Consider the following 142,940-nt stretch of genomic DNA (forward strand, 5'->3'; position numbering starts at 1 on the left):
TGGGATTTTAAAGTGTGATGCACAGCAAGAGGTGTCACAGTGAAAATGAGCAGTGAGTAGGAGAAACTGTCGAGTCTAATTTGTGGAAGGTGAATTCAAGCATAAAGAGCATAAGCAGAGATCAGGAACTAACTGACCAGGCCACCATGAAGATGGGGAGCATGTGCTTAATAAAAATCTAAAGATTTATAAAACAGCACATAATTTTCCCCATGATGAATATTCTCTAGGTTATGCAAAAGTGGAAGCTATGCGATACATATTTATGTGTTATATATATATAATATTATACACACACATTTTTGCAGTGCTGGGGATTAAATCCATGGTCTTATACATGCTAGGCAGATGCTGTACACCAATCCAAGAAGACATAATATCTCTCTCTCTCTCTCTCTCTCTCTCTCTCTCTCTCTCTCTCTCTCTCTCTCTCTCTCTCTCTCTCTCCCTCTCTCTTCCTATGTATCTCAGGCTGACCTCCAACCTATGATCCTCCTGCCTCATCCTCTCAAGTGCTGTTAATAGGCACATTGGCCACCACACCCAGTGGAACCCTAATTCTTGTTAACTCTAGTCCTTTCTCTTCATGCCTCAACTCATGCAATCACTTCATAAACAAGCCCAGGACTGCTCTTGCTTAAAACATCTCCACCTCTTTATCCATCTATACGGCTGTCAAAGACAATTACATTCACCTCTAAAACCTCAATAATGGAGGCTGATGACTAGTACCAATCTCCAACTAACTAAGCTAACAGACCATGCCATGGGGGAGGGGGCTGGCGAACACAGCATCCTGCCTTCAAGAACAGCTCTTGAAGAAGAAATGTGGCTCTTCGCAACTTCCGAAGTTTTCCTCTTTTCTTGAGTTCAGAATAAGGTTTAGTCAAGCATTCCAGAAAGCCAAGACAGTGCATTTTCCCTGACACGTTTAGACAAATTTCAAATAAGTTCTTTCAAGCAGAAACAACTCTGGGTATAATGTGAAGGTTTTTAGCCAGACAGTAGTCTGGGACTCAGGATAAAACATCAGTTAGACATGTGATCTCTCCTTAAGAAGCCTATGGTTCAGGAGAACACACATGTAGAAACATAAGTGTGTATTATGAAAGCTTAATGTGTGGCTATGGAGCAAAACTATTTAAAATATACATATAAGCATTAAGGATGTAAAGCATACGTTTTACCACAAAATTGGCTCCAAGTTCAAAAATACATGCTATTCATATCATGCTATTGTGGGCTCATTACTGCTAAGTGGTGATTTTGGTTTGGGAGTATCTCCTTTGACTCTGTAAGCAGAAAGCAGCTGCTGTTTTATTTCTATAGTGGTAAAATGGAGCCCCTCAGCTTTGGGAGAGTGTTGCTTGTGAGTAATAGTTAACCACAATGTCAACTCACTTATGCTTTATAATATGTCAGGACATGAAGCCAGATGATAAGGTTCAAACTAAAGACACATTTGCCTATATGTTGGCAGAATTTCCATAGCTTGGAAGAAGTCTTGGTAAAAGGGCTCCATCTGGGGCTGCAGTTCTTGACATTCCCAATTCACAACTTTGCATTCTCCCAACAAATGACGCTAGTGGGTTGCAGATTCTCTCATCAAACCTTGTCTGCCTGAGATTGCTGGCCCTTCCCACACTTACAGTAAATGGATAACTTCTGTAAATCTCATGCTTAGAAGCCCTGCTTGTTCTTTGTGATTGTGTATAGGTTGGGAGGAGAGTGTGTCTCTCACCTGTGTTCCTTATTTAACAAGGTAAAGGAGAGTTGTCATTGAATGTCACCACGGTTCAGCATTCCTGACCCTGGGAAAGTGGTTTGAAAAGGTATCAGTCTATTTGATCCTGGGTATTCCTTATGGAGGACTGCCATGAAGCTCAGCCTTGACCCTCTGCCATCTGCCCCTAAGCCCAATGGGCAGCTCCAACTCTGGCTTGGTATGACTCCAGATTTAAGACTTCCCCTCTAGGGAGTCTGGATAATGGCAAATACTATCTGGATCTTTAGGTGGCTATGGATGCTGAATGAGAAAGAACCTAGGCTTCAGATCTGCACTCTATCACTGTAAAGCAAGTATTGACCTCAAGGCCAACTCTGATGACATAAAGGCCAGAGAAAGAAGTGTTCCTGGGGTCAGGGCTCCCAGGAAAGGCGGAGCTGCCATTAAAGGCTCTGTTTGGGGCAGCTGTGCACCAGAGCCTTCTGGGCACGTGCAAATGTTATCATTAGGATGACGGTGGCACCTCCACCCTCCATATACTGGGCTGGAGTCCGTTAACACTCTTGAGTCCTGTTGCTTGTCTCTATGTCAATACTTTCCTAAATCTATAATACACATCATGATTCAGCATTTGACTTATCAAGAAAAAAATCAATCCAATACACCTTGAATGCTGATTTTGTTAGACTTTGAGCAAGTGGACCAGGTATGGGTGATGTCCAGTTGGTTGTTAGTTATGTAATCTTAATTAAATAGTAATACCAACTAATTATGTAATCTTTTTTTTGCATTTTTTGAGACAGGGTTTCTCTGTGTAGTTTTGATGCCTGTCCTGGATATCGTTCTGTAGACCAGGCTAGCCTTGAACTCACAGAGATCCACCTGCCTCTGCCTTCCAAGTTCTGGGATTAAAGACGTGTGCCACCACCGCCTGGCTAGTTATGTAATCTTAATTAAAAAATAATACCAATTATGTTCAAAATGTATAAAATATAGTCATCTACACCTATATCTTGTTTATATCAGAACAGTTCTTATATTCTCTCTCTCTAGAGAGAGAGGCAGACAATTAATTTTGAAGTTCAAGAATAGAATTATTTTACAATGAGGAATATAGATACTTGGGCCACCATCTCAAGGTAAAAGAAAAATTCCTTCCCTTTCTCACCCAACTGAAATGCCCATAACTCAAATTACGGAAGAATTCTCCATGCCCTGGAATTACACTAACAGGTTTCCTCCAGGCATCGACATTTTCTCTCCAAGACCACCTTTCAAGTTAACACACTTCCCATCAGAATATTGTTTTCATGCCCCATATATAAGCCGTGTCTATTTCAGAGGCAAAAATTATTATCAAAGAAGAAAATATAATACGAATGTTAATTTTTAGAAAATAAAGACACCAAGTTAAAAAAATATTTTTATTAGTTTTAGTAATGTATAGTTGTGTGTATCTACAGGTGGGTATGTCCACATGATTGCTGGTGCCCACTGAAACAGCAAGTATTGGATCCCCTGGAGCTGGATTTAGATGTGAGCAGCCATGTGGGTGCGGGGGAATTGAACCCAGGTCCTCTGGAAGAATAGCAAGTGTTCTTAAGCACTGAGCCACCTCTCCATCTCCTGGATAGAATTCTTATGGTTGGACGCCCCAAAAATTTTTCACAAAAATTTAATAAGGCAGCCTTCCATGGGTTGTTCTACACTGCAAAAATGCACGCCTCTTCATCAGAGCAGCCAACTGAAATGACTCGCTGCCTTCTGAAGCATAGAATTTTAATCATTTCATATTTTAGACAGTGTTTTTTTTTTCTTTGTACATATTGGTAATGGTGAAAAGACCTAGGTGATCCCTCCAGTCAACAGGTTTATTACAGAATTCCCATGGGTCATCCTGTTGAAGGGATAGCAGGGAACATTCAGCCCAAAGCCCCCGTGCCGTGGTTTACTAAGAACAATTCTCACATAACTCTAACGTTCAGCTGCCAACAGCACTTTCCCAAGTGTTACTGTTCTGCTTTCCAAAGTCAGAAAAGCAAGAACAGTGAAGCCTCCTAACAGCAAATGTTTCTAGAATCTTGAAAACTAAAATTCTAGTATCTACCCAGAAAATGTATTTGTTTCCACCTTCCACTAATGCACTCCTCATCCGCCTCTGAAACATTTCTGCAGAAAGAACTACAGGCATGATTGCTGGGTTAAATTGTGTTTCCAAAGGAACTAGACAGGGAAGCGGAGGGGAGAATTCCTTAGCACTCCATCTGTTATGTTCCCCAGTGTCTGGAAGACTCGGGCAGTGCTGAGAAAAAAGCAAAGAGACAGCTGAAGGTGACAGATTCCTTGAGACAGTCTAACTGCCCCACCCAGCCTTCTTACTTGCGTGACAGACATCTACTGGAAATGATCATTCAATTATAGCTATATCAGTGAATTTTCATGATGGATAAATCACATGCCCGCTGAGCTGGCCAGCTGGGGTGGGGGTGAGCATCCTAGTTGGAATGCGGAGAGTGAACTCTTTAACTGCAACACCCACCTCACAGCCTATAAAGGCATGACCCTTCTGGTATACCAACACCGCTTCCTCTCTGGGGTCACGCCTTGCCAAGCTCCCTCTCCAGCAGCACCATGTCGCTTTCAGTCCGCACCTCTGGACTGTCCAGGAGGTCCTCCTCACAGAATGGGGCGGCAGGCAGACCTTGGGGTGCATCTGCCTCTAGTGCTGCAAGCTGCTATGGGGGACTGGCCTCTGGCTTTGGAGTTGGTTGTGGGGGGCTCATTTCTTCTGCTTCCATGTTTGGCTCTGGTTCTGGCTTTAGCGGCGGCTCTACCGCCTCCTTTGCAGGCTTGGCTCCACCTGTGGTGGACCTCTGGGAGGTGGCTTGGGAGGGATGGGCATGGGAATAGGGGGAAGCTCGGGTGGTGGCTCTCTGTGTGTCCTCTCTGACAATGATGGAGGGCTTCTTTCCGGTTCTGAAAAAGAAACAATGCAAAATCTGAACGATAGACTAGCTTCCTACCTTGGTAAGGTTCGCGCTCTAGAGGAGGCTAATGCAGAACTGGAACACAAAATTCGAGAGTGGTATGAAACCCGAAGGACTGGAGACTCTGGGCCCCAGAGTGATTACAGTAAATATTACCCACTGATTGAAGAATTAAAGAATAAGGTAAGGGGAAAGGCTTAAGAAACCTTTTTTAAAAATATTAAGATATTTTATAATAATAAATTCCCTTAACTTAGATTTTTTTTTCCTAACTAGATTGTATTTAGAGAATTTTCTCCTCTCAAGAAGGGCAGCTCTGTTCGTCATAAAATGGCTGGACTTCCACAGTACATTATTGTACATTTCTTAACTTTTCAACATTATTTTATCAATACATTTGCATTTAAAATAAAGCTGTCTTAAACCCTTTGGGGATTTTTGTTTTCTTATCCGTTTTGTTTTATTGGGGAGCTAAGACATGTGACCAAGTGTTCTCTGGTTGAGCTACATCCACAGGCTTTGCCTTAGGAAAATGGAACTGGAGAGCACTGTACTGAGTGAGGCAACCCGATCCCAGAAAGGCAAAGGCCATCTGCTCTCTTTCAGATGTGGATCCTAGTTTGGGATGTTTAGATTTCTATGTTTGAGTGAAAGTGAGTGTCTGTAGAGGTAGAAAGCAAAAGAGGAGCCATGGTAGGGAGGAGGAGCTTAAGGGGAACGTGTAAAGCATCCATGATATGAAGGTAGAGGTGGAATGCTGGCGTGGAAAGCTTTAAACAAGGATGAGGTGGAGATGGAGGGAGAGGTAGGGGTGGGACGGGAAGAGCCATCAAAACTAAGGATGCGTGAGAAACCATAGAGAAACTTACTGCTTGAAAAGCTGAAAGGAATGTGATTTAAAATAAAGAGTTTGCACGGAGGGAAAAAAGTATTTAGCATCACCATTTACTCTTCATGTCCAAAATGGCATTTGGGAACTGCCGGCACTTTAGGACTCCATTTTCATGTGTCTCCCTCTATTCTTCCAGATCATTTCTGCCAGCGTTGGGAATGCCCAGATCATCTTGCAGATTGACAATGCAAGGCTGGCTGCCGAGGACTTCAGGATGAAGTGAGTCTGGTACACCGATGACAGATAACTCATTCCACATCCCACTCCCCCACTTCCTGCCTCCACTGATGGCAAAGGAGTCGGCGGTCCTCAAGTCCGCATGCCCCACACCTTCAGTGCTCCCTTAAATCCACGTGGCATTTTCAAAAGCACTGAAAGTCAAACAGTTCACCTTATACAGCTCTAAAGCGTAAGTTGCCTCCACCTGGAGCTACGGATCATCTCTTTGTAATGACTCATAATTCAACATGATAATTGTACCTATGTTTAAACCTGAATTGTCAATGTATCAGAATGAATTAATAATATTTTTTGCCAAGGGGTTAAGCGGTGCGATTGTTTCCCTGATGACACATACAATGGAAAGCTTAACTGTGCGTTTATTTTTATATCCCAGCTCCTTTCCCATACCCCGCCCTCCTATGCAGAGGGAATACAAACTAATTTCCTTTTCTTATTATAAAATGTCCCCACAGGCAGTTGTAATGGCGATAGTCCTGAACCTGTGAAGACCCAGTAAAAGTTACTAATGAAGTATCAAGGTTTAAAACTACTCACAAGGAAGAAAAAAAGAGTGACTATTAGCTTACCACCAGCTAGTTTTAGGTTACCTTTAGAAAGTCAAACCACAGGGAGCCTTCCCCCTGGGGTGCCAGAGTCACTGTTGGTAGAGAGTTATTGCCTCATTATTTCTTCATTTTTCATCTCTTCTCTCCAGATGAGCAGGAAGCAATCATACACACACACAGGAGAAAAGTCACAAAATCAACAATTGCATCAAATACTTTTAATGCACTGTTTTTCCTCCCCCCCTTTTTTTTTTCAGGGTCTCATGCATCTCAGGCTGGTCTAGAACTCACTACGTAGCTGAGAATAACCTTGAAATCATGGTCCTCCTGCCTCCACTTCCCAAGTACTGGGATTAGAGACATGCACCACTGTGTCTGGCTCTCCCTGTACAGATCCATACACAAATAGCCCTGAAGATGGCCAGGGCCCCATCACAATGCTGTGTTAATGTTGACTTCTTAAACTGTTGGCACTTGGTTTTCAGGTATGAGAATGAGCTGGCCCTGCACCAGACCGTGGAGGCCGACATCAATGGGCTGCGCAGGGTGCTGGACGAGCTGACCCTGGCCAGAGCTGACCTGGAGGCGCAGACAGAGAACCTGACTGAGGAGCTGGCCTACATGAAGAAGAACCACGAGGAGGTCAGAAATAGCTTTACTTTTTTCTTTTTCTTTTTTCTTTTTTTTTAATCTCAGATCCAAAATTACTATTTTGAATTAACAAAGCTAGAGACTATGTTATCTCTGTGTTATATGACTATTAGTTCTGGGGTTCTTACATATGTATCCCCGACCCCCACCCCACCCCAACTTCTCTCCCCTCTGTGTGTGCATGTGTTATGGTACTCTTTGTTAAGGTTTAATATGTTATAGACTCAGGATGGCAAAGAGTATTCTGATTTTATTGTTTCCATTATTAAGTAGTGGCAGAAATTTCCAGTATCTTCGTTAAGTATATTTTCTTTAAGTATGGGGTATTTTAAACACTAAAACAAAACTCTGCAGATAATATGTGTGCCACATATGCTAGAGAACTATAACCAGTATAAGGTGTCATGTGGAACTCTGATTTGTGCATCAGAGGCTGGGGCACGGGAAGGAGGAAGGGATGCTGGCGATGGGCGTCTAAGGCAGTTTCTGATGGAGTCTCAGTGACTGTGGTGTGAGACAGCAGATGAGCCCAGGTACCGCTTGCAGCCCTAGCTCTGCAGCAATTGCTGGAGCAACCTGCACACCAGGCCCCTTCCCTTTCGTAAAGTATAGGAAGTAGATGTTCTAGACACAGAGCCAGCAACCCTGGACAGAACATGGGACCCCCTGGTCATTCCAGAAACCTGTGAAAATATCTTGGGTTTTGTTTGTTTTTCTTAATCAGAAGAAAAAATGGGTTTTCAAGCTAAAAAAAAAAAAAATGTGATGATGTCTTGCATTTTATATGTTTTATAATGTTTTGCTTTTATACCAACTCAGTCAAAAATATGATTTTATTATTACCATGGATGAAGAGACGCAAGAAGACAAAAGCACCTGGGGCTCCACTAGTCACGTGAACTTCTACATCCTTCTCTCTCCATTGCTGTCCCTAGGAACTACAAAGTTTCCAGACAGGTGGTCCAGGTGAGGTCAATGTAGAAATGGATGCGGCACCGGGAGTGGACCTCACCAAGGTCCTCAACGAAATGAGGGCCCAGTATGAAGTCATGGCTGACCAAAATCGGAAAGATGCAGAGGCCTGGTTCCTTGAAAAGGTAACACCTCCAAGACAGAGGTTTGGTGCATTCCCCAAAAGCCCCTTGAGTCCGCACAGAGCTCATCCATCCACCCACTTGGCTGTTGCAGAGCGGAGAGCTCAGGAAAGAGATCAGCAGCAACACGGAGCAGCTTCAGTCCAGCAAGAGCGAGATCACGGACCTGAGGCGCATGGTGCAGAACCTGGAGATTGAACTCCAGTCCCAGCTCGCCATGGTAGGGCAACATGCGGAGCGAGACGCGGCATCCTTTAGCTTCCAAAGACGATGATGTTGCACCCACCGTACGCTGGACCGTGGACTGCCCTCTTGCTTTCAGACCCCCACACTCTTCTGTCTCTCTCCCATTTGCAGAAAAAGTCTCTGGAAAACTCACTGGCTGAAACCGAGGGTGGTTACTGCTGCCAGCTATCTCAGGTGCAGCAGCTGATAGGCAGCCTGGAGGAGCAACTTCAACAGTTGCGTGCAGATGCAGAGCGTCAGAACGCCGACCACCAGCGGCTGCTGGGCGTCAAGGCCCGCCTAGAGATGGAGATTGAGACCTACCGCCGGCTGCTGGACGGGGACGGCCAAGGGTGAGCAGACAGACAGTGAGGTTGGAAATATCTCAGGGGCTGATAGGCAGTAGACTCCTGATGCAGACTGTTTCTTCGGCTATGGGAAGAGAGGTCTGTAGTGGATTAAACAAGGAACAAATCTTGCCAGTGATCCCAGCATGCAGAAGGCTGAGGCCGTGAAGCCCAAGGTACAGACCAACCTGAGCTACATCTACATAGGAAGACAGTCTCCAGGAAGAGGAGGTGGGCTGGCGAGTAGCTCAGAGGGTAAAGAGCTTGCAAATGTGAAGGACTGAGTCCAGAACCCCCAACCCACCTAAGTCTCTATCTCATCTCTCCTACTGAAGATGGAAGGTAGAAACAGGCATATCCCCAGAAGTTTGAGGCCCAGTGTGTCTCAGACAAGCTGTAGTCCAGGACCAACCTAAGGTGATTCCGGCATCCATGTATGAAGTTGCAAACACATCCTTACACTTACACACATGAACATACACTCAAATACACAACACACACACACACACATACACACATGCACACACAAACACATAAAGATTTCTTTTAAAGAGGAGGAAGAAGGATAAAACAATGAATCTAGAAAACACAAGCCTAGAATTTAATAAATACTATACAAAATGTATCTAGCCATTATATGACTTGATACTAATTAATAAAATGCTACAGTGATCAAAGACTCATTGTAAATGAACACTTACATGTTCCAGAAGATCCCTCTGATTACCTGATGCTGGGGATGACATATCAATAGTAGCCATCTGGACCACCTCCATCCCATGTAGCAAGCCTGTGATAAACAATAGCAGGAGAGGAAGAGCTACTCCAAACTGTAAATTAAGAAAGGTGATTTCTAAGACCACGCTGCATCCCCTCAGAACCCATCACAGGTGGTTTAGAAACAAATGTCTCTTGACCCAATGGGTTACCCTAATGGTGCACCATTCAGCCAAGAAATCTGTAATAGCATATCTCTCTCTCTCTCTCTCTCTCTCTCTCTCTCTCTCTTCTCTCTCTCTCTCTCTCTCTTTTGTTGTAGTTGTGTAGATATCCCTAATGTTTAAACTCAAACAGTAGATTCTCCTGACCCAGCAACCACATGAGCCCAGCCTCTGTTTTCTTTACAGCACTGGATTTGATGAAAGTTTATCCCTTGCTGTCTCCAAATCTCAGACACCATCGGTTGATTCCTCTAAAGGTATGGAGAGAAGAATCATTCAAAATAGGTCAGAATCCCATCATTAATGACTAAACTATAAGATCTCATTAAGTGTTAAGCATAAATAACTTATGGTATATTTCTGTTCTGAGCAGGGGACACATAGTGTCTCTCCTGAAGCAAAGTGAGCAGTGTGCAGTGTATTAAAACTCTCGGCAGGCTAAGGGAGGGGAATCCTACTCTAGGTGCAGTGAGCATCACACACACTTCCGAAATGCTTTAAAATGCTCCAAGCCTGGTGGTGCCTGCCATCCCATCCCTTAGAAAGCTGAAAAAAGAGGATAGTGAGTTCCAGGGCAGCTTGAGCTACTTAGCAAGACCCTGAACTGAAAGAAAAAGAAAGGAAGAAGGGAACACAGAGATGGAGGAGAGATTATTTTGATTTGCACACAAGACAGTATTGGATGAATTTCATTTCCACTGAAGAAAACTCATTTGGTTTGGGATGGAAGTCACTTCCAAAAGTCTAAATTTGACGAAAAGCTTAGGTTGAAGAATAAACTCTGGGTTGATAATTGGTTAGCAGTAATCATTACCCCCTTTTCTGTTTTGTTTTTTTACCTTTAGACCCAAGTAAAACTCGAAAAATCAAGACAGTTGTGCAGGAGATCGTGAATGGTGAAGTGGTCTCATCTCAAGTTCAAGAACTTGAAGAAGCAATGTAAAGCTCCTTGGGAAGGCGAAAGTGACAGCTGACATGATTGCTTCCACCTGCTGTGTTAATTCAGTATCTGTTTTGGTCTCTTTCCCCTTCTTTGGCTTCTCTGTTCGTGTCCGGTCTTGTTAGCATGTCTGAAATGAGTCCCTGGGGCTGTGCTGATCTTCATTATAAACCCAAATCACCTTACATCTTTCTGGGCCTGAAGAAGTCTTTCCACTAGACTTTTTTTTTCCTGGTCACCTGGACCATCTGTTTAATGCAAGAGCTTTGATGGAGTGGTATTGTTTTAACAGAGCTAACTTTGATTAAAGACTGACTAATGGCAATGAAGAGAAGTGTATGCCTCCTTGATTACAGTAATAGTGCCAAGGGCATAGACACAAGCTTTTAAGATCTTGATAATAAAGTACATAAGCACTCAGACAAAAAAAAATGAGGCTGGAGATTAAGATTATTTTAAGGGGCTGGCCTCTGTGTGCCAGCCCGTCATCGAGGTTGATGAAATGTTACATTTTCCACTGTGGAAGAGGACAGTGGCTCTATTCATTTTCTGGGGCCTTATTTCATACAGTCAGTGAGTGCTATACACTCAATTCCATACACTCAATGGGTTCCTATAGAATGGAAGATAGGAGAATCAGTGGTAAACAAGACTTGGTCCTTGTCTAAGGGCAGAGGTAGACATCTACGAGGCATGGTGACACATTGGCAGAGGCTCACAGGAGTTCCAAGGATGCATGGGGGAAGAAGGGATCAAGTTATGTAGGGACAACTAAATGTTTCATTCAGAAATCCACCAGGCAGTGGAGAGCTAAAGGAACAGAGCACATAGATGTGACAAGAGCTAAGGGTGGAGACCTCCCTAGCCTTGTGCTCCTTCCTCCTGTCTGGGAGTGGTGAGGTCTAGGGTGGGGCTTTATGAGCATGAGTCAGACCCAAAAGCAATGACAGAAGTCAGGTTCTGGGTTGAGACCTAAGACACCCAAAGTCTAAACCAGAGTAGACAGCGGTTTGGTGTAGGCTGCCAAATCCACAGCCCCTGAAAGGGAACAAGAGTGGGATTCAGTGAGGAAGACCCAGGACTTCAGAGACAGACTGGGTTCAAATCCTAGCTCTGTTACTTAATCTTGGGTAGCTTCTCTCTGCACGCCTCCATCTCCACATGTGTAGTGCAAGCCCATGGCCTTGCAGGTGCACACATCTTCGGCCATACATGTGCAGGCCAGAGTGGAACATGGGGCTTCTCCCTCTATCGTTCTCCCCCTTGAGACCAGCTCTCTCACTGAGCTGAGTGGGCTGGCCAGGGATTTCTCAGGCTCACAACACTGGGGTCATATGTCTGACTCACAACGCTGGGGTCATATGCCTGCCCTGCTTCTTAAGTGTGTGCTGGGGCTTCTCACTCAACTCCCCACGCTTGCAGAGCAAAGGCTCTCTTTACCCCTCGCACCTTCTCCCCGGCATCCACTTTGGGGATGATTAAATGAGGTAGTCTACATAAGACAACAGGAACCTAGAAAGTGTTGGCCCCAGACAGCACCCAGTTGAGGCAGAGGAGGGAATAGCATGGTTTCTTTCTTTTTCTTTGTTAGAATGCTCAGGATCAAACCTAGGGCCTCAGTATGCTATGTAACTGATCTACTACTGAACTGTGCACCCAGCCTCAGAGTGCTCAGTGTGGGTGTCCCGTTATTGTCTGCAATCTGGAACCAAAATGGGACAGAGAAACCCAGAGAAGGATGAGTAAGGAATATCCAAGTGGGCAGAGGGGAGAGGAAATATTGAGCCTGGAAGACTTCTATAGCTGAGAAAGACCTCAGAGGGTTTCTCCATTTTTCGGCTGGTTTGCTTGTGTTCAGCTTTCTGAAGTCACCTTCCTCTTAACGTTTTTAGTGGCTTCGGGTCCTCTGTTCATCTCCCTCTAGCATGCACTCACCTCTCTGTGTTTGGGTATCCTCTTCCAGCACCTGTCATAGATGAACCTGACCTTTTACACCCAAAGAGATGTCCTAGGTCTGTTCCTGAGCAAGATCCCTCAGCCTCAGTAACAAATGATGTCACTACTGTGATCTTCCGGAATGCCTGTAAACAGCTATTGCTTTAAACAATATGTTGCCCTTATAGTTACATCCAAATATCCGAGTGATGAGAGACTTGAGGGACCCAAAGGGGATACGACCAAATGCAAACCTAATGGTCATTCCTGAGATAGTTTGGTTTCTCGGCCTTTCTTTCTTTTGGAAATATCCCCACCCCTGCAGTGTGGCTCAGAGACACCACTGCCCCTGAGAGATTCCTCTTAGGCTTTTCTCTGTGCGCCTTGGGCTCCATCCTCTCAGCTCCCCTCCATGCTCACCCGCTGGTTAATCTCATCTGGTCCTGTGTTTCCAACTGTTGTCTATACTCCGATTACTTCTTGGGGTGGCCTCCATGATGATCCCAATTATCCATACCTCCTGTCACTCATGTGGAAGGAAGTGACAGAACACAGCCCCCAAGAACAACAAGCCTAACCCCTAAAGTTACTCAACCCAACCCTAACTCTTCCCAACATTGAACCTAACTCTAACCCTGACATAAATAGTACAAAGCCATCTTGGCAGAAGGAGGGAGGTGACGAGAGGCCATGGAAGCGAAGGTGGTCAACATACATAATATAGAGGGGTCAAAGTGCTATTTGCTGTGCTTTGGTCTCAGGGAATGCCAGATGACTACAAGGTTATACTACAAGGGAAAGCAGCGTCTAACAAATGTCGGCAATTTTACATATTCTCCCATTGAGGCTCCAGTGACTGGGATCTCACAGAATGGCAGCAGGTTCCAAATCACAGTCTTTTTTCCACACTATCTCTGTGGGATGTTCTCCAGTCTCCATTTGGCAAATGAAGTCTGAAATCCCGATTAGCACAGCATCTGTCCTAGTCTGCTTGGACGGCTGTGACAAAATGCTCAGACCAGAGGACTGGAGTATAAATGACAGAAACTGATTTCTCACAATTCTACAGGCAGACTGGGTGCTTGCTCAGGCCCACTCCTGGGCACATGGTAGAGGATTAAAACCACACCCTGGGACCTGTTTTCCATAAGGCACTGATCCCATCTTCAAGGGCTCCGCCGTTAGAACCTCCCAAATGCCCCACATCTTGACGCCACCACACTGGTGACTGGATTTTAACATACCTATTAGGGGAGAACACAAGCTTCTGGGCCACAACAATGACCTCACAAGAGTCTCCAGATCACAATCTCTGATTCAGCACAGTTGTGAAAGGTCCCTCTACTCTGCAAGACACAAATTGTGAAAATGTCGTTAGGGGAAGAAATAAGTTGCTCAGGAGAGGAAAGCTGAGAGATCAAACAGCAAAAGACAACTATGTTAAAGTCTAAAATTTTTCAAATTTAAGTTCTTGTTTATACATGCAGTCATTGTTTTATCTAAGCTAAGGGTGGGTCTGGAAGATGCCATGTATGCTGAATTTTTACAGTAATCTCTTGGGACTAGCAAGGGGTTTCAAGAGGATGCTCCATTTTCCCTTCTGTGTGTGTCTTAAAAGTTCAACAAGCACGAATATTGCTCTAATAGTAAAGGGCAAAACGGATTTTAGTCATCCAAACAAATGTGTTGGAGGAAAGGTTAACAGAAGAGGGAAATCCAGCCAGAGACAACCCCTTAGGAGGCAAAGCAAGACTCCTTTCGGCTTGGTGAGAGCGCCACCTGCTGGAACTTCGGAAAAGGAACTTTAAAAACTACCTCCTTTGTTCAAGCCACTTGAGATTAGAACATGAGATTATTTCTTTATCGAGAGAGGAAGAAGGAAGGTAAGAGCGGGGAAGAGAGCAAGGGGAGGAGGAAGAAGAGAAGATTTCCTTTAATTATCAACTTCGTAAGCTAAGACAGTCTGATTTAACTAGTAATCGCTCCCCAGCAGGAGGGAGGTCTACTAGACAGTTTGTGGAAAACCAAGTTAGTAATTAACATTTAGACCACCAGGCAGGTAATCTGATCATCCTGAGCTCTTCCAAAGGTGCTCAAATATCAAATAAAGTGAAAATGTATTCGCAAAGCTGAGTAAATGACCTTTCGTGGAGTAAATACTTCTTAAATGTTAGACACGGATATAAGACTAAATTTTATTAAGATTAATATCATGATCTGGGGAGATGAATCAGTCAGTAACGTATTTGCCACGTAAGCACAAGGACCTGGGTCTGAGTCCTAGAATCTCAGAGACTGAGACCTGTGGATCTTTGGGGGCTCTCTGGTCAGCCAGCCCTAAATTAATGGCGAGCCTCAGCCAAGAGAGACCCTTTCTCAAGAAGCAAGATGGAGAGAGCCTGAAGAATGACATCGAATGTTGACTCCTGACCTCTACAGGTACACATCCGTATGCTCATGCACCTGTACGCATACGTGCATGCACAGCACAGGGAAAGAGAGAGGGAGTAGCATCATAAACTCAAAATCAAATTAAAAAGCCAATGTGCTGTCTGTATCTTTTTCATCGCCACAGCTGGTTTCCAAAGCTGGGGCTGCAGCATCTGGCAACGTATTAACAAAAGATTGTTAAGATCAGAATTTATGGTCCTAGAGCCGGGCGGTGGTGGTGCATGCCTTTAATCCCAGCACTCGGGAGGCAGAGCCAAGCGGATTTCTGTGAGTTCGAGGCCAGCCTTGTCTACAGAGTGAGATCCAGGACAGGCACCAAAGCTACACAGAGAAACCCTGTCTCGAAAAAACAAAAAAAAAAAAAAAAAATAGAATTCATGGTCCTAATCCTAATCTCCTGATGCAGTCCACATGCTAGAATACAACCCACCAATTTATAAAGACTAGAGATGCTGATATAGAAACTCCATGGAAAGCGGGACATGGTGACATGGCAACTAGAGTCCCAGCTACTCAGGAAGCTGAGACAGGAGGATCATTTCAACCCAGGAGTTTGAAGCCAGCCTAATGACTAAACTAAAGAAGTCAGACACAAAAGAATGCATCTCTATGATCCCATTTATATGAAACTTTAGGAAAAACAAGTCTCCTCTATGATGACAGCAGGTCAGTGGCCTCCTGGGATGAAAGGTGAAGAGGAATAAATGAACTGGCTTGTGGGGGGGGGGCGGGTGTCCCAAGACAGCCTTTGGAACTGAGGGACCTATTGACTGTGGTGATGGTGACATAGGAATAAACTAATTCTCAGGGTTCTTCAAACCACAAGCTATGAGTAGGCTCATTGCTTTGTATGTAGATCTCTGCAAAGACAATCTTAAAATAATAGTAGCCAGACAGGGGTTGCTTTGTCTCCAAGGTGATGCTGCCATGGAAGCATGGGGGCCATGTGAGATCAGCAGGGGTATGCCTGAGTGAGCCAGGGCCTGCTCTGAGCGCTGACTTAAATATCCAGGGCTTGGGAATATTGTGGCACAAACCCAGAGTTCCTCATGCCTGTCCTCAGAGAGCTCTCTGGCACCGGCTCTTCGCTGTGCACTGTGGGTAAGGGCAGAGGCAAAGGCTCGTGGTCTGAGTTTGGTTCCAGCCCTATCGCTTGCTGGTAATTTTATTAATCACTCTCATATATAAAATCATGGCAAACTAGTGCCTACTGAGATAAGGGTGTAACACAGTGGTAGAGCTCTTGCTTAGTGATCTTAGGCCCTGGGTTCAATCCCCACTCCCAAAAAAAAAATAAAGCGCCTACCTCTCACAATTATAAGGATTGAAGGAGTTAATTCACTCGTGGCTCTAACTCACTGTTAGTCGTTATCAGAAAATAAAAACAAAGTCACTCTGCGACTCAAAACATCAGCTAATTTGCCTATCGTTCCCTTGATGCATATTCTTTGCCATCCCTTCATAGGCACTCCTAATTGATGGGAAAGAAGTGTGCAAGTGTTCTTGTTCATCTGAAACATTTCTTACCTGATACACAGTCAGGGGATCAATCATATTCTCCTCCCTGTATGTCAGGTTACCGTCAGCGTCAGATAAGCCAATTTCCATGCAAGAGCTTCATGAGCAGCCAACTCCCTCAGAACTGTAGGATGACAGCTCTAGGCACTGCTCAAACTGAAGGAGAGAGCTCGACACATAAACACCCTGTGACCTCTAAAACAGACCAAGGGAACCTTAGCGTGCTCAAGGCTTAACTCTTGTGACATTGGGGCTCTCAGTATAACATATAATAAAGTCATGAATAAACCCACAGCTTTACAGGCATGCAATGGTGTGTTTGCAAAATGCAGAGTAGATATTTAAGCTTCATAGAAAGCAAAAGCATGGGTATAAAGCATTTCAGAAATAATTTCTGTACTCAGGTCTTCCTTAAAATTCAGTTGTGAATTCAATGGCTGTCACAGTTGATGTTATGTTCCACATGTTCTGTGTGTGTGTGTGTGTGTGTGTGTGTGTGTGTATGCATGTGTGTATGAGTGTGTACATTGTTCAGAGGTCAGAGGCTGGTGCCAGATGTCTTCCCTTATCATTCTCCATCCACCTTTTTTTATATTTATTATTACTATTTTTGAGACAAGGTCTCATCACTGAAACTGGAGCTAGCCCTTGGGGCTTACATGGTGCAGGATGTCACAGTCAGCTTTGTTTGTTCTTAACCTAGATGCTGGGGATCCAAGCTCAGGTCCTCATGCTTCCATAGCAAGTGCTTCCCCACGACGCTATCTCCCCAGCCCTATACATGCATTCTTAACGAGATGCTGTTTTCTTCCTCAAAATCATGGAAACAAATACATGATTTAGAAGCAGACCTTTGTTTAAATGAAACAACTCATGAAGGGCAGTGGGGACTGAAAGCAGATGGTACTTCAGGCTTTGCTTAGTGAGCAATTGTTTTCCTGAGAAAGTTAGTCCACTTGAGATGGTTCACCTCTTACAAAAAGATGGCCATGGTATCATGTATATTAATAAGAGTCCAGTGTTTGGGACTGTGGGAAATGCCACAAGCAGAAGACACATCAACTGAGGCTGGTCAGTCAGTTCGGTGAGGGACCCACCTCCTACAGTTACATAAACACGAAGCCTCTACAAGAAAAGTGTAAGTGTTTTGAAATATTTCATTTACTGGGAACTAATAAGGAATTTCAAGAATTCACTTAAGTGCACAATTTCACTTTTTAAGTGAGCAGGCTACAAATACAGCGTTTAAACCAGTTCAAGTGTAAATTTTATTTTTGAGCAACATTCAGTTGGTATAGTTTTACATATAATTATATATTCCTTTGTTTGCATATTGATCCAACAGATTTATTTACCATCACATATCTGTAAGTATCTATGTGTTCTATTGAAATAATGCCAGTCTGAATGACCTAAATGCAAATGCATAATGCAGCAGCATACACTGCTTTCCTTATCAGATTGGTGCAGTTGAAGCAAGGTTTCATTGTTGTTCGTGGGCAAGTGTTACAGTTCCACACATAATAAACACAATCGTTCCACAAAGGTGTGAGGAGGAGGCACTTGTGTGGAAGATATGACGTTCCTCACTCCTTTTTTATTGGTTTTAAAAGGAGCAACTCATATCATTAAGCAGATATTCCTAGGGCATGTTTTTTAATGGTGTAACACTCTTAAATATTTTATTACCTTTTACACTATATGTAAGTACTTCCAGAGCACTTTATGTTTGGGAGACATCTATTCTAAGCTGTCTTATGTGCTGACTCTGGATGACAGAGTAATGTCGATGTTAAAATGTCCTATCTTATCCAACAGCAGCTGGGTAAGCTAGCAGATAAATTTTTATCAGTTTAAAAAAATAAACCATAGGCCATCAACACCCAACCAAGAGATAACCCTAGAACACAACCTGTGGAATTCCATCCACACGGATCAGAATTCACCAGCCAGCTTAGACATAAAGACACAGCAATGGCGTCTAGCCTCCCTGTTCTGGCTGTTCAGAAGTTGAGAGGGTCAAGCAAAGTCTTCCAGGGCAGCATAACTGGAGGAACTTGTGACTCAGTTCCCCACTGGCGGCCCCAGTGACAGAACTCTTCCCCATGTGACCTTGGAGGGTGTTTCTGCAGGCTGCAGAGCTGAGGGAGCTGGAAAGCTGAAAGCTGAAAGCCGGCCAGCGGGAGGATGAGAGCCGCTCGAGGGGAAGGCATGGCTGCCAGGGAGGAGAGCCCAGGAGTGCTTGAGTCATTGTGACCATGACGATCTGTCACCTTGAGGGTACACGGGGAACGATTGCATGACAGGGGAATGCTCCTGAGGAGTGGAGGGACAATCCGTGTCAGGCTGTATTTCCCAACAGACACTAAAACAGCAAGTTACACAATTATTTGTCAACTTAGGAGATATTTTATGACATACTGTTATATGAAAGGGCCCTTATTCAAAGATCTGTATGAGTCTTCATCCTATTGGTTACATTTAAGTTGCATTTTCCAAAGCATTGGCACCCTGAAAACCTTATCATGCAAAACTGCATTCCAAAAATGTATGCTGTGTACCGTTAAATATATGTGTGTTCTATGTTATATGTTGTGGTATGTACACATATCCACGCCTTTTATGTTATCATGACAATTTACCACTGAATCACAATTATGTTAGTAGCTTTAATGGTTATTAAATTTATGTTTGATTTGCTAGACAAAACATCAAATAAGAAAACATTATTTTAACAAATTCTTCTATTTCAAGTGAAATTGAACTTGAGCTAAGCAATCCAGGAAGAAATATTCTTCACCAGTGTTGCTCTAAAAACCCTTCTATTGAGGCTTTTTACCTAAATCAAGCTCTATCCACCCTGAAACTATAGACTTAGGGATTCCTCCATTCAACAATACAAATACACTAAGCTCATCGTAGGCATATCTGCCTCTGTAGCTCCTTAATGCCTAGATCTGGTTATTTTTCTCCACTACCGTGACCGTCACACCCCCATCTGACCTGGAAGGACGCACAGCTTCCACTTGTACCCACTCCTTCCTATTCTCCCCTCACAGAGCTGATCTCATCACCACACTACTCAAAACTCTTCAAAGACTTGGAATAAATGCAAAACTCCAGCCAAGGCTGACCTTTCTTAAACTGTGAATCTCTTCTGTCTTCACCAACCCCACTGGCCTTGTGTAGTGACTTTACAGTGTATACACATATGTATTTAAGGTGCACAACATGATATGATGATATACATACACATACATAGACACACAATGATTACAATAGTCTGGTAAAACTTAACCCTCTTCTTCCCACTCAGCTTCCTTTCAGACATTTTCCTTTGCCTGGAGGGTATTTCCTGCCTGGTCATGGTCAAACTAGCCCCTACTCAACAGTCAAGTCTAGCTCAAATATCATCTCTTGCAGAAAGACTTGACTATTGACTAGCCTTTTCTTCTACCCCCACCACCCTTAACCAAATCTGATTCTCACGTGATATATATATATATAGTAATAATATATATACTTATATAATATATATTACTTATATAATATATTACTTACATAATATATATTACTTCCCCTTTGTATCTCTTAGCACAATTTGCAGTTCTGTATTTATTCACGTGACAATTGAAATAATATAAGCAAATTCTTTAAGGGAAAGGTATGTCTGTTTTCAGTTCAGGGGATCTGCTGCCCTCTTCTGGCCTCTAAAACATCTGCACTCATGTGCATATATGCTCATACAACACATAAATAAATTTTCAAGAAAAAAAAAAACACAGTTCCATCACTACAAGACACTCTGTGTCCAGTAAGAAACTTTGTCTCAAAAACAAGATGGCCAAGTCCTGTGCTGTAGCAACACCCAGAGTTGATCTCTAGCCTCTGTATGCACACACTCACACACACACACACACACACACATGTCCATGTGTATACACACACACACACACACACACACACACACACAAGAATATACACAATACTGTCATGCAGAACAGTGAATAAAACATCACCTGTATCCCACTGCAGGAGGTGACCAGTACTTGTTGCATAGAGGTACATGAAATGTACAAGTGTCAAAATACTGAACAGAAGCTGTAACACTGTGTTGCTCTCTGGGCAGCTCAAGTACTTAGCATATGGCTACCACATTAAAAGTGCTCAATGAACATTTGTTATATAAACACTGGATGCTGTTTTTTGGAAATACCCATCAGATCACAGGCTACTCTCAACCTTGGTCAAAGAGGCTTCTCTCTGCAGGAGACAGCAGTTGGGGCAGAGATGCCCAACTGGTCAGTGTGCTGACATCAAGAGACCAAGTGCTCAGCCCTAGATGGGGCATCTAGATGATCCCCACCACCAAGGCTCAAGGACCATTACAGAAGAAGCATAAGGAATTAAGAGCTGAAGGATGCTGTGATGTGCTATCTGCTGAACATGGCTATCATGAACTCACAGCAGCTGTGTTTACTTCTCAATTTTCCATTACTCATCTATGAAAATACTGAATGGACAAACCCACGCTTATCAAGACACAACAGCTAAACAGTTTCCAACACAGAGAAGGCATTAAGAGGATGCCTTAAAAATATTCCACCTAGACCTATTATTTGTTATTCCTCTATCTAAATATGCTTCAGTACCCTGAAAATTACTCTTATTTGTTCTTAATTCTCAATAAAAAGGGTTCAACTATTGCAGAGGAAAAAGCACCGAGAAAGGTTTTCCATTTTACTGAGGTAGTCATTGGATTCAGTGAGTATTTTCAGTGCACTTTGTGGTGACAGAAAATTTACCCAAAGCATGCAAACCTGAGCTTGGTCATTTCACAAGCTTACAGATAGAAATCATGTTGCTCAATATCTGGTGATTCACAGAGAGTGCTCTTCAGTTTCAACAAGCAGGCTTTTAACTCATGACATTTTCTAAGGAAAGCAACCTGAGGATTTTCTTCCCACATATATTAAGAATATCAGAAGTTGTTCTGACAAAATAAAATAACTTGTTTTTTATTCAGTGTTTATCAGATAACAATATGCCCATAGACATTAAATTATAGAAGCAATATTGGCATTTCCTAACTCATCCATAGAGAGTACAATCAATGAACTATGGATATAAAAGAGAATTCTCCTAAAGTAACTGATGGAAGACAAGGTTTATAGGAAAGGAGAAAAAAAGTATGATTTTAATGTCAGAATAATCCTCATATGCCAGATCAAAATGGAACATGTGTCTCTCAGCCCTTCTCATGAGAGGTCCTCTAAAATTTACTTTTCTCTCAAACTAATATTGACCTGGCTTTCCAGAGGCAACTGGGAGCAGCCACACACATGATTGCCAGTCATCTTACCTTGAGGCATAAAGTAACCTGCCTAGGAGAGAAAGTGTAGACAGGGTGCTAAAGACCTTTGCAAGACAGAGAAAAATGCATAGGGCTGAATAGGAGAACCACTCTTGTGATGAATCAGCATTTGAATAGGGCCTATATACTCAAGCAGAAGACCATAAAACACTATGTAACATTTCCCTGCATGGTGTGAAGTGCAAGTTGATGGGCAAAATTGAAACCAAAATGCCTGATTTATAAGAATCCCAAGTTCTTTGGCCATGGCAATCTGGACTTCACTCTTAGAAGATGAACTCTTCTTAAAAAAAAAAAAAAAATTATATCACGTGTGTGCCTGACATACATGGAGGCCAGAAGATAGCATCAGATCCCCTGGGACTGGAGTTATAAATGGTTGTGAGCCACCATGTGGGTGCGAGGTTTTGAACCCAGGTCCTCTGGAAGAACAGCCAGGGCTCTTTACTGCCAAGTCATCTCTCCAGCCCAAAGATGAATTTTTTTTAACGAATATGCCATCATTTCCTTGAATAGTTCTTTATTTCAGGGAATCGGACAATTAGATGTGCAATGCCATCCCAATCAAAACTCCAATGATGTCTTCCAGGGGACCAGAGAAAACAATCTCACAATTCACACAGACACATAAAAGACTCAAATGTCCAGAGCTATATTCATCAAGAAGAACAAAGCTGAAACATCACACTGCCAAAGCCACAGTAACAAACAGCATGTCACAGCACAAAAACAGACACACAGAGAGATGACTCAGAGCAGCATTCCCAGAATCAATCCACAAAGCTGCCAACCAATTCTTTAAGGCTTTTTATTAACATATGTCAAGTGTATATAATGGACTTTATCATGAAATTTTCATACCTACATATATTGCTTTTGTTTATATTCTCATACCTGCTCATATTCTCTTATCTCCCATACACTCCTACAGAACCTCTTCCCAAATAATCCTTGTATTTTATTAAATATAGATTTGGCACATGATAAAAACATGCAATATCTTTCTTTTTAGTCTGCCTTACTTCAGTGTGCATGCCAACCTCCACTACCACCCATTTTTCTGCAAATGGCATAATTCTGTCCTATAAGACCAACGCAAAGGTAACACCATGTATCATTTGCTGTCTAGAAACAAATCCCCAGTACTTAATGCAGCATCCGGGAGAAGGTGGGTTTCCGACATACGTTTCAGATGGAATGATGATTAGAAATATCGCATTAGGTTGTTCCATCATTTATATTAAAAACTCACAGGAAAGCGAATTTGAGGCACAGTTCACTGAGAGTGCCTGTGCATACCATGTAAAATTCCCCAAATCAATTCATCAATCAAGAAAAAAAATTTTTTTGGTCAAACGAAAAGATTGGCTAAAGTCCAGTGAAAACTATTTAGTCTGTCATTTGGCATATTTTCCAATAAAAGCTTATGCTGATTGAATTTTTCATCTTGGTACCAATTAGACTGTCATATATGTATAGCTCTAGTGTATGAGTCATGCAAAATTAGAAAATCTGGAACAATCATAATGTTTTAATCACTACTCTCCAGCAGATGACTGTAGAGCACTCTACGGCAAGGACTAGCCAAACTAACCTACTGATCGAACAGTATTGGGAAGAGTGTCCTGCCCAGCAGGGGGAACAGCAATGTCTCACAGTTGAATGACTCAAAAGACCAGAATATGAACACTCAGGGAAAGTTTGTTTGGAGTGAAATAAAAACCCAATGTGTGCTATTAGATTTTGCAATGGCTGTGTTGCAATATAGAAATGTGATTTTAATTGAAGAGGAAGATAATTACAGCTTAAGAGCCAACTACTTAATCAACACCACCATCAGAGAAGTCTGAGTGACAAACCTTGGTCCCACACCCAAAAAAAAAGGGTGAACCCAGAAAGAGAGTAAAGCAAGTTCCCATTACAAATGTGTTCAAGACACGTGAGCCAACCTGGAGCCACACCCTGAAACCGAGGGGGATGCATTTATGTTGCTAATGATCATTACATTTAAATAATTTCCATGGGTTTAGATAAGAAAACAAGAGACTGTTTTGAATGGTATCTCAAAAGGATGCAATGTTACTCTGGAGATGGACACAATGGGATAAAACACAGCACACATTTCTCCAAACAGCACTCCTTGAGATAATACCACAAACTGAAAGAAAAAAAAAAACAGATTAAAATTACAGATTTACAAGAGATTCAGGTAAAGTCAACTCCCATGATGCTGTAGGTGGGAGCCATGTCATGTGAGGAACAGGTGGCTAAGCCAGTGGGAAAGACTTTAGAAGACGAAAGACTCTCCAGCCGAATGGCCACATCTGCCTAGCAGATTTCAAGCCAAGATTAAAAAGACTTCTAAGAAATCATTTGTAGCATCTTAAATAACATATGTAAGTCAGTGAGTTTCCCATCACCAGAAATATTCGAGTTGACATTGCAGATATTTGATAAGGGGTTCTTCTTAATGTTGAATATTTAACAAGACCAAAAAAAAAAAAAGAAAGAAAAAGGAGTGAGTAACATTTGAGAATACCTGCTATGGTATCCAGTTACTTTTTTTAATGTATTTTTTTTTTTTTAAGATTTTTAAGAGATGTGTTGGGTTTTAATTGTGTGTGAGTGTAGAACTGTCTCTCTGGCCCAGTACCTAATTCTTTTGTGTTATCTAAATTGTTGATCTCAGATTTAAGAATTAGATACTGGGCAGGACATCATTTCTTTTGCAGTGGTTAAGTGAGATTGCATCATTTAGCAGAGTCCCCATAAAGAGACATAGCGGGAACTTGAGACATGGTGACAGCCTCTGAGGTCCTTGAAACTCTGTCACAATTAAAGCCATGGCAGTGAATATGTCGGTGGTCATGTCTGTCTGTCCACTCCGGTATTCATTCTGTTAAACTATCCAGAGACAATGGAAAGAAGATGACTTGAGCTTTCTCCATATCATTAAACTCCAAAGAAAGACCACGCCTTAGGTCCTTCCCAGCTGGATCTGTATACTTCATGAACACATGGTCTCTGACAAACAATCTAAGCTAGAAAGAGAAGACAGTTTTAGCTCACCTAGGTCAAATCTAGAAAACCAGTTGGGATTTCCTTGATTAATGTTATTAAGAACAACCCAGAGGCAGACCCAGGTTCATCCGGAAGCTGTGCTGTTAATAATTAGTAATGTCTGCTCTGTATCATTATCAATTAGTAATGTCTGTTCTGGCTACAGAAGAGTAGCATCAAGGAGGCTTCATGTGGGTGCCTTGGCTCATGTGTATAATCCCAGCACTCAGTGGCTGAGGAGGAGGATGGAGAGTTTGAGGCCAGCTGGGCATATAGTGAGGCTGTCTCAGAAGGCATGGAGAAAGGGAGGAAGGAAGAGAAGGAGGGAGGGAGGGAGACATTTGAAAAGGTTCTACATTTGTTAGCTCTGGTCTACGAAGTCCCTAAAACTATTTTTTAATTTTTCATTATCAGTTCTGGAACGCATGCAGGAAATGAATTGCTTTGCCAAGTAACTAAGTTAAAGTAATGCTTACTAATATTAATCCTAAACCCACTAGTGGAAGTATGGGGAATACCAGATATAGCAAACAAAGGTTGATCCACAGACTAGATCAAGACAGTTTTCTTAAGATACAAATTAGAATCGCTTTGGAAATTTTCTCATGGTCCCTAATCTATCCCTCAGCTTTTCAGGTCCATAAATTGAACGTTGCCAGACCTAGAGGTCACGTGACATTTGATGCCAGGCTATGGCAACTACAGTCACATAATACTGATGCATAGATGGTAGTTCCAGTTTAACAAAGAGGGCTATATTTTCCCAGTCACCCAAGAACACTTTCCTGAGAACTCAGTTTCCCAACATTCACCACAGCTGGTTTTTCTTTTCTTTTTTTTTTCTGTTTATTTTTCGTTTTGTTTTTACATCCCAAAGTTTCCCCTCCCCCTCCTCTCCCCTTCCCACTCCTGCACCATTCTCCTCCACAGTTGATTTTTCTAAAATGTAGGCTTTTTTAAAAAAATGACACCATGTCTGTTTTTTTATAAATTCCCTATGATAAATTACTCATCCAAAATTTTGTCTTATTGGGGTTCCAAGGATACAAAGAGAAGTAAAATGCCATCCTATCCTTATAGGAAGGCATGCCTTCGGGAGTTTGGAAGCTAGAGGACAAGATACACATCGCCATTACATGGGATGGGTGGATACAGACCTGCCTTCTCAAACCCTCCCCAAGGGCTCCTTGTGGATCTTATTTCTTTTTTTTTTTATGATTAAAATGTTTTTCTTTTAGATTTTAACATTCCTCGATCCATTAAAAATGAGATTTCTTGAGCAATTGTTTTAGACAACAAATACAAGCAATTAGTTAACAAACAAACAAACAAACGCATGTACTGCCCAATGATTATAACAAAAAACATGAGCAGAGTTCCCTTTCTCCCACCACCCTGCCCTATCCATGCTTTGGCTGCTTGTACATTCAATGATCACAGCTATTTCTTTACTGTTTTATTCCACATTCTCTTTTAGTCGTTGAGAGTATTGGCCTTTCTTCATTATTGGCATCATCTGTTCATTCTTCTTATAAAACAGCATATTAAAGCTGATTATGAATGATGCAGAATTAATGACACTGAGCATCTTAGCACTAACTTAGGAAGATATGAATCCATATACCCAATGTCTCCAGAGTTCTGAGGGAACATGATTTCTTAGCTGATGATTGTCCCATTTCAAAGTCTTAGTTATCACCGTAAGTATAGATAGTGACAGCTGCAAAAGAAGTTTGTCACTGGTTCCCTCTTCCTCAGAACAGCACTTAGCACATGCTTAGTGCCCCAAGGGAGGCAGCAATTCAAAACGAAGTCACAGAAGTCAGAAAACATTTTGATGGGACTCCTCAAAATAGGGGTGAACACCTGTGATTCAGAAGTCAGCCAGGTGATAGCAGGGTGACAGAGGGCTCTGCTGGCGACAGCAGCAAACTGAGCACTGCCACAGAAGCTGGAGAACTGACATCAGGTGAGGAGGAGGATGGCCTTGAAGTAAATATAAGAAGGAACAATTAAATGTCAGGACAGAGGAACACAAATGAGAGGAAATATGAGCACGGATCTTATTCTAACGTTCTTCCTTTCCTGCCTGTGCTAGCTCACTCCTGGGATCCCTGGGTTCTTCCTTTCTTTGCTGCCTGGAAGGAAACATTTCCTAACTACCTTTGAAGACTCTAACATCCAGCCCACCTCTGCTTGCCAGTGTGTCCCATCCATCCTGCCCTAGTGACACCTGTTTCCTCCCTGCTGTCCCTGTGTCGTGCACACTCACGTGGAATGTTCTAACAACACAAGATGGAGGTGACTTCACTCCCTCTCCACCCTCTCCTTCCCTGATGACAAACAATCTGGCTTCTGTGCCCCAAATCATCTGGGAAAATGTTGTTCCGGAATCTCCAAGGATCTTGTGGCAATAACGTAGATGTTTTCCTCCCAGCCCTCCTTCCCCATGGTCTCTCTCTGCAGAACATGAAACTCACGACCTCAAATAACCTCTGTCTGGATACTGCCAGGGGAATTACCATGCTTCCATCCACACTGTGATTCCCTGAGCTCTCTCGGGCTTCCAGGACACACCTTCATTTCTCGTACTGGGTGCTCTTCCTCTGAGCCAGCCCTGATTTTGAGGGTTTCCTCCCCATTCAGTCTTCACCTTCTGAGGCGTTCCAGAGGCTTCACCTGCTGCCTTGGTGGCCTCAGTGTGCACCACCTTAACCTTCTGCTGTCTCCTAACTCGAATCAGTCTTAGGGCTCCTTTAGCTTTACATAAGCAGCCAGATTAAATGATCTATAAATTATGAGGACTGAGGCTGTGACATTTTAGTTAATACCTTAGGAGTGATTCACTCCCTAGTCACAGAAGATGATGGCAACTTATAGGATCTTTCCAGAACAGCCTAATTGAAACACAAGTTTGAGTCTTTCATGCTGTTGGCCAGCACATCTCCTGGAAATTCTCTGCTCTCTTGCCTTCTTGTAACTTCTGTCTCCTGGTTCATGCTCTCTCTCTCTCTCTCTCTCTCTCTCTCTCTCTCTCTCTCTCTCTCTCTCTCTCTCTCTCTCACACACACACACACACACACACACACACATTACCCATCAGGCTTGTTTACATATTACATGCTGCGGTATCCTTGGTCTTCTCTCTCTGTCTCCCCAGGGGATCTTGCACAATCCATGCTTTCCCTTTGCCAGTAGCTTCCAAGTGCAGCCACATACACTTTCCTGAATCCCAAGACACACACTGCCATGGGATAGCTAGACTTGGGTGTTCACTGGGTGCCTCATCTCCAATCTCCCTATCCCAAATTCGCTGTCTTTCCTGCAAGGCCTGCCCATCCTTGGTATTCACATCAATTAATGAGATTCCTCAAGCCCAAACCTAGAAGCTGCTTGGCATCTTAGACTCCCCCACCGTCCACCTGGAACCAGGCACAGTCAAATGCCACCATTAGTTCCTATCTCTCCTTCCTTCCCACACCACTGCTATCTTCATGGTGTCTCTTGGTCTTTTTCCAACCTCAGACTCTTGAAAATCCTATTTTGCCTTCCTATCTCCAGTTCCCCTAAAATCTATCTAGTCCAAGCTTAAGCTTCTAAATATTAAGGCCATGCTCATCTCCTATCTGATGGCTCTCATATGTCCACTCCATGACCCTGGAACCAAGTCCACACTCCTTAAAATGGCATGCAAAGAACTTCTGAATGTGGTCCCAACCCATTTTCAGGCTTATCTCTTGGCGCTCACGCACATCAACTTTATGCCAAGCCAAAGTTTTCAGTTCTTGGTCCCGTGTGTTTCCAGGTCCTCTATACACGGAGGTTTCTTTGTCTAGTGTGTTGTTTTATGCAATGACTTCCCACTCCCTATCGAAGGTGCAGTTCCATGACTTCTCCTTAAGTCCTCCAGAAACTAGTTTCCATTTGCCTGTAATTCTCGTGTTCTATACAAATCTGTATTCGGAAGCTGTCATCCAGCTGGTGTTTCTTCATGTCTCATTCCCTGCTCTCCCCCTGTAAGAGCTGGCTTTCTTAAAGGTCAGGACTATATCTCTCTCACTCACCTTTGCATCTACAGAGCCAAGTAAAGTGTCTAACCTAACACGTGTAGGGAACAGAAAATAACTATTATTCAAGAACAAGGAAATCAGAGCCAACTCCTGTCCTTGCCCTTCGGGACAAGGGGCTGGAGACAGCAAAGGTCTTTCCTTACCTTTCTTGTTACAGCAAACCTTATGGTCAAGTTGTATTGATAATTAAAACAACAGAAAAAATCTCTTCTCTCAAGTTTTTGCCCCCACAGTGCCCCAAATTCCACGCATATTAAAGGTGCATTTTTTTTTTTTATCTAAACAGCTTCAGTGAATACCTCTGCATTCTTACCCTCCCCTCCCATCAGTAAATCACACCTTAGCCTGAATTAGACTAGGCAGATGGTAATCCACCTAATGCCTATTCTCACGGCATTCTCCACAGAGAAATGGAAGCTGAGACAAACAAAACTGGGATGTGGCTTTGGGGTGTCAACCTCAGAACACAGGATTAATTGCTGACGGTTTGGGGGTGCTGTAGAAAGAAGAAGTCAGCAAAGCAAATATCTAAAATCAATGATGGAAACTCAGGTAGATGCTGGCTCCCTTCCTTTGCAGAGCAGGGAACACCCTCTCTCTCACACAAGCTCAGCGCCGCCCCGCCTCTCCTCTGCCGGGGAAGAGCTCATTGTCCTCTGTGTCTTAACTCCTGCTAACTCCTGTAACCCCGCAGTGGTTTCCACCCTCTGCCCCCATTATCTTTCCTTTCATCTGGTAAGGAGATGCAGAAAGGAGGTGAGCTGGTTTCTGCTCCAAGACATCTGCCACCTAGGCGACTCCATCTCAACCACCCTTATCCCACCTGAGACTTTCTCTTCCCTCCCACCTTAACTACACCAGAGAGCTGGCTGACTTTCCGAGGGAAGGAAGGAGTCTAGGCTTCCCAAGAACAAACCTGCCACCATGCATCCACCGCTGTTTCTGCCTTGTGAGCCCTGCGACCAGCACGCCTTTGAGAAACTCAAGGCAAGCTGTGGAGATGTGCTATCACCAATGCCGAGAATGGAAGTCAGCATATCTCATTGCGGCCATTCCAGACTTTGCTAGTCTGCAGACAGACTGCCATGTTCTTGGTCCTGTCCACTCCAGTACCATCGCAATAGGAAAATTATTGTTGTTTTTGTTAATTTGGCGCTAGGGGCTAAATGTACCCCTCTTACCCACTTCCTCCAAGTCACAGATTAATATGATTCCTTCCTCCCTCCATTCCTGGAAATGCAAGAACTCCCCTCCCCCCACCCATGCCCTGCCGATGGGAGTCAGAGACAGTCAGGCATAAGCAGTACCGTGGACTGCTCACCAACCACGCAGTATGAATCCCCCGCTTCCTGTAAGAAGAGACTCCCACTCCACTGGTAACCCGGAACTCCACCTGGAGCCCTCCCTGGGCTATCTGTCTATCTATGGTGTCTGTCTTTGCATGGTGTTAATAGCCCTTCTAATAAACCTCTTCTCCAGAAGGACAATCCATCCCAGTGTTCCCCTGGGACCCCAGATTTTCTTTTCTTGTGTTACAGGGAGCTCACCAGAGATGACCAGCCAGATATAGGTATAGCCGATTGAAAGTCTTTATTCTAGCCTGCTGGGATCACAATCCAGGTCAGGTTTGGAGACCTAGGTGTGACCCCAAGTATCCAGAACATGGGGCAGAGACCCCATTGAGGCATCTTGCATGGCAGCTGCAGAGGAGTCTTCTAGGGGTAACAGTTGACACAAATCATTTTAACAGAAGCTAAGATGAGCAGTTAGCCCCCTGAAGGGAGTTCTGCCCAAACAGGCAGTTTTACCAGAAGCTAAGTTAGCTAGGACATCCTGTCCTTCGGTTCCTAGAATAGAGTTGGGCAGCTTCCCATGGGATTCTCCATCAAGGAGATCAGCTTCTACTTAAAGATGAAATGGACTCAGCAAGAAGATGAGATGGTGGAATCATTGCACTCTCTTGCTCCATCACACCTGTGTCCACAGTGGTGTACCTAAACCTCAATACTGGTCCTAGTCCTTTTCAAACCAACTGGAAATACAGACATGGAGAGTAACCAGGAAGGGGTTAATAAAAGGACTATTTGCAAGGTGTAGGTATGGTAGAGTGGGACTACCGTGGGTAGCTGTTAGGATCCCCATGCCCAAAAGGACAAACAAGGTAATTTAGAAAGAGTACATCACATCAAGGAGCAACACTGTGGCTTTGTTGAAAGGCTTTTCTGATACATGCATGTTTTCTTCTACAGAAACATATCCACCAGCACTAAAAAGACCATTATCCTGAGTATACCTTCCGATGCTCTGCTCTCTCTGGAAGCCTGACATCAGCTGAACCTTGGCTGTCTTTCCCTGCATTTCTTCCTCATCCTTCGGGGGATTAACAGCACATGCAGCTTCTACCCTCTGTGCCTTGTTGACTCCTGTGGCAAAATCTTGAGTTCTTAGGACCACCGCAGGCTGAGACAGAAATGGCAGAGCAATTCCCGGACTGTAGGAATGGGCTGCCTCAGACTGAGGTGGGGTGAGCCTCCATGTGCGGGCATTTTAGATTCTTGGGAGACAGTGGGAGGCAGGAAAGGGAAAGGAGGCAAAGAAATCTGAAGAGGAGACAAATTCCTGAACTTCTGAAGGGATGCCTGGGTGCTGACTCTAAGGACCAGCCCATGGAGCCTGAAGCTGTGTTGAGTAGGGGAGACACATGTATGAAATGTGAGCCTCCTCCTCTCTCTGCTCCACCATTTACGTTCTGTTGTTGTTTTTTAACTTTTTTATTTGGATGTAAGTGTGTATGTGGTATATATGTGTGTGTATGTATTCATGTGTGTGCAAATACACACATGTACATGAGGGTATCTTCCTCAGTCATCTTTTTTTTTTCCACAAGGTTACACTGAACCTGGAGATCACCGACCCGAGGGATTCCCTGCTCACCACCCTCACACAGCTTGGATTATAGCCATGTATCCCCAGGCCCTGCTTTCTATACCATGCTGGGGACCCAAACTTGGGTCTTCATCCTTGCATGGCGAGTACTTTTCAGACTGAGGCATCTCCCCAGTCCACCATATGTGTTCCTAAAAAACAAAACCGTACCTTTGCTCAAGGCTGGTTTTTTAAGTGGGCAGAGTGTGATTTCAGCAAACTTCTGCCCAACACCTCCCCACTCCTTCTTAGCAAGATCTGAAATTCCTGCTGCTGAGAACAGTCTTTCATTTCACAATTAAAAGAAATGAGCTTGAAACACGGAGGCTGAAGATCTGAGCCGCATACAGTGAATAGGCAATGTCTTACCAGGGTCGGTGAGCAGCATCACATCCCTTTAGATGAATGAGAAGGTAAAACACAAGAAAGCCCACGGTGCCTGATGAGGGCCAGAGAGGTTCAACAGGAAGAGGAGGGAGGACCAGGGTGAGACCAAGCACAACTTCACTGTTGGGCCAAACGCAGCTTGGTCCAGCTTGAAGTACACCCAGATACTGGTTTGAAGTCCTCCTGGATGCTAGTTTGAAGTCCTCCTGGATGCTAGTGTGAAGTACACCCAGATACTGGTTTGAAGTCCTCCTGGATGCTAGTTTGAAGTCCACCCGGATACTAGTTCAAAGTACTCCTGGATGCTAGTTTGACGTCTTCCTGGATGCTAGTTTGAAGTCCTCCTAGATACCTAGAATCGGCGTGTGCTCAGATGTGGGCCTAGGAAGACCATGGATGAAAAAATATGCATGATAATTGCACATGACCAGGGCCCAGAAGAGCTCCATAAACTGTACTTCGAATACCAGCTAAGCCAAAAGGAATATTCTTCAGAGCTGCCTACCTTAAAAACTCCACTTAGTTCAGTTGTACATAGTAAATGTCATCCATTCCTAAAACAGGCTGTGACGATTTAAAAAAGGTGCCATCTTCGCCACAGCAGGGAGACTTTGAAAGCACAAAGCAAAGTTTAATTCAGGGTCTGGCAATGAAAGGGTGGATTTAAGACTATACAGTCTAGCGACAGGCTTGGTGTCCATCCAGCTGGACCACTAATGCATCACTTGTGTTATCCCCCCAGCTTCAGTCTCCTCCTCTGTGAGCAGAGACTAATAGTTTCTGACTTCCGGGTTGTCACGCGGGTTGCATGGGAAAATGAACAGACCTGACAGTGTCTAGCAGAGTAAGCACTAGTGACCCACCCCCACCCGTGCTCGGGGCCTAGAGCAGAACTATTCTTACGCTTGATGGCCTCCGTATGACGGATGATGACAACAGCCAGCATTACCGACTGTAGGGTCTCCACTTGTAATAAATAAAGTCTGACATCTTATATAACTCCGTAAATATCCACCTATTTATCGAAACCAGAAAACACCTCTATCTGCAATGAACCACAGTGAATGCAAAGACTCATCACGGCTGCTCAAGGTTCGGAGAATACGTGACGGTGGAATGCTCAGTCCTAAATAAGACGTCTACACCAACACCACCCCCCCGAAGGCTCAGGGGACACCATGGAAGAAGGGTGGGGGAAAAAATGTAAAAGCCAAATAACTGGGAAAATGGCTGTGAGATGTCATCACAAACGTGAACACAGAGCAACTGCTGTTACTCGCACTGGGCCGGCTCAAAGCTGGGGAGGGGAGGGGCTTGGGGAGGGGAGGAGCCTGTGGGGTTCTGCCCCTCACCCTGGACCTACTGGCTGCAAGAAGAGTCTGGAAGCCGGGCGGTGGTGGCGCACGCCTTTAATCCCAGCACTCGGGAGGCAGAGGCAGGCGGATCTCTGTGAGTTCGAGGCCAGCCTGGGCTACCAAGTGAGTTCCAGGAAAAGCGCAAAAAAAAAAAAAAAAAGAGTCTGGAAGAGCTGTGAGTCACCCCTCAGCTGTGTGTGTACTCGCTGGTGAGCCTGTCAGGCTCCAGGATAGTTCCAAACCCATAGCAGCATCGCAGCCGGCCCTGACTAAACAAAGCAAAAGGACATGAATGTGGGGAAGGATTGGACTTGGGGGTGTGGCAAGGATAAGAGTCATCGGAATGTACTATATACAAGTATGAAACTGTCAAAGAATAAATTTACTTACCTTTTTTAAAAGGAAAACCAGAAAATTCTACTTAGCCCCACCTTTAAACTAAAATAAATTTATAGAAGCTGAGGATCCAAGCCAGCAGACGCGCTCCATGGTCTGGTTTGCCAGCACGTTAAGTCAAATCGGCACCCAGGATTGCACTGTATTCCTCAAGACTTAGAGTTAAAACCTGAAGAAAAGGGATTAAGCTCCTTAATGGGAGCTAGCAGCTTCTGGAAAAACCAGCAGTATAAAAGGATTAGCAGTGCAATTCTGCACGGTGTCTAATTGCATCGATTTAATGACTGTGTTGGGGCCCGAGCACAATCCTGACAAAGACTTGAGAACCTCCAGAAACCCCAACAGACAGGGCCCTCAGAGGTGCAGGGAGCAGACAGACCTTGTGCTCTGACCTTCCAGGACAGTGCCACTCACCCATTCCTTCTTTTTCTGTCCAAATCAATCTGTTTTTTCCAACACAACACCATTTTTTTCTAGTAACAATAGTAAAGAAAATATGTCTAGTTTGAAAAGATAAAATAAAATCCTTATGTAGTCAATTTTCTAAGCCACAATGCTGCAAAATACAGTTTTAAGTCATTTCAAGGGAGTTTGAAGAGTTGCTCAGAAAAATAAATGTGATGAAATTCCAGCAAAGCCCTTTATGGAAGACTTTTGAGCAAACTTCATAAATTCACTGTTAGGATTGATGAGACAAAAATGCGGGTAAGGCCTAGCACAGGACCTGGGACTCGGTAACTCTCAAGTCAGTCTGGGACTGACTTTCCAAATAGGATCTATGTATTTGTCAAGTGGTTTTAATCCAAGAAATTAAATAATGTTGGTATGTGATCTGTCCCCAAGCCTGTAGAGCCAGAATGGTCATGGTCAATTTCCCTGATACCACTGCATGGCATTTAAATAGTTATTTAAGTCTAGTCCCTTGAATTCTTACCCACTTGGGAAAACACATGACTCAGAAAAAGAACTACATTTGTTATGAAACTAGTCATTTGTTTTTTTAAGTCAGGCATCTAGGAATTTTCTGAATAACAACATTAAGAGATTAATTTTATTCCATACCATTTCCCTTCAATTTGCACTTTATATACTTAATTAAAATAGCTAGAGAAGGGAATTATTACTGTGTAGTTTAACCCCCATGTCCCATTTCTAAGCCCAAACCCTCACTCATCTATTTAGATTTGCATAAACTCCAAAAGTGTGTGTGTGTGTGTGTGTGTGTGTGTGAGTGAGAGAGAGAGAGAGAGAGAGAGAGAGAGAGAGAGAGAGATATTATGCTCAGTAATACTACAGTCCACACCCAGCCTTTCTTTACATTATCAACATGGATGAACCACAACAAATAGTCCTAAAAGAATTTTGTGGATTTAGGAGCGTGAGAAACAGCTCACGTGACATTTTGACACGTTACTCGCCTTCAGTCTTCTAAGACTGGATGGAGTTTGCACAGGTCCATTTTGGTCTATTCGGTTCTTCCAGCTTTTCTATTTCTTATGAAGACCAAAATGGATATCATGTTTCTGCTTTCTGTTCTTTGTCACCGTTTCCCCCTCCAAAGGCAGCTTATTCATAGTAGGCAACTGTCTTCCACAGAGTGGTGTTAGCTTGACCAAAAGAAAAATCCTGTGATACACAAGAGAAATTCAAAGGCTAAATCGTGCCATATTGAATCCGACTTCACTACATATTCACGGGGTACTCACAGAGAAGGCCAACCAGCAAGTGCCCCAAATTCAGATTTCATAATACAACAACTTATCTCAGCAGTTTACTAGTATCAAGACCGTCTCAGCAGACCAGACAGATGACTTGATTGAAGAGGGGAAATGCAGGGCCCTACTCTCCTACTCTCAGACACACATCCCCCAGGGGTATCCTGTGAATGTCATGTAAAATCTTGGATTACTTATTCTTACAAAACATTTTCACACCCACGAGTGTCATAATTTTTTACCAAGCAGAATCAACTTTTGACTAGCCTTTCAGTGTTCACCTTGCAAGAGTGTCAACACATCCAGGACAAACGCTGAGAGAACAAAAGCCAAGGAAAGGAAGTGGGGGAAGGCACTCAGAACTCCCCAGAGAACAATGAGTTTCTATGAGATGTGCCAAGAACCTAAGGAAGTCAAATGGCCAATCTCCTCCGGGAAAAAAAAAAAAGAACGAGGAGGTCTGCACGTAGCATCACAAAACTCAGTGCAAAGAAGAACCAAGAGAAAGACAGACAGACACAAGCTGGCCTGATAGTGAGAAAACTCTCATGAATGAGATGGCATCCCAATCCACAGTTGAGGTACAATGAGGTACAATTCGTTCTTCCACAGGGAAGAACGAATGCTATTCTAAATCAAGAGCAACAGCCAAGAGTCTCAAGATGGAATCACATACAGTGTTTTGACTGAACGTGAAAAGGAAGGCCTGCTTGTAATTAAGGAATACTTTAGGAAATGCTCAATTCTTTCGTTGACTTGTATATTACTCGTATTTTAGTATTTAGTATCATTAGGCTCCCTATTTTATGGGATAATAACCTGAAACACAGAAAAGCTGAGTATCTTGCCCCGGGCCACGCAATTACTTCATGAGAACGCAGCTCTCCTTCCCTCCCGCCACCCTCACCGCAGGGGGCATGGGGTTGGCTGGACAGGGGAGAGCCAGGTTAGAGAAAAGACTTAATCCATCCTAGATGCTCAAGCATGCTGATGAGGCGATGACAGCGCTGCTTCCCCAGCATTAATCATGCCCCAGTGAACAGACTTGATCTCAATCGACACAACGAGGAGCCAGGAAAAAAAAAAAAGACTTCAGAAGCTGGTGAACTCATCCTGGGAAAAATACTTGAAAATCAAGTTTAGAGTATTGGCAGCAAAATATGATAAAATCAGTGAGTTGTTGGGTGGCAGGAAATGGATAAACGAGTTTTATATATATATATAAAAAAAAAAAACATGGAAGCAAATGTCACTCACAGAAAAAATGGACGGCAAGTTCATCATAAAGTAGGCAGGCTCAAAATCCTTCATCCTCTGCTCTCCTCCTTGGCCAGTTTTCACCCTCTAACCCTACCCTCTCATTCTTTCTGTGTGTGTGTGTGTGTGTGTGTGTGTGTGTGTGTGTGTGTGTGTGTGTGTACATGTTCATGTGTATATGTACCTATATATACGTGCCTGTGAAGATCAAAGGTCAAAGTCAGGCATCTTCCTCACTGTCCACCTTATCTTTGAGACGGGGTTTCTTGCTGAACCTAGAGTTTACCAATAAACTCGACTGGCTGGTCAGCTAGCCTCAGGGATCCTCTTCTCTGTCTCCTAGCTCTGGAGGAATCATCATGCCCAGCTTTTTTACAGATTCTGAGGGATTGACTCAGCAAGTACAAGCACTTTGGTAACTAAGCCATCTCCCATCCCCCATTCTCTCATATTTTACAGCCCTAAGTGAGTTAGGCTGTAAGAAACAGAAATCAGTGATAAAAACAAGTATTTGCCAAGCTCTTTTTCTGTACCTGCCACCTGCTGTCCTAATCCTTCATATTTATTAACTCACTAGGCTCCCAAGGTAACTCCATAGAGTAAGCAAAATTATTATTCCTACTTTAGAGAGAGGAAGCAAGGGCCAAGCCTCACAGTTAACAGTGAGCCTGGCTTACAATCTAAGCAATCTGACTCTAGAGCCTACCCACTGAATCTACACTACCCTCCAAAGCCATCAGGCAGTTTCCATCTCAGGCGGAGGGGGGCATGGGGGAGGTGATGTAAGATTATCTGCAGATTTAAGATTGTTGAATTTTAAAGTTTCCCAATGAACAGGCATGGACCTTATCAATACCTTATCATAATTACTCAGCTATTCAACTCTCTCACACGACTCTTGGAATCCTATTCTGCACTCTCTTAGCATTCTGTCTGTATCCTCAAATGTAGCCTAGATTGCTCTGGTCCATGGGTATGTTTGTTTGCCTCTCCAGGGACACTCTACACCCCTTGAGGAGCAGGAATTATATCTTAGTCACCTATGTAAACCCAGGTCATATTGCAGGTGCCCAATTAAACCTGTTGAAGAAATGAATAAATTAGTATGAACATGAACGTGTTCCAGCCAAACTGGTCCCCTTCCAGTCTCCACCTGCTTGGTGTTTTTCAGTCCTCACTTCCCAGAACAGCCCTCTCTCTGCTGTTGCACACACTGAAAACTCCAACCCATCCTTCATAGGACTCAGCTCGATTCCACATGTACTGCGAAATTCAGTCCAGTAGCCTCGACAGTCTTAGAATGTCGGTTCAAAGTCATGGAAATGATCGCCTCTGTCGCTGTATCTTTGATTCAAACCAGGCTCTAGCACAGCTGACTGTGCTTCTCTGGGATGGACTCCTGTACATTTCTAAGGTGCAGATCCTAGAGAACTGGGGGAAGATTGGAGGGAGACCACCTGGACACCACATATGCTAGGGAACAGTGGTCTCCCCCAGCCCCCACACGCCTTTACCACTCATGTAGCACTGAAGTTGCAGCGCTTAGCATTTCCCTTCGATCAGACTTCAATGACTGGAGAGATCTTTATGGCCAAGAACTGAATCTCATCCACATTTTTAACATCTCCGCATGCCTTACACAAAATCACAATGAACATTGAGAACAAAGAGATGACGAGGTGGGTACGACAACCCCATGCAAGTGACGGCAGAACTAGAATCATACATTTTCATGCAGAATTATCACATGGTGCCTCTGTGATTTCGCTCATGCCAAAGACTTGATTCAGGCAGTAAGTGGAATCAGAGACACAGGTTTGCTTCCATAGAAAGGTGGATCTCTCCATACTACCTTTTAAATCAATCTTAAACTAGATTAGGGTTTTATGAGCTGGCACAGAAAACTAAAAGCTAATGCTAAAGTGAACCTAGGAAAATCAAAAGCCCAAATCTGTGGTGATTATCAGTAAAATCAAATGCTCTTTGCTCTTTCCATCCAGTTGCAGCAGCCAGGCTTCACCTCTCTGAACCTGTCAGAGAGTCTTCTTTTTCCCCTGATTTGTCACGGCCTCCATGTATTGTACGTTGTTATCTTCACAGGAATCAATTCCCATGCATAGGGCTTTTGTTTCTTTCAGCTGCCGCCCTACTTGCAGGTGCTGACAAGTTAGAGGCGCTGCAATCTGTTGGTAGTAACCTGCAGCCCAACAAGCAACTCTTCATTAATGCCCTCAACCCCTTTCCCTGCAGAAACTATTTCTGTAGCTCTCGTTCTGTGGGATGTGCAGCTACAAATTTAATTTGAAAAAGCAATTACTAATGGAGTCTTGCCAAGTCCCTGTGCTTTCAATATGTTTCTGCTTCCATTTTCTTTTGGTTTTGCTTTTTCCCATGGGGAGAAGCACACGGTGGGAACTGGAGTCTAACACCAAATGCACCGCAGCAGAGAATGTATATGTAAGGTGGAACAGTAGAAAAAGGCAAAGCCAAGACTCGACCACATTTCAGCCAGCTATCATTAGGAAAAATCGCCGCCTTTCTCAGCTTCGCCTTCCTGACACAAAATTGAGACAGTAACTGCTAACCCTATGTCAGTGGGTTATTCTAGAGATTTTTAAATCACCCTAGCTCAAAAAGCATTACATAATTCTAAAACATGTGTGAATCTATACATACAAATGTATGTATAATAACATATTTTAACAAGAGCAATGTCATAGCCTAAGGGTAGATATAAAATAATTTTATGTCATGTAAAGTCCCAATTAAATACTTCAATAGATGCCATCCCGCTGAAATCTGTGCACGGTGGATACAAGGAAATGTGTTTTGCTTATTTCTTGAGAAGGAAAATCTAACTTGAGAACAGAGGCGCAAGTCTCGTTCTAAGTCTCAAAGCAGGTGCCACTCTGCAGCCTGGGTTTACACTGTTACAAGAAAACTTCTACTTGCAGGAAAAACAGACCCAAATTCTCCCCTTGTGATCAGTCAGAGCTTAAAGCACTGTGGGCTAGTTCTTCATTCTTGTGCTTAGAATTGCTTCATGATGGTCTTCACATGGACCCTAACCATGAGTTTCAAAGTAGGAAATAACCCAGAATAGCTTGGTGATTTCATAGTTAAAATAGCAGCATCATTGCAATTGGAGATTCCGTAGTCACTCCTTGTGTAGTTTCCTTGGCAAAAATATGAATATACTCTCATTTACCAAATAAGAAATCCTCTACATAAGAGATTATATATGTGTGTGTGTGTGTGTGTGTGTGTGTAATACATTATATATATATAATATTTCCTAAACTGTGCTTTGTAAATGTGACAACTTTTCAACACTAATAAAATAGTTAGGCATATTCTATTTTTGTTGTTTACTTAGTTTCATGGTCATTATTACAGCATGATCCCAGCACACTTGCTACTTACTGCAATTCTGAAAGCTGTTTAAAACATGAATCTGAAAAATTCTTATTTCAACTTCAATTTGTAACCAGATTTCTTTTGCTTTTCATACTTAGCCAATACTGAGTACAACTTTAAATTGGCATTAGAAAAATTGTTACTCAATGGTCTTCAAAAAGTAAAATGTACTCATCTGAACTCCACCCATTTTCAGTTTCAACACAGCAAATCTTCTGTTGTACCCAGGGCAAATTCAAAAGCATTGAAAAGGTATTGGTTATTACTGCAGATAATTTATGCAATTATCAGCCAAAGATGCAAAGCTGGCAAAAAGAAAACCGTACAAGCAAGCAAACCCGAGGACCTAAGAGACACGCCCTCTCAGTATATAAAGGCTTGTCACTGTCCTTGGTAGCAGGCACTCCCTGGGCTACACTACACCATCATGTCTGTTAGATACTCCAGCAAGCAGTACTCTTCCTCCCGCAGTGGAGGAGGAGGAGGAGGTGGTGGTGGAGGATCATCCCTCAGAATTTCCAGCAGCAAAAGCTCCCATGGTGGGGGGTTTAGCTCAGGGGGGTTCAGCGGTGGCTCTTTTAGCCGTGGGAGCTCTGGTGGAGGTTGCTTTGGGGGCTCATCAGGTGGCTATGGAAGTTTTGGAGGAGGCAGTTTCGGTGGAGGCTTTGGAGTAGGCAGCTATGGAGGAGGCTATGGAGGAGGCAGCTATGGAGGAGGCAGCTATGGAGGAGGCAGCTACGGTGGAGGTAGCTTTGGTGGAGGTGGCTACGGAGGAGGCTTTGGTGGTGGATATGGAGGAGATGGTGGCGGCCTTCTCTCTGGAAATGAAAAGGTAACCATGCAGAACCTGAACGACCGTCTGGCCTCCTACATGGATAAAGTCCGGGCTCTGGAAGAGTCAAACTATGAGCTGGAAGGTAAAATCAAAGAGTGGTATGAGAAGCATGGTAACTCAAGCCAGCGAGAGCCCCGGGACTACAGCAAATACTATCAAACCATTGAAGAACTTAAGAACCAGGTAAGGGGATTTTCAATTCCAGCTTTAAATCTTCCATCCATGTAATGCAGACAGATGAAACTAAGCTAAGTATGGTGCAGCTGACTACTGTGTCTACCTGTTACTTTGTCATGTCTAGCATAGCCAAGCCTCCTCTGAGATAGTGATGAAGGCATGGCATGTCTATCTTCATCCAGCATGTGTACTGCCTTGTCTTCCAGGATGACAGATGACTGAGAACCTTTCCAGTTTTAATAAACATATGAGTTCACAGTTAAAATATGCTAGATCCTATGTATATGTGTGTATCTATATGTATATGTATATATATAGTTGAGATTGATAACAAGTAAGCTGTATCCAGCACCAATACTGCCAGAAATACCAACTTCCCAATATAGAAATGAGATACTCCTTGTCTCTAGGGACTCTGGCAACTACATCTATAAATTCAGGGTATATGCACTTAGAAGTATTTATAACAAATTAAACAAATACAGATGTGAGTCACTCAAAAGTTAGCTACAACACAGGAAAATCCCAAACTGTAAAGGAGAGAGTCCTAATTGCAGGAATATACCTACACAATCCCAGCCAGTGTTCGGAAAGGAATTATGGCTAGAAAAGTACAGAAACTACAAGGGAACATGTTTGTTATATAAGCCAGTCTGTAATAGTCTATGCTGAAATTAACCTCCTTCCAAGATTCTGGATGAGAACCATATAAAAATGTAATAAACCTATGCTACTCTAAAGGCCATAAACTCACCTGATCTTTGTCTCTCCCTTCAGATCCTCACCCTGACAACTGACAATGCCAATGTCCTGCTGCAGATCGACAATGCCAGGCTGGCAGCTGATGACTTCAGGCTGAAGTAAGCTAAGTGGATGTGGTACAAATAAAGCAGGTGTTTTTAACCATGACCTTGGATGCCCAGAACAGCATTTATATTTTCCTGAGTTCATCCAGCATGAAACAGTTCTGAGGTGTTAAAGAAGGTTTTTAGTTGTAATATCTTTGGGGTAATCTTTAAAGGAAGATGTGTTTTAAAGTAACAGCTAACTCTTTGTATCAAACTATTAATATTCCTACATGAATTCGTGTATTACAAATGTTGCCATGATATGAAATCCAATCTGTCTTTCCATTTTAGTCAGTCTTTGTCCGGGAACACCTTCTTTCTCCTGTATATCCAGTGTCTGTGTCCTGCTTGTTTCAGATATGAGAATGAGGTGGCCCTGCGCCAGAGTGTGGAGGCCGACATCAACGGCCTGCGCAGGGTGCTGGATGAGCTGACCCTTAGCAAGGCTGACCTAGAGATGCAGATTGAGAGTGTGACTGAAGAGCTGGCTTACCTGAAGAAGAACCATGAAGAGGTGACACAAAATTACATTTCCCTCTCTCCTGCCCCCCAAAAAAGTTCACCTTGGTCATGGTGAATTCATTAAATCTACCTGTTCTTCCAATAGGAAATGAGAGACCTTCAGAATGTGTCCACTGGTGATGTGAATGTGGAAATGAATGCTGCTCCAGGAATTGACCTGACTCAAAAACTGAACAACATGAGAAGCCAATATGAACAACTTTCAGAAAAGAATCGCAAGGATATAGAAACCTGGTTCAATGAGAAGGTAAGTTCATTGCCCTTCTCAGCGAAGCTCCTGGAGATTTTGTTATCCTGCCCGGATGTTCTCATCTTTTCCCCTTTCTAATCCTCTAGAGCAAGGAACTCACCACAGAAATCGACAGCAACATTGAACAAATGTCCAGCCATAAGAGTGAAATTACTGAATTGAGACGTACTGTTCAGGGTCTGGAGATCGAACTACAGTCCCAACTGGCTCTGGTATGATAAACCTTGTAAAATGGGCTCCATTTATTTTATTTCATACTAAAAATGAGTTCGGGGCGGGGGCAGAAGGGGGGTGTGCAAGAAAATGGAACGAAATCGCAGCTTTGGGCTGGGAAAGAACTGTTGGGACATGGCGGTGATGCTCAAACTGCAGTACTGCCATTAAGCAGGAATCCTATCCACTTTCCTTCTACGACGTCTTACTGAAGCATTTCCATGTTTCACTACACTTAACTAAAACCTTCTTCTCAGAAACAATCACTGGAAGCCTCCTTGGCAGAAACAGAAGGTCGCTACTGCGTGCAGCTCTCCCAAATCCAAGGCCAGATCTCCGTCCTGGAGGAACAGCTGCAGCAGATTCGGGCTGAGACCGAGTGCCAGAACGCGGAATATCAACAACTCCTGGACATTAAGACCAGACTGGAGAACGAGATCCAAACCTACCGCAGCCTGCTGGAAGGAGAGGGAGGGTATGTTGGAAACCTGCAAAGTTCCCCCATTGGTTTCGTTCAAAAGTCCACATGGCCAAGCTTCTCCAAACCCAAGGAAAAGCCAGAGGGTAGGGCGAGGAGGCAGGAGGGGAGCAGTGTTTTCAGGAATTAGGGCTGTGTGTATACATATTTATGGATGGATAGATGGATGAGTGTTAATAGACACACTTGACTGGGTTGTATTTTCACAAAATATTCATCCGGAGCGCAACCTGACGCTTCCACGTTAGAAGTGACCAAATTTGACCCTCACACTCCCTTTAGTTCCGGAGGCGGATCCTACGGCGGCGGACGCGGCGGCGGTGGAAGCTACGGCGGCGGCAGTTCTGGCGGCGGAAGCCACGGCGGCAGTTACGGCGGCGGAAGCTCCGGCGGCGGCGGCAGCTACGGCGGCGGAAGCTCCGGCGGCGGCGGCAGCCACGGAGGCAGTTCCGGTGGTGGCTACGGCGGCGGAAGTTCCAGCGGTGGTGGTCACGGCGGAAGTTCCGGCGGAGGCCAGAGCGGAAGCGGAGGAGGGTTCAAGTCTTCCGGGTCCGGTGGCGACCAATCGTCTAAAGGACCAAGGTCAGCAGAAACTACCTGGGGTAATCTGAATTAGATTTAACTTTCTCCAATGGTTTTGTTGCTCTTCAAACTCAAGAGCTGATTTTAAAACAGTGAAAATCTCGAGTTAGATTTTCGTTTGTGCCTTTAGTAGAGTTTTGGGAAAATCTACAGCTTGGATTTTTTTTAAAAAAAACATCTTGGAAAAGATGCATTATCTTCGTTTTGTAATATTAGCTTGTTAGTTAAGCTAGGATCCCTACAAGTCGTTTCATCTAAATTCTAATTTTTTTTTCTATTCACAGATACTAACAAAACCAGAGTGATCAAGACGATTATTGAGGAGGTGACACCTGACGGTAGAGTCCTTTCGTCTATGATTGAATCAGAAACCAAGAAACACTTCTATTAAGCTGCTCTTTGCACAGGCCACTGCACAGACGTGTGGAAAACAAAATGTCCAAGAGAACACTTCTGTCTTAGTGGTCTATGGAAATAGGTTCGCTCCTTGAAATTAAGGGTCTACAAGGTGTTTTGTGGTTTCTGTATTTCTTCTTTTCATTTATCAGGAAGTGTTCTTTTGTGGAGAAAAAAAAGAAAACTTTCCCATTTACTAATGAATTTCTCATTCACTAATGAATTTCAATAAACTTTCTTACTGATGCAAACTATCTAAATTTGTCAGAATTATTATTCAATTGTGTGGGTGTGCTCTGACCAATATGAGTAATGTGGGTGAAAAAGTCCATGCTTCCGCCAAGGTTACATTTACTAAAGGTACACAATGTGTGGAGAACTCCCAGATCTCTGGCTTTAAATCATTTCAATCTTGGAAATTTTGAAGTCATCTCAAACAAGATTCCCAAATAAAAGGAAGTTTCACAATCTCTTTATTATTTCTCATCTTTTCTGACTTTATTTTCTTCCACTTTGATATTGGTTCTCAGTTCTTATATATAAAGATATGTCTTCCAACAGAAATCCAACAAAAGTCAACCAGTCCAACAGAAATCATATCAAAATTGCTATGAGGCCCATAAAGTTATTTTATGTGCCAGGTGATGGCAGTGTGTCCAAACACACATCTCTAACTCTCCTGCTTTCCCCAACTTTTTTGTAATTGCTACTAAAGACCTTGTCCTTCCAGTATACACTGAATTGTATCTCTCAACCAGTTAGACCCCAACTGTGCTGGCTAGTTTTGTGTCAACTTAATACAAGGTACAATCATCTGAGAAGAGGGAGCCTCAGTTGAGAAAATGCCAACCTAAGATTAGGCTATAGGCAGACAGACCTGTAGGCATTTTTTTTTTTAAATTAATGACTGATGGAGAAGGGCCCAGCTCATTGTTGGTGGAGCAACCCCAGGCTAGTGGTCCTGGGTTCCATAAGAAAACAAGCTAAGCAAGACATGAGGAGCAAGTCAGTAAGCAGCACTCCTCCATGGCCGCTGCATCAGCTCCTGCCTCCAGATTCCTGCCCTGACTTCCTTCCATGATGAATAGTGGTGAGGAAGCATAAGCCAAATAAACTTCCTCCTCAAGTTGCTTTGGTCCTGGAGTTTCATCACAGCAATAGTAACCCTGACTAAGATACCAAGTGACATCACTTAGTACTCTACTAGAGGGGGAAATTCATGGTATGCTTCTGGATTGCTCATGTCCACTGAGTAGCAGCTTCAGCATCTTTCCTGATTTTCAAGATCTGAGGCCTGATCCCTTGCCATTTCAGTGGGATTCTACTAAATAAACCCTACACTTTAGAATGTGCCTCAAGGGGAAGTGCCCCTCCTCAGACATTGAGAATCAGGCTTTCTTTTCATATCAAGAGTCCCTATAAGAGAAACTTCCTCAGTTTCTCTTATACTTTGAGACTCCTTTGGGATGCTAAATTGTATCCCAGTGTAAATCTAAACTAGATTATAATACTAGTGAGAAGAAGACTGGGCCTGTGTTATGTATCACTATAAACCCCACCCTAGCAAGGTTTTCAACACAGATTGTTAAAACCCAGTAAGTGCTGGTTAAGCAATAAAATTAGTGAGTCATATCTAAATAAGTAAGTGCAGTACTTCCCAATGGGAACCCAGAAATGCTGGGGACTAAAACTCAGAAAGTATTCGCTGCCACTGTATGATAATGCAAATGGGAACAACTCTTTTGTACAATTATTATATGATTATTTTAAACACTTTGTAAACAAAATGACAATGTTTCAGTTGAGCCAAAAAGGTCAAGAGTATCCATGACACCCAGGGCCTTCCATGTGCTAGAAGCTTGGTTACTTCAGTACTTGGCCTTCAGTACTTTTCTTTCCTCCAGTGATAGCAACCCCAGCCCTAGCAGATAACTGTAGACGCTCGAGGGACAAGACCATAACGAGTGAGGATGCTTCCAAATGGGAAGGTGGGGAAACCCATCAAATGCTGAACCACCAGAGCAGTGGAACCATCATTCTCCCTGTTCCTCTGGCACTGGGAAGGCAAAGGGTGAAAAGAACAGCCCTTTAAGGAGGTAATAAACACTGTAAGCATTAGAGAACCCTCCCAGCATGAAGAATATGGGGGACAGGGACAGCAGAGACAACTGTCGGAGAAAGGACAAGGCTGCTGAACCATGGCAAGGGTTTGTTGTACACCTGAGTATCTGTGATAAGATCTGTTCACAACCAATCCCAGGACTCTGCTGAATGAAAAGGAGGACACAACAGTTCCTGGGTATGGTTGAGAAGAAGGTTTTTTTATTGTAGATAAGAGGGAGAATACAGCCAGAGACATCTAGAAGAGTCCAGACTGAGCATGGCCAGCAAAATAGACTGGGCCATGAGAAGGGAGGGGGGAGTGAGAGAGGAAGAGAAGAGGGAGGAGCAAGAGAGGAGACCAGGAGAGGGAGAAGAACCAAGATGAGCACATGGACAAAGAGGCCAAGACTGTGTGGCCAAAATGGCTGAGTTACACAGGAAAGAGAAGCTGGAGAAAAGGCAGCAGAAAGTTGAGGGGCTGGAGACGGTTAGGCTAGATGAGAAGTGCTGAGAGGGGCCGAGACTCTGGAACAGGCACTGGTAGTGCTGGGAATGTTCACTAGGATGTGTCAATCGGCACCTCAGCTAGCCATGCGTCCTGAGTCTCTTCCGCCCCAACACCTGCCAAGAGGAAAGGAGAGTTTGGAGTGCCCAGGAATCTAATCCAGTAGCTAAGACGCATCCATTCATTCAACGAGCACAGTTGTGAGAAGAACTATGTCACACATGCTCCATCTTGAACGTAAAACAAACACAGCCACTTCCCAACATACATGCCACAGAAGATGTATTCATTGGAGACTAAAGATCATGGACGAGGTACTGGGGAATTCAAAATAGCATGTCAGGAAAGGTCTCTGGAAAACGTGGCTCTTGAACTGTTCCTGGAGGGTGGCAAAAAAGAGCTAATTAGAAAGAATGTAGGCGGGGCAGTGGTGGCGCATGCCTTTAATCCCAGAACTCGGGAGGCAGAGCCAGGCAGATCTCTGCGAGTTCGAGGCCAGCCTGGACTACCAAGTGAGTTCCAGGAAAGGTGCAAAGCTACACAGAGAAACCCTGTCTCGAAAAACCAAAAAAAAAAAAAAAAAAAAAAAAAAAAAAAAAAGGGGGGGGGAGAAAGAAAGAAAGAAAAAAAAAAAAAAAAAAAAAAAAAAAAAAAAAAAAAAAAGAAAAAAGAATGTGAAATCTAGGCCAGCCAGGGACATGTTTACAAGGCACAGCACCCAAGCTCTCCACTACTACTGCTCTAAGAAAACGTCCTCAGAATCATGATTGTTTATCATTAATTCAATCGTATCTGTAAAGCCCCTTTCATTGTGTAAGGGGATATATTCACAGTTCCTGACAATTACAGTGTAGACTTCGATTAGGGACCGTTCTATTTCTGACTATACGAACAATTCTTTTTTTTTTTTTTTTCTTTTTGGTTTATCAAGACAGGGTTTCTTTATGTAGCTTTGGAGCCTGTCCTAGAACTTGCTCTGTAGACCAGGCTGGCCTCAAACTCACAGAGATTAAAGCCTGGTGCAAGAACAATTCTTGGTTCTTTTTTCCATTCACTCCTACCCATTACCATTCACTACCACAGCTAGTCACTGCCAGGTGCTGTTTAGACTGTCTTCAAAATTATCACAATACCATCTAGCTCAGCTTTGACTCACCTTAACATCACCCCCAAATTATAATGGGTGACTTTCTAATGACTTCTCATACTGATTCTTATTCCATCACCAGTTACCCTCCACACACCAGCCAGAACAACAAAAAATAAAAAGCAAACAAACAAGAAAAACTCCCTGCTTAAACTTCTCAATGGCTACCTTTGATGCTCAGAATAAAATTTAAGGTCCCTCCCCAAGCCCAACATGCTGTTTTATCAGTTGCCTCCTGATCCCATCCATCTATCCTCCAATCCCTTGAAGGCACCACAATCTTCCTTCCTGCTATGGATTGGTTATCCTTAGAGTATGTTCCCCAGCGGTTCATGTGCTGGAAAGTCGTCACTCGTATGATAAGGCTCAGAAGTAGTGAAACTCCTACTGGGAGTTGATTAGATCATTGTGGGCACCACCCTGGGAAGGAACCGATGGAGTTCTCATGGGATCTGGGTTAGTCTTCTGAAAGTGCTGTTGTATAAGAGTGATCCTAAGAGATGGCTCAGAGGTTAAGAGCACTGGCTGTTCTTCCAAAGGACCTGAGTTCAATTCCCAGCAACCACATGACAGCTCACAGCTATTTGTTACTTCAGTTCCAGAGGATCTGATACCCTTACACCAATGCACATAAAATAAAGTTAAATAAATTAATTTTTTTAAAAAAAAAAAAAGTGATTCTGACACCTCAGTGTTCTGGCTTTTTACCTCACCATGTCATCTCTCCCTTTCATGGCACTCCCTTCCTGACGCCGTCATCACAAGGTCCTCACCAAAGAAGAGGACAATGCTCTGTTCTTGAATCTCCAGAACTGTTAGCTAAAAATAATCCTTTCAGTATATCCAGTCTCTGGTAACTTACATTAATATAAAACAAGCTAACAGCTCCTTGGGGTTAAATATAAATACTTTATTCATAATTATATTCTTTTCCACTCCAAGAATGCCTCATCATACCCCTGCCTAGAAAATATTTTTTTCGTCTTTCTTGTATTTACTTGATGTCATTTCTTTAAAAGAGTACCCCAGCTAAGATATTAAGTCTTTTTCAGTAGTTGTATATTGTTTCTTTCCCTAATTTTTAACACAATTTTTATTTTATGATTATTTACTTAGGACCAACTCCCCAACCCACCCTACCGCCCAAAAAAGTTCGTAAGAATTGAGAATGTAGCCGGGCGGTGGTGGCGCACGCCTTTAATCCCAGCACTCGGGAGGCAGAGCCAGGAGGATCTCTGTGAGTTCGAGGCCAGCCTGGGCTACCAAGTGAGTTCCAGGAAAGGCGCAAAGCTACACAGAGAAACCCTGTCTCGAAAAACCAAAAAAAAAAAAAAAAGAAAAAAAAAGAAAAAGAAAAAAAAGAAAAGAATTGAGAATGTATGTTCTTCTTTCTGTAATGCCTGCTGCTAGCATATAGCCTGGTATAGAATGGGTGTTCGTTAAATATTTCTTTATTTTAAGGCTTATTTAATTTAATTTATTTTATGTATATGAGTGTTTTGCCTCCTGGTGTCTAAGCACCCAACTCGTGCAGTACCTGTGCAAGCCAGAAGAGGGCATCTCATACACTGGAACTGGAGTTGCAGATAGTTATGTGCGGCTATGCGGGTGCTGGAAACCAAACCCAGGACTACTACAAGATAAATACTGTGACCAAAAGCAACTTGAAGGAGGGAAAAGTTTATTTCATCTACCACCTCTAAATCACAGTCCATCAAGGAAGCCAAGGCAGGTACTCAAGCAGGGCAGGAACCAGGAACCAGGATCCCAGACCATGGAGGAGTGCTTGCTGCTTGCTGGCTTGCTCTCAAGCTCAGATTCAGCTATTTCTCCCAGGACCACCTGCCCAAGGTTGGCACCACCCGCAGTAGGCTGGGCCCTCCCACATCAATCATAACTAAAGAAAAAGCCCCCACAGACTTGCCTCGAGGCTAATCTGATGGAGGTATTTTCTCAATCTGGGATTCCTCTTCCCAAACGACAGTAGTCTGGGTCAAGTAGAAAACAGCAACAACAACCTAGATTACACGAAAGGAAATCTCTCCCTTTCCGATTTCCAGCTTCCTTGAGATGATGCGTAAGAAACTCCTTTGAAATCTACACTGTGCCCTATCAATTCAAGGCAATCTGGTCTTTTATTAACCACTTCCATCTGAGGGCCGAGCTTCTGCCCCATACACCCAAGCAGTGACATCCATTTGAAGACCAGCACTGCCCCCTAGTGGAAATAGCGGGCAGGGGCAAGTATGGCCACCAACATGGGATCAGAGAACTGATTTATTTTAAGTATATGCTTCTTAGGGGGAAACTTTATATGTGTTTGTGCCATTCGTATTATTACTTAATAAGTAATGTTCACACATGTTTATTTTATATACTATAATGTCTTGGAATTTGCATATTTGTGAAATGACTAAATTAAACTGACACATCACATACCTTTATTATGATGACACTTAAAATCTACTTCTATAGATGCATTGTTGTTTTCTCCCTTACTTTGACATAAAATTTTCTCTTAGAATATTTCACTTACATTTGAAAATGCAGTCATATTACACAAATTAGCTGTCTGCTTGTTGCTTAATTTTAATTATAATTATTATAAGAAATAATTAGTAATAACTAATAGGGATAATAATAAGGAAGCCATTTATGTAATAATAAAGCACTGGAGATACTTTAAATTCTTAATGTCTGCTAATGTGCTATATTAATGTTTCAGTTTCCAACAACTCAGTCAAAAGAATGATTTCACTAGTGGTAAACTTGAAATGGTAGAATTCTTTAAAGCCTAATTCTAGGTAGCCTTAAGAAAATGTATCTTAATTATTTTTGAACCTGTATTCACCTTGTTTTTTTCAAATATCTTAAGTTGTATTTTCTTTTTCTGAGCTGCTTCTTATTTGGGACTACTTTTTTTTTTTTAATTGGGGCGTAATTCATAAAAGGGTATATTGTTTTGATGAGACTTTTTACAACTATGGCTGGATGTCTTTCTTTAGTCTTCCAAGAAGGGCCATTTTACTTTTTTAGAGTTACTTTTTAAAGCCATGAGATCAACAACTTGGACTATTATGCATGTAAGTGCTAATGCAAATTAAAGCCCAAGTTGACCTCCAGCAGCAGTTCATTCTATGTTGACAGTGAGAGAACACTTTGCCTGTTAGGATACTGTTACTCGTGGACTGAAATGCTGAAAAAACCCCTCCCCCTATTTTGTTTTTTGCAAAAATCAAGGTATATTCTAGGGTTTCCTGGTTGACCTCAACAGATAAACTGAGATGATAGTCTTAGATCAGAAATGATCTGAATGTAGATTTACAGTCTACGTGTACAGCTGGCTAAGTGAGATCGCTTTCACAGTTCTGCACGTATCCCATCGGCTCCCCATTAGTCACTGAACTCTTAAAACTGGTATTGTAACATTATCACAATGTTTTGCGCCAATTTTATAAACTTTACAGTACAATATGTGTTCCTTTTCTGAGGCAAACCAAAGGTATATTTCTCAAGGTTCTGCTGCTATCAGCAGCGTTGATGGAGGATTTTTTATACATTTGTAATAGATAGGAATAAACCAGAAAAAAAGAAGAAAAAAAAAGTGGTGGAGGAAAAGGTGAACACTGCAAGAATACTCAAAAGGGCTGAGAGTTGCAAACGCCAAGAATGGCTTTGCATAGTAAATAGAATAGAACAGCTCTGAACTATAGCTTACTTTTCCTGGTTTGGTCTGACAGAATGATTGAATGCTTTTGTACAAAAATCAGAGCCTTAAAAACAAGGATTTGGTGAGATTGTAAAATGGTGTGCCACTTTGGCAAAACAGTTTGGTGGTTGGTCAAAATGCAAAACATTGTTACTCTGTTACTCAACAATTCTACCCTTAGGAATATATCCTCAAACTACTGAAAATGTGCACCTATGAAACATGTACATGAAGGTTTACAGCAGTGTGTTGCTAATAGTAAAAAAGTTAAAACAACTCAAATAGCTATCAAATACTGGAGAGAAATAAAATGTGGCTTATTCATACAATAGAATATTATTAAGACATAAAAATGAATGAGAAACTGACAGATTAAATGACTTTGGTGAACCTTCAAAAAAAAAAAGAATGATTTCACAATGCACAAACATTTAGAGTGTGGACAATATGCAAAGTAAGTATGCAAATAAGCATGCATACAGAGTAATTATTCATAAGCAAAATAGTGTCCTCAAGTCATTTTTCTTTAAGGGTGTGGTCCCCTGCTAGGTTGTCCATGCTCCTGTGTATGGGTCCATGTCCATGTAATATGAGCACTGATAATTGGACCCTCTGGTTGGGAAGGGGATGTGTGGATGTAGGTCCAGGAGGAGTTAGAAAGGGGTATGGGTGTGATCAAAATACATTGTGTTCATCTATGAAATTCTCAACGAATAAGTAAATCTCAGCGTGAGAATTTCAAGTTACCTTGAACAAACAAGTTTTCACTTGGCATGTGCCTGATAATCCTGAATAAAATGCTTGGTATTCTGGCTCTTATTTGACTAACCTGCTAATAAGGAACTGAATTAAGAGATATCTAGGGCTCTTCCTAACTTTAAACATATCCTGCACCTTGGCCCAGGCCATGCATTTAAAGACCATGCCAATGTTGGCCGCAGCACCAGCTGACCACAGCACCGGGTTTATGACAACTCAGGTCCTGGCGACATCCCTGACTATCCTGGAGATAACCCAATTCCGTACCACCTTCTCCACCTGAACCTGAAGCTATTCATTCCAAAGTCCCCCCAAGTCCCTCCATTCAACCCTCCTCATCTCTCCCTTGTGAGCCTCTGCCTCAGGGACGACTCCATGCTCTCATCTCCTTCACTTTTAGCTTCACTTCTCCAGCCCTTAAACACACACACACACACACACACACACACACACACACACACACACACACACACACACACCAGCTGCCATTTATTGAACCGTTCCACTTTCTGAGCACTATGTCAAACACACCCTCAGGTACCTAAACAAACTGATGAGATGGGAATTTTTAAACTACATTTTGACAATTTATTTGAACTTTTTCTGCAAGACTCTTTGAAAATAAAAAAGAAAAGAAAAGGGAAAGGTTTAGTGGGAGGGGGAATCTATGTCTTACAGCATTAACCCTTTAATGTATCTTTCCTCTGAAGTATCCTGGCAATGTCATGTCATAGACAGAAATTTCTCAGGCCCTGCCTTTCCTGGATGAATCTCTCAACTAGCTCAGTTAGTAGGGCATGGGACTCTTAATCCCAGGGTCATGGGTTCGTGCCCCACATTGGGTGCCATGTGAAGTGAGAAAACCACAGAGTCTGCTTAAAGGGCAAAGGGATTTATTAAGAAATAAAACTCACAAGACAGAACAGAGGAATTGTCACAGGGTCCTGGAAAGGTGAGACACAGTCCCACACTGTTCTTCCACCTCAGACCGTCCAAGCATCCAAGTCCCACAAGGGAGAGAGAACAAGCAGTCTACGTCTCAGGTCTCAAGGGTAGCCCCAAGCCATGCCCCAGTACTTCAAGGTCATGGGTAGGTAGGACAGTTACCTGCTACATCTCTAGGGCTGGTGTTACAAGGTCATAGACAGTACAGCTATCCTCTACCATGCCATCTATCAGAAGCCTCTCATTAGTCCCCAGCCCGATTCTGGTCTCTCACCCTACCCATACATTCTCTCCTGACAGTTTTAAACTCCCATCTTCTCTCCATCCTCCGGCACCACCCTGAATCTTTCCTTCCCCTCCCACTTCCACACACCCCATCTATGGACTTTCAGACAGATACTATAAGTCCAAATCCTCCATCTCCAATGCTACTCCCAGCTTTGTGCCACTTAATTCTTTTTTATTTGTGTGTATTCGTATGTGATGTATGTGTGCATGCATTTGTATGTGTGTGTATGTGTGTCTATAATTCAGGCTTGTACATGTTATGACCTCCATATAGAGGTCAGATGTCCACTGTTAATCCTCAACTTCAACTTTGTTTGATACAAGATCGTTTTGTGTTGGTTTTGTGTTAGTTTGGTTGGCTTCTCCCATTGCCTATGTCAGGCTAGATGGCCCACGAGCTTCCAAGGATTCTCCTGTCTCCACCCACCAGCCCCCTGTAGGCCTGCTGGAGTTAGTCTGGCTTTTACGTGGGTTCTGGGGACTCAAGTTCAGGCCTCACGCTTGCAGAGTGGGCAATTTCACCCACTGAGCCAGACCTTAGGCCTGTACCACTAAATCATTATGCTAAAATTCTTTTGAGGAAAAATGCTGCCCAAGTGCCCCTTCCCACATACTCTTGTTAGCCCACCATCCAAAGATGTCAGCAACTGGCTGATGGTCCATTTCCTTCCCACCTCCAGACATCACACTTCATGTCCAGGAGTTCCTGGTCTAGTATTCAATGACTTTGGGGCCTAATCTCCTCCTAACTTTTCATTCCAATGATGTTGAATCCAGTCCTCATGGCTGGTCCCTGGACTTGGACATCTGGGCTTCTACCTGTTTTAAAATTCTGTACATTGGTCTCCACCCTCCAATTGCTAGAGTTTGAAGGTGGTTTATATAAGTTTCCTAAAGGCTTATGTGCTAGAGACTGGTCCCTGGTATGGTGGTTTTGAGGGATTGGCACCTTTCTGTGCTTGGACACAGTGAAAGATGGTCGATTCACTGTTCATCAGGGACACTGTCTCAAAGAGGATTGACCCAGATTTGCTTGTGGGACTCAGGAAGCTCTTGAGAAAGGGCCATTTTTAAAGCAAGGCCATCTGCAAGTCCTTGCTCCTTCTTCACATGGCTGTTTCCCTTCTCATTTCTCTACCACATCGTGATATAGACAAAGGGAACCTCACAGAAGCTGAAAAGATGGTGCTACCCAATCTTGGATTTTCAATATTCAAAATTGTCAGCAAAATAGATCTCTTTTCTTTACAAAATAGTCGGCTTCGGGTGTCTTGTTCAAGCAACAGAAAACAGATTAGCAAAGCAACTTTAATCAGCCTTCCCTCAATTTTATCCATGTCATGTTCACTCTTTCCTCCTCTGTGACATAAAGACATCCAATGACTCAGACTCAAACTCTTTCTTCAGCCTACCTGTCCCTCTGGTATCATTTCTTCTTTCTATATAATTATGCGGCCAGTCGCCCAGTCATTTTCTCTAGAGTACCAGGAATTTCTTTGGCACCCTTTCCTTCTTGCTCCTGTCTCCAGATCCCCCAAACCTCCATCATTCTGTCTGTAATCCAGCACAGGATTACTTCCAAATACATAATTGAACGTCAGCTGAAATGAGAACCAGACCCTCAACTCTGCCTCGCAACCCCTCTACACCTTGCTGGCCAGGCATTTGCCCAGAGCAGTAAGCTTATTCTAAACATGGAGGTTTTCCCCTATCAACAGCCATCTTTACCAGGGATATCCCAGCAACCTCACGAATTCAGTTCATCCAAAATTAAACTTAGTGTTCCCGCCATATCCCATCTCAGTGAACATTATGATTCCTGGCATCTAAAATTAATTATCAGAGTCAACCCCAGCCACTGCATACTTGTTATAGTGGTATTTGGCCAACTGAGGCAGGAGAATCACTAATTAAAGGCCAGCTTGAGGTACACAGCAAATTCCAAGCTTGATCCATAGTAAGATCCTGTCAGGAAAAAAAAAAATTCCAATTTTTCCTTTACTCTCAAATGTCAATCAATTACCATTCCCTCTCAACTCCACCCTGTTCTACACATCACCACCACGTTCATCTTTCCCACCTGGACCGCTCTGCTACCCCTGTAGTTAGCCTTATCAACTCGTTTCAACTTGGTTCTTTTGCTACTTTTTAATTAAAAAATAATTACATCATTTCCCTCCATTCCCTTTCGTTCCTCCAACTCCTCCCACACCCACCCCACCCTTCACCCCTACTCCCCATCACGTTCCTGATCTCCTCTTCTTTAATTGTTGTTGTTACATACATACGCACACATATGTAAAATACAAGCTGCTGTGTCTGTTCAGTGTGGCTTGCGTGTACATGATTTCAGGGCTGACCACTTGGTATCGGATCACCAATTAGAGGGCTCCTCCCCCCAGGTAGACCACTTCCTCTTCTCTCAGAATCAACTTGATATTTCTCTCTGCTCTTTACTTAAGATTCATCCCAAACTCCTTGGTCTAGCACACAAAGCTAAACAGGACCCAGCCTCTGTCTGGAACTAACAATTCCCTAAAGACTATTTTAAAAAGTCATTTCTACATTTCTACATTTATTTAGCTCTACATCTTCCATTTCTGTGTTTAACATAGTACACTAGACACGGTAGCCGTACACTGTGTCATCAGCCAAGACAATACATAGGTGTTATAGCTATGGAAAGGAGGGCAAATTACCAAGGATATAGTTATTTAAATTACATGCTTTTTGGTTCTCATGGGATAAAATACCTGTTTCTGTATCTAATAATCCTGCATCCACCTTCGGGTAAGCCAGGCAGACAGGGCCCTATCTCAGTCCCACTTAGCCTTCAACACTCTATTAGCCCCTGCGCTAGATAATAACAGTATGTTCATAGGGTCTCTAGATGAAAGAAAAGGGTTACTCACTCAAAATTAAAAGTCAAAATAATGAACTTAAAACAGAACTAAGCCCTACTTTCTGCACGATAACAAATATCCTGAAGCAACACCGGGGGATGTTAGGCATTAATTATTTTTTAAATCGCCCAATTATCCATCATTTCATGCTAATCTAAATGATGCCATTTCTCTCTCGGCAGACACCACTCAACTCGAGACAACCCCCATATCTGTGTATAAAAAGCTCAAAGAACCCACAAGCCGGTGATGTTTAGTTCTCCTTTGAAGTTACAGCTGCCCACAGACAAGCGGAACATTAGCCCCGGCACCATGTCTCTCCGGTTTTCTGGCGGATCCAGGCATGTTGGCCTGCAGTCGGGATCCCTCAGGCCACCCAGCGGAGGAGCAGGCAGTTCGGCGGCTGGGAGTGGATTTTCTTGGGCCTTAGGAGGGACACTGAGTGCTCCTGGTGGGAGCCATGCCCCCGGTGCCCTGGGAAATGCTGCTGCTGTTGGCTTCTCTGGAAATGAAGGAGGTCTCCTCTCTGGGAACGAGAAGGTCACCATGCAGAACCTTAACAGCCGCCTGGCCTCTTACCTGGATAATGTGAAAGCCCTGGAGGAGGCAAATACCGAGCTAGAGAGACAGATCAAGAATTGGCATGAGAAATACGGACCCGGATCTTGCCGTGGACTTGATAATGACTATAGCCGATATCATCTGACCATCGAGGACCTTAAAAGCAAGGTAAGGGGGCTGGGGAGATGGCTCAGCGGTTAAGAGCACCTGACTGCTCTTCCAGAGGTTCTGAGTTCAACTCCCAGTACCTACACGGTGGCTCACAACCATCTGTAATGGAATCAGGTTCCTTCTGGTGTGTGTGAAGATAGAGCACTCATAAACATAAAAAAAAAAAAAAAAAAAAAAAAAAAAAAAAAAAACCTGGATAAATTGAAAGCAAGGTAAAAATCACAAACTTGGAACTAGTCAAATTTTTAAAACTTAGTAACTTCCAGCAAAAGTATATAGAATCACAAACAGGAATGTATGACAGCTGTTCTCAAATTTGTATTTAATTTTAATAAATAATCCTCATTACTCAAAATTAGGAACCTTGATTCATGAATTTCAATGTAGCTAAAATGTTAATTCCACTGTTTATTTTGAAATACATTTATAGATAATAAATTATTCTATTCTAAACATAAGACAATTATGAGAACAAATTTAAAACATTGCTACTTTTTAAAAAATTAAATTCTAAATATTTTGATAATTGCTTAAATTAAAAATTGATGCAAAAGCTTATTTCTTAAATAATAAACAACAAAAGCAAAGTTATTTCTGCTAACCCCCATTTAATTTCTTCTAGATTATCTCTTCCACAGCTGCTAATGCTAATATAATTCTACAGATTGATAATGCCAGACTGGCTGCTGACGACTTCCGACTAAAGTAAGTGACAAATGACAGTCATGGCCCCAACATGAAGTTTCGGTCTGTCTATGTGGTTTAAGAAAAAAGTTTCTTTTTCATCTCAAGTAAAATAAATTATAACCCCAAAGAGTAAAGGAATCAAAGGATTTCTGATCCAAAACAACAGTCAACTTGAGTCAAAATGTAATGTATTCATTGCATCCATGGAATAAACTGTCCACGTAGCTCCAGGCCTGCCTAAAATAATGCCAAGCACAAGGTAACCATAGTTCAGTGACTAGTGTTCATTCCGTAAGAGTGTTAACTTAGGTAAGATTACAGAAAGGGTGCTTTCAAGTAACAGTGACAGACACTGGAATCGGTGTGAATGGTTAGCGGCTCATCATCCTGCGTAGACGAAAGGAAGAGTCTTTCTCTGTGCAGAGCTGTTTTGTGTTATGACAGGGTCTCCCCGGGTAGCCCAGACTGGTCTAAAACTCACAATCCTCCTGCCTCAGCCTCCTGAGCTCTTGGATTACAGGCACAGGCTACCACCACACAGGGCTTCTTCTGTGGATTTTTATACTATTTAGAGTCCTGATTGGGTTTCAGATGTCCAGTTGACATCGGGTTGAGGCTGACGCCTTCAGGTTCTTGGAGAGGTCTAACTTGCACCGAAATTCATTTAAATTCACCTCCCCCCAAGATATGAAAACGAACTCACCCTACACCAGAATGTAGAGGCAGACATCAACGGATTGCGCCGCGTCCTTGACGAGCTGACCCTCTGCAGGACGGACCACGAGCTGCAGTATGAATCACTGAGTGAGGAGATGACGTATCTCAAGAAGAACCACGAAGAGGTAGGAGACGTTTCTTGTGACCTAAGTCCTGTCACAACTCCGTGGGTGAAAATGGTAGGAAGGGAAGGTGCTGCAATCCCAGCATTCATCTGTGCTCATGGAACTCACACATGGAATCTATTTGCCTCCCACAAGAACATTGAGGAAGGAAAGTTAGAAAGGAGAGGGGCGTACAGCATAGCACTGGAAGAACAAGGCCACTAGGGAGTGTTGGTTGGCAGGAGAGTGACCCCCAAACAAGATAACCAGAGGAAGGGGCTGGAGCACAGTGGGATTCATGTCCCCTTAAAGTCACAGCAACTGAAAGGAGGCAGCTTGGACTGCACTGAGCGTGGGGTAAAAAGACACCCACATTGTGACACCCCGAGAGCCTTTACTGCACTCTGCGGTGGGTGCCGACTGCAAATAATTTGATTTCGAAACTCTACCGCAATAAGAATTTTCCTTCATATGGAATCTTACACAGAACTTCAAAGTACAGAAATAAGTTAGTAGCAGCTTTTCAGGGGTAAACGTGTGTGTGTGTGTGTGTGTGTGTGTGTGTGTCACACACACACACACACACACACACATATATATATATATATATATATATATATATATTCTTAACTAGAAAATCAGATTTAAATGACATCAAAATCTGGTTTAAGAAATCAGAAGTAGACCAGGCATGGTGATACACTGCTGTAATCTTGGTACTTGAGAAGTGGAGGCAGGCAGGGGACTGTGAACTGGAGACCAGCCTGGGCTACATAGCAAATGCTTGTCAGCAGGGTCTAGGAGAGATAAACCATTTGCAATATGGTTTCAGTTCAGATGAAAAGGTGAGCTATTCCATGAACCAGTGGGGATCATTGCTTTTGCTTGAGAACCCCGCAGGACAGACTGACAGTGCCATCCTAGACAAACTCCTGAGTGCCAAAGCTGGAGAGGGGAGCCACTAAGAACCGGTGCTCGGGAGTCGGGGAGCCAGCCCTGTTCATTCTCCCATCTGACCAGATCCCAGCAAGCAACTTAGGCCTGTGTCTTCCCTGCTCTGTGCCTTAGGGTCCTGATCTGTGAAGGGACTGTCTGCTTCCTAAAGATGCTCAGGCTTTTAGCACATTCTCAGAACAGTGTCCACAACCAATAGTCACTCAATAAATGACAGTTAGTGTCCCAGAGGTGAAAATTCCACAATGGCTGGGACTTTAGGCAGGGGGTGGGGGAGGGTAGTTTCCACCACTCTAGTCCATCAACCTGAAAGTTGGAAAATTATTTACTGAATAAATTCACTGGTCTTTGTAATCTTTTCCTATTTTTTAAGTGGGAGATACGGTTGTCCTTTTTTTTTCATTACATTTTACTTATTTGTTTGTGGGGGGAGGACCATGCGCATGCCGCAGTTCGTCTGTGGAAGTCAGAGCAGCTTTCAGGAGCTGGTTCTCCCCTTCCACCGTGTGGATCCGGGGATTGAACTCAGGTTGTTTGGCAGCAGTGCCTTTACCAGCTGGGCCATCTCATTGGTCCCTGGTATGGTTGGGCTTGGTATGGTGGTTCAACTTTTTTGTTTGTTTGTTTTTCGAGACAGGGCTTCTCTGTGTAGCCCTGGCTGTCCTGGAACTCACTCTGTAGACCAGGCTGGCCTTGAACTCACAGAGATCGGCCTGCCTCTGCCTCCCAAGTGCTGGGATTAAAGGCATGCGCCACCACCTGGCTGGTGGTTCAACTTTATAATTCCAGCAGTTGGGAGACTGAGGCAAGATGATCCCCAGGTTCAAGGCCCAGCCTGGTCTACAGAGCAAGTTCTAGCTTAGTCTAAGCTACAGAGTGAAACCCTGTCTCATAAAAACAAGGAAGGAAGGAAGGAAGGAAGGAAGGAGGGAAGGAGGGAGGGAGAGGGAAGGAGGGAGGGAGGGAGGACGGGAGGGAGGAAAGGAAGGAAGGAAGGAAGAAAGGAAGGAAGGAAGGAAGGAAGGAAGGAAGGAAGGAAGGAAGGAAGGAAGGAAGGAAGGAAGGAAGGAAGGATAGATGGATAGAATATGGAAGGAAGAATGGTCGGAAAGATGGAGGACAGGTGTGAGCACAGATTAAATAGGACCCATAAAGGACACAATACTCTGGGAACTTTGGGACCTATAAAAGCCTCTCAGATAGCATATGGACAGTCACTTGCACTTCGCTGCAGGAAATGAAGGTTCTGCAGTGCTCAGCGGGAGGCAACGTGAACGTGGAGATGAACGCGGCCCCGGGGGTGGACCTCACGGTGCTGCTGAACAACATGCGAGCCGAGTACGAGGGCCTGGCGGAGCAGAACCGCAGGGACGCCGAGGCCTGGTTCCAGGAAAAGGTGAGGGGAGCCAGACCTGCTCTGTCTTTTCCACGCTAGCAGGCCAGACTCAGTGTAACCCTGTGCACCCTGCCTTCCAGAGCGCCACGCTGCAGCAGCAGATCTCCAACGACATGGGCGCAGCCACCTCGGCCAGGACGGAGCTGACAGAGCTGAAGCGCTCGCTGCAGACCCTGGAGATTGAGCTGCAGTCGCTCTCAGCAACGGTAGGTGTTGTTTCAGCTAAAACATTAAGGGGCAGGACCAGTGTTATTTGACCACAGGTCAGGATGGGTCACACCAACATCTCCTAATACTGAAAAAACTGTATACAGAGAGAGTACACGGGGCTGGAGAGACGGCTCAGCAGTTAAGAGAACCTACCACTCTGCCAGGGGACCCAACTTCTATCCCCAGCACCCACAGGGCAGCTAACAACTGAATGTAACTCCAACCTCAAGGCATCTGTCCTCTGCAGGCATTGCATCCATGCATGCAGATACAGGCAGGCAAAACACCCATACACATAAACTTTTTTTAAAGGTACACACCAACCCAGACATGGGCACTATCTGTCCCCGCACCCCACACAGAAAAGCTCTCATTCCACAGCACACAACCCACAGAGCCTGTGGCACTCAGCCTCTTAGGCACATCCGGGACATCGGAAAGACTTCACTGGTTGCCACGGAAACAACCCAGTTCTAAAACCTGCTTTTGGTCAGGACTGTGAGCTGGCAGTCTCCAAAAGGCTTGACGCTGAGAATTGTAGCAAGCATGTAGTCCAAGGGTTCCCCGTCTCCACAAGACCCTCTGTAATCTCTAAGGAAGTAGGGTGTCACATAAACAAAGAAATAGCTACTATGCAAATGAGAGCAGCAAGCCACTCACGAAAGAAACCATGGCTCAGTCTACTAGAAAGATCTTTGGATTTAGCAACCTTAAAACATGGAACAGGTTCTATGTTCTGTCTCTAAGTAGTATTTAGGCAGAAGATGTGTTCTTACCATTGGCTGAGCCCCAGCTTACCCAGCATGCCCCTCTTCCCATCACCCTCAGCACAGCTGGCTCTCTAGACCTTCCTTCCGCATCCTCCCCGAAACCATCAGAACCCTGCACGATCTTCTCCTGCTGCAGGAGTGACTTCTCCCTGTGTTTCTGAAAAACAGGGTAGGAAATAAATTCTCAAATCCCCGCATCAGAATTAGAAGCCTTTTCACATAGCAACAATGACATCATGACGCAGTTAGAGTCTAGGTTCAGACCACCCAGTATAACCATCTTCACAGAAAAGCAATGAAATCACAAAGCAATTAAATTTGAGGTTCAGATCACCCATCCTGGAAGTAATGCTTTGGGATCAGGAAATAACTAACCCCTCAAAAATCCATTTACCAGCCAGTGTAACCAAATTATAGAGTGATACTGGTTAGCCTAGCTTCCATACGTGAGATTCTTGGTCAAGATAAATTCTAAGTTCAGTTTCCCACAGGTAGAACGCGAGTCAATTAGAGGTTGGGAGTTATTTATATAAGCAGTCACTCGTTTGCTCCAAGTTCATCCGGTCCCCGCTCGTCAGCACCCACCCTTCCCGTGGAAGCAGCTGAGAGATCCTGTCCCCTCTGACTTCCCAGGGTATTAGTCATCTTATAAAGGAATCCCCAATGAAGGGAAGTGAGGCTTCAAGGTTTTGAACTGTGGGTGCAGCCCTCCCTGACATCTTGCTATTTGTCAGGACCGCACTGTCACCTTCTGCTCCAATGCTCCTGGAGAGCCCAGCAGCCTCGCCAAAGGCAGCAGCCAGTGTCAGTCTGTGTCCTAAGAGTCTCAGCCCACTGAGACTGATGCCTGCCTGTTATGATGAATATCTTGCTACCTAACTCCTCCTTTGTGATCCTAGGGTCAAATCAATACATCATGTATTTGGCATTACACAAAAGCATCCTTAAAATTTTAACGCTACTATTGCAATGAAGAAGAAAGACAGGGAGCTGGGGGGTTGCTCAGTTGGTAAAGGGCTTGCCAGGCAAGCACAAGGCTATGAGTTTAATCTTTAGAATTCATGGGGGGAAAAAAAGCAAGTGTGGTGGCATGAGCTTGTAATCCCAGTGCTGGGAAGTAGAGTCAGGGGGATCCCTGGGGCCCACTGAGCAGCCAGCCTAGCTGAATCAGAGAGCCCCAGGATGACTATAAAATATGATCAAGCTGGGTGGTCGTGGCGCACGCCTTTAATCCCAGCACTCGGGAGGCAGAGCCAGGCAGATCTCTGTGGGTTCAAGGCCAGCCTAGTCTACAGAGTGAGTTCCAGGACAGGCACCAAAACTACACAGAGAAACCCTGTCTCGAAAACAACAACAACAAAAAAAAAAAAATGATTAAACAAATGAGTAGATATCACCTGAAGAATGACATCCAAGGGTATTCTTTGGCCAACACAAAGAGAGAGAGAGAGAGAGAGAGAGAGAGAGAGAGAGAGAGAGAGAGAGAAAGCATTTTAAAAACAAAACGCATTTATTTTGTACACACTGAGCCAAACCGCCTTCAAGAATGCCAGGCAGAGCCTTGCATCTCCTTTTAATCCAGGCTTCATTTCCTGTGATGTAAGAGCCGCAATCACATCACACAAGAAGAAGAGGAAATTGAGGGAGCGGAAGAGGTGGTGGACATTCTGATAATGACTGATATCAGAAGTAATAACTGCCCAGACATATATATTTATGTATGATGAGAGACAGAGGAAAATTGCCACAGCTGGGCAGGGATCAGGTGGCGGGACAAATTACAGTCTATGGAAGGCGAAGAGGAAGCAGGATGCGCATAGGAGTGGTGTGGACACGATGACCTGCCTGTTATGAGCGCTGGCCTTGACAGCCCACCCTGTGAAAGGATTCATTCCATCTTAACTGCTTTAAAAAGGGGGCTTCGGTGATGACAGAAAATCGAGGATGGGTCAGAAAAGGAAACAAGAGCCCAGCAGGCCTAGGAATGGGATGAGAATAAGATGAGGAATAGGATGAGAATAGGATGAAGAATGGGATGTTAAGGAGTAAGACTTGGCTATAACAGCCCCCCCCAAAAAAAACAATTTTCAAGTATAAATCATCCCTTGTGGATTTCTTACTGTTCTGCCCCCTCCCCCAAGTGTTCTTATAGACATGTTGGTCTTAACAGAAATTGTTACCAAAATCTTAACAGTCAAATATCTTCTAGGGGGGCGGTGAGATGACTCAGTGTTAAGTAAGGGTACCTACTACCAAGGCCCATAGCCAGAGTTTGATCCCGGGGACCCATATGGTGGAAGGGAAGAACCAAATCCTGAAGGCTGTCCTCTGGCCTCCACACGATTGTTGTGACACATGCCTGCCCCCCACCCACCCCCACACACACACCTAAGTATATGTTAAAATACACAAAGTCTTGGAGGTCATCCAGTGCCTGTTCACCACCTGGTTAATGCCAGGCTCCACCTCCTGTCTTATTGTGGCAGGCCCCTACTTGCCTGGGGAGTGGTCCCGCAGATGCTGAGAAACCCAGGGCCAGGTACTCCACCGCCGGAGATTCCATCCTTTGCTATGCTCTTTGATGTCTCAGAAACACTCGCTGGAGTGCTCCCTGGCGGAGACCGAGGGCAACTACTGCTCGCAGCTGGCACACATCCAGGCTCAGATCAGCGCGCTGGAGGAGCAGCTGCACCAGGTCAGGACCGAGACCGAGGGTCAGAAACTGGAACACGAGCAGCTGATGGACATCAAGGCCCACCTGGAGAAGGAGATCGACACCTACTGCCGCCTCATAGATGGAGACGAAAAGTAAGACCGCTGGGAAGTTCCTCACAACAGCCTCGCTCTACCCCTGAGCCCGCCACACTTTTAGCCCGCCGTTTTTCTCTCCCGCTGTACAAGTGCATGTCTTTCTCTTGCTTCTAGAATCATTTTCTCTGTATTTTGTACAGAGCCCCCTTATCTGCCTCAGATGACTCCCATCATTCCTGCACAAGTTCCTCACTATTATCCACGTTAAGCATTGTGATTTCAAGATTTTCCTGACCCCTGCCCCTCCCCCAAACCCCTGAACACATTCTATATGTATGTGTGGCTCCTAGGACATTGCATATTTTATATGTATATCTCTTAAGCTAGTACATACGTCTTAAGTGTTTAATTCTTGGATTTAAAAAATCAAATGGGAGGGACTGGGAGACCGCTCAGTGGGTAAATGCTTGTCACATGTAACACCAGTTCCTGGGAAACTGAGGCCCTTTTCTAACCTCTGAGAGCACTGCATGTATGTTATGCATATGTGTACACTCAGGTAACACACACATAAGATAAAAGTAAATAAATCTCTCTTTAAAACTAAGGCTGAGAACAATAAAGGAGGATTCCTGATACCAACCTACACACACCCACACTCACAAACACATTCACAGACACACACACATATTCACACACATACACACTCACACACATACACACTCATACACATGCACACACACTATCACCACCACCACCAAAAGAAAAAAACTCAAATGGAAATAAGATTTAAAAAAAAAAAAAAAACCTCTCTTTAGATAACTTGTAATCACTTCCTGCTCCTGCACACAAAATCATATTTTCTTCAATAGTAAAAACTGAGATCTGTTGAGTCGGTATCTCAATGAAAAGCTTCCAACGTGATCAGGAGCACCCTTGTAAAATAATACTCTTTTCTCTTTCAGTTCCTGCTCCAGCGCAAAGGGCTTTGAATCTGGAAGCTCAGGGAATTCATCCAAAGGTAACGAAAACCTCGTTTTATTTCTGTAATGGAAAAATCCCTTCCCATCAATAGCTCTCACACATAGCAGCCAACTCTACAGTGAAGTGGTTCTAACCACTGGAAATGCTCCCCATACACCCCAAAATCTTACTATAAACCCCAACACTCCCTCCCCAGTGAGTGCAGTGTTGGGCTCCTCTCTCACGCTACCTATTGGGAAGAATTCACCATTCACCTGTGTTTGCTTCTCTAGATTTATCCAAAACCACACTGGTCAAGACGGTGGTTGAAGAAATAGATCAGCGTGGAAAGGTTCTGTCATCGAGGATCCACTCCATCGAGGAAAAGATGTCCAAGATGAGCAACGGGAAGGCGGAACAGAGGGTTCCCTTCTAACTCTCACGCTAGGGGAGAGAATAACTCGCCGGCGGAGCCCGCACAGTGGCACTGTTCTACATCTCAGGGAGAACGGAAATGCTTTCTACTATTACAGATGAGTGACCTTAGACAAAATACCTCTTTTCTTTCGCATGATGTTGGGTGTTTCTGTTCCAAATAAATAAAATAATTGATGGGCACACATTCTCTTTGCTGGTGGTTAATATTGAGTTGTGATTTATTTTTTTTCCTTAAGAAGACCCTATGGAAAATGTTTCCACTGAATTTCACTCTAGTTTTCAACGACTATCAATACGATCATATGCATATAAGTATTAAATATTCCCTAGGCATAGTCTTTAAATCCCACCATGTCTGCATAGGTGAACTATCTGGGAACGTTCAGAAATTCTCCTGCAACTGGAACAGTCCACCACTAGATGGTGCGTGTCTGGTATTTTTGTCAAGACTCTGTCAAGATTACCCACAAACTAGGATACCATTCCCAGTCTGACAGGGGGTGGGGTGGGGGGGTGGAGGGGAGTGGGGGATGCGGGGTGGAGTGGGGGTGACAGAACCTTTGAACAGATCTACCACAACGAATCACATGTTGGTGACCTTTCCAAAACAGATGATAGAAGCTTTTCTCCAGGAAGCCCCAGGCAGAAATATTTTAGGCATTGCAGACCCTAAGTCTATCACAACTGCTCAGCTTTATAATTGCTTTTAACAGAAAGAGCCATACATTGCTGGGCACAACTACTTTAGACAAAATTTTGTTTAGAGGCACTGAGATTTTTGAATTGCAAATAATTTAATGTTTCATGAAAACATTATTCTTTTCATGTTTTCAACCATTTAAAATGTAAAAGCCAGGAACTAAGCAATTAAGAGCATTGGCTGCTCTTCCAGAGCACTGGGGTTCAATTCCCACACGTGACTCACAACCATCTCTAACTCCAGTTCCAAAGGATCTAACTCTCTCTCTCTCTTTGGGCTCCTCGACCACCACACACTCATGTGGTACTCAGACTTATATGCAGGCAAAAAAAAAAAAAGCCGTTCTTACCTTGGGACTGTACAAACACACATCATGCCAGTTTTTCGATCCTTCCCCACACCAAGACCTGTGCTAAGACTCAAACTCTTGTGAAGTGTATGACCTCCAAGGTCACTGAGTGGTTCTGCCTTAGGAAAGCTGTTTTTTCTTTCTCAAGTGTCTTCCTGATTTCATTGGGAAGCTCCATTCTGCCCAACAACCCAACAGATCCACGGGAGTTCAAAGAAGCAGAGAAAATAATCAAAGTCTTACAAAATTTCTGCCCAAATGCACCACATGAAGCAAGTTCTAGAAGTTATGAGGAGATGGCTTCTTAACACACAGAGCCAGCTACATAACTTGAAAGAGTCTGTGAAATGAAAGTGTGAGGTCCCTGTGTTCAAAACTGATGACATTGAAGGGTCTAGAATATGGTACTCTTTGCTTCTTTCCTCTATTACGTTCTTTGTTGTTGTTTTGTTTGTTTTGTTTTTTGAGACAAAGCTTCTCTGTGTAGCCCTGGCTGTCCTAGAACTTGCTCTGTAGACCAGGATGATCTCAAACTCAGGGATCCTCCTGCCTCTGCCTACACTGGGATTAAAAGCGTGCAACACCATGCCCAGCTTTTTTAATTATGTTCTTGATTTATCCTGGATTTTTTTATGATTTTGTTTTGAGAAGGTTTTTTTTTTCTTGTTTTGGCTTTAGTTTTACAGCCTTGTGCTATTTAATGTCATTCTAAGTAAAAAGAAAAAATAAATTTTAGATTATTGTATACATTAATCACTTGTTTTTATGCAGTGAAATCCCAGTTTTAAATCCAAACACTAAAATGATATCATCTGTATTTTGTAGCTCACATATGCATATTATTTTGTTCTTATCAAACAGTGGAAACAAAAACAAAACAAACTCAACTGTTTTTATTTCACTTTGCTATTGTTCTTTGGTTTGAGTTTCAGTTTGTTTGGTTTGAGGTTGTTTTTTTGTTTGTTTGTTTGTTTGTTTGTTTTGTTTTTTTTAATCATTTTGTTTTAGATATAGCCTTGTTTAGCCTGGAACCCACAGTATAGACCAGACTAACCTCGAACTCACAGAGATCTGCCTGCTTTTGCTTCTCCAGTGTTGGGATGAAAGTCAAACACCACCACACCCAGTTATAGACTTCAAAAAATTTATACATGCTGGATACTTCAGTTATTCATGCTTCTTGGAACATCCATGACATTTGAAGCAAGTTCTGGGTCACATGGAAAATCCTGGCTCCCTGGGATTGTGGGAGACCCAGCTTACCCCCATCTTGGAGGCTATATACCAAACATTTCCCCACTTTGGGTATGTATAGTTGGACTCCCTGGCATCGCTGCTAACCAGAATCCAGTACATGAGGGCATTGCATGTGCTCTGTGCTTACAGAGGCAGTATAAATCATGGCAGACACGTGACTCACACACTCCCCCATGCACCTGCATGCCCCACAGCGCATCAGAACTCACTTTACAGAACACAAGTTTGAAGACACAATTACTGAGAATTTCAAGTTAGCCACAGAGAGCACTGGACCAAGGGCAGAACTCTTCTAACAGAGTCTTTGTGTCTGGAGCCTGTGAAACAACTCCTGCCTTGCAGGTGTGCTCAGAGGCCAGGGATCTTTGAAAACGCTGTCTGCATGGGGTTCCTTTATGTAGGATGCCCAGGAAGACTCAGAAGTACAGGACGCACTCTGCCTTGAGAGAGCTGTCGGCACAGAAGGATCAAAGGGAAGGAAAGCCCTCTAACTCCACCCCTTTTGCTGAAGAGATAACCCAGAATCCCCCAGGTGTCTATTCACAAAGCAATGGATGTAGAATTAACCCCTGGGCGAACTGCCTTTAAGTTCTGTAGGGTTCACAGTGTGGAAGGAAACACTCCGTGCTCACACCATGCTCAGTCACGACCTGTTCTTCCTAGACAATTGACTATGCCATTCGGTTCTGTGATTTTCCTGTGCTCAGCAGAAGTTAGGGCGCCTGGGCTCTGAAGGAGTTCTGCTGATGAACACATGTTCTTCCCCAGTCTCGGAAGAGCTCCACTTTTTTTTTCACTGTAGTGGGTTTGAATACTTCAAGGTTCTGAAGAATCAAAATCCTTCTAAAGGAGAAGGAATTGGACCACCCTGCTTGGACAGTTAGTTGATATGCGTGTGTGTGTGTGTGTGTGTGTGTGTGTGTGTGTGTGTGTGTGTGTGTGTGTTGGTTTTGGTTTGTGATTTGTTGTTGTTGTTGTTGTTATTAACACAAGATCTCATTCTGTACCCCAGGCCTGCCTGCAACTCACTGTATATAGCTAGGCTGCCCTCGAACTCACAGCAATCCTCTTACCTCAAAACCCAGAGCACAGGCATGAAACATCACATCTGGCTTTCAGCATTCAGTTGTTACCAAGGAAACCACAGATGTTTAAGATGTATCGGAGCCCTTTACAGGAAGTAAATTACCACTGGCTTCCTGTGAGTAGCTTCCATAGGGCATTATATGCTATTTAATATGCTCCCGGATTATGTTCAGTGATACTTCAAGATTGTCTGGTTGCAAAATATAATTTTCCTCTGGACACTGGCTTTTTCCCTAAACTTCACATTTCCTGTGACTATGTCTTATTTCTATTAACTCATTCCTAAGTTTTTATAACTTCTTTCTTCTATCCCTTTTAATGCATTTTAGGTGATTCTGAAGTGGTAGATAATATCGTAATCTGTTTGCAGGCACAAAATGTTTTCATTTTATACAGGAATGCTGTCCATTTCTATGTTTTCTTATTCATGTGTATTAATATTTGTGGGCTTTCACCTCTCTTTGTTTCTTTTGCTCATTTATTCCAGGCAATTAGCCCCTGTTTTCTGAAATGAGGTATAATTCCAAATGCCTTTTCTAATGTCTTAGAGATTTAGATACAGGTTCACAATTGTTGGCCTTGGGGCTAAACAGAAGGCTCAATGGTTCTTTTCTTATTGTTATTATTATTTGGGTTTGGTTTTGGATTTTTTTTTGTTTTCTCTGTGTAGCCTTGGCTGTCCTGGAGCTCGCTCTATAGACCAGGCTGGCCTCAAACTCAGGGATCCACCTGTCTCTGCCTCCCAAGTGCTGGGACTAAAGGCGTAAGCCACCACCTCCTGGCATGACTCAGTGGTTAAAAGCACCTATCGTTCTTCCAGAGGACCTGAGTTTGAGGTTGGTCATCACGCCCATATGGGGTGATTTACAACCATCTGTCACTCCAGCTCCAGAGGATCCAGCACGCTCTTCCAGCTTCCAAGAGCATCTTCACTCATGTGCACACACTCCCACAGACACACACATGTAAACACAATTAGAAAGAGAATAAACCTCTACAACAAACCTGTATAAACACAGACACATACAACAAAGGGCCCAGAAACCCATCTCCACAGCTGCAGGCTCTTCAACAAAGGCACCAACCAACAGCTCATGGGAGAAAGCAGCCTTTTCAGTGAATCGTGCTGATGGGAAAACTGGATGCTCACAAGCAGAGCAAAACAAGCTCCCTAAGTCTCACCCTGGGAAAGAATCGATTCAAAATGAAGCGAAGATCCGAATGTCGGACCCAAAACTTTGAAATGTCCAGGGGAAGCACCTTAAAATTCACGCTTGGGGAAGGACTTTCTGATAAAACTCCAACCGCTCAGAAAATAATTGACAGGTGGGATCCCACTGAAGACAAAAGAATAAGGGGAGGAAAAGGCTACAGAGAAAACTTTTTCCAGTCACACATCTGACCAGGGATTAACATCTAGAATCTTTGAAGAACTCAGAAAAACCAAAAGCCAAAAATCAAAGCAAATGCCAGGCATGGTGGTGCACATCTTTAATCCCAGCACTCAGGAGGCAGAGGCAGGCAGATCTCTGTGAGTTCAAGCCCACCCTGGTCTACATAGCAAGTTAAAGGCAGCAAGAGATGCATAGTGAGACTCTATGTATATACATATCCATATACTACATATGCATATATATAATAACACATATATATATATACATACACATACACACATATATAGAGATATACATCAATCAATAAATGGGCACATGAATTGAACAGACAAGCTTTAAAAGAAGAAATACAAATAGCAAAGAAAAAGTATATGGGTGAAAGGTGTTTGACTTCAAAACTACATTTAAGAGTCCTCTTCACTCCAGTCACCATGGTTTTCACCAAGGAAACGAGTAACGGTAGTGCCGCTGTGAGTGTGGGAGGCAGGGACATTCCTACTCTGCGGGCAGGAGGTAAATCAGTGTGACAGTGTAGAGTCAGCATGGAAACTTCCAAACACTCAAAGTAGAACTGGAACCTGACCCACCCAAGCCAACAAAGCACAGAGACATCAGCACATCCATGTTTGGTGAGTCACTGTTCTCAATAACCAAGACGAGGAATCAACTTGAATGCCCATCAACAGATGGGTGGTGTGTTAGTTTTTTCCACTGGAGTGATAAAACACCATGACCAAGACAACTTATGAAGGCAGGCTTTATTTGGAGTTTGTGGTTCCAGGAGGATAAGAGTCTATGACCCTCACGGTGGGTAGCATGGCAGCAGGCAGGCAAGCTTGTCACTGGAGCAGTTGCTGAGAGATCACATTTCTATACCCACAAACAGGAAGCAGAGAGAGGTAACTCAAAATGGGGGGAGTCTTTAAAAGCCTCAAAGCCCGCCCCCGGTGACATACTTCCTTCAGTGAAGCCACACCTCCCAATCCTCCCCAAACAGCCACCAAACAGGGACAAGTGCTCAAATGCCCAACACTTGCAGGGAACGTCTCATTCAAACCAACACAGATGACTAGAGAAAGAAAAATAAAATCATGTCATTTGCAGAAACATGGATGGAACTTGAATCATCATGTTAAACAAACAACAGAAAAAAAAAAAAACCCAGATTCGGCAAGACTAATATTGCATCTTCTCTCATATGCAGCATATAGATTTCAAAAACATAGACAAACCATGAAAGAAGAAGAGGGACTGTGTGAGGAAAAGGGTGTCCTGTGGAGAGGAGCGAGGGAGATGGGAGTGAACACGGTAAAAGTACATAGCACATATGTTGAAATGTGATCATGAAACCCACCATTTCGCACATTAACTAAAACACGTTAGTTTTAACAAGATGTCAGTTTGATTTCTAAAGTTCCCCCAGCCCACTTGTCCTTTGCCTCCTGTTTCCTCTACGATCTGGTCAATCCAAAGTCCTTGAAAATTGACATGTTAGTTGATCCTAAAAGGAGCGAGGGCAGCAGATTATACCTGCCGAAGATCACGTAACAAAAGTTGGGATAGATACCAGGCAGGGCGGTGTATATCTTTAATCCCAGCACTCAGGAGGCAGAGGCAGCTGGATCTCTGTGAGTCTGAAGTCAGCCTGGTCTGCAGAGAGAGTTCCAGGACACCTGGGGCTCTACCGTAAGACTCTGTCTGGATGAAGCTGGAAAAAAATCTAGAACTTACAATTTTTCAGTTTAGAAGTTTGGGAGCTTGGACATAGGGGAGGCAGTGAAATTTCACACGTGTCTAATGAATTTTGATCGTTTCTGCTCTCCATCTCCCTCGTACTTCCTACTTCCACTCAAACCCTTCTCTTTCCCAGAAAGTCCCCTTCCAACTTTGATGTCTCCCCCCCTCTGTGTGTGTGTGTGTGTGTGTGTGTGTGTGTGTCCCAATGAATTTAATTTGGGTTGCTTTCATGAGCTTGGGAGAAAGGTTATTTGCTGAAGCATGGGCTGCACTACTTAACAAAGAGTCACCACCGCCTCCAGAAGCCATTAACTACCTCAAGTCCCTTAGGGAGGGATGAGGTCTTGTGAGCCCCTCCTCCATCCATGATGAAATGCTGATTGGTCCAGACTTGTTCTCTCTCATGAGAGTAACCAGAACTACTGTGAGTGGACGAGTACAGTGGCCATGTCGAGACAGAAGACACTGTTTCCGTCATCTGTACTTCTCCCCGTCATCTGGCTCACATGGACCTTCCACCCTCTCTTCCAGGACGTTGCCTTGACCTTGAAGGGGATAATACAGATGTCCCAGTTGAAGCTGAGCACTCCCGGTCACTTACTATTAGCACTTTGACCGGCTGGGGACCTCTGCACTGTCACACGTCGCATAAACGAGCCTCACTGATGAAGGCTGAGAACAAACCTAATCTGTGGGTATAAATAGAAGTACCGAGAAGGCAGTTTGACAATGTGTCCATTTAGCAAAACAACAGTGGTAGGTTCTGCCCTAGGGCCGATGACATCCCCAGCCACGGGCTCTTGACCGGGTTTGCAGAACCAGACGTGAGGGTTCACAGAACTAGGAATGAATTCATGCCTGTGGGGTGGCTGGTCTCTTCTGATAGGCACTTGTCCATTGACAACACTTCTAGTTCCTTCACTCCCACGTGCATGTGTGTGTGTGTTGCATATACTTCCTTGTGATGGCATGATTGCTGGTCTTGCATGTTCCATAGACTACAGTTAACGTTGACTCTTGGTCATATGTCTTTGTTTCTGCATTTGTTTGTTTAGTTTGGTTGAAACATAACTTTGGGGATCCTGTGGGACACGCACTGAAATGGTTTCTCTTGGGTAGTACAGAATATCACTAACCTAGTTTGTCTTGTCTGTGTGCATGCATGTTCATACATGTGCAGGTACGCAGGTGCACTACCCACTGTATTTCTGACACATTGGCCTAGGACTCTCACTCAGTTAGGCTGACTGGCCAGCAAGCCCTAGGGACTCAGCTGTCTCTGTCTCCCCATCACCGAGGTTACAAGCACATGCTGCCACACCTGGCTTCTTCACTCGGGAGATGGGGCCAAACGCAGGACCTCGCCGAGCTTCACCAACTGATCCAACTCCCCAGCTAGTCATTGACATTTTAAATTATGACATTTTAAATTAATCTGTTGAACTGGGCATCTTCAGACCATGGCAGTATTAACCTGGCTTCCCGAGTGCTCTCATCTTTCATATAGCTTCCTTAGCATCAAAAATCTTTTTTATCAGGCCAGGTGTGGTAGTTCACACCTTTTATATTCCAGGAGGCAGAGGGCAGAGGTAGGTGGATCTCCAAGAGTCTGAGGCCTGGGTCTACATCAAGGTTCCAGGCTAGCTGGGGCTACACAGAGAGACTTAGTCTCAAAAAAAAAAAAAAAAAAAAAAAAAAAAAAAAAAAAAAAAACATTCTGTCCTCCATCCCCACTAAAACCTCCTCCACTTTCTGAGCACCCCCTTCGGTGCTTCTCAGCCTTCCTGATGCTGCGATCCTTTAATCCAGTTCCTCATGTCAACCACAACGTTAATTCGTTCCTACTTTGTAAATGTAATTTTGCTACTGTTATGAACATAATGTAAATATCTGATTTGCAGAATGATCTTAGATAATCCCTGTGAAAGGGTCATTTGATCCCAAGAGGAACCACTGACCCCTTCTTATTAAATCAGGGCTATGTTTTATTGACTGAATTGATTGATTGATTGATTGATTGATTGACTGATTGACTGAGACAGCTTGGCCTCAAATTTGAGCGAGCCTATGCCCTTTTTCTGGTGGGGGGAGGGGGTTGGGACAGGGTTTCTCTGTGTAGCCCTGGCTGTCCTGGAACTCACTCTGCAAACCACACTGGCCTTGAACTCACAGAGATCTGCCTGCCTCTGCCTTCCGAGTGCTGGGACAGAAGGCATGCACCACCAATGCCCAGCCAGCTCACATTCTTAAAAGGCTTTAAAAAGGGAAGGGAGGGAGAACTAGAATTGGTATGTAAAATGAAAAAAAAATGAATAAATAAATATTTTTAAAAAGGTTTTATTTTTGGAACTTTGGGAGAACTGTTCATTTGTTTGTTGTTATTGCTTCAGTTTTGGGAGACTGGATCTCATGTAGCCCACCCTGGCCTCAGGGACCCTATATAACCAAGGATGACCTTGAGTTTCTGGTCTTCCAGACTCTCTACCTTCCATGTGCTGTGACTACAGGCACAGCCCTCCCACAACTAGGTTGGGCAGTACCAGAACGAGACCGCTGGACTCACACATACTGGGCATGCGCACTACCAACTGAGCCGCAACACAGACCTGAAAGTTAATTTTTAACTCAAACAGCTCTTTCTGGGACTAGAGAGACCCCTCAGTGGATAAAATGAGCTGGCTCTCCAGAATCTACGTAATAGCAGAGAACACCGCCTGTTCCCGTCATCCCAGCACAGCAGTGTGTGCCTGTCACCCCCGCATTGGGAAGGCAGAGACAGGAGGACGCTCAGAGATTGCTGGCAGCCGGCGGACCTGAAATGGTGATCTCCAGGTTCAGTAAAAGACTTCGCTCAGAAAAATAAGCTGGAGAAGCAATGAGGAATGGCATCCTGTCACCCCAATTCCCATTCGCATGTTTTTTAATTAAAAGCTTTTCTTGTGTTTGCTCTTCTATTTGAGCTATTCTAGACATCTTTCGAATATGCAATATTTTATTTCTTCTAAAGTTAATAATTGTAAGTGGTTTGTTTCGAATGTTTTCTTCAGCTTCCTTTTATTATATTTGTTCCTGAGCATCATTTCTCATTTGTAACTCTAAGCCTACCTGTCAGTTTGGATTGTTTGTAGTATATTTTTGAGGTTCTGTTTATTTTCAAGGGGAGGCCTCGATATTTAGAGATACCTGTATTTCATTCCAGGACCATTGCGGGATAGGCTTCCTTTATGAGGGGTCTGCAGATCTATGCATCTCAAGGACCCTTCAGCTTCCCCAGAACAGAACAGAACACTCATAGCTGGCTGCACAGTTTCCAGGACTCAATGGAAAATAAAGATGGTGGGTCCCTTGTTCAAAAGTCAGGAAAACATTCAGTTAAAAATACTAAAATTCGTCTTTTAAAAACATCTACTAGCCGGGCGGTGGTGGCACACACCTTTAATCCCAGCATTCCGGAGGCAGAAGCAGGCAGATCTCTGTGAGCTCCAGGAGACCAGCCTGGGCTATAGAGTGAGTTCCAGGAAAGTCGCCAAAGCTACACAGAGAAACCCTGTCTCAAAAAATGCAAAAAAAAAAAAAAAATCTACTATTTATAATATATAATAGGGATAATAACACTGTACATATAACAGTATATATAAACTTACAAACTGCAAGAAATGATGTTGTGTCATCATTTTATGTACTGCAGCAAATAATTAAAGTAATTTAATAATATTTCTTTGTAACTTTATTTTTAATTACCTTTTGAAGCAGTAGTTTTCTGAACGGACTTTTTTAAGGATTTATTTTATTTTTAATTGTGTGTGTGTGTGTGTGTGTGTGTGTGTGTGTGTGTGTGTGACTATGGAGGCCAGAAGAGGGCATCAGACCATCTGAAATTGGAGTTACAGGTTGTGATGAGTTACTAGTGTGGGTGCTGGGAATTGAACTCTGGTCCTCTGGAAGAGGAGCAAGTGCTCTTAACTGCTGAGCCACCTCTCCAGCCCTTGAACATTACTTCTTGATTCACATTTTCTGTTTTTCTTCTCTGCAGGCTTACCCAGTAGGTTATGAAATTTGGTGTTCTTAGCTTCTTTGTTTCAAATATTCACAACTAAAAATGACATCAGCTGTTCCTGGAAAATGCAAAGATCTTCCATTTTAAATTTTAAACAACGAGGAAAGAAACTGATAGAAAGAACAACATGAACCAGAAGCAAAAAGATGGGAAGGGGACATCGTGAAATCGGATGGCAAGCCAGCAAGGTGACAGCTTGTCAGGAAAAGCTTACAGGGCAAGCGCAAAATTGTGAGTAATCAGCGGCCAAATGTGGGACAGACAAAGTGTGAACAGAAAGGAGAGAGGAGCAGCGGGAATGTGGAAGGATTCTCAGAGAGCAGCTGTCTAAACCTCGGTGTGACGGAGGTGATCAGTGACTAGTGGAACCAAGAGATAGGTACGGAAGAATAAACACAAGGAACAATGGCTGAGCAGGCACTGTGGCCCGAACCTATAAAGCCAGCACTCCAGAGGCTGAGGCAGAAGAACCACAAGTTCAAAGCTAGCCTAGGCAACATAGTGAGACCCTGTCAGATGGAAGAAGGGAAGAGAAGAGGTGGGAAGGGGAGGAGAAGGAAGGGGAGGAAAGAGGAGGGGAGGAAAAGGGAAGGCTGTATTGGAGGTGTGCAGTGGTTCAAGATAAGCCTGAGGTCTCTAAAATAATAGAATCAAAATTCAGGGAGAAGTAGGAGGTGGAAAGTAGAGGAGGCATGTGCAGAAATACTCTAAGAAAAGGAAGATATACAGAAGTACTAGAACCCACAGACAGAGAGGGAACAGGAGGCTGTGAGCTACGTCCTTCATTCACAGCTAAAGAAACTGGGGGCCGTGGAGGCTAATGGATTCCCCCATATGACCTGCCTAGCAACACAGCTGGGGGGGGGGGACCCTGTGCAAATTAAATGGTAATTCAGGAATAATAAAGGATCAAGGGAAAACCTTCTGTTTCCAAAAAAAGGACTTTTTTTTTTTTTTTAACTCAGCTTCTTTCCTCTAGAATCCAGGGCCCATAGTCTTGAAATTATTTTCAATGTCTCTGATAGAGAACAATGCGGATGATGATCTGCTTGCCAGAGTAATGCAGATATTGTTGGGCAAGGGAGAGAGAACTGTATCTACCACACTACTTTTTAATTCTTTAAGGAATTTTATACCCCTGGAGCCTAAGGCAGGAAGGGCGGCTCACTCTAAATTGAAAGGCATCACTATAATAACTTTGATAATACTCCACCCTGCTCCCTCCCAGAGATAACAAACATCAAGGTAACTATCCACCTACGGAAGTGGACACAGCAGAGTAAGACATTCATTAGGGGAAAATGGCACCACTTAGGATAATTCTCAATGAGCTGGCAAACACCGTTTTGCTAGGAGAGGCACAGTTTACCCAGCGACACCCTAACGATGTATATATAAAGCAGTCCTCACCCCGCAGGACATTCGCCATCAGAGCAGCACTCCAGTGTAAGCACCATGTCCGTTCGCTTTTCCTCTGCATCCAGACGGCTGGGCTCCGTGAGGCTCTCCAGCGCAGGAGGAGCCTTGGGGGCCGGAAGTACATGCGGAGTGCCAGGGATCGGAAGTGGCTTCTCCTGCGCCTTTGGGGGCAGTTCAGCCTCAGGAGGGCTGGGCAGCGCTTCTTGTGGGGCCTTTACCACGAATGAGCATGGCCTCCTGTCTGGAAATGAGAAGGTCACCATGCAGAACCTCAATGACCGGCTGGCCTCCTACCTGGAGAATGTCCAAGCGCTGGAGGAGGCCAACGCTGACCTGGAGCAGAAGATCAAGGACTGGTATGAAAAATTTGGACCTGGGTCCTGCCGTGGCCTCGATCATGACTACAGTCTATACTTCCCGATCATTGAAGACCTCAGGACCCAGGTAAGAAGTAAAATGGCATGGGGCATATGAACAAAGAAAAGTAGAAGAGGTCGCTGCAGGACATGGAGCACAGCTTCTAGAACTTCATTATCAGTATTTTAAAATAACTTCTGGGCTGGGGAGACAGCTCCACAGTTAAGAACAGTGGCTGCTGCTCTTCCAGAAGACCTGGGTTTAATTCCCAGCATCTACACGGTGGCTCACAACCCTCTGTAACTCCAGTTCCAGGGGATCTGAAGCCTTCTCCCTGTCTCTGGGGGCACCAGACACACACATGGTGCACAAACATGCATGCAGGCAAGACACCAATACACATAAAATACATGAATTTTAAAAAGCAATAATAATAATTTCTATTACAATTATAATCTTTGAGTATGACCCACCTATCATCTGAATAGGCATGCATGCATGTTTTTAGTAATGTGAAAATATTTTTTTAAAAAACTGCCCAACATCTCTAACTAGAGATTTATAAATGTAAAAGGGAATTTTTTAAGGTAAAGTGGAAGTTAAACTATAAATTAAAATTACCTATATCCTAAATCCCCATTTTCAAACATCTTATCATCAGTTCTGGGTGCAAGAATTTCTATGATTTCACATGGTACTTAATTGTGAGGAGATTTGAATATTTTATGATGTCCTCCCTCTGACCACTCACAGATAATCTCTCCATTCCTCAGATAATCTCTGCAACTGCGCATAACGCCAACATCGTCCTGCAAAACGACAACGCCAGACTGACTGCTGACGACTTCAGAATGAAGTGAGTTCAGGCAAAGAAAAACAGACCAGACGTTACCCCGGGACCTCCCTCTTTTCTTTGGACCGCTGGGAGTCCTCTCTGCTCTCTGCCTTTGTCCATTTGTTCATTTTAAAGCATTCATTAATTAACCTAATTAACTTGGAAAATTTTCCCCATTATCTTGCTTCATGGAAGTGTGTCTATTCCATCGTGGGTAGTCTCACTGAAACTTGATCGCTTAGGTTAAGCTTTAGGATGAGCTGAAATGTGGGGTGACTCAAACCTGGTGGGAGAGAATTGAACCTTTCCAACACGTCTCTAAGGTACGAGAATGAACTGGCACTTCACCAGAGCGTGGAGGCAGACATCAACGGCTTGCGGAGGGTCCTGGATGAGCTGACCCTGTGCAGAACTGATCTTGAGGTGCAGTTGGAAACGCTCAGCGAGGAGCTGGCATACCTCAAGAAGAACCACGCGGAGGTAGGCACTCAATCTTCCCTGCCTTCATAGCCTGCCTCCTTCCCGAAATCAGAATCTAATTTCAGACGGTAAATAGCATATCTTAGTATCAAGTGGTTTTAACTTCCTCCTACGCCTCTGAAATGTTTCTATTATTCCCTCTCAAATGAAACAAACCAGCCCATGATGGTAGCTCACAGCTGCAATCCCAGATCTCAGACCAGAGGATGGCTGAGGGTTCAAGGGTAGCCTGGGCTCCAGAGTAAGACTGTGTCAAAAGAGAAAAACAAACAGACCTCACAAAAAGCTTTGAGCGGTATGAACCCTGTCCACTTGCCTCCCTTACAAACAGTCAGAACTTAAAGTGACGGAACGAACCCATTTCAGGAGATGCAGGCTCTGCAGTGCGCGGCGGGAGGCAACGTGAACGTGGAGATGAACGCAGCCCCCGGTGTGGACCTCACCGTCCTGCTGAACAACATGCGAGCGGAGTACGAGGCTCTGGCTGAGCAGAACCGCAGGGACGCCGAGGCCTGGTTCCAGGAGAAGGTAAAAGCAGGCTCGCGGGCACACACCCGGCACCAGGAGTGGACGCCGCTGTCCCCTCCCTGACACCAAATCCTGACTTTGCAGAGCGCTACTCTGCAGCAGCAGATTTCAGACGATGCTGGAGCCACCACCTCAGCCCGGAACGAACTTACTGAGATGAAACGGACTCTCCAAACCCTGGAGATAGAGCTGCAGTCCCTCTTAGCCATGGTAAGTATGAAAGGGGAGGCAGATTTGCTTTAGAAGTTGGAAAAAAAAAACAAAAAACAAAAAAAAAAAAACTCTTAAGAATGTTCAACCTCGTAATTTTATTCACTCGGGATTTTATCCATTGATTACTATGTTGACATCTGCTTGAAAATTATGCCTAGATGTTAATAAGTCCTGGAGACCTGCAAATACAATTATTTTGACATGCTCGAGAAGAAAGGGCATTTTACCTTTACCAAAAATCTCTGTAGAGCAAAAATATCTTCCTTAGTTTCCCCGCCCGGCCTTCACTTTGGTCAGTTAATTAAGCAGGCTTAAATTTCTTTAAAGTGGCATAAATAAGAAGCAAAGAGAGGCGGGAAGGTTGAGTCTGAAGTGAAACGAGCCTAATGACAGTAATAACCACCCTTTCCATGAAGGGTTTGCTCGGTCTTTTCACCCACTGGTTAGTCCACAATGCCCCGAGGCGAAGGCAGGCAGACTTCACAACTCACATCATTATCTCCAAAAGAAGAATCAGATTCAAAGAGAAGCAGTGATTCCCAGAGTTGTGCAAATGGAGACAAAAAAATGGGACTTCCTCTCCAACTTGCCTAAGTCTGTACCTTTTCTCCTATGGCTAGGAGACCGCCAGCGCTTACCCAAAAAAGAATACACGCATTGTGTGTGTGAATGCATGTAAAATCAGGGCTCAGAGCAAAATATTTGACTACAAAAGAGTCAGTAAAATACTGTCGTCTAGTCAGGCATGGTGGTGCACGACTTTAATCCCAGCACTTGGAAAGCAGAGGCAGTTGGATCTCTGTGAGTTCAAGGCCAGCCTGGTCTAAATAGCTAGTTCCAGGAGAGCCAGGGCTATGTAAAGAGAGACAGACAGAGAGAGACAGACAGAGACAGAGAGACAAAAACAGACAGAGACAGAAAGACAGACAGAGACAGAAAGAGAAGACACTGTGGTCTCCATTTGACATCTTCATTTCGTGTAAAATTCTAACAGGTGACCTCTTGTTCTATACAGACTCAGCTGACTTGACAAGCCAAGCAATTGGACGGTTTAAAAGGGTGGTGCTTTTCTTTGGATCACTATATATATAATAATATTATATATATATATACACCGTTTATATAATTGACTCTAGAAAAGCAATGATTAGCAGGAGACAGACCTCATGTGATTCCCGATGAGGAAGCCATTCATTACTTAGAAAATTGGAAACTGCCACACCCCACAAGGGCAGCATATATTAGTGTATATATGGTAGAGCTCCTTTGACTGAACCCTCAAGAGAAAGGGTTTCACCCTTCTGAATTGACAAGGACCATTGGCCACCATCTGTGTCATTATCAAATAGGCTGGTATGGTGCGCACCGTGAATATTGAGCGAATGGAATCTTTCAGATGGATGTGGCTGTTTGTGTATATGTGCAGTTGTGCGTTCATGTGTATGGTGCACATGTGGGTGGGTGTGTGTACGTGGGTGTGAAGGCCAGAGGCTGTTCCTCCGGAGCTCTCCACCATGTTTTTTGAGACAGTCTCTCTCACATGGGACCTGGGGCTCACAGGTTAGGCCAGGTTGGCTGATCATCGAGCCATAGGAATCCTGTCTCCACTTCCCCAGCCCTGGAATTACAAGCACACAGCCATACCTGACTGTGTGTAGGTGCTGGGGATTGCTCTCAGGTCCACATGCTCTCATGGCATGCACATCACCAAAAGCCGTCTCCACAGCCCTGGATAGGATTGGTTGCCTTGTGTGAGGGTGACTCTCTTCTAAGAGGCTTATTCTCAATCAGCACAGTGACGTTTTCTGTTTCTTCCCAAACCACAGAAACACTCGCTGGAGTGCTCCCTGACCGAGACCGAGGGCAACTACTGCACACAGCTGGCTCAGATCCAGGCTCAGATCAGCGCGCTGGAGGAGCAGCTGCACCAGGTCAGGACCGAGACCGAGGGCCAGAAGCTGGAATATGAGCAGCTGCTGAACGTCAAGGCCCACCTGGAGAAGGAGATCGAGACCTACTGCCGCCTCATAGACGGAGACGAGGGGTAGGCACTGTTCCTCTGAGAACACTCTCTAGGGTTCCTGAAAGTCCTCTGAAGCTGAGCCAGGTCTCTGTGGGCCAGATCACGTGTGAATGGATGCACAGTCCCTGGCACTATTTCAGCAGTCAGTGAACTGCTTCCGGAAGTCTGTGCTTCTCGATTGCTTTAGCAAAACACACATGTAATTAATGCAAAACCTATTTTTTACAGCTCTTGTGTTAAGTCAAAAGGCCAAGGAGAACCCAGAAATCAGACAAAAGGTAAATAAAAGCTCTATGGACTATTCTCTGGTTTCTTCTCTCCTCCCTTTTCTTCTCTCCCTCCTCCTATGTCTCCTTCTCCTCCTCCCTCTTCCTTCTGCTCCTCCGTCCTCCTCCTTCTCCTCCCTCCTCCTCCTTCTGCTCCTCCGTCCTCCTCCTTCTGCTCTTCCCTCCTCCCTCCTTCTCCTGCTCTTCTTCCCCGGACCCTCTCTTTCTCTTGTGTGCGTGTGTGCAGGCACACCTGCATATGGAAACCAGGGGACAACCTCAAGTAGTGTTCCTCAGCCATGGTCCACTTTCTGTTTGAGACAGGGTCTCTTATGGCCCTAAAGCTTGCCAAGGAGGTGAGGCTGGCCGGCCAGTGACACTCAAGGATCCTCCTGTCTCCACCTTCCCAGACCTAGAATCACAACTGACTTGTTTTACGTGGATTCTGGGGATGGAGCTCAGGTCCTCATCACTACATAGCAATCACTTTGTAAAGGCTGTGCCATCTCTGCAGACTTCCTCTCTCTCATTTTCTGTCTGTCTTTTTTATTATGTATGTTTCTTTTTGTTTTGTTTTGTTTTCTGAGTCAGGGTTTCTTTGGGTAGCACTGGCTATCCTGGAACTCTCTATGTATACTAGGCTGGCCTTGAACTCAGAGATCCACCTGCCTTGGCTGCACCACCACCCAGGATATTATATATTTTTCAAATGATGAATTTAGCAAAATGTTAATGGTTTTTATGTATCATTTTAGAGTCATCTAAAACTGCCATCGTTAAAACTGTCGTCGAAGAATTAGATCCCCGTGGCAAGGTTCTCTCCTCCAGAATTCACACCCTGGAAGAAAAATCCACTAAGGTCACCAAGAATGAGCAGAGGGTGCCTTCCTGAACTCCACTCCCTAAAACCAAGAGCCCTAACTGAAAATACCAAATCTAAACGCTTTTCCAAAATAGGGCCCTCTTATGCTTCTGCTTCTCTTCCAGCGAGTGAAGATGAACTCCTTTTAGACTAGTAACATTTCTTTGGCCTTCTCTCTGGTGGTGTTTCAATAAACGTCTTCCTGTTGCAAGCTATCCTCCCTGATTCTGGTCCCTCACTGCATTCGACGTACACCCTCCCACGGGAGCTAAGCGCTGCCTTTAATTCCCTCTGTTGAATCCACTGCTCTTTCCAAGTTAGGAACTGGTTGAATATGTAAAGGTTGTAGTCTTTCCACAAGTCTATAAAATTTTGTCTACCATCCTTCCACACATACTGGGTGTGTATATGTTGAGTGCTAAGCAGTAAAAATAAAATAGCTACTAGAAAAGAATAAAATAAAAACCAGTTCCTGGAGCTAGAGAGACGGCTCAGATTCAGTTCCCAGGTTCAGTTCTCAAGGTGACTCACAACCTCCTGTAACTCCAGTTTCAGGAGATCTGACACCCTCTTCTGGGCGTCCTTGGGCACTGCACACATACATGCATGCTGGCAAAACACTCATACATATAAAATACAAATAAATGATCTTGAGTATAATAGGCTCATGAAAGTGAAAATAAGGAATTGAAGAGTGTCGGGTGGTGGTGGCACATGCCTTTAATCCCAGCACTCAGGAGGCAGAGGCAGGCGGATCTCTATGAGTTTGAGGCCAGCCTGGCCTACAGAGTGAGATCCAGACAGGCACCAAAACTACAGAGAAACCCTGTCTTGAAAAACAAACAAAAAAGAAGAAGAAAGAAAGAAATTGAAGAGTCAGAAACAACCTAAACATAAAGGAAAGATGATGCATGTGGAATTTTTTAAGAGGGAGGTTAAAGATTGTAAGAGCCAAAAGTAGTGGAAGACTCTGCAAACCAGTGTTTTCTGGACATGATAGGACTGTTATGTTCAGGGACTCATGGCAGCTTTGACTCTGTGCACAGGACCCACACAACACCAAGCCAATCAAATTTCCAGGATTCATGAAATCTCACTCCTAGCTAATGGCAAATGATGGCTGATAGGGGAGTGAGAGTCCAAGCTCAGGGAACACAGTGAAAGAATGTAAGAGCTGGAAAATGGGAGGAGTGCTGTGGAATAATCTTTTTGCACACTGTGAAGACATGTTGCCCTCGTTGGTTTAATAAAGAGCTAACTGGCCAATAGCTAGGCAGGAAGAGATTAGGTGGGACCTCTGAATAGGAAGCAAGCTCCAGGATGAAGAAGGGCGGAGTTGCCAGGAGACTCAGAGAGAAGCAAAATGAACATGCCATACTGAGGAAAGGTACCGAGCCATGTGGTAGAACAAAGATAAAAAATATGGGTTCATTTAAAATGTAAGAGCTAGTTAGTAACAAGCCTAAGCTATTGGCCAAGCACTTAAAATTAATAGTAAGTCTCAGTGTGGTTTATTTGGGAGCTGGTTGGTGGGACAGAAAATCCTGCCAACAGAGGAGGGCTGTGAAATGCTGTCTTCTGAACTCGGCATGGCTACTGTGTTTGTGAACCCCCAGCTGTGAGTTATGGAGGTAGATGTGGCCCCTACACAAGATTAAGTAGGCTCCATCCCAGTGGAGATGGAGCAAACGATTCTTCAGGACCCACCCTTATCAAGGAGCCACTGGCAGTGGATAGCTGCCGAGAGAAGAAAATAATTCTGTATTGAAAATATGGCCATCGGTAGGTTTCCATGTTCTAATGGATGACCCAACCCCCAGGCACATTTGGGCAGAGCTAACTGGACTTAGTGGGCTATAAAAGAAATAAAAAAAAAAACATGAAGTTGGGAGGGAGACATATTGGGGACATATCCGTTACTTTTCTGTCATTGTGATATAATACCATGACTAAGGCAACTTACAGAAAAAAAATAATAATTTCTTTTGGCTTAGAGGGTTAGAGTCCATAATGGCCCAGCAAAGGTGTCAGGTAGGCATGGTGGCTGGAGCAGAATGCTGTCAGCTCACATCTTGAACCACAAACACAAAACAGAGATGCTGAACTGAAAGTGGTAAGCTTTAAGCTCTCAAATCCCACCCCCAGAGACATACCTCTGCCAGCAAGGCCATGCCTGTTAAGCCTCCCCAAACCACTGCCATCCACTGGGGACCACGTGTTCCAATGTCTGAGACTATGGGGAACATTTCTCATTCAAACCACCATGTGGGGCTATAGGAATAATTGGCAGGGGAAATATGACCATATTTCATTATCTACCTGTATGAAATGCTCAAGAACAAAGAAAAATTAAAATTCATTAATTTATTGCAAATAGGGGTTGGAGTGTAGCTTAGTCTGGAGAGTGCTGACCATGCCTACACAAAACAGTCATTTCTATCCCAGGACCACATAACCCTGGGTGTGGTGGCACACCCCTGCATCCACACTCTGGGAGGTGGGTGTGGGAGGACCAGAAGCTCAAAGTCATTCTTAGTTTCAAGGTCATTCTTAGTTACATAGAGAAGCCAGTCTGGACTACATGAGACCCAGCTTCAAAAAATAAATAATATAACATACCCAGGTAGACCTAAAACAAACCTGTCTGAATAACTGCCTTTTATATCCTATACTCTTACATCAAATCTTGGGGGTGGGGCGGGGGAGTCTCTTGCCATAGAGTTCTACAATTAAAAATACTTGGCCATTGTGGAAGACAGTTCACCAGGTTCTTACAAAGCTAAACACACTCTGATAATTTGATCCAGCAATTTCTGGCAACCACTGGGTCCTTACTCCTCTATCCAAAAGGGTGAAAACATCACCACCAAAAAAAAAAAAAAAAAAAAAAAAAAAAAAAAAAAAAAAAAAAAAAAAAAAAAAAAACCTGCACAAGGAGGGGCCAGAGAGATGACTCCACGGTTAAGAGCACTTGCGGTTCTTCCAGAGGACCAAATAAATGATGGCAGATCCAGATGATGGGGCATTAACTAACCAGAGCTCTCAGGCCGGGAAAAGACAGAGAGAAAACTTCAGTGGGTATGACTAAGTGAAAGATGCCAAGCTAGAAAGACCACACCATGTAGGAGGCCAACTCTCCAACATCCTGGGAACAGTGCGTTGATCAGTGGTTGCCAAGGACTGAAAGGAGAGGAGAAATGGTGAACAAAGGGATCATCGGACTAGGAAAGTATCCTACACGCTACCATGAGGGCAGGCATGTGTCAACATACAAATGTCCAACCAACAGGGTTCACCAAGAGTGAACTGTAATGTGAAACACAGACTCTGGTGAGCATGGCGTGTCAATGATCTGTGGAACAAATGCACTGTTCATGTGGACCAGTGGGAGCTGATAAGCAGGGAGGCAAAGCATGATGGTGAGGAGTATGGGGGGAAATCTTTGTACCTGACTCTAAATTTTGTTGTGAATTTAAGACCATTCTTAAAAATTCTTTATGGCTTTTTTTTAATGACTAAATCGTCAGCTCATATTTATTCTGTGTTTTGGAAGTCTGATCACCAAATCATCCAAACTAAGGGAATAAACTTTCTACTGAAACTGAAACAGGTTGAGAGAATAGTTGGGTATATTTGTGGCTTTTGAACTGTAACTTCAGTGATAACAGCTAACCAGTACCTGTGTGCTAAGCACTAGTCTAAAAGCCATTTGGTCCCCACAACTGCCCTATAAGGTAGACACTGTGGTCATCGTCATTATATGAGTAAGGGAACTGAGTCAGAGAACAGTGGAGTTATTTTCTCAGAGTCATACAGCTAATAACTGGAGGAGGTGGAGTCTAGGCGCTCTGACTCACCATCTGTGCTTAGCCGCAACCTAACACCCTGTGGGTGAGAACCAAGAACTCCGTGGCTCCACCCTCCTCCTACTGAAAAGGGGTGCTAGCACAGTCATCACCTCTTTCCCAGAGAAACCATTTGCAGAGGTGCTAACACACCACAGGCTGATTCTCAGGAGAAACACTGGGAATCTAGCAGCAAAACAAACCTCATCCCTGTTCAAGAATCATGTTTTTCTGGGCAAGCAAGGTAGCAGTAGGTAAAGCTTTGAGTTGGATCCCCCAGGTCTACATGGTGGAAGGAGAAAACGGACACCTGGGAGTTTCCTGTGATCTTCACATGCATATTGCAACACACGTATGCACACATGCACACATGCACACATGCACACACACACACACAATTTACATACATACATAAAAAGGTTTTCAAATGAAAATGCTCTTCTAAAATAGCCAAGAGAAATATAAAATATGCATCTTTTAAGTTTTTAAATTCTTTCTTAGCAATTTTGTGTGGGTGTAGTTGTGGGTATGTGGACACAGCATACCACGGCACACATGTGAACCACAGAGGACAACTTGCTTCTGTAAGTCACCTACTTCCAGATCATTAAAGTAAACAGTAATGAGAAACTCCGTGCTGAAATGAGACATTGAAACAGCATAAGAGTTAACGTTTGATTCAGTTGAATTTCTTGGAATACCGGCAATATGCACAGAATGCCACACTTTAACACCTAGTAGATTCTCAAGAAATGACGGGTGATATATTGCTCTCTGACCATGCATACATAATCTGAAGAAACAAAGACATAGATAGAAGGGACCCAGGGAACTTGATCAAGTCATCTTCTATTTCCAGAAAGTTCTAAAGCATATATATATATATATATATATATATATATATATATTGGTTTTTTCGAGACAGGGTTTCTCTGTGTAGCTTTGCGCCTTTCCTGGGACTCACTTGGTAGCCCAGGCTGGCCTCGAACTCACAGAGATCCTCCTGGCTCTGCCTCCCGAGTGCTGGGATTAAAGGCGTGTGCCACCACCGCCCGGCGCATATTTATATTTTTAATGTTTTAGTTTAGAAGGCTAGAGAGATGGTTCCGCCATTTAGAGCACTGGCTGCTCTTGCAGAGGACCCGGGTTCAATTCCCAGCACCCACAGGGCAGCTCACAACTGTCTGTAACTTCACTTCCAAGGGACTCAACACCCTTTTCTGGCCTCCACCAGAACCAGGCACACAAGTGGTGCACAGACATACATGCAGACAAAACATTCATATACACAAAAATAAATTAATTAATTAAACTTTAGAAAGCATTAGTTTACAGGAAATCTGTGAAGAGATGGCCTATGCGAAAACACCAGCTGTGTTCTGGGAGTTAAACATCATCTGTCCTGCTTTGAAGGAGAAGTCTGTGATCTGTGCGGCCATGTTATTTCCAGAGCCAGCTCATCTCCAAAATAGTTCTAATAATATGTGCTTAACGTATTCTACAAAAGATAAGTTAATTAGTATTTATAAGCTACCTGGAGATAAATAGATTGTGTTAATAATACTTTGCTGTCTCATTAGTGCTCTTATCTTTAAAAAAAAAAATCCCAGTCTTACAAACTATCACTCTGCCAACACACTGTTTTGGTTCTTTCATTCATGGGAAACATGGCAAAAAAAAAAAAAAAAAAAAAAAAAAAAAAATGTAAAAAGTTGTCCAGGTCACAACAAAAACACTAATAATTCTCTGGCTACAATTTAGAAATCTTTTTTTTTTCTTTTTTTTAATTTTATATAAGAGATTTTCTAGTCCTTTTACATATCAGCCACAGATTCCCCTGTCCTCCCTCCTCCCACCCCCCAGCCTTCCCCCCCAATCTACCCCCCATTCCCACCTCCTCCAAGGCAAGGTCTCCCCTGGGGAGTCAGCCCAGCCTGGTAGACTCAGCCAAGGCAGGTCCAGTTCCCTCCTCCCTGCACCAAGGCTGAGCAAAGTGTCCCAGCGCAGGCCCTAGGTTCCAAAAAGTCGGCTCATGCACCAAGGACAGGTCCCGGTCCCACTGCCTGGGGGCCTCCTAAACAGTTCAAGCTAATCAACTGTCTCACTTATCCAGAGGACCTAGTCCAGTTCCACGAGGGCTCCTCAGCTATTGGTTCACAGTTTATGTGTTAGAAATCTTATAGTACACTGATATGGTCTGAATTACAATTTTGTATCAATTATTTTTAAATATCCATGCTTTTTAAATGCATGCATTCTGGTCCACTGAAGAGCTCTTGTCTTGCAGTGACAAACATCTGCTCTTTCTCAAAATTCAAGATCTACAACATTGAAAAATCTCATTAGGCAAAGAACTCATGTTTTCAAAACTAAACCTGTAATCAGTCGACCAATCAATTTGTACCCATCGTAAGTGATAGCAACCTGGCCCTGTCTGACGTGTCCACCTTATTATAATAATACAAATAATTAACATTTATAAAGCGTCTGTGCCCTTCAGACTGTCTCATAGTCACTCATTATTGGAGCTGCCCGCTGAAGCCTTTGACTGATACACTCGGATGTGATTACATTCGTTTGTTCCTGGAGAAGTGAAATGGGGCTCATTTCCCCAGGGTTTCATGGAAAAGAAGAAGGCATCTGCTTCCCCATGACGACCAGTCGCCTGGGTACCAGATCATGCATTTCCTAGGTAGTGATGGAAACAGCCCTCTCCTTCATGTATTTTGTTCCCCCACTGACTAACGTGAAGCTTGTGTCTCAAAGTCACAACGCTTTACGTACGCAGATGAAAACCTGCGAACCCTAATGGAGTGGGAGGGGACATGCCTGGAATCACAGCATCTGGGGAGGCAAAGGCATCAGGAGGATCGAACAAACTTCAAGGTCAATTTGATCAAGGTCAGCTTATATCTAGTAAACTCCAGGCCAACCAAGGTGATATAGTGAGACTTTGTCTCAAAAAAAAAAAAAATAGTTTTTTTAAGGATAGAAGGCAAACAATTTGGAGTCTCAGTAGTTAGCTGAATTGATGTTCTGCTCCTAGACCAAAAAAAAAAAAAAAATCTCACGGGGCTCAGTGGCATGTGTCTGCAATACCAGCACTCAGATGGCTGAGAGAGGAGAATTGGAGTTCGAAGCCAGTCTTGGCTCAGTGAGACCCATCCGAAAAGTTACTCTCGAGTTTGTTACTCATTTTCAACGTGTTACAAACAAGTGCAAGGGGCTGGTAAGAGAACGAAAGTGTAAAGTGTTTGCTGTGCAAGCCTGAGGACACGGGGTGATCCCCAGGGGCCGTGTAAAAAAGCCAGGGCCTTGGCCTTCTGCTTGCCAGCCCAGCACTGGGGAGGCAGAGGCATGCAGATCTTGGGGCTCCCTGGCCAGCAAGCCTAGCCTGCTTCACAAGTTCCAAACCAATGAGACCCCCATCTCAAAAAACAAGCAAGGTGGGTGACGGAACACCACCACCCTCTGGCCTCCACTCCTGTGTGCACATACATACACACACATGTGCCTCAGCGCGCACACACACACACACACACACACACACACACAAACACCCATGAGTATATACAAACATATACATGTGCATCAGCACACACACACACACAAACACCCATGAATATATACATACATGCACATGCAAAAACAGATCAAGAATTCTTACTGGCAAAAGATTACTAAATAGGGAAAGCTTCCGTCCCGGTAAGAAGGAAAACAGTAAAGTTGGGACAATTGAGATATTCTAGTGCATTTCCACACCAAGGGGGGCAAATATTTCTAACGTGAATCCTTCCTTACATGTGGGAGGGCTCTGCTCTTTCCCAGGGGTCAAAAGGGTGTAAACTCTCATCTTGGTGACACAAACGATGGTTTTCTCTCTGTGATCTACGGGGCTATGATTTAGTGTTACTAAGACTGCAAGGCTATGAATTAGGATCACTGTCCCTGGCACCTTTTTCATATATAAAAAATATCCTTGGGGCACTTTGCCACCTACTGGACACTATTAAAAATCACCCAATTATGAAAAATAGCAATTAGGATCCGACTAATGTTTTATTACAGATCAGCGTAGCTGAGATTGAGTCCTATAAAGGCTAGTGGGGCTGTCACCCCGTGGAAGATAGACCTTGGCTTTGCACCTCTCTGGGGAAGAAGGTCGCCGGGCTGTGCTGTCGCCATGTCTTTTCGATTTTCTGGGGGATCCAGGGTCTGCTCTCGAGCTGGGTCTGTCAGGCTGTCCAGGGGAGGGGCGGGCTTTGTGGCTGGGAATGTGTGTGTTGGGCCCGGAGCAGAAAGCAGCTTTTCTTGCACCCTTGGGGGAATCTCTTCTGGGGGAGGCTTTGGCCATGGCAGTGAGGTGTCAGGAAGGGTTGGTGGCACTAGTTTCCTTAACAACGAGCCTGGACTCTTCTCTGGGAATGAGAAAGTGACCATGCAGAACCTCAATGACCGGCTGGCCCTGTACCTGAACCACGTAAGTGCTCTGGAGGAGGCCAACACTGACCTGGAGAAGAAGATCGAGGGCTGGTATGAGAAATATGGGCCTGGCCGTGGCCGTGGACTTGACTATGACTACAGCAAGTATTTCTCAGTCATTGAGGATTTGAAAAGACAGGTAAGAAATGCAGATTCACATCCTGTGGCTATAGGCGTGGGGTGGGCATAATTCAAAGCAAAAGAAACTTAAAAAGTATTTAGCAGTGGGGTACAGTGGCACACCAGTCATCAGAGCTACTAAAGAGGCTGCGACAGGGCATCACAAGGCTGAGGCTGGCCTGGGAACTTAGAGACCCTACCCCAGTTAAAAAAAGAAAAAGCTAGAAATATAATAGTAGAGCTTTTGCACAGCATGCCTGTGACTCTCGTTTCAGTCTCCAGTATCATAAATGAGCTTAACCAATTAATTCATTTCAAATGTACTTACCAAGTGTATGGGGTATGGAATTTGCCCACTTTTTGTTCCCAGAGTTAAGGGTGGTACCTAATAATTTTTTTTAATGTAGAATCAAATAGTGAAAGAGAAGTAGCTTCAAAATCAATATAAATTGAGCCAGGCCTGGTGATACAGTCCTGTAATCTCAGCCACACCAGAGGCTGAAGCAGAAGGATCATAAGTTTGAAGCCAGCCTTGGTAATTTAATGAACTCCTATCTCAAAACAAAAAATTAAAATGAGAGCTGGACATAGTCCAATAACAGAGTGTTCAACCAGCGTGCAGTACCACAAGGATGTTGCATTAATTTTTTGTTTCTGATTTTTAATTGATACTTTTTAATGAGTAACAATGAAATTATCTGTGGGGCTCTTTATTATCTGAATTTTATCCATGGTTATTTCTTGTTGTTGTTATCTAATATGCTAGGCAATAGCTCTACCATTGAGTTACACCCCAAAGCCAAGTTTCTTTAAATATCCAAATAAAGATACCAGTGTAAACATCTGAGACAGAGTCACATTGATGTTGGAATGTCCTTTGATCTGTCCCATTCAGATCGTTTCTATGACCACCTGTAATGCCAACCTTATTCTTCAAAACGACAATGCCAGACTCACAGCTGATGACTTCAAGATGAAGTAGGTGAACATGATGTGATTATTATTAATAATGGCTAAAACTACAGCCACACTTAAAGAATGTATCTCTTGTTTTTAAACCCTATTTGGGGTATTTTATTTTATGTATATGGGTGCTTTGCATGTATGCCTGTGCATGACTTGTGTGCTTAGTACCCTTGGAGGCCAGAAGAGAGCATCAGATCCACTGAAACCAGAGTTACAGACAGTTGTGAGCCACCATATGGATGCTGGGAGTCAGATGTGGGTCCTCTGGAAGAGCAGTCAGTGGTTTTAACCACTGAGCCACCTCTCCAGCCCCCGCCCCCACAAACAAACTAATTTAATGAAACCACTCTAGATCAACAAAGAAGTAGAATTTAATAATCTTTATAAAAAGATCTATCATACATTGTTTAAAATCTGACACTATTTTATTCTGACATGTTATTGGATGGCAAAGATCAACTGTAAAGAAATAGCAACTCTAAAATGATGTATTTATAGGGGCTGGGGTGTGAGTAAAGGGTTTGCCACAAAATTGTGAGGGTCCACCTGAGTTCAGACCCCCAGCATCCACATAAAAAGAAGGGAACAGCAACACACATGTGTAATTCCAGTGCTGGTGTGATGGAGACAGGAGAGGCTTGCTGGCCAGCTAGTCTGGACAAATTAGTGAGCTCCAGGTTCAGTGAGGGACCCTGTCTCCAAAAAGAAGGTGGCAGGTTATTGAGAAAGATATCCAATATTGACCTCTGACCTCTGCATGCACACCCTCATGCCAACATTATATACAAAAAAAATAGTACTTATAAACTAACAGGTATCTCAAGCTATCTTAATAGTTTGCCATCACAAGAAGCCTCAAAAATACATACAGAAACAGGACACGCTACCCCTCAGCGTACGAAGTGTCTTTACAAGTTGTACCCACTGGTAATCACAATTCTAAAACACCTTCACACCCTTTAAGGTATGAAAACGAGCTTGCTCTGCACCAGAGTGTTGAGGCTGACACCAACGGTCTTCGCAGAGTGTTGGACGAGCTGACGCTTTCTACAACTGACTTGGAAATACAGTGTGAGGCTCTGAGCGAGGAGCTGACATACCTCCAAAAGAACCATGAGGAGGTAAGGAAGCCCGCGGAACAGCCTTGCACACCATTTCCTTCTTCGAATCATTCCATACCAGCGTTTGGATGTCAATCAAAATCCTCTCCTGAGTAGTAATGATTATTACCCCTTTCCAGGAAATGGGAGTCCTGCAAAACGCATCAGGGGGGAACATCAATGTGGAGATGAATGCGGCCCCGGGTGTGGATCTAACGGCCATGTTGAACAACATGAGGGCAGAATACGAAGATTTGGCTGAGCAGAACCGAAGAGATGCAGAGGCCTGCTTTAAAGAGAAGGTACATCCGCGGCAGGTGCCACGTTAGGGGCTCGTTCAGTAAACAGTCAAGCGGGTTCCTAACCCGTGTGGCAATTCCTCTTCAGAGTGCAACGCTGCAGCAGCAGATTTCAGATGACGCGGGAGCGGCCTCGGCGGCCAGAAATGAGCTGATGGAGCTGAAACGCAGTCTGCAGACTCTGGAGATAGAACTTCAGTCCATCTCAGCGATGGTACGTAAGAACTGGCCGGGCGGTGGTGGCGCACGCCTTTAACCCCAGCACTCGGGAGGCAGACTCCAGGCGGGTCTCTGTGAGTTCGAGGCCGGGAAAGGCACAAAGCTATACAGAGAAACCCTGTCTCAAAAAACCAAAAAAAAAAAAAGAACGGACTGAAGGCGTGCGTCTGCCCACTTTCCACTACTGCAGCAAAACACCCCAAGCGGGATTAGTTTGTAAAGAAAGTTTATTTCCTCACTGTTTTGGAAGCCGCAAACCCAAAGCACCATGGCCCCAACTATGGCAACGCCCTCCCCAGCTACATCTCATCACGATGAGTGGCACCCTGACAGAAGTTTGAGCATCGTGAAACACAAAGCCAGAGCACAGGGAGGGACAACACACAAGTGTTTTAAAATAACTCTCTCTGGAGAACTAACCAGGGTCTGACCAGAACTGAATCAACTTATTCCAAGAGCAGTGCCCTCGGTGACTTAACCAACCGCTAGCCCCACCTCTTAAAGGTCCCCACATATCTTAATATCACCATACTGGAACCAAGTTTCTGATACATAAATCCTTGAGGAGACATATTCAAATTACATCCAAAACCTAGCATTATATGTCCATAGGTGAGTAAATGCATATATGCAATGAATATTCTTAATATTTTATTTTATGTCTACGAGAGTTTTGCCTGCATGTATGTATGCACATCATGTATGTGCCTGGTGCCTGTGGGGTTCAGAAGAGGATTCAGATCCCCTGGAACTGGAGTTACAAATGGTTGAGAGCCACCATGAAGGTGCTGGGAACCCAGGTCCTCTGAGAGAGCAACAAGTGTTCTTGACTGCCAAGCCATCTCTCCAGCCCCTATAAGATGAATGTTTATAACACTAAATGTAGTATATATGTAATTAAATGACCACAATATACTATATTAAGTAATATGAATTCCATAATTAAATGACATAATTAAGTAACAGGAATTCCATCCTGGCACACCAATCCCAAAAGTCAACATTATTTTCTCAATGAATCTCACCAGTTTGATTTTCAATTGAAAACATGTACACCTTGCACAAACACTTCCTTCTAGGTTAAGAATGTTTCAGTACAGACATGTCACCCTCTCCTAGCCATCACCCTTTTCTTTTCTTTCAGAAACAGTCGTACGAGAGTTCATTGGCTGAGACCGAAGGGAATTACTACAGTCAACTCCAGCAGATCCAGGAGCAGATCCGGGTGCGGGAGGAGCAGCTGCAGCAGATCCGAACAGAGACGGAAGGCCAGAAGCTGGAGCATGAGCAGCTGCTGGGCATCAAAACGTGCTTAGAGAAGGAAATTGACATGTACTGCAACTTACTAGATGGAGAGGAACGGTGAGCGCTAACATGTGAAACAGCAAAATGTGTGGTAACTAGGTTTTTATATGTGTTTATTATAGATGTGTTACATATCACATAAGTGCTTAAGACAAAAGTATAGCATATATTACATATTTAGAATATGTTCTTTTTATTTTATAATATATAGCATATTATATCCTAGAACTTCTTAAAATCATATATATATATACATATATATATATATATCTTCAATTATGTACATTATTGCATCCAATGAAATGAAAACAGACAGAAATTTGACATCAAAACTTACTTTTGGTTTGAGTGTTGTGGTTGTTGTTGAAGATGATGATGATTTTGAGACAATTATTATGTAGTCCAGACCCTGAACTCTGTGATCTTCCGGCCTCAGCCTCCTGAGTACTAGGAATATAGGCATGGGCCATACACATAGCCTAGAAATCAAAGATCTAAGTATGGAAAATGTTTATTTGCTTACATAATTATATGAAAGACAATTAAATGCAAAAATCCTTGGTCATTCCAGTATTCTAGTCCAAGGAAGAATTTGCTTTCTTTTATGTTTATGTTTAAATGCATTTTTTAACCCCACACACACTCTCTGTCAAGTTCAGAATGATAATTAAAAAGATTTCACTGCAGCCAGGCGGCAGTGGCACATGCCTTTAATCCCAGTACTCGGGGCCAGAGCCAGGCAGATCTCTATGAGTTCAAGGCCAGCCTGGTCTACAGAGCGAGATCCAAGACAGGCACCAAAACAACACAGAGAAACCCCATCTCAGGGAAAAAAAAAAAAAAAAAAAAAAAAAAAAAAAAAAAAAGATTTCACTGCACTGGGGAGGTCTAGTGGTGAGCACAGCCACCTCCTAGAAGATGTCATTAGAGAGACATCAGAGATTGCTAGCCAAGACCCCAAAAGCCCCAGAATTGCGGTCCTGGGTGTGAATCACATCCTGAGCAAATTTAAACACATGGTTAAACCTCTTTGAACCACAGTTACCTTTTTGGTAAAGTTGTGAATACAACAAAACCACACTCTTACCTGCTCTCAGCTACAGCACCTCACCATGAAGTGCCTTGACAGAGGCTGACTCTAAAAGTCCACTTGGTCATCTGTGGCTGTCACTAAATGCTCGCCCATTTCACACTGAATGAGCTGCCTTTTTCTGCAGGGGGAGCCCTCCTCCGACTATTCTTGGTTTGTTTGTTTGTTGGTGATAGTTTTTGTTTCCAATACATCCCAACCACAGTTTCCCCTCCCTCCACTCCTCCCAGTATCCCAGTACCTCTCCTCTCCCAAAGAACCCCAACTCCTCCGTTTCCCTTCAGAAAAGAACAGACCTTTCAGGGATATCCACCAAAGACAACAAAACAAGAAATAATAAGACTAGGCACAAGCCTTCATATCAAGGCTGAGAGAGGCAACCCAGTAAGTAGGTGTTGGTGGTATATACTGCTAAACATAGCTGCCTTCCAGACTGTTCTAAGGAGAAGCTAGCAGTGATGGCTCCCTCCTCAGAATTTAGAGACCATTCATTCTTCACTTATCTTACAGTACCTTTTAGTCAATGTTAAAAACATAACTTTTTTGCAGGGTGGTGGTGGTGCATGCCTTTAAACCCAGCACCGGGGAGGCAGAGGCAGGCGGATCTCTGAGTGTGAGGCCAGCCTGGTCTACAGAGTGAGTCACAAGACAGGTAGGGCTACACAAAGAAACCCTGTCTTGAAAAAAGCAAAAGATAAAAATGAAACCCAACTTTTTATGTGAATGTGTTGTATTTCTAACACTACAAACTACTGCGTTTCTTAGAGCTCTAATTTTTTTTTAATTTTTATTTTTTGGTTTTTCTAGACAGGGTTTCCTCTGTGTAGTTTTGGTGCCTGTCCTGGAACTTGCTCTGTAGACCAGGCTGGCCTTGAATTCACAGAGATCCACCTGCCTCTGCTTCCCAAGTGCCGGGATTAAAGATGTGCACCACCAAACCCACCTAGGTCTCTATTTTCTACAGCACCTAGTCCAGCTCCTTCTACAAGCAGGCACTGAACTGTTGAATAGAAAGTCAGGAGAAGAACTTGGGATGCCCATGTTGCTGGATGGAAGAGACAATATCTGGCCATAAACAGCCATTTAATTTCACTAGGCTGAAGTCACAAAAAGCTTATTAACATCCCTTTAAAATAGAACCATTTAAAACTTACTGAAACTAGAACTCCAAAATTGATATTTCTGAGGCTGGAGAGATGGCTCAGCAGTTAAAAGCGAGTTTGATTCCCAGCACTCACGTCCGATGGCTCCCTAGCCCCTGCAACTCCAGCTCCAGGGGATCTGGTGCCCTCTTCTGGCCTCCACAGGCACCTGCATATGTGTGGATATACACACATGCACATAAGTAAAACTAAAAGTAATTTTTAAAAAAATATTATTTCCAATTCACAGTCATTTATGAGCTTCTAATTGAAAGAAAAAGATAATAATCTACTCTTTTTTCCACAGGAGAAGTGAGTCCACGGGGTACAAACCAATGGATGGCAAGCCTGTGAATGAAGCCAATGGTATGGAAGGGATTTTAGTTAATATAATGCTGTGTGTGTGTGTGTGTGTGTGTGTGTGTGTGTTTGCATGCGTGTGTGTGCATGTGTGTGTGCCTGCTGTGCATGTGTACACTTGTTTGTGTGTGTTTGCTGTGTGTATGTGCATGTGTGTGTGCCTGCTGTGCATGTGTACACATGTTTGTGTGTGTGTGTGTTGTGTTCATGTGTCTGTTGTGTCCGTAGAGGTCAAAGAGAAACCTCAGGCGTCTTTCTCAATTGCTCTCCACTGTTCTTTTGAGACAGCATGTCTTGACTGTCAGGAATTTGTCAGTTTGGCCAGGCTGGCCGGTCAGTGATGGATCCTCCTGTCTCTGCTCCCCAATGGTGGGTTTGCAAGCGTGCACACAGCCCCAGCTTTTGCACATACCTGCTAGAGATTGGACTCAGTCCCTCACACTTCCACAGCAAGAGCATCACTCACTGAGCCATCTCCACAGCCTGTGTGATTCTTGCAAACCCCTTCAGCATTATCAAATGAGCTACTTATTTGTTAACTAAAAATGTATTTTAAGTTTAGATCTAATGAATGAACCAGCGAAGTCATTGTGACTTTACCTATTTATTTGTCTATTTATTTTTACCTAAGTTTTGCTATGTAGCTCAAACTGGCCTGGAACTCATAGTTATTTTGTTTGTTTGTTTGTTTGTTTGTTTTATTTTGTTTCTTGTCTTGGCCTATAACATGCTAGGATTACAGATCTATACCACCATACCCACATGACAATTTTTATGTTTATTTTGTATCTCCATAGTACAGGTATGATCAAATTATAAAATGACTGTTATAAGGAATAAGTCCTCCAATATCTTTATGCCTAGAATGCATTATTTTTCAGCTTTACTGTTTAATAAAAGAGCTTGTTTTAAGTCACTAAACTAGGGCAAGCTGGTATTTCAAGAAGGCAATAGCCTGGCCTGGTGATTCAGGCCTCTAATCCCAAGTAGTTGGGAGACTGCAACAGGAGGTTTGTAAACTCTAGACTTGTCTGGGTCACAATGTGAGCTGGAAACCAGTTTGAGGGATTTGATGAGACTCTGTCTCAATATAAAGAGGGACTGCGGGCTGGACATACAGGTGAGAATTGAGGGCTGGACATACAGGTGAGAATTGGAGCCCTGGATCCTAGTAGGATTTGGAGTCCCTGGGTTCAACCTCTAATGCTAAAAGGGAAAGGGGGAGAGAAGGGGGAGGGAGGAAGGAAGGGAGGGAAGGAGGGAGAGAGAAGAGGGCATTGACCGTTCCAGACCTGATGTTCAGACTGTTTTAATACATACTTCATTTGTGCTTTCAAACACCCATTGCAGAGGGAGGAAGAGAGAGAGAGAGATAGAGAGAGAGAGAGAAGAGAGAGAGAGAGAGAGAGAGAGAGATCAACCAATCAATCCTGGCTTTTGTTAAGCACTGACTTTAAACATAGCATTATATCTCAATTTTCCTCAAACTTGCAAAAACCAGTTTTTAAAAACAGACCTGCCTTGACTAAATGCCTTTCCCCGTTAAGACTGACCCCTGAACTTCCCCTGACTTCCTTGTAGACTCAACGGAAGAAACGTTTGTCAGAACAATGGTCGAAGAGCTAGACCAACTTGGCAACCTCCTTTCCCTGAGAGTGCACTCCGTAGAAGAAAAATCTTCTAAAATCAGCAACATCACCATGGAGCAGCGGGTGCCTTCCAAAACCCCGTGATGGCGGAAAGGTCATTCATAAAACACGAAGCTGCCTCTGCAGAATTCCGCTGGTCAAGTAACCCAAGAAAATTATCCATGCCTGTTCTTAACGCTCAAAGGACTAGACTCGGGTTTCCTTTTCTTCCTCTTCTCTTACTGTCATGGGCAACACAGATGGAGTACAGGGACCCTTCTTTGACAGAGAAAAGAAATCCTTGGAGAGCCAATATGAAGCAGAGCTGAGGAATTACTAAAAGACATTTTTAACTTGGATCTGAAGCATGGATCCATAGAGAGGTGTTCAGGGCAGGGATGAGATGTACCCAAGCATCAGTGTGGGCTTCTCCCAAGACAGTCACTATTTTGTTGTTGTTGTTGTTGTTGTTGTTGTTGAGGTTTTTTGAGTCAGGGTTTCTCTATGTGACAGCTCTGGCTGTCCTGGAACTTTGTATACCAGGCTGGCCTTGAACTCACAGAGATCTGCCTGCCTCTGCCTCCCCTCTCAAGTGCTGGGATTATAGGTGTGCACCATCACCACCCAGCAAACACTTAGGTGTCTTTATCACAGGTATATACAGGATTCTGGTGCCTCTCAAGTTATATTTCTAAACGTTACAAGAAACTCCCCTCTCGTTTCTTTAACAAAGAAAGGGTGCAGCCTATAACGAGGTTAAGACTTAAAAGACTTCCCTTCTGTAAACAAGGTTGGAAGATGGATTGATGGAGATGTTGTTTAGATTTAGGAGTGAGGAGAGGGTGAAGGTGATACACCATGCTGGTCATAAGTAAGTATGGTTTAGCTTGACAAGACGTCTTTGGGGAAAGTCGTGTACTGTCTCTCAGCCATTCGGGCTTCACCAGAGATTTCTGAAGTTTCTGGCCTTTCTCAGGAGAAAAGGTGGGTCATTCTCTGGAAACAAAAGCATGCTTTTTTTCATCCTTCCTGTGTTACCATAATGTTCCTATCTGTCTACGCTCCCCAATGCTTCAGTAAACCTTTCCAAGAGATGAGACAATCTTGGTAGTTTTTGTTTTTATTTTGTGAACCTTTGGCCATCTCATGAAGAGTTCTTTGTTGCAATTTTTTTCTGAGACAGGTTTCTATGCCTAGCTCTGGCTGTCCTGGAACTCACTTTGTAGACCAGGCAGGCCTCGAACTCACAGAGATCCACCTGCCTCTGCCTCCCTGAGTGCTGGGATCAAAGGCATACACCACTACTGCCCAGCACAAATTATTTTTATTATCTGCTTCTTTTTAATTTCCACAGCTGTTCCCCACATGACCATGCCAAGGGTGAACTAAGAAAACACCGTGCTTCATCTCACAGTCACATTTGCCTCAATAACAGATGAAAGCAGAAAAGGCACTAGCCGTGACCTCGGGTCCCAAATCCTAGTTAACTGTGCAATGACCTGTTTGGCCTTCTATGGGTGTAGAAGTTAATATATCCCTTGATCACCAGGGTTTGTTCACTCTTCTGATGCTTAGATGACCGGGGAATGTTTTCCAATTGGAACCTGGTTAGCTCTTTTTCCACTTTGTAATGCATGCATCTTTTTCCCCAACCCCATGGCATTAACTAAGCAAACCTAGAACTGCCCCCCCTCAAGCAGGACAGGGCTTCTCAATCTTACTGACACCCTCTGCATACAATACCATGCCTGACACTGTGCAGTGGACAACCATTAACAAAGAACCTCACAACTCATCAGAGGGCAGAGAATAACCATCCGTGCCGGGCAGTGCTCGGCCATATATGGAACATCTGTATCACATCCCCTGACTCAAAGTTCAGGGAACAGCTCAGAAAAGGGAGAAAGACTCTAAGAGCCAAAAGTCATGGAGGACCAGACTGAAACAGTGTCTTTTGGACATGACAGGACCACTACACTCACGAATCACAAATTCATGGCAGCTGTGGTTGCCCACACAAGATGAGCACGGCATCAGGCCAGTCAACAAACATGAATGAAACAGGGAGGAGCTCCCGAGCCCCATCCCTAGCTGAGGCACTACTGAGCTGATGGCTTCCAGGAGTAAGAGAGTCAGTTTTCTTTTGGGGGTGCGACCTCTACTAGATTAAACCATTCTCCAGTGGGTGTCTCCACACCCATCTGTATATGAGCAAATTGGATTCAATGGGTTAAAAAAGGGGGGTAAATATGATCAAAATACAGTGAGTGCATGTAATAAATTCACAAAGAATTAAAAGTAATGAAAATAATAATAAAAATAATATTGTGCCTGAAGGTCTGATACAACCTTCATTTGGGGAAGTGCAGCTAGGGTTAAAAAAAAAAACACTAGAACATTCAGTTAAAGAAGTTTTTTCTGCTTGTGGCCAAATAAGGCAGGCAGCCAATGCAATAACCTGGTTCTTCAACATGCATGATGAGCATCACTGATAAGTTCTAGGCCTCATGAAGACCTCTCCACCATAGCAACAAACCAAATCAGACCAAATCAGGAAAAGCCCAGGTTTAATGCGTAAAGTGCTCCTGGGCGATTACCCCCCAGCAAAGAGGAGAAGGAGACAAGATCAGAGAACCACAAGTCTGTTTTCTGGGATACCATTTATATATCTCCTATGGTAGTGGTCTTGAGCCTCTCTGGGGGAGGAGCTGTGTTTGGCAGGCTTTGAAGGGGCGGATTTGGGAAGGAACTGTGTGAGGTGGAGCTCCCACCCAAACATTCCAGAGTCTTTGGGTATAGGGATGCCAGGGTGCCAGGGTGCCAGGGTGCCAGGGGTTGAGGTGGAGCTCCCATCCAAACAATCCCTGCAGGACTTTAACCGGAGTAGAGACCACATGGAATCCAGAACAGAAGCACTCGCTCCTCTGAGGGTGCATCTCTGTCTTGGTTGTAGTTTTTTCCAACTCCCATGTAATGTGATTGACTCCAATGCAGAGACAGTTTCTGGTTGTTCCCTTGGCGGGGTCTTTTGTCCTGAATGACCCCAATTGTGATGCTCAAAGCTATTCATCACAGAGTAGGAGCTAGGTTCAGTCGGGTTAGAAGGCTACTCAGTGAGGAACTACAGCGGCAATAGCTCATGTTTATCGGGTGGGCTTAACTAGACTTTAAACACATTAACCAATCGAATATTTCAAAACTACAAGTTCCATGTTTCATCTTTAGTTTATATATGAGAAAACAGCTGTTCAAAGAGATGAAGGAATTTCCCAAAGCCTGCACAGCTGTTCTGTAGTGGGACCTAGATTCAAATCCAAACCTCCTCCTCACCCATGGTGACCAGAGTCCTTGCTTTTATCTCTAGAGGGGCAGAACTGATAGGATGAGTATATATTCAAAGAGAATGTATTAATTGTCTTCCACAATTCAGTCGGGGCAGTCCAGCTGTGGCAGTGTTCACACTGAAGAGGGTAAGAACTCGGTAGCTTCTTGGTGCGAGAGGCTAGCTGCCTCAGCAGTCCTAATCTGCTGCTGGAAGACTGGAGGACTCCTGGAGAGCCGCTGGTCTTCAATCCATGTGGGAAGGCCAAAGGAACTGGGTTAAGACATCAGCAAACACCATGACAGCAGGGGAGCGAAAGCTGTAAGAGCAACAGGGGAGACACACCGGTCAGCAAGAGACACACTGGAGAGACGCACCGGTCGGCAAGAGACATGCTGGAGAGACGCACCGGTCAGCAAGAGATGCAAAGCAAGCAGGCAAAAAGCAACACCTTGTACTTCTGCCAGGGCTCTGAGAAACCCTTGGATCAACCTGGCTCTCAACAGAGGAGGAAGGTAGGAGAGCATGAAGAGGATGTGGAGGAGGAAGAAGAAGAGGAGGAGCAAGAAGAGGCAATTAGCTTCAAAAACAATTTAAAGATAAATGAAAGTTAGGTTATATAAGGGAGAAAGGGGAATAATGGGAAAGGAGGTTTGGGTGGGGAAACAGGCAGGAGAGGAGAGCAGAGGAGAGGGTATAGGGAAGGATAACTAAAACTAGGGTGTTTAAAAAGGCCGCATGAAAATCTACTAATATAAATATAAGTACATACATGGGATATCTCCACTCAAGTTGTTGGTGAAGGGTATCCTGGAGACCCTCCTGTCTTAGGGTTTTTATTGCTGTGAAGAGACATTATGATCATAGCAACTCTTATAAGGAAAGCATTTAATTGTGGTGACTTGCTTACAGTTTCAGAGGTTCAAGCCATTATCATCATGGTTGCATGGAAGCCATGGCAGCGTGCTGGCAGATGAGGTGCTGAAGAAGCAGCTGAGAGTCCTACATCACCAGGAAGTTGACTGAGACAGTGAGTGATGCTCAAGGCCCGCCTCCACAGTGACACACTTCCTCCAACAAGGCCATGCCTACTCCCACAAAGCCACACCTCCCAACAGTGCCACTCCCTTTGGGGCCATTTTCTCTCAAACCACCACACCTCCCAACCACACAGACTATTGCCATCACTCTTGTTTGCCCCTCAGAACTCGATGAGAAGAACCCGCTGCTGAAGACAACACACACATTGGCTATGACATGGAGAAATCACAGTACTGATTTCTCAGAAGGTTTCCTCCCTCCTGGCCAGCTCTCAAAGGACTGGAAAATGTACTATGGTCTGCCCCAGGCTTCTGGGACAAAATAATAATAATAACAGCAATGATAACCAGTAATCTTACTTAGCTGTGCACCCTGTGACACGCCCATTGTGAGTGCTGGGAACTGAGAAGTACGTGATCTTAACCACTAAGCCATTGCACCAGCCCACTACTGGTGTTCTTTTTTTTTTCCTTTCCTCCCTGGACCCCCCCCCCCCCCAGATCTGAGCACTCTACCACTGAGCTAAATCCCCAACCCCTGCTATTCTTTTTTAAACCGTAAACAGGGTTAGGGAGACTGCTCAGTGAGTGAATTGCTTGCTGTGAAAACTTGAGGACAAAGTTTGGATTACCAACTCCAAGACTTGGCAACATGTCTGTCATCCCAGGGCTGGGGTTACAGAGACAGGAGGATCCTAAGAGCTTAGTGAACAGCCAGTCTAGATAAAATGGTGAATTCTAGGTTCAGTGAGTATCCTATCTCAAAAAACTAAAGTAGAGGTGGGTGGCAGGATAGCTCAGTGGTTAAGGCACTTGCCACGCCAGCCTTGAGGACCTGAGCTCAATCCCTAGACTCCCCATAAAGGTAGAAGGAGAGAAGCAACTCCATGAAGTTTTCCCCTGACCCCATACACACACTGTGGAGTGCACACACATCATAAATACAATATGTACACACAATAATGTAGCAGGAATCTTAAAAGTTCTTATTAATAAAATCAAACCGAGCAGTTATTGGTCAATGTGTAGATCAGAGAGACAGAACAAGCACAGCTAATTCACTTGCCAGTTCCTCAGATGTCTGTTCCTCAGACTGAAGCTTCTATGTCCGCATCCAATGCTTCAGCTGAACTGCTGCTCGAAGCCTGAAGCTTAACCAGCCAAATGCTTAACCAGCAAATGCTTCTAGTTCTGTCTCACGCCTTATATATCTTTCTGCTTTACACACTCTCTGGATTAAAGCTGCTTCTGGATTAAAGCATGTGTCACCATGCTTGGCTTTTTCCAATGTGGCTTGAACTCACAGAGATCCAGAGGATTTCTATTCTGAGTGCTAGGATTAAAGCATGTGCTATCATGCTAACTAATGGTTTTTTTCTCTGACCCAGATAATTTATTAAGTACACGATATTTAAACAATAACACACAATAATAATAACATTTTCAAAGATACAAGTAGAGAGCAATAGAGGAAGTTGACCTCTGGCATGTACACACACACACAGTCCTATAATGCCTTACCAAAAATTGTTGGAACTAATCAATGAGTTCAGTAAAGTTGTAGAAAACAATAGTTACATGTGAAAATCAACAGCATTCCTACTCAGTAATAAGAAAACATCACAGAACGAAGCAATCCCTTTACCATAGAACAAAAGTACCCAAGGAAAAAAATGTAATGTGGGAGGTAAAGGATCTTTACACTAATAACTCCCCCAAATGAGGAGTGGCTGCAGACCCTTGGTGGCATCTAGGGGAGGGGGAATACATTTTCTTTCAAGGGTGTGGCTCCTGGTAGGTTATATAATGGGTTGCTGTGGGATGATCTGTATGCTGTAAATATATGTTGCTATGATTGATTGATAAATAAAACGCTGATTGGCCAGTAGCTAGGCAGGAAAGATAATGTAGGTGGGACAAGGAGGAGGAGAATTCTGGGATATGGAAGGCTGAGGTAGAGAGACGCTGCCAGCCGCCACCATGAAAAGTGAGATGTCAGGTACCGGTAAGCCACGAGCCATGTGGCAACTTATAGACTAATAGATATGGGTTAATTTGAGATATAGGGACTAGATAGCAAGAAGCCTGAGCCATTAGGCCAAACAGTTTAAATAATATAAGCGTCTGTGTGTTTATTTTATAAGTGGACTGCGGGACTGCTGGGCCTTGCAATGGGTACTCTCTTCATATACATGTTCCTGGCCCCACACCCAGGAGTATATGAGCAGCACAAATTGTAGCCAAGGGGTTAATTTTTAAAAGAATACAAAATTGGGAAGGTAAGGTGCGGGGTGAATCTTGGAGGAGTTGCAAGGCTAAATATGAAAATACATTGTATGAAATTCCCAAAATAATAAATAAAAAATGTTTTTCAACATTACAGAAGAAATTGAAAAAGGCAAAAACAAATGGAAATGTATCTCATGTTCTTGGATGAGAATTGAAATGATTAAAATGTTCATCTACAGATTCAATGAAATCTCTATTTAAAAACTACACTACACCTTTACACGAGATATAAAAACAATCTTAAGGAGGGAGAACTGTGGTTGGTATGTAAAATGAAAAAAAACTAATTAAAAAAACAAAAAAAAAAATCTTAAATTTCACATGTGCCTACAGTCTTGAACAGTTAGAAGACTGACATTGAAGAAATCACTTCACTTGACCTCCAAACCTACCAATGTCAGTAATTTAAAATGTCTTGTACCAAAACAAAAGCACATCCATAACATGGCAGAAGAAAGTAAAGATCCCAGAAATAAACCCACACATTTACAATCAATTTTCTTTTAAGATTCCACAATGGGCAGTCTCCTCAACTGAAAATGTGGGGGAACTGGAGAGAAAATGAAGACTTTGGGTCCTCACCTTACCCTACATACAAAAATCAACTTGAAACAGATTTAACACTTAAAAATATGGCCTGAAAATTAAAATTACTGGAGAAGATATAAGAAAAAAATTTCCTGACATGTCTGGATAAACTTTTTTAAGATTTATTTCATCTTTAATTAAGTGTATATATGTCTCTGTGTATCTGTATGGGTGTGTGCCACACACGTGTGTGCGAGTTCCTGTAGAAGAGGTTGTCAGATTCCCTGAAACTGGGGTTGCAGGCAGTTGTGAGCTGCCTGAGGTGGGTCTGGAAATCAAGCTTAAGTCCTCTGGAAATGTGGCAAATGCTCAAAAAAAAACCTAAAACTACAGTCAACAAATACAAAATTAGAAACCTGTAACTCCAAAACTCTAAAAAGCTCCCTCAGAACAGAGGAACAGAGTAGAGAACTCATCCTCACACTGTGAGGAAGTACTGTGAACTCGGTATTTAAGAAGATTGTCAGTATCCAAAGTACATAAAGAACTTGTCTCAACAATAGAAAATCAACCTGATTTAAAAGACATTCCTTTAAAGAAACTGCCAGTGGGTCTTTGAAAAGATATTTGACCTCACTAATCACGTAGAAGTACCAGGGGGAAATGTTGGTCAAGGGGCATAAAATTTCAGTGAGGAGAAATAAGTTCAGGGCATGCATTATACAATTGGGTGACTACATTAATAGCAATGCATGTTTTGCTAGAAAATTGCTGAGTGTATTCTGAATGTTCTCACTGCAAAAATATGTGAGAGGATGAATATGTTAATTAGATGTACTTAGTCATTCCACCATGCATATGTAACAACATATATCCCATATGTATGCATAGATATGTGTAATTCAAATTGTCATTTAATGTGGGCTTCTCATATTTAGGGTTCTCAATTAATATATATGAACCTACACCCAATGAATAGTTACCGCCCATGACTTTTACCTGAGCTCAATAAACCACATAAAGATAAAATTGTTCCTTCCAAGTTGGCTTCAAATTTTGTGGGGTCAGGAAATGAATTGATGTCTTTCCAAACTCCCACAAAACATAACAGCAATTAGAGGTGTGTTCCTAATTACCAAAATGGATGAGTGGAGAAGACAACTGTGCTCACTCATAAGTGTCAACAAAGTACGTTGCACATGTCAGCAGAATGGGAGCTCATTTCCCATCGGAAACCACGACAAGAGGAAATTCAGACCAAATGAATGAACCCCAACCTAGTGGCTGAAGGGGCAAGGAAGGGACTCATGGCCACTGCTCTCCTCGAGCAGTGTAGGAAGAACTGGAACAACAAACGGAGTCTCAGAAACGTCAAAACCTGCCTTGGTGTGATAACCCCAGACCTCTGATGCCAAATTCCTGTTCTGTGACGGAGCCCCGAGCGTTATCTGCTTAGGCTAGAAGTGAGCTGTGACTCACTGGTAGTTTTAAATTGTAATAATGAGCCTGACATTGCTCCACCCGGATCCATTTCTCAGATAAACACCAACCTAGGGGCAACTGCCCTTCTACAGAAAGGAGCCTAACAAAGAGTTAGTTACTAATTACAAAAAATCATCCAATTATGCTAACCTGCTGAGGCTGGCAAGCCAGGCTTTACTCTATGTAGGCAGAATTTCATAGAACACCCTTGGGAATGGTCTATAAAAGGGCAAACCCAACCATCAGGGTCAGAAGGCACTCCATTCTGACTATCAAGAACACAGTTCTGTGACACGCTTGCCCCGGGATCATGTCTCTTCGCCTCTCCAGTGGATCCAGGAGGTCCTATGCTCGTCCCAGCACTGGGTCCCTCCGAGGAACCAGCTTTGGGGCTGGGAATGCTTGCGGTATAGCGGGCATCGGAAGTGGCTTCTCCTGCGCCTTTGGGAGCAGCTCCACAGGAGGGAACACCGGGGTGGCCAACTCCTGTGCTGGCTTCACTGTGAACGAGGGGGGCCTCCTGTCTGGCAATGAGAAGGTCACCATGCAGAACCTCAATGACCGGCTGGCCTCCTACCTGGAGAATGTCCAAGCCCTGCAGGAGGCCAACGCTGACCTGGAGCAGAAGATCAAGAGCTGGTATGAAAAATTTGGACCAGGCTCCTGCCGGGGTCTCGATCATGACTACAGTAGATACTTCCCGATCATCGATGATCTTAAAAACCAGGTAGGGAACTATATTTTTGCAATCACATGTATACAGTTTGCTATCTAAATTTCTTTTCACTGAAAAAAGAAATGCTACAACTTTATTTGTGGTCATTTTAATGGCATGTCACTTCAGCATTGGAAATGCTGAATAATCATAAAGTAGATGCAAATGTTTAACCTCATGTTAAAAATGTCCTTGATGACAGCCTAATATTTTTTGTTTGTTTGTTTTGCTTTTGTTTTTCAAGACAGGGTTTCTCTGTGTAGCCCTGGACATCCTGGAACTCTCTCTGTAGACCAGGCTGGCCTAGAACTCACAGAGATCAACCTGCCTCTGCCTCCCCAATACTGGGATTAAAGGCGTGTGCTACCTAATTAGTTTTTATCATTGGCATTTTATAACATTAAAAAAAACTTTGCCTTTTTAATTATTGTGATAAATGGCCTTTTAAAAAGTCCAACTCCTGGTTTCCAGATCATTACTTCGACCACCAGCAATGCCAATGCTGTTCTACAGATTGACAACGCCAGGCTGACAGCTGATGACTTCAGACTCAAGTAAGTCGGCACAGAGTGAGGGGAATTCACGGTGACTGTGCGGTCTTAATTCAGATTTCTCTTTAACCTCTCCACCGGATACTCGTCACTCTCATCCCAACATTGGAAGACACTTGGATTTAAAACAAGCAGGGGGAACACAGAGGGGGTGAAAAGAGTGTGCGAGCCAGAGGATGGGAGGGAGGGGTTCTATGAAATGCTCTGGACATGGCACTGCGCCCCCTCCCCGTTGTATTCATGGCCTCACTGCAGCTATGGTTACCTGAACGAAGTTAAGCCAATAAGATCAGTCACCATCCCAGCAGGCAGCGCTGATTGGACTCTAGGTTAAAAAAAAAACCTGAAAATGGGAGGGGCCATCTTGGGGGCTATCCAAGGGGAGTGGGAGTAGGGACCCGGGAGCTAGGAGTGGTTATGGTCAAGACACAACTCAAATTCTTTTAGAAAAGAAGAAACAAAATGTTACCAATTTTCTATCCATTGGCTAGTTTTAGTGATTATTTATAAAACTAGCGCCCAATAACCTACTTCTTTTTTTTTTTTTTTGTCAAATACCTCTCACATTTAAAAAAAAAAAAATGGTAAGTGTATAAACAACTCACAGAAGTCACAAAAGTGGCCAAATTTGCCACTTCAGAAGTCCAGGGTTTGGAGTATATACATGATTGGTGACTGTCTCCAACCATGTGACAAACCGGAGGAAAAAAAAAAATCACTGACCCTTTTGAAGGTACGAAAATGAGCTGGCTCTCCACCAGAGCGTAGAGGCTGATGTCAACGGGCTGCGCAGAGTCCTGGATGAAATAACCCTGTGCAGAACTGACCTGGAGATTCAGTATGAAACCCTGAGTGAGGAGCTGACTTACCTCAAGAAGAACCACAAAGAGGTAAGAGCTGGCGGGCTGGCTCTACTCTGCTCTACACTCACTGTCCACCTCTCGGCAGATGACGTCCCCACTCGTCCTCGTGGGTGAGCCTTTGGTCTGAAGGCTCATTGTCAAACCCGCAGGAGGCCAGCTTGTCTTTGCAGGCGTTGAGCTAGCTGCCTGTATACAGTCAGTCTTTTCTTGTGCCCATTTTTCCCATGGCTGGGGGGAAATACCGTACTCTCCAGACCACTTCTAAGATCAGTGGCTGGCTGTCATTATAGCTGTTAAATGGTCTACTTAGACAATTATATCTAATTAGATGAAATGAATGGGCTTGAAAAGCCAGTCTGGATCTTAATTTCTATAAAACAGCAGCGCACATTACCTTCAGACATTCACTGTATAGTCTTGACATTAAGACATTCTTTTTAGCAATATTTGTATTAATTCTTTGAGAAGTTCAAGCAATCAATGTTGATCATACTCTTCCTCTCCCAACTCCTGCCATAGCCATCTTCTCCACCTCCCACCTCCCCACTCACCCAACTTTGAATTTTCGTCTCCCTTACCCACATCAATCCCGATTTGTGTTGCTTAACTGCTCTTGGAGATGGGGCCCGCCCTGGAGTGTGGTCACTACCGGGGTCACATCATTAGAGAAAACTGACCCTCTCTCTCCCAGCAGCTATCAAAGGCCAGTAGCGCCTCAGCTAGGCGTTGGATTTTGTGCCCAACTCTGCAGCTCCATGCTTGGACTTTCTCTGGCTTGAGCTTGTGCAAGTCTTTCAAATGCCATTGCAACTACCATGACGGGCATGCAACTGCCCTGTTGTGTCCAGAAATCTCTGCCTCCTTGGCATTGTGCTCCAGCTCCGATCTCTCCGATCTCCCTCTCTCTCTCTCCATCCCCTCTTCCATAATGACCCCTGGGCCTTGATGGGAGGAGTGTGATACACAGGTCCCATTTAGCACTTCAAATACATTCTTAATAGACACTTTGATAGATGTGAAACTACAATTAAACTCTTACACTAGAATTTACACTTCCTAGCATATAGTATCCTTCTGAAGTGCTCACTTGACCATGAAGCTATTGTTTTTACAGTCCATATTTTCTGTTCTAAAAAAGGAAGGAATATCTTTTAAATGTCTTTGGTTTTTTTTTTTTTTTTTTAATGGTCAAAGATAGCCACAGTTAAGACAGAAGCTTAAATCAGGAGCAAAAGCTAAGTAGCACATGCTACTATGATTAGTTCTGAGGCTAGCTTGTGAATTAAACCACTTGAATTACAGGATTCATTTCCCACTGTGAGTTCACCTGTGGTTATCATCCATGGCAGGTACTCAATAAACTGTTGATGAGTTAGGAGCAATTGTTTTTTTTTTTTTTAAATACTTTGCTTATGGATGGACCCACAAATACACAGGTTTTCCTTTGTTATCTTTTTTTTTTTTTTCCTTGCTTGAATTGGGGAAGTTTTTGCTAAATCCTGTGGTCTTTAAAGCCACATGCAGAGACGGATGACATAGTGTCTATCAGGCAGGAGATGATCTATGGACCATCTGGGGATTGGCTTCATGAAGGAAAGAAAGCGTCCTTGATTCAGAAGTGGAGAGGGAGGGCTGGGCAGCAGACAGCCAGCCGGTGCTGTTTCCATTTGTACAGGCTTGGCAGGGGCAGCTGCTGTCTATATACTTAGAATGGACTCAGCCAATCGCATGCCACTCAGACAGAATACTGTGTCATCTCTGACAGCAGAACAGACTTCTGAGATCACCACACAGGAGTCGTGATAACCACTGTTCCCGTGTCAAATACCATTGCAAAGCCACGGCGTGTTGTTAACCCTCCCGCTGCTTTGAACACCACCCAGAGAAGGATTTTCTTTTAATTTGCTTCGATTTTCAGATTAATCATAACTTCCCCAAATGAACACAGCTAACAACTGGCCAAAACCAGAAATTGCACAGGGATCTGTGTGGCTCAAAAGTCCAAAAGGGTACTATAACCTTGTATAAACTTGACAAACAGCTGGATCCTTCCTTCCCTACATACATACACACACACACACACACACACACACACACACACACACACACACACACTTATTTATCTATTTATATCATTAATTACCCAAACTCAACCTTTTGACGATGCTCAGGCTGTGTTCAGGGAGTAGCTGAGTCGAGAGAACATTGAAGGTGGTCTCTACCTGCTTGAAGAAGACAGACCAGAAGGGTGCATATTTAAACAATCCAAACAAGAGCCAGAGGATTTTTTTTAAGTAGTTTAAGGACTTGTATTTGTGAAGGAATCAAGACTTATTCTGGGTAGCAGAGCTACACTGAGGACCTGCAGCTCCAGGAGCAGGGTTAGACTCAGCAATAAAGGGCTCTGGAGCCTTTGAGATTTCTTCCCGAGTGAAGCAGGCTACTTGATGATGTAGTATCTTCCTTCACCAGCCTGGAGAGGTAAGCCAAATGGATAGGAGCTATAAAATGTGGAGAGATGGTCACTGCAGAGCCAAGGAGGGGAAAGCAGGAGGAAAACTTCTGTCAAAGCCAAGCTTCTAGGCTCCCTGAAAATCCCACTTGACTTCAGCTCAGCACCTCTATGCCTCCAGGAGATGCAGGCTCTGCAGTGCGCGGCTGGAGGCAACGTGAACGTGGAGATGAACGCAGCCCCCGGCGTGGACCTCACCGTCCTGCTGAACAACATGCGAGCGGAGTACGAGGCTCTGGCTGAGCAGAACCGCAGGGACGCCGAGGCCTGGTTCCAGGAGAAGGTAGCTCTTGCCTGACACCATCCTTATGCATTTTAGTGCTGTTCCCAGGCTAAGATCTGTCCCTCTTGGCTGTCATTTCAGAGTGCTTCGCTGCAGCAGCAGATCACCGAGGATGTGGGTGCCACCACCTCAGCCAGGAACGAGCTGACTGAAATGAAGCGCACGCTCCAAACCCTGGAAATTGAACTTCAGTCTCTCCTAGCCACGGTATGTACGGAAGGAATATATTATTGTTCCCTGAGTTTGTTTTAAATTTCCACCCACTGGTTTAAAAGCCCCACTTGCTGCCAAAAAGGTGTCCACATTTTTTTTTAAGGTAGGATTTCATGTGTGACTCTGACTGGCCTGGAACTCAGTATGTAGATCAGGTTAGCCTGGAACTCACAGAGATCTCTACCTGCCGCCACCTCCCAACGGCTGGCATTAAAGACATGCACCAACCACTATACTTGACTGACAAACACGTCTGCACGTATTTTTCATTCACTCTGTATTCCTCCCGACAGAAACACTCGCTGGAGTGCTCCCTGACTGAGACCGAGGGCAACTACTGCTCGCAGCTGGCTCAGATCCAGGCTCAGATCAGCGCCCTGGAGGAGCAGCTGCACCAGGTCAGGACCGAGACCGAGGGCCAGAAGCTGGAATATGAGCAGCTGCTGAACGTCAAGGCCCACCTGGAGAAGGAGATCGAGACCTACTGCCTCCTCATTGGGGGAGATGAAGGGTAGGTGAAGGGATTTACATGGGAAATGCCATATGCACCCCGCCTCACCCCCACGTCCACTTCTTCCAGGGCTGTGGATTCCAATACCCACAGCAGGAAATTATCACGAAGAAAACACTGCATTAGTGCTGCGCATGCGCAGGCTCCCTCTTAATCATGCCCTAAACCTTAAAGAGCAGCAGCCACCCCCACAGCATTTGCACTAGAGTCAACAGCGTAAGCGCCCCCGAGAGTCGAGGCAGAGGGGAGCGTGTGTAGGTTCTCTGTAAATACTACGCCACCCTTGCAATGATGTTTGAACATCCGTTGGCTCTGAATCCACTGCAGTCACAGACCCTGTCTCCACTGACACTGCGGGGCGACTATCCCGAAATGCACTTAGCAATTCGATCTGTGACGAGCCTGTGACCATGAACAAATGAGGCTGTGTTTCTCTGTTACCGTGGGTGCTGGAGTTAAGCATCGCACTCCATGGCCAAGAACGAAGAAGCAGCGTTCGGCAAAATCAAGCACAGCAAGGAATGGAGATTAAACCAGTTTCCACTGTAGCCCACTGAGTGTGTTCTCCAAAGAGCAAAGGAAGTTCGAACACTGGGTCTAGGACAGAAGATCTAGAACTGAACTGATCTCTCCATGTCACTCTTTTGTGGTGTTTTCACAGGGCTTGTAAGTCTGCAAGCTACAAGTCTAAAGATTATGGATCTGGAAATGCTGGAAATCAAATCAAAGGTAAGGAAAAGAAAGTCCCATTGTTATGTCAGTCTGCTTTACCTCCAGTACACAGATCATTGTTTTTGTGCTACAGTAGGACTCAGAGTAGATCTCATTGGTGTCTAGCTGTGTGCTTATTTTAAATCAAGTCAAACATCACCATGATTTGGCCTAACCAAGTAATCAAAATTCACCAAAAATGAGTCATGTTTGTGCTTTCTACCTACTCCTACCTTCATTTGGTGGGGGGGGGGGAATCTTATTATTCCTTTATGTAACTTCTTATTTGTTTCCTTCTAGCTCTCTAAAATCTTCTTCTAACTTGGAATTTTCAGATTCAGCCAAAGCTATAGTGGTTAAGAAAGTTCTAGAGGAGGTGGACCAGCGTAGCAAAATACTTACCACTAGGCTCCACTCCCTGGAAGAGAAATCTCAAAGCAATTAAGAAAGATCATAAGCAAAAGGGAAAAAAAAAAAAACAGAGAAGACGCGGTATGAAATCCGTCTGGGAAATGAGCAAGCCTGTGAAGAATGTCTGTCCTGTTGCCTCCTGTTCCTTTCTCTTTCTGAGCCATCAGCGGCAGAAATCCCGGTCCATCTGGAGAGATGTCACACGCGAACGTAAGGGTTCACCTGATTACCCTACAGCCGTCTGTTAGCAGTTCTTTACCGTCAATAAACCTTCCTTGAGCAACTTCTCTCTAGTGGCTGGCTTTGTCTTATCTTTGAAAGGTTCTTGGCCGCGCCGCAGAATGTGAACACCTAGCAGCTTTGGGTTTACGTGGAAAGTGTAGAAACTAATGAAGAGGTCTTCCCCTGGGTTTTCAAAAGGCTTTCTAGACAAGGTCAGAGAGAATAAAAGTACTTCCACAGACACATTAATCAGCCACACTTTGACATGAGAAGCCTATTTCCCACCGTAATAGGTAAATGTATGCATGGCACATTCTTCATCTGTCACTAGGAATAAAGAAAGCATTTGTTTCAAAGTATTGTAAAGAGGACACAAATTGCTGTAAGGTGTACTTTAGAGTGAGGTAGACTTTCAATGAGTGCTAACGTCAGTGCAATTTCAATAGTTACAGTAAATAAAACTTCAAAATCACTGTCCCGGTGAATACATATTAAAACAATATTCTAAATATAAGAGAGATTAGAGTGAAATTTGGCTTGAATCCAAATTACACTAATAGAGCCACCCGCTGTGGTGGTGTTGCTGTTCTTTATTAGCTTAAATCAACATTATGTAATAATGTGTTGAACTATGACATTTTTATGCATATGTGTGTGTGTGTGTGTGTGTGTGTGTGTATAGTGTATTTTGATCATACTCACTCCCCAGTACACTCTCTTGTCCCCTCCACTCCTGCTGACCCCCTTCCTCTTCCCAATGAGTCCTGCATCTATTTTCATGTCGTGGGGTGTGTGTGTGTGTGTGTGTGTGTGTGTGTGTGTGTGTGTTCCAATGAGTCCCGTCATTAAGGTTGCTTTCAGGCAGGTAGGAATCTTACCAATGTATACAACACTGAAGAAAATGCCTCTCTCTGCCCCCAGCAAACATTAACTGCTTAAAATCCTCAGGGATAGACGAGGCCTCTCATCCATTCATCTCTTAAGGTTATATCATAGCAACCACAGATAACTCTTCACCCCTAATCAAGAGAAACACGTTAGTCAGGGGTGTTGACTGTTTGGACGTTGCAACACAACGCTGTCATCTACAAATGTGTTGGGCTATATTCACAACTATCCTCAGACACATGGGGCCATGGGCCACAGGTTGGACACACCTGTTAGATGAACCGTAAACTGATTTCCTCGGATCAAATGTAGTCCCTTATGCTTAGCTGAGCCTTGTATCTCTGTGGGCCAGTTATCTGCATTGTAATCCATTCGGGAAATTTTGCTTGGAGCTCCCTGTGAAAACATCAAACAGAAAAGATGATGACATCTTTTAAGAGCACGGTAATTACCGCTGAACTGCTTTTGTGATCATCTGATACAATCTTAGCTATCGGCCACTAAAGCCAGAACGCCAGGTTATGTGAAACAGGAACATTATGATCTCAGAGAAAACTCCACTTCAAAAAATATCTCATCATTGTCAAGAAATGCTGAGAGCCGCCCACCTCCCTCTCCTCTGCCCTCCACCCAGTCCTCCATCATTAGCTACCTGATGCTCCCAAATGTAAATCTGTACACAACTATACATTTATTGCCACAAACCTATGTACCTAAAAAGGGAGACTTTTAATAAATGTAAATAAATTATATATGGTGGTCTCCTGAAAATGCTTACCATCTTCTGAGAGATTTCTGAATCTCTTTCCAACTCCTTTGGTGCCATCACTCACTGGCTTGATATCAGTCCTAGAAAGGGATTTGGACCATAGAAATTGACAAGCACTACAAAATAGGACTTCTGCCTCCCTTGAACACACTCGTGCGCACAAATCTCAGCCTTCTTCATACCCTCCAGCGGGTTTCCACTGCACATGGCACAAACCTTAAACATATTTCAGGTCTTCTTACTTGACAATTAGTGATGGTTTATCTTGAGAACCCAGTATGATGGTTTCTATCTGCTTGGCTATACGAAAAGACATGCTTGCTTCAGGGCCAACAAGATGGTTCAGTGAAGAAAGGCGCTTGCCACCAAGCCTAATGACCTGAGTTCAGTCCTGAGACCCACATGGCAGGAGAGAACCAAGTTGGATCTCCATATGTGCGCTGTGACATATGAAGGACACACACACACACACACATACACACACACACACACACACACACCTTGCTCATGCACACTTGCTCACGCACACAAAACAAAAATAAACAAATATAATTTTAAAGGATTTAGAGTAGCATTTTTTTTTTTCTGTGCTTGAAATCTCCTAGTAGATCATGTATGTGTGCACATCATGGCTCATATTTATTGGCTAATAAAACTGTTTTCTTGGGCTGGAGAGATTGCTCAGTGGTTAGGGACAACACTGGTTGCTCTTCCAGGACTTGGTGGTGACTCACAACTGCTTACAACTCCAGTCCAAGGAAATCCAGCTCCCTCTTCTGGCCTCTGAGGGCACCATCCATGCAGGCAAAACACCCATACACATAAAATGATTTTTAAAAAAAATTAAAACCAACGTAAAACTTCACTTAAATTCACACTTCCTTGTCACTGAATACAATCACTGTATTGTGCAACCAACTTTACAACCTGGTTCCAAACCACTTCCTTCACCATGAAGGAAAACCTCTACCACTAATCAGTTCACACCCTAGTCCCTAACACATAAATTTGTTGAGGCAGGATCTCACTATGTAGCTCTGGCTAGCCTGGAATTCTCTATGTAAACCAGGCTAGCCTCTAATTCACAGGCCCGCCTCTGCCTCCCAAGTGCTGGGATGAAAGACGCCATACCTTGGTTTGTAAATGTTTGATTTTCCACATTTCATATGTCCGGTGTGTCAGCCGCTGCTCCTGTCCTTACAGATGAAAGGGGCGGATGCTTTGTGATAGCCCCACAAAGCTGGGACTGGTGTCTTTGTTCTACACACAGGGTATGAAGGTCCAGAGACATTAAGACACTTTCTCGGGGTCACAAACCTAGTCAAAAGCTGAATAAGCTAGGAAATAGAAAAGCAAAATCACAGCTCCAGGATTTTCAGGGGTCACACCAAGCTCACCTTTTGGAAGCTGAAGATATTTCCCACAGACACAGATCTGCGAAGTTATAAAGTCGTATCAGCCTATTTAAACTGCGGGGTGCTGAGCAGAAATTCTATAGCGCCATGGTAGTGCTGTTCATGCCCTGGCTCGGTACCCCTCTCAGAAGTGGTGATGTTTGTGGAGTTTACCACAGAACAGACTCCCCGCTTAGGAGCCAGCTCTCTAGAACAGTTATGAGCACACAGAGACAGGGGCATGAGCCTACATATTCTCCTCTTCCTCATTCCCCACACTGGTCTCAGCAGTTGGTATCGAATGGAATGTCAGCGGTCAAGAGTTGGGGGGGTGGCAAAAGTCACTCTCACAGCAGGTGACAAAGGAGGTCTCGGGTTCAGCAGCAGGGGGATAACAGGAAAAGCTCAGCAGTGGGGATCTGTGACTCACTGCTAGGTCAGGGGATGTGGTAGCAAGTGTGTGACAGCAGGTGTGGAATTAGGAAGTTGTGGCAAGGGGAGCCTCTGGAGCCAGCCCTGGGGAAACTGGGTCTCTAACTAGGGCAACTGTTGGTCAGCAAGAGGAGACAGCAAACTGGCCATCTGCATCCAGGAGACAACATCTAGGTCAACGCTTAGTGAGTCACCTTTTGTTATTGGGGGGGGGCAGTGTGCGGATTGCTTTTCTGAGACTTTCTCAATATTGAGAATACAAACCAGAAGTCTTTCTGTGATTGTGTAAAACACTACAGAAAACGCACACTCACCTTTTAAGAGGCCGGCAAGCATGGAGACAGATTAGTGCTCTGAGCACTTGCTTGTTTGGGGTTGTGCACATGTACCCCTCTTGCAGTCTGGTCCCTTCATCTGCCAGAGCGTGCATGTCCACCGCTCTCCAAACAATGTCCGGCACCCCCAGAAGGCTGACGCCCACCTGCACCAGGCTGCACACACTCCCACCTCTGGACAGTAACCTAAGTTCCCCAGCCCTAGCAACAACCAAACGTAGATCGTTTCCCTTCCAGCCATTTGTGAGAAAGATCACTCCAGGAAGGTTACCACACAGGGACTGAAAAGGGGGCGGGGCCGAAGGAGGAAGTAAGTATTATTTCTTGTCACTCACAAACCAAAATAAGTCACACAGAGATTACAGGAATGTGAGAAAGCAAACTTTCGAATACCTCAATTTTTAAAAAGAGAGTATGTATCCTGGGGCTGGGGAAACGGCTCAGTCAGTAAAGCGCTTGGCATGCATGTACAAAGACTGGGTTCAGAGCTGCTGGGCCACAGAAAAGGCTGGGCACAGCCACATAGTTGTAATGTCAATGCTGGGAGACAGAGACACGAGGGCCGGGGCCTTCCTGACTGCCTAGTGAACACCAGGTTCCATGAGAGACTCTGTCTCAAAAAATAAAGTGGCTGGGTGGTGGTGGCGCACGCCTTTAATCCCAGCACTCGGGAGGCAGAGCCAGGCGGATCTCTGTGAGTTCGAGGCCAGCCTGGGCTAACAAGTGAGCTCCAGAAAAGGCGCAAAGCTATGCAGAGAAACCCTGTCTCGAAAAACCAAAAATAAATAAATAAATAATAAAGTAGATGGCTGGGTGGTGGCATAAACCTTTAATCCCAGCACTCAGGAGGCAGATATATGTGAGTTTGAGGTCAGTCTGGTCTACAGAGCAAGTTCCAGGACAGCCAGGGCCACACAGAGAAACCCTGTCTCAAAAAAGCAAAAACAAAACAATACATACATACATATGTACATACATACATAAAAAGTAAAGTGAAGAGAGATATAGGAAAACACCTCTGGTCCCCACACATCCACATCCACATGTGCTTACCCACACACACAAACACATATACGCTCATGTACCACACATACACACGGACAAGTACACACAAGAAGAGAATGTTTATGTTCTAGGGATGATGGAACATGAAAGGAAAGAAGACAGACTTGTACCAACAGAATAGGTAACAGTTAAACAAAATTAAAAGGAAACATTCAAACCTCAGTGGAAAATAGTAGAAAGGAGCCCACCACCAAGGAAACTCGATGTCGTCCAGATTAGGGATGCAGTGTTGAACCATCTTGGCTTATTTTAGTTCTTTGGAGAACCTCACAAGATCCAGTTGTGCACTCCTGGGCATGGGCTTGAATGGATGTGACAGAGAAACCCACACATGCGTGTGGATTGTGGCACATCTCACAACTGCAAGGCCATGGTGACAGGCTGGAGCAGTGCTTCTCAACCCTCCTAATGCTGCCACCCTTCCATACAGCTCCGCACGCTGTGGGGACCCCCAACCATAAAACTATTTTCATTGCTACCTCATAACTGTAATTTTGCTGCTGTTACAAATCATAATGTAAATATCTATGTTTTCCAATGGTCTTAAGCGACTCCTGCAAAAGGGTCATTTCAAATCCAAAGGGCCCCACGTGTTGAAAACCTCTGGTCTAGGGGTTTTGATTGGGTTTGTTTCTCTGTCAGATAAAGAACTGAAAATCTGGCAGGAAAAATCTGGAGCACAGCGGATAGCGAGAAAGAAATCTCCAATACCACAGACAGCAACAGACAGACTCAGCAGTGAAGAAAGGTGTTTCTTGGGCTGGAGAGATGGCTCAGTGGTTAAGAACAATGGCTGTTCTTCCAGAGGTCCTGAGTTCAATTCCCAGCAACCACATGGTGGCTCACAACCATCTGTAATGAGATCTGGTGCCCTCTTCTGGCCTGCTGGGATACATGCAGACATTACACTGTATATATAGTAAATAAATAAATAAATATATATATATTATGTACATTTTATATATAATAAATAAATAAATCGTTAAAAAAGAAAAAAGACGTTTCTTGGGGGTGAGGAAACATACACACAGCTGGCACACACACACACACACACACACACACACACAGCAGCAGCAGCAGGCACACAGAGAAAAAAAGCAAAGCAGAGGGAGCCTCGGAAAGCCAAAACTCCTCCTCTCTTCCAGAGGCCTGGGATTCTAAAGTATCTGCAGAGTTTTCCTCCCCTGATCTGGAGTTGGTCAGTTTGAAGAGAGCTAGCATGGCTGAATGGCCCAGAACTGTTGTGTGAACTTGCTGAGCCTGTCTATCAACAGAGGGCCTCCTGGTGGGAGACAAAGCCTCCACAGGCTATAGTTTGAAGCTGCCAGGCTTTTGTCTCAAGTCAGGAGGGTGAGGAAGAAGCTGGCCACCTTGGAAATTCATCTCCTTATTGTGGCCCCTCTCCTTAGCGGCCTGCCTACTGGGGAGGCTGTCTCATTCCTAGTCTCTCAATGTGATTAGCATAGGTGCCCAGCAATGGATAAATGGACAATGAAATGTGGCATCTGCATACAAAACAGCAGGATTTGGCCATGAGGATTGATATCATGTCCTTTGCAGGAAAACGAATGGGATCACACATCTACACACCAAACAACATGAGCCAGACTCATTAAAGACAACAGTCAAATGTTTTTCTCTCATTGGTGGAATCAAAAAGTAGGGAGAAGGGCTGAGGAGGTTGTTCAATGTAAGCAAACCGCTTGCCACCCAAGCGCAAGGGCTTAAGCTCAAATCTCCAGAACCCACACGAAGCTGGAGGTGGTGGCACAGGTTTGCAATCTTGGCACCACCGGGAGGAGATGGGAGGTCTTGGGTCAGCTGGCGTGGTGAAGGAAGCAGAAAAATAAGAGAGCCTGTCTGAAAGCAAACAGGATGGAAGGTGAAGGCCAATCCCCAAGGTCTGATCTCCACATACACTATGAGCACTGGAACTCACACTTGTGAGTACACACACACACACACACACACACACACACACACACACACCACACACTCACAAAGGTAAATCTCAAAAGTAGACAAGAACCAGCAGGAGAGGCAAGGGAGAAAGAATAAAAGTTGGGAATTGAGGGGATTAAATGGAAGTAAACTAATATACATATTAGTTGAATATGCATATATATATGGAAATGCCATCACGAAATCCACTGTTTTGAGTGATTAATAGACACTAATTTAAAAAAAGATTGTCTTAGCTGCAGTTTGGCTCCACCTGCTGTCTGAAAAATATAATGACATTGACTGGTCATCTCTAGGGCTGAGTGCAGAATGAAAGCCAAGAAACTATTGCTGTGGGTCTAAATTCCCTACAGCACCCTAAGATATGAAGGGTTCTCAGTATCCTTGTCATATGTGGCCAATAGACAGGCTGAATTCCTCAAAATGGGAACTTGAGAACAGATCTACAAGCAAGCAGTAACAGGATCAGTGAGAGATGAACCCACGATGCGCACGAACAATTCATGGACTGGGAATGGCCATGGGGCATTACATGTTGCCTCACAGCCAGCATCAGCATGGCCAGGAATCAAAGCCAGGCAAATTAAAATAAGAAATGCCATTTTCAATATCAAACAATCCCTATTTGTTTAATAACAGTAAACACCCATTTTGTCAAGAGTATGGAAAAGACACCAACACCTTGCCTGGTGGAGGGTGAGCTGGGAATATCATCAGTAGAACCACACAGCAACAGGCTCCACATGCTTTCTTCGAGCCAATGAGTCCCCTTCTAGGAATCTGTCCTTACACAATCACTTATTAATAGCTGTCTAGTCTGCCCAGCTGCTTTATCATACTGAAACCTGAGCCTTTAATATAATATCTATCCACGAGTAAGTACACTTAGAAAACACCAGTCAAGCTCCATCTACGGACCATTGTGCAGCCACTGAGAATATCCAAGTTCATTCATCGACCTGAAAAGATATTAGTCATTCACTAAAAAATGAAAAGCAGAGATTCAGTATGATTCTGCTTTATACGAAAATGATTGCACATGTTCCACACATGCTCGGGAAAATCAAAAACCTTATGCATCAATGCCTTTCCAATGGTGAGCATTTTTAGGTAGTGATGTTAGGAGGAGGATGGCCCAACAAGTAAAGGAGTCTGCCACCAAGCTTGACAACCTGAGTTTGATCCCCTGGACCCACATGACAGTAGTAGCGAACTGACCCCTACAAGATGTTCTCAGACTTACATGTACATACACACACACACACACACACACACACACACACACACACACACAAAATTAAGAAAAAGAGGAGAAGGAAAAAGAAGGAGGAGAAGTAGAAAAGGAGGAAGAGGAGAGAAGAGGGGGAGGAGGGTAGATGGACAGGGACCCTCCAGAAATCATCCTCAGAAACATTAATTTTTTTATTTTAGAGTGGGGGTGGGGTGTTTTTCCTACTTCTGTGTACCATGTGGAAGAGGGCATCAGGTCCCCTGGAACCGGAGTTACAGACAGTTGTGAGCTGCTAGGTGAGTGCTGGGAATTGAACCCGGGTCCTCTGAAAGAGCAGCCAGTGCTCCTAACGGCTGAGCCATCTCTCCAGCCCCTTCAATGTGAAGACCTGTCCACACAAATGCGAAGGATACTATGTGACAACCCCCTTGTTATATTACTAATTGTGGAAGATGAGTTGAAATGAGGAAAGGGGACAGTTTGGTGGAACCTGAGTCACCTTTCCCCAAATGCAGCCAACACAGCCGTATCCGATACTTTTCCTGTCACTGTGACTAAAAAAAAAAAAAATGCTGACTAAAACAGCTGAAGAACAGAAGCCCTTATCATGGTTCACATTTGAGGGTTTAGTCCGTCGTGGTGAGGAAGTCACTGTGGCAAGAGCTTAAGGTGTCTACTCACATCGAATCTACAGTCCAGGGCAGAGAGCGACGGACGCTGATACTCAGCTAGACTTCTCCACTGTACTCAATCCAGGACTCCATCGCAAAGAATGGTGCCACCTAGTTAGGATGAGTCTCCCTACTACCGTTAACCTAGTCAAGATAATCCATCTCAGGCATGGCCAGGGGCTGGTCTCTGGAGATTACAGCCCCGAGCAAGTTGACTATTAACCATCACCGCAGCACAGAGAGGTGGATACCAACTGCTTTCGGGTCACGGGATAATGCAGGAAGACTGAAACTATCAAACAGTTTGGCAATCACAATGGTGTGTAAAACTAAAAATCAGGGCTGGAGAGATGGCTCAGAGGTTAAGAGCACTGGCTGCTCTCCCAGAGGACCCGAATTCAATTCCCAGCAACCACATGGTGGCTCACAACCATCTGTAATGAGATCTGGTGCCCTCTTCTGGTGTGCAGACATACGTAGAAACAAAACACTGTGTACATAATAAGTAGATAAATCCTTTTTTAAAAAAAAACTAAAAATCAATAACAGGAGGAACTTTAGAAATTTTTTGTTTTGTTTTTAATTTTTTTATTATTTTATTTTACAATATAATTTAATTCTACATATCAGCCACAGATTCCTTTGTTCCCCCCCTCCCGCCCCCTCCCGCCCCCCCCGCCCCCCCCCCAGCCCACCCTCCATTCCCATCTCCCCCAGGGCAAAGACTCCCCCGAGGATTGAGATCAACCTGGTAGACTCAGTCCAGGCAGGTCCAGTCCCCTCTTCCCAGGCTGAGCCAAGCGTCCCTGCATAAGCCCCAGGTTTCAAACAGCCAGCTCATGCACTGAGCACAGGACCCAGTCCCACTGCCTGGATGCCTCCCAAACAGATCAAGACAATCAACTGTCTCACCTATTCAGGGGGTCTGATCCAGTTGGGGGCCCCTCAGCCATTGGTTCATAGTTCACGTGTTTCCATTCGTTTGCTATTTGTCCCTGTGCTTTATTGAAACTTGGTCTCAACAATTCTTGCTCATATAAACCCTCCTCTTTCTCTCCAATTGGGCTCCCAGAGCTCCACCCGGGGCCTAGCCGTGGATCTCTGCATCCAGTTCCCTCAGTCATTAGATGGGGTTTCTAGCACGACAATTAGGGTGTTTGGCCATCCTATCACCAGAGTAGGTCAGTTCAGGCTGTCTCTCGACCATTGCCAGCAGTCTATTGTGGGGGCATCTTTGTGGATTTCTGTGGGCCTCTGGAACTTTAGAAATTTTACAAATATATAGCCTGGCAATAGTGGCTCATGAATTTAATCCCAGCACTTGTGAGACAGAGGCAGGGGGATCTTTGAGTTTGAGGCCAGCCTGGTCTACAGAGTGAGTTCCAGGACAGCTAAAGCTACACCTGAGAAACCCCTGTCTCAAAAAAAGAAAAATTACAAATATGTGAAAATTAAATAATATGTTCCTAAACAACCAATGGATTGGCAGCAAATTTAAGAAAGGAAATTAAACATCTCTTAGGACCAACCTAAATGGAAACACAATCCTTGAAAACCTTAGAGATACAGCAAAGGTAGGAGAAAGGTTGACAAGGACAAGTAACTACATAAGAAGAGGTCTGCTTGGGCACGTCAATTTTGAGGCCAGCCTGGGCTACATAAGTCCCAGGCCAACCTGAGCTATCCTATGAGACTTTGTCTCAAAAGAGGCACTGAGATTGCTCAGTAGGTGAGGGTGCTTGCCACCCAGCCTGATGGCATGAGCTCCATCAAGGCTGGAAGAGGCAACCCAGGTGGAGAAAAAGGGTTCCACAGGTAGACAAAAGAGTCAGCAATGCCCTGCCCCCACTGTTGGAATCCCACAAGAACACCAAGCTACTCAGCCATAACATCTATGCAGAGGACCTAGGTCAGACCCCTACAGGCTCCCTGATTTCTGCGAGCCCCCATGAGTCCTGGTCAATAGATTCTGTGGCCAGTGTTCTCCCTGTGTCCCCGTCCCCTCTGGTTCCTCTGGTCTTTCCTCTCCCTCCTCCACAGGACTCCCTGAGTTCCACCTAATGGTTGGCTGTGGGACTCTGCATCTGCTCCCATCAGTTGCTGCATGAAGTCTCTCTGGTCTCTCTGACGAGAATTCTGCTAGGCTCCGGTCTCAGAACACTCTGCAGGCAGGACAAGCCGTAGGTTTTGTGGCTGGGTTAGTGTCCCAGTCTCTCCACTTGCCTGGTTACAGAAGATGGCCAGTTCAGGCTCTGTGTCCCCCATTACTAGGAGTCTTTCTAGGGTTACTCTTGTAGAGTCCATGGAGTTTCCCTTGCACTAGGTTTCCAACTAACTCCCAAAATGCCCCCCCCCCAATTCCAGTCATTTCTCCCTGCATTTACTCCCCATCCCATTTGATCCCTTCTGGTCCCAACCCATCCTGTTGGAAGACCCTGCTGCTGAAGATCGCAGTTCACCATATCCCAATAGCTCTCTGAGCTCCGGGTACTATGGAGGACCCCCTTTGCAGCAGGACTCCCTCTCTACCCTATTTGGATAGTGTCTCTAGAGCTGAGTGCCTGACTTTGTTTGGAAGCTGTCCCCGAGCTTGGGTGCCTGATTTATCTTTGACACGGTTCCCTGCAAATGTTCATCCTCCTGCCCCCCGCCAACATCCACATGATAACTACGTGTTGTACTCCCCTGTATGATGGGACCGTGCTGCCAAATGCAAATCAGGTGACGGCCCCGCTGCTGTCCCCATCCTATGTATTCCCCTCACCCTGAAATAAAGTTGAGCTGTCTCATGAAGCTGACTCCCGAAGGCTACTTCCACAGCACTCACAGCCCTCTGAACTCTGCTCACCACTGCTTCTGCTCCCTCCTCCCTGGCAGATGAGTAGCCAACAATCCCCAAGGAGTAAAGAGACCCACACAGTCCACCCAACGAATCTATTCTAGCTCCCCTTCCCAGGGAGATCCTTGTGTTCCCCGCTTAAGCCCTCCTCGTAACTTAGCCTCTCTGGGTCTGTGGACGAGAAAGTGGAGGATAGCCTTGAATACATTGACACCAGAGACAAATTCCTGAACTGAAGACCAATAGCACTAAGATCAACAATTAATAAATGGGACCTCATGAAACTGAAAAGCTACTGTAAGGCAAAGGACACCCTCATCAGGACACAATGACAACCTAAAGAATGGAAAAAGGATTTTCACCAACCCCACATCTGACAGAAGGACTAATATCCAAAAAATATAAAGAATTCAAGAAACTAGACATCAACAAACCAAATAATCCAATTTTGAAATGAAGTACAGTTGTAAACAAAGAATTCTCAACAGAGGAAACACAAAAGGCCAAGAAACACTTAAAACAACGTTCACCATCCTTAGCCATCAGGGAAATGCAAATCAAAACTACTTTGAGAGTCCATCTTACGCCTGTCAGAAAGGCTAAGATCAATAACACAAGTGACAGCCCATGCTGGAAAGGATGTGGAGCAAGGGGAACACTCCTCCATCACGGGTGGGAGTGCAAACTTGTACAGTCACTTTGGATTTCAATATGGTGGTTTCTCAGAAAATTGGGAATCGATCTACCACCAGACCCAGCCACTCCTGGGCATGAACCCGAAGGACACTCCATCCTACCACAAGCACACTTGCTCAATTATGTTCATAGCAGCTTTATTCATAAGAGCCAGAAACTGGAAACAACCTAGATGCCCCTCAACCTAAGCATCGATATTTACACAATGGAATATTACTCAGCTGTTAAAAACATTGACATCAGGAAACTTGCAGGCAAATGGATGGAACTTGAAAATAATCATCCTGAGTTAGGTAACCCAGACCTAGAAGACATTGGTATGTACTCACTCGTAAGCGAATATTAGCTGTAAAGTAACAATCCATTTCTTGGAGGATAAAATCAAAAATAAATAGCTAAACTAAGAAAAATTAAAGAAGACTCAAGTAAAGAAAAAGAAAGAATAAAGAATGTAAGAAAGCAAAGAAGCGAAGGAGGAGAAACAGTCACAAGGTATAATGTGTGCTCTCTCTTTGTTTTTATTTTATGTGTTTTGTCTACATGTACATCTGTACACCACAGGCATGCACTTCCAACAGAGGCCAGAAGAGGGCACCAGATCCCCTGGAACTGGAGTTACAGATAAAATGAGCCATCATGTAGATACCAGGAATTGAAGCTGGGTGCTCTGGAGGAGCAGCCAGTGCTCTTAACTGCCAAGCCCTCTCACTGGCCCCAGTCTGCTCTCCATTTATTGGTCGTTTGTAACTGGCGCCCCAGAGTAGCACTGGACTGAAATCAACTGATGGACACTGCTGAGTGACTTCTAAGCACATACACTGTGACAAAACATTTTTTTTTCTTTCAAATAGTTGAACCTGGAGACACCACTATTCTAAACAATGACTCTGCACAGGAATGGACCAGTGACCTTGCTCATCCGCTCCTGTCCCATTTGCACTTTTTTCCCCCTGTATCATCTACCACCAAAAGCTTTAGTAACAGTCAATAAATACTCTGAACTAGTACTCCCCTTGCCTACCTGGGTCATGTGCCTTGTATGAAAAACCCACACTAGAATATTCTCTAGGACAGGCAGGATATATAAGTTGAGTTCCATTCTCAGTGATGCAAAGATTCATCATGAGCAATAAGCCATTCTCATCCAAAGGTGGGATTCTTTTTTTTTTTTTTTTTTTTGGTTTTTCAAGACAGGGTTTCTCTGTGTAGCCTTGCGCCTTTCCTGGATCTCACTCTGTAGACCAGGCTGGCCTCGAACTCACAAAGATCCGCCTGCCTCTGCCTCCCGAGTGCTGGGATTAAAGGCGTGCGCCGCCACCTGGCCAAAGGTGGGATTCTTGTTGACCCAAAAACATGCAACATATACATCTGAAATGAAAAAATAAAAATAAAAATACCCAGTATCTATTTGCCAACAATTTGTAAAAAAGATGGTTACTATTGCAAGTCATTCTGCCAAGAGTATACCCTAGAAGAAGTGTCATTTATACACTTCCTCACTGGTCAAAACAGCACATAGCTCAGGCAGAGCACTGGACTGAAAGCCCTGGCCTTTGCAATTTGGTCATTTCTTTTGAGCTCTCCGGGATCAGACAACCCCTGGCTAGCTGCCAGACACCCAGACTGTCCCTTCTGAATGTTCTCGTCCACTGAAAACTCACTACACTGGGCCTTGCTGTAAGCGGGAGAAACGGCCACCAGCAGAAGGAGGGCATCACTGTCTCAGGCCTCAAGCCAGGCACTCGTTTCTGGATGCCAGTTTGTAGCGGGTACCAGAGGAAAGCTGGCAGCCGGCACTCCTCTCCCCATGCATCCCAGCCAGTGAGTGCTACATCCTTTGCAAGTGGAGTTCCTGGCCTACCCTTACCCCGTGCACTCTCCCTGTCTGCACTGCCTGGGCCAAAGGGCAGAACACATTCTGCCCTTCTTCCCCAGGGCATTCCTAGGCTTGGGGTTTTTCTATAGGTTTGAAAGTAGAGGGGGTGGGATGGGTAGGGGGGAACCTGACAATAAAGAGATTGGATCAAAAAAGAAAGAAAAAGAAGCCGGGCGGTGGTGGTGGTGGTGGTGGTGGTGGTGGTGGTGGTGGTGGTGGTGCACGCCTTTAATCCCAGCACTCGGGAGGCAGAGGCAGGCGGATCTCTGTGAGTTCGAGGCCAGCCTGGGCTACCAAGTGAGTTCCAGGAAAAGGCGCAAAGCTATACAGAGAAACCCTGTCTCGGAAAAAAAAAAAAAAGAAAGAAAGAAAGAAAGAAAGAGAGAAGAGAAGAGAGAGAGAGAGAAAGAAAGAAAGAAAGAAAGAAAGAAAGAAAGAAAGAAAGAAAGAAAGAAAGAGAAAGAAAGAAAGAGAAAAGAAAACTCACTATGTTCTTGATGCTTCCAATTACAGTTGAAGAAAATGCCAAGAACTAATTTGGTATCTTTGGCGGGTCCTTATTGCAAATACAGTGAGTGTCACACGTGAGGGTGTCTGGAAACAATGGGGAGCAATGTTTACTAACAAATCCTAACACCTCAGCCCAGAACAGAGTTGTATTTAAATGTGTGGTTCAAAGCCTTTAATCCTGTAGATACACTAGACAGTTTGCAAATCACAGACTCTAGATCAGTCTCCTGAAGAGATTCCATAGGTAGAGGAAAAGCCACACAGCCGCAGCTGGGAGAAAGTGTGAAAACGCATTTCAGGGAGACTAAGGAAGAGAAGGAAGCCCTGCAGCTTGCCTGTGCGTTCATTTCTACACTGACCGTCACTCAAAGCATTGGAGACAGTGATGGCTATTTTAATCAGTAAACACCTGCCCCATTGGTCCATCCTGAAAAGACCCAGGGAAGAGTCTCCTAAGAACTTAATTTGAGAGATGAGGATATGGCTCCATGGAGAAAGAGCTTGCAACACACACGAGGACCTTAGTTCAGGTCCCCTAACCCACATAAAAGCCAGGCATACCTGCGCACACTGTGGCTGATGTAACTCTCCGAGCCAGCTGAGGGGACGGAGACAGGTGGATCCCAGGGGCTTGCAGGGCAGCAGGGCACAGCCTTCTGGTGCCGCTGCCAGCACTGAGAAGAGCACTCGTGAGTTGAGGCAGTGCTCCAAGAGCTTCCAGAGCTCAAGAGAACTCTGTCTTGATGACAATGAGGATAAGGATGGCAGTATTGAGAAATGAAAGAAAAAGTCTTTCTGAAGTCAACCTCTGACCTCTACACTCTTCTTCTGCACAACTGGTTACACACACACACACACACACACACACACACACACACACACACACAATTAAGAATGTTGAGCACTGTGGAACATTGCCAGCATGTGCAACTCCCTGGGTCCCTGGGTTAGAACCCCAGAATTGCAAATAAGTAAAGAAGAAGGAAGGAAGGAAGGAAGGAAGGAAGGAAGGAAGGAAGGAAGGAAGGAAGGAAGGAAGGAAGAAAGAAAGGAAGGACTTGGAAGGCCCTGCTAGCCAGAGGTTGCAGTTCGGCCTGGCAGCTCTCTCCAAAGCTCAACAACATGAGGACTCCCTCCCCAGCCCCTGGCCCCCACCCCACATTGAGACTTCCTGCTGTCTACCTGCTCTTATCTAAAGAATGTCTCTAGGCCCAGAGGACTGACCTTATCTGAATCCATCTCTAAGCCCGGATGCCTGGTTTATCTCTAGCATGACCCTTGGCACAGTTCCTGCTCGACTCCTCCCCTGCTGCACACACGGCAACTAAGACTTCTACTAGGAGCTTTGCAATAGGGCCCTGCTGCCACACAGGAAGCGTTATGACAGGAGCGTACCACTTAATGCAAATTAGAGCTTGTCCCCAGGCTCCACAATCCTATGTATTCCTATACTCTGGAAGAAAGCTGAGCTGATTCACTGAAGTCGTCTCCCAGAGGGCTGTCTCCATCACACCCACAGCCATCCAAACCCTCACTTCTGCTCCCTCCACCCTCGTGGACCAGTGCATCAATGATCCCAAGGAAGGAGAACCACAGAAGGAAGGGAGGGAGGGAAGGAGGAAAAGGGAGGGAGGAGTACCAGCATTATAAAACATATCAAGAGAAAAACTAACACAAATTAAAAAGAACACCTCCATCCCATATTTCCTCAGTTAAGAGCCGAAGGTTCGGATATCCTAAAACACATCATAAATGAAGCCATCAAAAGCCTCCAGCACAGATAACATCTACAGAAGCACCAAAAACACATAGGAAGTTCAACGCCTTTGAATGCTGTCTCTTCTTGTTCTTTCACATAAAGCTCTCTGCCCCGGGCTCTTTGGCTTCTAAGTTCCATTAGATTTCTTGCTCACCTTTGTTCCTTTCTTAAAACCTCCTTAGCCCAATTTATCAGAGTGGAAAGATCCCACTACATAATCTACAAAGGACGAAACACTCACTCGCTTGCCAGTCCCTGCATTTGATTCCCAGAACCCATGCCAAAAGGGAGGTACAGGGAGGGAGGTAGAGGCAGGCAGACCCGTGAGCCTTTTTGGCCAGCCAGTCTAGCCCACGTGCATGCACACACAAATAATAAAGGTAATTACCACCTAATTTAATCATGGACACACAATAAGAACAGCTTAAGGAAAAGTTAACGAAGGAAGAAGGCTGGACAAAGATTAAAGAATCCCCAAGATTTAAAAGACCACCAAGATAAGGGAGAACGTTTCAACTAGGAAAACTCAGTCACTTGAGTATAAAGCTAAGGAAGACTCATAGGCGTTGACACCTTTACAAACGACACCTTTTTAAAATGGTGATGAAATGCACACACCAAGCTTACCATCATAATCACTTGACATATGTAGTTCAACAGTGTTGAGCACGCTCACATTGTCTGTGCAACTGACCCACAGAGGCCTTGCCACACTGCAAGGCTCACACTCTCTACCAATTCAACAGCTGCTGTGGCACGCCCCACCCCCCACCCCCCACCCACCCAGCCACTGTCTATGTCTATGACTTTGACTCCTTCAGGAACTTAATACAAGTGGAGTCAAACACTGGTGATCTTCTTTATTTTTTAATTTACAGGTGTTTATTCTGTATGTGTGTATGCCCTCCAGTGTGCACACGCAGCGGTGAATTCTGAAGGTCAGGTGAAAACTTGCAGCAATCAATTCTCTCCTTCCACTTGGGTCCAAGTATCAAATTTGGGTGGCAGACTTGGCAGCAAGCACCTTTATCTGCTGAGCCATCTCACCAGCCCCACGGCTAGCCTTTGTTTGTTGTCTTTTTGGTTTTTCTAGGCAGGGTTTCTCTGTGTAGTCCGGCTGTCCTGGAACTCAATCTGAAGACCAAGCTGGCTTCGAACTCACAGAGATCCACCCACCTCTGCCTCCCAAGCTCTGGGATTAAAGGCTTGTGCCACCACCACCCAGCTAGTGTTTTAAAGCGACACTTTTAAACCAGAGGAACTAGTAGCCACGAGAAAAGGAAATAGCTATACCACAGAAGGATAGAACAACACAAAGCAGGAAGTGAACAGGGAAGGTCCCAGAACTGAAGATCCAAAGAGATAATGATCCTAACCATAGCATAAGTTCTCAGAAATGAAGGTCCTCTTTTCTAAATATCCCTTAGACAAAAACAGAAAAACCTAAGCAAAGACTGGACAGATAGAAACAAACTCCAAGCCGGGTGGCGGTGGCGCACGCCTTTAATCCCAGCACTCAGGAGGCAGAGGCAGGCGGATCTCTGTGAGTGTAAGGCCAGCCTGGTCTACAGAGCTAGTCCAGGACAGGTTCCAAAGCTACAGAGAAACCTTGTCTCAAAAAAAAAGGGGGGGGGGGCTGGAGAGATGGCTCAGAGGTTAAGAGCACTGACTGCTCTTCCAGAAGTCCTGAGTTCAATTCCCAGCAACCACATGGTGGCTCACAACCATCTGTAATGAGATCTGGTGCCCTCTTCTGACCTGCAGTCATACATGCTACATACATAGTAAATAAATAAATAAATCTTTAAAAAAAAAAAAAAAGAAAGAAAGAAAGGAAGGAAGGAAGGAAGGAAGGAAGGAAGGAAGGAAGAGAGAGAGAGAGAGAGAAGAGAGAGAGAGAGAGAAAGAAAGAAAGAAAGAAAGAAAGAAAGAAAGAAAGAAAGAAAGAAAGAAAGAAAGAAAGAAAAAGAAACAAACTCCAGATTTCCCCATGTGGAATATACAAAGTGGCTCCTTTGTATATTAACAGCGGTTTCAGATTCCTCTTTTCCAGTGGTCTTCAAAGAAGAGATGGGAGCAACATTTCTGAAGATTTGATGTCTTGCTTTTAAGACTAGAAGAGAGAGCTGGTGGTATCTCTCAGCTGGTAGTGTGCTTGCCTAGAGACCACAAAGTCCCAGGTTCCTTCCCCAGCCCAGAACAAAACGAAGTGTGGTGACACATGCCTATAATCACAGACCTCGGGAGGCAGAGGCAGGAGGATCAGAAAGGCAAGTACTTTTTCTGCTGTCTAGACTATACCAGACCTTATCTCAAGGTGGGAAGTGGGGCAAGGAGGACCAGAGCTGAATCTTAGGTGTGGATGAGGCATTTGCGGCCTCACCCTAGTCCCATGCTAGAACAATCTGAAGCCTTGTCCGGTCGTTCTCAGTATCTGCCTGAATGAGCAACAATACTCACAGGGAAATATATGATTAACTTTTCTTACCAACTGTGAATAAAAAGAAAAGGAAAATGCATCAGTTCATCTGAAATTACCAAGAAAGAAATAACCAAATCAAAGAGGAGAGAACTTCATTAAATGCAAAATCAATTCTGGTGCTAACACTAATTTTGACTTTGATAACAATACAAACAAAAAGCTACATGTTGAGAAATGTTCTCTCTCATCACACCGAGGGTTTTAATTACATTCAGTAACCTGGAATACACTCTGACGTTGGGAAATCATGAAGCAAATCGAATGGAATTATATTTTCTGAAGGAATTACCAGCCATCAAAACCTCTCAAAGATTAAAACAGCAATTCCGAAAAGAAAAAAAAAAAAGATATTGGCTCCACCTTATTTTTTCTAATGTCTGACCCAGCCTCATAAAAAGAGCCAGTAGAGTAGGTTCATGAAAAAGAAATTATCCAATTAGGGATTAACAAAACTGTAACAGGGATTAGGAAATGACAGAGAAAAGGAACACCCTCCTGGTGTGTATATAAGGCCAAGGGGCAGACTAGAACAGGCCATTTACTCCACCTCTCCCAGTCTCTAGAGGCAGCTCAGCACCGGCAGGGACGGCATGTTTTGCTCAGCTCAGAGAGGGTCCTGCTCCTCCCGAGTCTCCTCTTCCTCCGGGGTCACGGGCAGCAGGGTGTGGGCAGGTGGAAGCCCCTTCAGCAGTGGAGGCAGCTGTGGGGTGGGGGGAGGTTCTTCCTGGGGCTTCCAGGGAAGCAGCGGCAGCTGTGGGCTGGGCGGAGGCTCTAAGGGTGGCTTCGGAAGTGGCACGGGAGGGAGCTTTGGTAGCTGCGTGGTAAAGGGTGGCTTTGGAGCAGTCTCTGGCTTTGGTGGGGGTTCTGGCTTTGGTGGAAGTTCTGGCTTTGGTGGAGGCTCTGGCTTTGGTGGAGGCTCTGGCTTTGGTGGAAGTTCTGGCTTTGGTGGAGGCTCTGGCTTTGGTGGAGGCTCTGGCTTTGGTGGAGGCTCTGGCTTTGGCGGGGGTTCTAGTGGAGGCTTCTCTAGCTATGGAGGTAGTATGGGAGGTGGCCTTGGTGGTGGCAGTGGCAGTGATGGGGGCCTTCTCTCTGGAAGTGAAAAGCAAACCATGCAGAACCTCAATGACCGGCTGGCCAGCTACCTGGACAAGGTGCGAGCCCTGGAGGAGGCCAACACTGACCTGGAGACGAAAATCAAGGAGTGGTATGGCAAGCACGGGTCTGGAAAAGGGGAAGCCGGGCGAGACTACAGCAGATACTGGCCAGTCATGGAAGATCTGAAGAACCAGGTGGGACTCCGTAGCTGTGCGCTTATGTGATGCCTTTCACTTTTATTCAGATCGTATACTACCATGAATTTCTTTTTACATTGATTTGTGTGTGTACGTGTGTCCACCTGTGTGTAGGGGTGGGGGTGGGGGACATGCATGCATGCCGTGGCACAGGTGTGGAAGTCAGAGGACAACTCACGGGAGCTGGTTCTCTCCTCCTACCGCTGAGTCCCGGGGCTCAAACTCAGCTCAGACATAGCAGCATCAAGTGTCCTCACCTGCTGAGCCATCTCAAGGGCTCAGTAATGAAATGTTAAGTCACGTGTGCAAAATGGGTCCTCCTGTATCTTAATTATGGCAGCCCTGCATATGACATACAACCACAGTATTCTGTCTGAATCTCAAATTTGAGTATCAAATTCACACAATGATGGTTAGCCTACTGACAAGTATATGAGAGTGATTGTACTCAATGCATAATTAGTGTGACCTAATTACTTCATGACTCATCCTGACAGGTTTGTACATTTTTGTGTCTTTCTGGATTCATTGTTAAGATTATTCTTCCTATAGAATCCGGTGAAATGCTGCATAATAAACTGAAATTTTCAGCCATACATGTATGAGTCGTATGTTTTTAAGTGAAATTATGTGTTCACATTAGTTTCTTCAGTCAGTGAGGAAATGACTGATCTTCCAAACAGCAGAAATAAGCAGAGGACAGCATTCCATAAAGCAGTATCCTTTGTCTACCCTGATAGCTGTGGAAGCTGCTTCCAGTTGCAGAAATACGTGGTGCTAAGTGTACATGTGCCACGGCTAAGTAAGTCTGCAGGCCAACCCCCCTTTAAGAGTTAACGACATAGGAGATGTCTACCCTCACAGGTAGGTGTCAAAAAAAAAGAAAGAAAGGAAGAAAGAAAGGAAGAAAGAAAGAAAGAAAGAAAGAGAGAGAGAAAGAAAGAAAGAAAGAAAGAAAGAAAGAAAGAAAGAAAGAAAGAAAGAAAGAAAGAAAGAAAGAAAGAAAGAAAGAAAGAAAGAAGGAAGGAAAGAAAAATCAGCTAGGATTCAATCTTCCCTCTTTCCTAGATCATTTCAGCCACCGTTGAAAATGCCAGGATGACTCTGCAGGTCGACAATGCTAGACTGGCTGCGGATGACTTCAGGATGAAGTAAGACACGCGAAATCCTTGAAAACTCGTACCATAGGGACTAAAAAACACAGCCCAACTGTTGAGGGAAAAAGCCCTTTGGAGGATCAGGACCTAAATTCAGAAATAGACCAGGGGTGAACTTTGATGGTTTTCTTTTATTGTTTTACTATTTGTTTGGTTTGGAGGGGGGGGTTGGTGGTTTTGTTGTTTTGTTTTCTTTTGTTTTGTTTTGTTTTGTTTTTAGACAGAGGCTTGTGTAGCCCAGACTGGAGTCAAACTCTCTATGGAACTGAGGCTGGCCTCGAACTCTTCACCTTCCTGCCTCTAGCTCCAGATTGCTGTTACAAGAGTGAACTCTCACACATGGCTCACAGGAGCAAATTTTAGAGACCACTGCTGGAAGAGAAGGAAGGGAAGGGAAGAGAAAGCAAGACAGAGTGGGAGAGAGGGAGGAATTAGGGAGGGGAGAGAGGAAACTAAAGCTGATAACGCTTAGAAAAATACTGTACATGGCTAGAATTAATATTAGAAATTATTTTTCTTTATGAGATTTTAAAAAATTATCAAAAAAAAAAACCTCAGCCAATTTTATTTATCAAAATAGTTGGGGGTGGCTGGGGATGTAGTTCAACAGAGAATTTCCCCACGAAGGCCAAGGACCACGCCGGGCGGTGGTGGCACACGCCTTTAATCCCAGCACTCGGGAGGCAGAGGCAGGTGGATCTCTGTGAGTTTGAGGCCAGCCTGGTCTACAGAGCAAGATCCAGGACAGGCACCAAAGTTACACAGAGAAACCCTGTCTCTGAAAGAAAAAAAGAAAGAAGGAGGGAGGGAGGGAGGGAAGGAAGGAAGGAAGGAAGGAAGGAAGGAAGGAAGGAAGGAAGGAAGGAAGGAAGGAAGGAAGGAAAGAAGGAAGGAAAGGAAGGAAAGGAAAGAAAAGAAAGAGCAGTACTTTGAGATGAGTCCCCTTCACCTGCCTTCCTGTACCCCTTCCAGGTATGAGCATGAATTGCACCTCCGGGAGTGTGTCGAGGCCGACATTAACGGCCTGAGGAAAATGCTGGATGACCTTACCATGACTCGGTCTGACCTGGAGATGCAGATCGAGAGTCTCACCGAGGAGCTGGTCCTCCTGAGGAAGAACCATGAGGAGGTAGGAATGGGCTCCGCATGCATGAGCAGCCCTGCCGTCGTATTTTCCATGATATCTAGTCTACAGAAGTAAACTGGGTTTTACTAAATGAACTCCCCACACATCCAATGGCCAGAGAGCATGTTGCATCTTGAAGTTCCCCCGGGGCTGTCGCCGTTTCAGATGTTTCCAGTGACGCATGCTTTAGAAAGTGGCAGCTTACACTCGCATCACTGTGGCGCCTTTTTTAATCCCTCTATGCTAGGAAATGAAGTGCACGCAAGGAAGCTCTGGAGGAGACGTGACAGTAGAAATGAATGCTGCCCCAGGAACCGACCTGACCAAACTACTGAATGACATGAGGGCGCAATATGAGGCGCTGGCTGAGCAGAACCGCCAGGAAGCAGAGAAACAGTTCAACGAGAGGGTATGGTGCTGCACCAAGAACCTCCATCTGCAGCCCTGCTTATGGGCCACCACTTCTGCTGCTGCAGCCTATGACAACTGTGCTTGATTTCCATTTAGAGTGCATCCCTGCAAGCCCAAATCTCTACAGACGCTGGGGCGGCCAACTCTGCCAAGAACGAGATAACGGAACTGAGGCGCACCGTGCAAGCCTTGGAAATTGAGCTTCAATCCCAGCTGGCCCTGGTACGTCCCAACAGTTGTTTGCTAGTTTTTCACTCTCCAACAAAGAGTTAAGCAGATGAGTTGTCCTTCTTTGCCAAAATGACCACTGAGCCCATAAACACAGAAGAAGGAAAACTGTTTTGTCTGCTAGAGAACATAAAGAATCAGGCATGCTGCTGCTCTCTGGGGCTGGGGAGATGGCTCTACAGGGAAAGTGTCTGCTGTGCAAGCGTGAGGACCACAGTTCAGATCCCCAGCACCCATGTGAAAACTTGGGGATGCGGGGTGCACGGAAACAGATGGATCCCTGGCGAATCTAGCCAGAGCGGTGAACTCCAGTTGCCGTGAGAGGCCCTGTCTTGAAGTGTCTAGGGCAACAGAGGAAGATACACATGTCAACATCTGGCTCCACAGACACATGTACACATGCACACACAGGACAACTCTATTCCATTAAAGATTTGATCTGAGTTGTGCCAAGGAAAGTTAAAGAAGCAACAGCAATATAGATTGTACCCATAGCAGAGGAAAGCATACTACCCATACAAAACTCAGACGTTTTCCCAAATCATCCATGGACTTATTTTCAACATGAATGTTTATTTTCTCTTTATCTTAGAAATGCTCTCTGGAAGGGACCCTGGCTGACACAGAAGCTGGCTACATGGCTCAGCTGTCTGGCATCCAGACACAGATTAGCAATGTGGAAGAGCAGCTCAGCCAGATTCGGGGTGAGACACAATGCCAGAACGCAGAGTATGAATGCCTGCTGAACATCAAGACACGCCTGGAGGAGGAGATCGAGACCTATCGGCGCCTCCTCAATGGAGAGGGAGGGTGAGTGAAAGCCGCTGAGATGCATGAGGTGGGCTTGGGAAATCAAAGAGGGAATGGGGGAGGGGTCGGGCATGGACTTAGAAGGTAGTAAGGTAGCAACAGATACACCCAAAGCTGCACCCTGGGGCCTCCGGGAGCTGGAGAACTTCTCCCACCTTAGCAGACTACAAAGGAAATGCCATTCTTTCTTGTTGCCTCCAGAGGATGTGATTATCGAAACTTAGTATCCAGCCATGTGGTATTGAGTGACCCCAGATCCGGGAGCTGTTCTGGCCAAAGAAAAGGTAGACATTTTCTTAACGTTGATGACAATGTTGCCATCTAAAAGTGTTTTTTAATGGATTGTCACTGAAGAGTATTTTACAATGAAAAGCATGTCTTACATGTTGTATCTTTTTACTGTTGGGCTGGGGAAACAGCTCAGTCAGAAGTCTTCCCTTCCAAGTATAAGGACCAGAGTTCAAGCCCAGAACACATGGGGGGAAAAAAAAAAAAAAAAAAAAACCCAACATCCAGGCATGGTGTCACAGACTTATGGACTTATAATTCCAAGGCTGGGGAAGGGTAAAGACAGGTAGATTGCTGGAGCTTTCTGTCTGGACAGATCAATTGGCAAGTTCCAGGCTAGTGAGAGACCCTGACTCAAAAAAAAAAGGAGGTGGATGTTGCCTGGGAAACCATAGCCGATGTTGTCCTCTGACTTCCACATGCACACACATAAATGCATGTGTACCTACCTACACACACACACACACACACACACACACACACACACATTTTAAAAATAAATGTTAAAATGTACACAGCTGCTGACAATATCTTAAGCAGAGGGCACAGTCAGTAAGCACAGACTTTCTCCTGCTCTGGGCCTCAGCGACCATTTTCAGACTGACCTCTCAGTCCCGTGATTTTCAGATCCCAGCAAGACAAGAGTGACGAAGACCATCATAGAGGAAGTGGTAGATGGCAAAGTTGTCTCCTCCCAAGTCAGCAATATTTCTGAAGTGAGGATAAAATAAGCAGTTTCCAGATCAGCAGAAGCATCTGTCAAAGGAAACCACGGAGTGGGGGAGCCAGTGAAGAACCACACCAGCCTGACCATCCCGAGGACTCACTCCTGAGAAAACCTGCTGTCCAAAATCAGCTGACCAGCCCATTTCCTGCATCCTCTTATTTTCTTATTAGGAACATTCTTTAAAAAGTGGAAGGGAGAAATTGGCTCTGGCTGACTCTGTGCTTCAATAAACTTACTTCTGCAAACTAACAAAGTCATTCCTGGATATTTATGTTCCTAAGAAATTTAATATTTTACCCAGGGATGAAGTCGTGATTGACAGCTCATTGTTGTGTTATTAACCTTAGTTCACTATTTATTATTTATAATGAATTAATTATTCACTATTGATGACTTCCTTATTAAGTGAAGATATCAGCCAGTTAGCATGTGGGTTTTTAACATCACACAAGACAAGAATAGCAGCATAGCCGGAAGCAGACCTCAATGTCCCTAACACTGGAGCCAACAGACAAGGCTTAAATTATTAGAATGATCAGCTTATAATTCATCAATGCCTATTTCTTTATGTCAATCACTGAACAAGTGTTTCATATGTTTAGAAAAAGACACGCAAGCTATGCCAAGTGCTTAAATAAGGTCACCGCTGGCCGTGGCTGTTCACACCTGTGATCTCAGCACTCAGGAGGCTGAAATGGCAGGAATGCCACAAGTTCCGCGTGGTGACACATTGAATTCCAGACTAGCCAAGGCTACAGACTGAGACCCTGTCTGAACAACAGTACAAAGTTGACGTTGTCAGTGAGAGGAAAACCAAACATTAAGACAGCAGGTACTAAAGGGTGTTCATGGCAAAGAACTTCAGCCCTCTATGGTGGCACATGCCTATAAATTCCAGCACTTGGGAAGCAGAGGCAGGAAAATCAGGAATGCAATGTCATCCCCAGCTACATAGCAAGTTTGAGGCTAGCCTGAGCTACATGAGACCCTGTCTCAAAAAAAAAAAAAAAAAATGGTATAGGACTTGGTTACACAGTATTTGCCAAACATCACAGAAATGAGACATTGTGTGTATGGAGATATTAAGAAATGACCAAATAAAGACCATAGAGAAAGACAGTTGTACGTGTGACGTGGGATCTGATTCCTTAACACTTTAAAAGCCCCAAAGAGAAGAAATGTTTGCAACTTGTTCTTTGCCAATTATAGCCAGAACTCTAACCAAAACTTACCAGTTGGTAGAGCTGGTATTTCTTTTCCCACTGTCCACACTGGAGACCTTTACCCCACAGGTGGTCGTGGCCCCCTTCCTTCATTTGCAAGGCATCTCTAAAGGCTCAGAACTCTGTCTTGGTGATAAAAACAAAAGAGTTCTGGTTTTTATCTG

General features: G+C 44.2%; 7 protein-coding genes and 1 long non-coding RNA gene across 9 annotated transcripts; 7 read left to right on the forward strand and 1 right to left on the reverse strand.

The window, feature by feature from the left end:
• Positions 1-4,319: 4,319 nt before the first annotated feature.
• On the forward strand, positions 4,320-10,880 carry Krt12 (keratin 12). Its single transcript, XM_028889518.2, is given in 9 exon segments — positions 4,320-4,574; positions 4,577-4,896; positions 5,742-5,824; positions 6,879-7,035; positions 7,980-8,141; positions 8,233-8,358; positions 8,496-8,716; positions 9,838-9,908; positions 10,497-10,880. Coding segments are annotated over 9 exon segments (1,455 nt in total). The 5' UTR covers positions 4,320-4,357; the 3' UTR covers positions 10,595-10,880.
• Positions 10,881-40,833: 29,953 nt separating this feature from the next.
• On the forward strand, positions 40,834-45,006 carry Krt10 (keratin 10). 2 transcript variants are annotated; one of them, XM_028889592.2, is made up of 8 exons: positions 40,834-41,469; positions 42,241-42,323; positions 42,669-42,825; positions 42,919-43,080; positions 43,170-43,295; positions 43,554-43,771; positions 44,057-44,376; positions 44,641-45,006. In XM_028889592.2, the coding sequence occupies exons 1-8, from the start codon at positions 40,879-40,881 to the stop codon at positions 44,745-44,747; spliced, it is 1,764 nt and encodes a 587-aa protein (XP_028745425.1). In that variant the 5' UTR covers positions 40,834-40,878; the 3' UTR covers positions 44,748-45,006. The 2 variants fall into 2 exon arrangements, with proteins under 2 accessions (XP_028745425.1, XP_037056932.1); XM_037201037.1 differs by having other exon boundaries at positions 44,057-44,356.
• Positions 45,007-57,346: 12,340 nt separating this feature from the next.
• Krt28 (keratin 28) lies at positions 57,347-67,020 on the forward strand. The gene is made up of 8 exons (XM_028889500.2): positions 57,347-57,840; positions 58,466-58,548; positions 59,216-59,372; positions 61,540-61,701; positions 61,782-61,907; positions 65,272-65,489; positions 66,398-66,453; positions 66,689-67,020. Exons 1-8 carry the CDS (start codon positions 57,361-57,363, stop codon positions 66,829-66,831), a joined length of 1,425 nt encoding a protein of 474 aa, XP_028745333.1. The 5' UTR covers positions 57,347-57,360; the 3' UTR covers positions 66,832-67,020.
• An 11,814-nt stretch (positions 67,021-78,834) lies between these two features.
• On the forward strand, positions 78,835-84,611 carry Krt27 (keratin 27). The gene is made up of 8 exons (XM_028889520.2): positions 78,835-79,276; positions 79,963-80,045; positions 80,348-80,504; positions 80,871-81,032; positions 81,117-81,242; positions 83,072-83,289; positions 83,497-83,546; positions 84,290-84,611. Exons 1-8 carry the CDS (start codon positions 78,869-78,871, stop codon positions 84,424-84,426), a joined length of 1,341 nt encoding a protein of 446 aa, XP_028745353.1. The 5' UTR covers positions 78,835-78,868; the 3' UTR covers positions 84,427-84,611.
• A 7,742-nt stretch (positions 84,612-92,353) lies between these two features.
• Krt26 (keratin 26) lies at positions 92,354-101,433 on the forward strand. Its single transcript, XM_028889550.2, has 8 exons — positions 92,354-92,862; positions 93,739-93,821; positions 94,774-94,930; positions 95,050-95,211; positions 95,297-95,422; positions 96,572-96,789; positions 99,272-99,330; positions 100,906-101,433. The coding sequence occupies exons 1-8, from the start codon at positions 92,425-92,427 to the stop codon at positions 101,055-101,057; spliced, it is 1,395 nt and encodes a 464-aa protein (XP_028745383.1). The 5' UTR covers positions 92,354-92,424; the 3' UTR covers positions 101,058-101,433.
• An 8,406-nt stretch (positions 101,434-109,839) lies between these two features.
• Krt25 (keratin 25) lies at positions 109,840-116,671 on the forward strand. Its single transcript, XM_028889492.2, has 8 exons — positions 109,840-110,340; positions 110,800-110,882; positions 111,613-111,769; positions 114,376-114,537; positions 114,619-114,744; positions 115,044-115,261; positions 115,923-115,990; positions 116,308-116,671. Exons 1-8 carry the CDS (start codon positions 109,924-109,926, stop codon positions 116,415-116,417), a joined length of 1,341 nt encoding a protein of 446 aa, XP_028745325.1. The 5' UTR covers positions 109,840-109,923; the 3' UTR covers positions 116,418-116,671.
• A 975-nt stretch (positions 116,672-117,646) lies between these two features.
• LOC119086910 lies at positions 117,647-118,344 on the reverse strand. Its single transcript, XR_005090305.1, has 2 exons — positions 118,272-118,344; positions 117,647-117,889 (listed from the first exon to the last, which is right to left on the reverse strand). It is a non-coding gene; the product is annotated as an uncharacterized LOC119086910 (long non-coding RNA).
• A 17,688-nt stretch (positions 118,345-136,032) lies between these two features.
• Krt24 (keratin 24) lies at positions 136,033-141,802 on the forward strand. The gene is made up of 8 exons (XM_037200661.1): positions 136,033-136,803; positions 137,875-137,957; positions 138,936-139,092; positions 139,337-139,498; positions 139,597-139,722; positions 140,321-140,538; positions 140,740-140,822; positions 141,454-141,802. Exons 1-8 carry the CDS (start codon positions 136,105-136,107, stop codon positions 141,555-141,557), a joined length of 1,632 nt encoding a protein of 543 aa, XP_037056556.1. The 5' UTR covers positions 136,033-136,104; the 3' UTR covers positions 141,558-141,802.
• Positions 141,803-142,940: the final 1,138 nt, after the last annotated feature.

Source organism: Peromyscus leucopus, chromosome 8b (assembly GCF_004664715.2).
Source record: "Peromyscus leucopus breed LL Stock chromosome 8b, UCI_PerLeu_2.1, whole genome shotgun sequence".
Classification (NCBI taxonomy): Eukaryota; Metazoa; Chordata; class Mammalia; order Rodentia; family Cricetidae; genus Peromyscus; species Peromyscus leucopus.

Coding starts and splice junctions, on each gene's coding strand:
- Krt10 (XM_028889592.2), top strand. CDS start 40,879: ATGTCTGTTAGATACTCCAGCAAGCAGTACTCTTCCTCCCGCAGTGGA. Junction 42,826..42,918: donor TGAAGAAGAACCATGAAGAG/GTGACACAAAAT, acceptor TTCTTCCAATAG/GAAATGAGAGACCTTCAGAA. Junction 44,377..44,640: donor GTCAGCAGAAACTACCTGGG/GTAATCTGAATT, acceptor TTCTATTCACAG/ATACTAACAAAACCAGAGTG.
- Krt28 (XM_028889500.2), top strand. CDS start 57,361: ATGTTTAGTTCTCCTTTGAAGTTACAGCTGCCCACAGACAAGCGGAAC. Junction 57,841..58,465: donor TCGAGGACCTTAAAAGCAAG/GTAAGGGGGCTG, acceptor AATTTCTTCTAG/ATTATCTCTTCCACAGCTGC. Junction 65,490..66,397: donor CTCATAGATGGAGACGAAAA/GTAAGACCGCTG, acceptor TTTCTCTTTCAG/TTCCTGCTCCAGCGCAAAGG.
- Krt27 (XM_028889520.2), top strand. CDS start 78,869: ATGTCCGTTCGCTTTTCCTCTGCATCCAGACGGCTGGGCTCCGTGAGG. Junction 80,046..80,347: donor GCTGACGACTTCAGAATGAA/GTGAGTTCAGGC, acceptor CACGTCTCTAAG/GTACGAGAATGAACTGGCAC. Junction 80,505..80,870: donor TCAAGAAGAACCACGCGGAG/GTAGGCACTCAA, acceptor AACCCATTTCAG/GAGATGCAGGCTCTGCAGTG.
- Krt26 (XM_028889550.2), top strand. CDS start 92,425: ATGTCTTTTCGATTTTCTGGGGGATCCAGGGTCTGCTCTCGAGCTGGG. Junction 93,822..94,773: donor GCTGATGACTTCAAGATGAA/GTAGGTGAACAT, acceptor ACACCCTTTAAG/GTATGAAAACGAGCTTGCTC. Junction 99,331..100,905: donor GCCTGTGAATGAAGCCAATG/GTATGGAAGGGA, acceptor ACTTCCTTGTAG/ACTCAACGGAAGAAACGTTT.
- Krt25 (XM_028889492.2), top strand. CDS start 109,924: ATGTCTCTTCGCCTCTCCAGTGGATCCAGGAGGTCCTATGCTCGTCCC. Junction 110,883..111,612: donor GCTGATGACTTCAGACTCAA/GTAAGTCGGCAC, acceptor ACCCTTTTGAAG/GTACGAAAATGAGCTGGCTC. Junction 115,262..115,922: donor CTCATTGGGGGAGATGAAGG/GTAGGTGAAGGG, acceptor GTGTTTTCACAG/GGCTTGTAAGTCTGCAAGCT.
- Krt24 (XM_037200661.1), top strand. CDS start 136,105: ATGTTTTGCTCAGCTCAGAGAGGGTCCTGCTCCTCCCGAGTCTCCTCT. Junction 136,804..137,874: donor TGGAAGATCTGAAGAACCAG/GTGGGACTCCGT, acceptor CCTCTTTCCTAG/ATCATTTCAGCCACCGTTGA. Junction 137,958..138,935: donor GCGGATGACTTCAGGATGAA/GTAAGACACGCG, acceptor TACCCCTTCCAG/GTATGAGCATGAATTGCACC.